Source organism: Pristis pectinata, chromosome 22, assembly GCF_009764475.1.
Source record: "Pristis pectinata isolate sPriPec2 chromosome 22, sPriPec2.1.pri, whole genome shotgun sequence".
NCBI classification, from domain to species: Eukaryota; Metazoa; Chordata; class Chondrichthyes; order Rhinopristiformes; family Pristidae; genus Pristis; species Pristis pectinata.
The window spans coordinates 15,923,343-16,067,521 of NC_067426.1; the positions used below are offsets into that span (position 1 = coordinate 15,923,343).

The 144,179-nt window shown below is 41.8% G+C and overlaps 1 protein-coding gene across 1 annotated transcript; it reads right to left on the reverse strand.

The window, feature by feature from the left end:
- Positions 1-9,269: 9,269 nt before the first annotated feature.
- LOC127581681 (AT-rich interactive domain-containing protein 1A-like) lies at positions 9,270-110,653 on the reverse strand. Its single transcript, XM_052036295.1, has 20 exons — positions 109,346-110,653; positions 84,157-84,363; positions 78,730-78,843; positions 77,743-77,856; positions 49,534-49,774; positions 49,293-49,382; positions 45,684-45,851; positions 42,083-42,395; positions 39,756-39,901; positions 32,474-32,583; positions 31,131-31,340; positions 29,041-29,245; positions 26,581-26,713; positions 25,926-26,098; positions 20,689-20,821; positions 19,579-19,683; positions 18,946-19,039; positions 16,302-17,094; positions 14,815-14,945; positions 9,270-12,102 (listed from the first exon to the last, which is right to left on the reverse strand). Exons 1-20 carry the CDS (start codon positions 109,823-109,825, stop codon positions 10,405-10,407), a joined length of 5,658 nt encoding a protein of 1,885 aa, XP_051892255.1. The 5' UTR covers positions 109,826-110,653; the 3' UTR covers positions 9,270-10,404.
- Positions 110,654-144,179: the final 33,526 nt, after the last annotated feature.

The following is a 144,179-nucleotide window of genomic DNA, read 5'->3' on the forward strand; positions in this document are numbered from 1 at the left end:
GTTAATGTCCTGCAGAGATGTAGATCTGGGATCCGTTCCATTTTAGTATTGCAGAATTGTATGAACACTGACTCAAAAATCTAGGACAACACATGCTGCTGTGGTGCATGGATGTGACAGGTCACAGCACACAAGTACATATAATCATACTACTGCTGGGACTAAATGTTCTAATGTACCTTCAAAGAAGAGAAATGATCAACTGCGTTGTTCTCATCAATGCATGATGTTACCTCTAGAAAATTCAATCAAATTGGTCAGACAGGATCTCCCACTAATGACCACACTGATCATCTTTGATTAATCACTAACTTTCCAAGTGCAAATCAATCCCATCCAGGTTTTTTTCAAATAACTTCTGGCCTCACCTATGGTCAGTGAAGGTGTACAAATCTGTCAGGGCCCCAGCAATCTCTTCCTTTGCCTCCTATAGCAGTTTTTGATACATCTCATCGGTCCTGGGGATTTATCCATTTTTAAGCCCAGTAAGACACCTTTTTAATGATAACACATCCTAGAACTTCATCATCCACCCCCCTGAATCTTCCAACTATAATGATGTGTGGAGTTTGAAAGAGGAAGCAATATAGGTATTGATCAGAGGTGGCTGTCATGGAGACAAGGAATAGAAGTGATAGAGGCAGCAAAATTCAAGGAAACAGCTTTGGATATGGACTGGGAGTTTATATGGAAGGTGTAATTAAGGGAAGATACAAGGACACAGAACACAAGATAAAGAGCATGAAAAATTGAGATGGAGCTTGAAATCAACAAGAATGAGAAGTTGCTTCTTACAGAGCATCCTTGAGAACACACAAGCACTTTGTGCAAGGTCACTTAAATTTCAACTGTGCTGGTCAAACTTTAAGGAGTTGGCCAGATTCAAATCGACTTGTTGGCTTTCATCAATATCCAGGTCTTACGTATTCTTAAGATGGAAGCTCTATTAGCCTGTTTATTTTTCCCCTCACAGAATGGTTACAGCATGGAAGACTTATCAGGACTATGTAAGAGCGATCCAGATAATGCCCCACCCTCTCCCGAAGCACTGCAAGTACTTATCCAGCTCCCTTTTGAACACCATGGTTGAATCTGCCTCTACAACTGTCTTTCGACCATGACAAACCTTCATAATCTCCTCTGTTCCAAGGAGAACAAACTCAGCCTCATTTTCATAAATCTCTTCTACATGCCCAATAAAACTTTCAACATCTTTCTTAGTGTGGCACCCAGAACTGAAACAATATTCCAGTTGTGACCAAACCAATTTTTTTTCTTTTAAAAAAAGGTTTATAACTCCCGCGCTCTTGTACTTCATACCTCTATAAAACACAGGATCCCATATGCTTTCTTTTTAAAAAAAATGGCTTCTTAACTTGTCCTACCAAATTCAACAAATTATGCACATGCCACAAGGGAACATGAAAATATGAAATATACTCAGACTATACCCTTTTTAGAATTGTACACATTTATATTTCCTCTTCTCATTCTTCTAATCTGTAATGCTTCATATTTATCAGTATTACATTTCATTTCCCATCTATTAGCCCATTGATATCTCCTCAAAGTCTATTATCCTTCTCACTGTTCCTTATGCCTTCAGCTTTTTTTCCATCTAGATATGAAAATTGTGCCCTGCACACCCAAGCTTAAGTCATTAATATTAAGAAAAGCAATGGTCCTCATATCAACCCCTGGGGAACTCCACTGTGCACTTGCCTCCAGCCCATAAAACCACTCTCTCACTTCTGTTTCCTGGTCCTTAGCCTTTTTCTACCCATGCTGCTACAGGTCCTTATATTCCATGGCTTTACATAGTGAAGACAAGCCAATGATAATGAACTTAAAACACCTTTTGGAAATCCATATGCACCACATCAACCCCTCTGTTACCACACTAAACTATCAAGTTAGTTATGATTTGCCTTCAACAAATCGATGTTCTCTATCACACTTGGACAAGTGAATACACTTCTGTCCTATATTTTTATTAAATATAAGATTCACCACCTTCAAGATTAGACTGACTGGTCAGTATTTAACCCACGTGGATTTTTTTTGAATAAGGGCACATTTGCCATTTTCCGGTCCACAGACACCACCACTGAATCTATATGTATTTGGACAATTATTGCCAGGGTATCTAATTTCTTTCATTACTTTCCTCAATAACCTGAGATGAATTCCACATGGACCAGGGGCTTTAGCCATTTTCAAATGCAGCTAGCCTTTCATTTTAATATTAGGCTTAAGCCCATCTAAAATCTCAAGTACATCTTCCTTGAAAGAGACAAATGTAAATATTAATTTAGTACCTCAGCCACGTCTTCCACCTCTGAGTAGATTTTCCGTTACATCCCTCATTGGCCCCACCTCTCCTCTAAGTCTTCCTATTCATATTCCTACAGAGCATTTTTGGATCCCCTTTCATGACCACTCTTCTCATGCTCTCGCCTGCCTCATTTACTTTAACTTCACCTCTAAACTTTGTAATCAGCTGGCTCTCCCTTATATTAACAACTTGCATCTGTTAAATGTTTTTGTTACCAATTTCATTATCATTTTGATCATCCAAGAAGCTTTGACTTTAATTTTCCAAGCCTTCTCACTCATGGGAATGTACAGAGACAGGATCTGAAACATCTCCATCTCCTATTTTTAATTAGTTTTACCTGTCAAGATTTGATTCTTATTTACTCATCAAATCTGCACTCATCCCATTAAATATTGGCCCTTCTCCAATTGAGTATTTTTATCTCAATGAAATACATCATTTCCAAAGTTATTCCAAGTCTAATGATATTATGTTCATTATTGCTGAGGTGTTCTCCCACAAATACTTGGTGCATTTGGCCTGGTTCGTTTTCCAGAACCAGGTCCAGCAACATCATTAAGCCAGAAACATACAGATGAAGAAAGTTCTCTTAAATGCAATACAGAAATTCCTCCATCCTTTGCCCATTGTTATCGCTATCTCAGTTTATACTTGCATAGTTGAAGTTCCCTATTGTTATTCAATGGCTTTTCCAATTTCCCTACTAATTTATTCAATGACCTTCTTGTCAGCTGGCAGCATATTGAATTTTTTCCACTGCTGTCATTGCATCTCTATCATGTTCCAATTGTGATAAATGAAATCTTTAAATAACTGCAGATGCTCAAAACTTGAAATAAAAACAGAAAACTTAGCTGGAGACCTGAAACTAACTCTGATGAAGGGTCTTCAACCTGAAGTTTCTCTTTCCACAGATGTGGCCTGACCTACTGAATGTTTCCACCAATCTTCTGCACTTCCAATGGATTCTTTCTTTGATTGTTCTGGGATATCCTACCTCTCCAATACTTAATCAATGCTGCAATTCCCCCTCTTTTTCCTATCTTTACTGAACACATTGTATCCAAGAATACCTAAAAACCCATTCCAGTTCCCTTTATTCAGTCAGCTCCCCATTACTGCAATAGCATTTCAATCACAGGTAGTTAACTACACCTGCAGTTATCGATAGAACCATAGCACACTACAGCACAGAAAACAGGCCATTCGGCCCTTCTAGTCTGTGCTGAAACTTTATTCCACTAGTCCCATTGACCTGCACCCAGTCCATAACACTCCAGACCTCTCCCATCCATGTATCTATCCAATTTATCCTTAAAGCTTAAGAGTGAGCCCGCATTTACGTCAGATGGCAGCCCATTCCACACACCCACCACTCTGAGTGAAGAAGTTCCCCTAAACCTTTCCCCTTTCACCCTAAAGCCATGTCCTCTCATACTTCTCTCCTAATCTAGGTGAAAAGAGCCTACTCGTATTTACTCTGTCTACACCCCTTCAATTTTGTAAACCTATCAAATTTCCCCTCATTCTTCTACGCTCTAAGGAATAAAGTCCTAACCTGTTCAACCTTTCCCTGTAACTCAACTCCTGCAGACCCAGCAACATTCTAGTAAATCTTCTCTGCACTCTTTCAATCTTACTGATATCCTTCCTATAGTTAGGTGACCAGAACTGCACACAATACTCCAAATTTGGCCTCACCAATGTCTAAAACCACCTCACCATAACATCCCAACTCCTGTACTCAATACTTTGATTTATGAATGCCAGGATGCCAAAAGCCTTCTTTACAACCCTGTCTACCTGTGATGCCACTTTCAGAGAATTATGTATCTGAACTCCCAGATCCCTTTGTTCCTCTGCACTCCTCAGTGCCCTACCATTTACTGTGTATGTCCTACCTTGATTTGTCCTTTCAAAATGCAACACCTCACACTTGTCTGCATTAAATTCCATCTGCTATTTTCTGGCCCATTTTTCCAGTTGGTCCAGATCGCTCTGCAAGCTTTGAACCTATGAAATCTTGTTTATATTGTATATATTTGCACTATAGATTAACCATATATTTTCCTTTCTTATTCTGATTTTATCTAAAAAAAAATTTCATGTTCTGCTGTATTTATCTCTGCCAATCCCCTATGTATCTGCTTCTACCACTTCCCCTGGCAGCACGTTCCAGGCACCTACCACTCTCTGTATGAAAATAAAACTTGCCACATAAATCTCTGTTAAACTTTCTCCCCACTTGCCTTCCCCCACACTATGCCCTTTAGTATCCTACATTTTCACCCTGGGGAAAATGACTCCAACTATCTAACCTATCTACACCTCTCATAACTTTATACACATCTAGTAAGTCACCCCCTCAGTCTCCAAGGCTCCGGACAAAAAAAAATCAATGTTTATCCAACCTCTCCTTATAGTTAATCCAGGCAACATCCTGGTGAAACTTTTCTGCACCCTTTCCAAAGCCTCCACATCCTTCCTGTAATGCCGCAAACAGAACTGCACACAATATTCCAAATGCAATCTAACCAAATTTTTTTTTATATACAGCTGCAACATGACTTCCCAACTTTTATACTCAACACCCCAACTGATGAGGCAAGTATGCCGTATGCCTTCTTTACCACCCTTTCTACTTGTGTTGCCACTTTCAGGGAGCTATGGTCCTGCACCCCAAGATCTCTCTGTACATCAATAGTCCCAGGGGTCCTGCCACTTACTGAATACTTTCCACTTACATTTGACCTCCTGAAGTGTAACACCTCACACTTGTCCAGATTAATCTCCATCTGCCACTTCTCAGCTCACACTTCCAACTGATCTATATCCTGCTTTGACAACCTTCCTTACTATCCACAACTCTGCCGATTTTTGTGTTGTCTGCAAACTTACTAATCAGCCCGCCTACATTTCTGTCCAAATATATCACAAACAACAAAAGTTCCAGCACTGATCTTTGCAGAACACCACTAGTCACAGACCTCCAGTCAGAATAACCCCCCTCTATCTCCAATTGCCATGCCAATCTTGAATCCTACCATGTCTCCATGGATCCTATGTGCCTTAATTTTTTTTCTCCTTTTCAATACAACCTTCCTGCACAATTCCCCTGATGATCCAAGAAAACTTCTCTTCATTGTCTTCTTCTATTTAACTATTAATCAAATGAAAAATACTCCTATTAAATTCTTAAATTCTCTTAAATTTCTTCTATTAAACTATTAGCCAAATCAAGCTTTATAGTCCAGGTAGCTTAATGCAAAGGGACCTGGATTCCAAAAAGATCTTTACTTCTGCAATTAGCATACTGTCACATTCTCATGAACAGCAAGTAATGGCTAGTAAATAGAAGTCTTGCCTGCATCCTGCGAGATGAACAAAAAAGATTGCAGGACAAGTAAGGGTCCATTTTGTCAAAAACAGACTTCTAATGCCCAGTGTTGCTCCTTTCCCTTCAGTCTATGTTAAAGCTTGTTATTGACATTTGATTTGAAGCGTGCAGGGCAATTACATTAAGCACTTCACCTTCTAGATGACAAGTTATCTGGAAAATTCTAAATATTCTGTGCCTAAATACATTTTCTACAAGATTAGATCCAAGCCAAAGTTAACACACATGAGAATCAGTATATATCCCCATTAAGAAAATGATCCCTTCAATTATTTACAGTTAACAGCTCAGAAATCATCTCTTCAGCTATGCATTTCACTGGACAGCAGTCATCACCCAACTGCATTGGTTTGTTGAGTGCTTAAGGTGACAGACGAAGTTCAATGGTTTTCACCAAACGACGTGTGATAACACATGATACTTTCATAAATGCTGAATCATTAATGAAAACACTGAAGTGAAGAGCGACTGTTGTTTTTTTGCCTCATCCATTTTTCACTGGAAGGGACTTGGTATTACTTGAATTTAGATGGAATGATCTTTACACATAGAATATTGAAGCTGGAATACACACGCCAGCTTCAGCAATGTTGTTTAATAGAACTTTTGAACTTTGGCAGTAATTGAAGCAAATGCAAAGCATTCAACTCAATTGGCTGCCACAAAAAACTGGTCAAGCAGCATTTGTTGAGACTGCATCAGGATTCAGGGGGAGAAGGAAAGATTGCCATTATAGAAATAGGAGGGGGATGGGGTGGAATAGAGGCTGGTAGGTGATAGGTGGAACCAAATGGGGAAGGAATGATGGGCACGTGGAACCAGGTGAGGTGGTGGGGAGATGGGAGAAATGAACAAAGCAAGAAGAAAACTAGGTGGATGGATGGGTGTATGTGGGAGTGTGGGTTACCCAAAATTGGAAAATTCAATGTTCATACTAAGTGAGATGTTGTTCTTCTAATTTGCATTTGGCCTCTCCGCAGCAATAGAGAGACAGGTCGGCAGAGGACAGACAGGTCGGTGTGGGAGTGGGAGAGTTAAAATGATATGCAACTGGAAGCTTGAGATATCCATTGTGGACAGAGCACAGGTGCTCCGTGAAACAGTCACCTACTCTGGGCTTAATTTTTTTTACCAATATTGAGATGGTCCCATCATGAGCAACAAATGCCATAGACCAGGTCTCTGCCTCACCTAGAAGGGCTGTTCAGGTACCTGGATGGTGGTGAGGGAGGAGGTATTACACCCCTTTTGGTTGTAGGGGCAAGTGCCAGGGGACAGGAATAATAGCACTAGGGAGGCACGAAGACAGTGGTTGCTGAGTAAAGCAGAAAATGGGAGGGGAAGATGTGACTGGTGGTGGGATCACATTAGAGCCAGCAGAAGATGATGTGTTGGATATGGAGGCTGGAGGCGTGAAACGTGAGGACAAAGGAAACTATTACTGTTCTATCTGTGTGTGTGTGTGTGTGTGTGTGTGTGTGTGTGTGTGTGTGTGTGTGTGTGTGTGTGTGTCTGTGTGTCTGTGTGTATGCGTCTGTGTTCCAGATTCCAGTATCTGCAATCTTTTGTCTTCAATTGACTGCCATTTCAGTATCAGCTGAGTGATGTCTGTACATCCGGGTGAAGTCTGTTGCCCTGACATACTTTAATATATAATCAGAAGCACTAGAATGGGATATAGGGTTGTACCAGTTAGCTGCTTTACCCAAGTCTTCAACATCTATTATGATTCCAAGGAACCAAGTGTTTCCAATTAATTCTCAGATGTGTACATTCAAGATGAAATTTATCACAGGAAGTAATTCAACCTGTTGCATCCTTACTAGAAAAAAATAGCTAGTCCCAGTTGCCAGCTCTTGCTGTGTAATGCATTGTGCTCAAAGTATCAAATATTTTAAATCCATCCTCTACTAATGTGAAGGGATTTGAACCAATGTATCCAGATCAGTCCACATCCCTGGATCACAGGTTCAGTAATAATATATTTACAATATGGGCAGCATTTGGTGCTTAAATGAGGGCCATTTTGATTGGTGTGATTCAATATAAAAGCAAAAATCACCCCTCTCTATGGGGCAGGGGTGGGGGGGGGGGGGGGGGGGGGGGGGAGAGGAAGGATATAAAGTAGAAAATCTCCGTAATACACAAGTGTTAACATACTTTATCCTGCTACTTCCACGATAGTGACATCCTCCCATGCCAAAACTGCTCAACATGGTCACACATAAGTTTAGAGCTGATGAGTTTAGGCTTCACACTGCATAGACCTGATGACAAAATTTCTCAGGAAAAATAGCAAGGTCTGCTCAAGCACTGAGATGAGGGAAATGAAACAGGAAGAAACCTGTGTAGTATATGGCTAACATGAGGCAGCATAATTTTAAGGTGATTAGAGGAAGGTATAAGGGGGGGTGTCAGAGGCAAGTTAGTTGTTTTTTTGTTTTTACACACAGTGGTGGGTGCGTGGAACGCACTGCCGACAGAGGTTGTGGGGGTAGATACATTAGGGACATTTAAGAGGCTCTTACATAGCCACATGAATGCCAGAGAAATGGAAGGCTTAGATAGATATTAGAGCAGGATAAAATGTCAACATAATATCATGCACCAAATGGCCTGTACTGTGCTGTAATGTTTGATGTTCTATATAGCCAAGCTCAGGCTCATTGGGCTGTTACTCATCTCTGTGCTCCATATTCAATGGTCTTTTTTTAAATATATCCTTCTTACTGAGAGTCGGTGTTGCCTTGTATGGAGACTGATGAGAGCAGCCTGCCACACTGGACCGACAGGAATTGGCTCAATACTACCAGGAACTCTGAGAACAGAACGTTCTCATGAGCAGCGAGCAATGGCTAGTAAATGTCAAGTTTAAGGGTCTCCAAATACTACAATTGCAGTGACTTGGTAATTAATCCACAAGACCTTTACCGGGGTAGTTATTAGCTGCTCAAATTCTCACGTTCATTTGTGACCTAGGACAGCATACATCAACAATCTGTTTAACTATGGAAAGTGAACACCTGAGCCAAATCCCATGCTCACAAAATACTGGAGCTGTCACAGCCCTGCTCATGTACGTAGTTCCTAACTATTTACTTTGCCATCTGATCCATTTATTGATTCTCTGCTAATTATTTTTTTATCATATTCTCTAGGTGTCTGAGTTGGAGAAGTATCCTCCCCAAGTGATTTCCAAAGTCCAAAATCAACAGTTATTGAAAATCCAATGTACTTATTGAAGCTTTCACCAAGATATTCACAGCCCTTTTTCAATCTAAGTATTGCAGCTTCTTCCATTTGAGTTCCAAATATATTCCAGAAGAAACTGTATGTGTGAAGGAGTAGGCACCTAACAACTGCTCTTTCTATAGGCCAGATGCTGGCATGCAAACAATGGTGCAGGCAGGGCCCAGTTGACAGTGCAGTCCAGTGGTCCAAAGGGTATCATCTTCAACCTTTATCCCTTGTGCATTTATCATAGACATCTAGAGAAGTATTCCTTCAGACCTGTGGAATTAAACGAAAACCTCCACAGCTCTTACCAAGATTTAATGTACATTTATTCTTAACACGTGGAACATATAGTATAAAGATTTCATACTGAATAAATGATATTCATTAAGCCAAAGGAAAAAGGAGGAATTTACATCAAGTTTTAGCTACATTGTCTGAAATACAAATATGCAGATTTCATAGCACTGAAAAATCTCAAATTGTGTTTCTTCATTATTTTTGTGAGCTTCAACTGAACCTAAACTTTTTCCACACCTTGATTATAAAGGAAAAACGTGATCTGTTGCTCTCCTTGAACTAGAGCACAACTTTATACATACAGAAACTTGTACATTACCCTCGCAGGATATGGCCGATGGAAATAAAAGCTATCACTTTTTGCTTGACCATGTCATGAAAATTGTAAACCTCATTCTACGAGAGAAGGAAAAAAACAACCAACTTTGAGGGTATGTGCATTGTACAACTTCTATATACAATCACAGCTCAGGGGCTGTGGCTGCAGTTTAAAATCAGTCAGGAAGTGAAAGAGGAAAAGTCCATACAATCAAGGGGAGGTGTTGTAGATACACACGATACTTTGAGAAGGGGAAAAGCCTTTTTTTCACGTTTACTGTAAACTAAAAAAATGTTTTAAAACTACAGTTCGCTGCCAAACCAGCATTGTTCAATGTGAAATATTGTTTACAGCTGGTCAAAGGTTACATATGCTTAGGGTCTAATGTGTAGGCTGTCTCCTGTATAATGTACACGAGAGCTTCTAATGAGCCACCTTCCAGTGGTTGAATTACAATCCAAGAGCACAGCACTGAACCAAAGATTTCCCAAGTCACTTAGCTTCCAAAATTTACCATAAAAATTTTGAAGCAGGGCCCTCCAGGGAGGGATGCCTGAGCATGAGGCATTCTCCCAAACTCGCTGTAAATGAGACAGCAACTTTGGTTAAAAAATTTCTGACTTATACACAGGCAGCAAACATTCATCTTTTCCCCCCCCCCCGGTACTTGATCAAAATGACTACAATATCCTTCCATTATTAAGAATGAGTGGGGCAAGTTTTGGGAACAGAGGTGGTTTTTGCATAAATAAAGACAGAAACAGTCGATTCAAAGATCTCCACTCACGCACACACACAGTAAGGTCCCCACAGCTGTCATGACTGGCCGATCATGAAGAGTACATCACAAATTACATTTGTAACCAGAGAGTTCAGGAGAGGCGATACAGAGATATCTAGCAGTCGTGCCTCATGCAACGTGAACTCAGAGTGGTTTTCTTCTACTTTTGCCATTGCTAGCAGGGCCTTGGCTGCCCGCCGCATCATGTCCATACTTGTTGGCTCAATAGGTGCAGTTTGCAAGTGCATCAGGCTGGGCTGACTCTGCTGGAGTTGAGTGGCTGCCAGACTATCCTCCAAAAAGCCCAGTAGGTTACTGATGCTTCCCTTACGAACAGCAATTGCTCTGGCAGCCAGGCTATCTCCTTGAGCCAGATTTGCCAACAGTACCACACACATTTCACGGCACACCTGGCTTTTTCGTTCCCCAATGAGCCGGACCAGTATCCCATAAAGTTTTTCCAAGCGGCTAAATGGAGGCGTTGCCAGGATAAGGTCCACATTATTGTCCTGGATACTAAGTTTACACAAGCTCTCCAGGACGAGTCTTTGGGGAGAGAGCATTGAATTGGGGCCTAGCGTTGGGAAAGGGTCTTGGGCCTCCGCTGCAGGACACACAGCCCAGTGCAACAATCCGTCCAGAAGTGGCAAGCAGATACTCTCTGGATATAGAGATAGGTCCAACTGCCCAGAAATATTGGCCATTGTGACAAGAGTGTTTTCCCGTAATACTTCTAAACAGTCCCACCACCACTCATCACTATCGCAGCTTACACCTTCGTCCTCCTCATCCTCCTTCTCGTATGTTAATGGCGCTTGTTTCCGTTCAGGGTGCTCATGATGCTGCAAGATAAGCTTGCCCAAAATGAGCAGTAAGCCAGGATGTTTTGACATCTCTGCATCATTCCCAGGCACAAACGACAAGCTGCGAATAATGTTTGATATACAAATACACCGCTTCGCTAAAGAGTCCTGCCAGTCGGCCATCATACACAATGGCACCTCATCCCGGCTGCACGGCTCATCCTCGAGAATTTTGATATTTTTATGATTTTGTGCCTGATGAATAGCAAAAGGAAACTTGTTGTTATCTGTGTTCCCCTCTACTGACCCGTTAACTGCTTCCTTGTTCAAGGAGCCAGGCCTCGCTGACAGAACATCATCCATGGTTGCAGTTATGCTTTTCTCAGACTCCTCACCATTTACTGTTGACTCAATGTTTCCTTCTGTCCCTTTTTTGTTTTCAGCTGTGTACCTTTTTGCAGATCCCTTATGGGTCATGGTTCGTTTTCGCAGGGGTACCTGTGTCTTACTCTCAAAGTGTGTTTGGATGTGTTCCGTAGTGTCACCTCCCCCAATCTGCCAGTGTAGCAAACCACTGTCAAACTCTTGTACCCTGCCCAATTTATCAGAGTTATCCACTACAAACAGATCAGCTTTTCTAACCATTTTCACCGGAAGTCTGTCAAACTTGCTGACGTGCTTGGGATTCTCTTCTGTACTCTCAGTGGCTGTTGTATCTTCAGTTATATTAGCTGCCATTTCCTCTTCACTGATGTATTCCCCGTCTTCCTCTGCCTCAAGTTCTGATGGTTCTTTTACTTTCCCAAACTGCTCTGGATCCAGGAGTGTCTTTTGGCCAGGATCTCCAATCTCGTACTCCTTCAGAATTCCAAATATCTCAATCAAACATCTCCGGAAATATTCCACCAGGAGCTCCAAGAATCCGGGTAACTAGGGAAAAAAAAACAAGAGGTGAGGCGACAAGCACAGACAAACATTGTGGAGCTGGCTCCAGTAAAACCTCACCTTGGTGCCTGTTAACTTCAGTCCTGGGACAACCAGCACAAGAGTAGCAGGCAGATTTGGGACCCCATGGTGATCAGATTACCCTCAAGTCAACACTTTACCTGCTACACAAATATATCACTGTACTTTTGACATCACTAGTTTAAATTCTGGAACTCCCTACTCAACCACTTATGTGTGGCACGCAACCAGAAGAATTATTCACCACCTCATTCTCAAGGGTAGTCAGGGAGCGGATACTCTCATCCCCCAAATGAATAAATAGAACTCCAAGTCAAGTCGCATTTTGCTTGTGCAAAACTCTTTGTATTGACAAAAGAGAAAGCTTGGAAGCACGGACACTGTGCTGAGGCTCAAGAGATTAGAGCCGCAACAATCCTGTAGTGACACTTACGGAGCTTTAATGCATAAATGAATACTGAATAAAACTAATTATAACCAGTTTTACTCATTAACTACTTTAGGAAGTTTTACTGTATTCTTTTCAATTTCACCTCACTTTCTCAAGGCACAGGCTCTCACTGGCACACAAATTCATAGGCAATGCTTAAGAGGTCATTATTCACGCAAACCCTGCTGCGAGTGTTCATAGAATCAAACAGCACAGGACACCATTCAGTTTGTGGAGTCCCTGTGAGCTTTTTGAAAGAGCTATCCAATTAGTCCCATTTGTTTGCTTTCTCTCCACCTCCACCACCAACCCCCACCTCCCCCCCCCCCCCCCCCCCCCCAAGACCTTCAAATTTTGCACTTTCAAGTATACATCCAATTCCCTTTTGAAAGGTTAGCATTGAATTTGCTTCAACATCTTTCAAGGCCATATATTCTAGATCACAACATGCTGCATAAATAGTTCCTCAACTCCCTTTTGATTCTTTTGCCAATTATTTTTGATGCATGTACTCTGATTAGCAAGTATTTTGTCAATGGAAACAACTGATTTCAACTTACTCTGTCAAAAACCTTTATGGCTTGGAGAGCATCTAATCTCCCTTTAACCTTTTCTGCTCCAAGAACAACCTTCGTTTCCCCAGTCTCTTTGAAAACTGCCATTCTTCATCCTGATACCAGTCCAGAATTGGACACAATACGCCACGCTTAAGTTTAACTTTTAATTTGAAGTGTAAGCACAGCAGCCTTCATTCTTGCACTCTGTTTTATAAAGTCAAGGACCCCTCATAATTTTATTAAAAAGGTCTTCTCAACGTTGCCTGCAAGGTTAAACCTGACAAATTTAACCCCTATGTAGCATCACAAGTGCATCAATAGAGAGATAATGGACTGATTGGGTTCTGTAAATTGTTTCTAGCTCTACCAGTAATACTGAATGACCAGATTAATTGCATTTTTTTCTTCCTACCTGGGGAGGAAACTTGCAAATTGACCTAATGTATGGACTTGCCAAAGAAATCCAACTCCAAGTCATACAAGTTTATTTTCTCGTTAAGGTCAGACATCAATCAGCCCCTCAGAATGGAATAATTTCCCTATTTTGACAACAAATCATTTACAGCTATCATGGGCATAGCTGTCTTGCATCATTCTCAGTGAAGCTCACTCAGGTCTTCCCCAGTGAGATTCAGCCCCAAGCTTTAAACACCAAACCTGTTGAAACTCATTTTACACCAGTTATCTTGTGACCTGAATGAAATGAACAGTTTGAAGAACCAGAAGCAGTAAACAAGCAGTCCAAGGCTGGAGGAATTCCAGATGAGGTTTCTGATGGGCAACACAGAGATCACTTTTGCCTAACTAGAGGGAAAAAAAATATGCCACTTAACTACCCTCGCTCACAACCACGATTATGAAATATTTCTATGAAATAATCACTTGATATATTAAGCCATAACGTTCAAGACCAAACGTCAGAGCTTTAAGAACCAAAAGTAAAATCAAAGAATGAGATGTGGAGAGGAACAAACCTCATTCATTTTCATTGGAAAGGATAGCGAATGGCAGGATAGAGTAGTAACCACACTCCAGCCCTGCTTTTCAAAGTTCTCCTCAAGCTTCTTTCTACCTCGACCCTACCAAGCCTGGCCCGGCACTCCATAACTGGTTCTCTAATGCATGGTCCACATTCATTCACCAGCAGGACAAGATTTTAAAGAATATAGTTCCTGGATAAAGGCACAGCATGATAACTCAGAGGGCCTGCTGGTGATGTGGTTCAAATGTGTGATGTCCCAAAACAGTTCATAGAAGGAATCATTGCACCAAGGAGTGCAGAGAATTTTAAGTTCAGCTTAAATGTTAAACACATCAGATTGAAGAGCCAAATTTCTAGCTAATACTTCAGATGTACGAGCCTTCAAAAATATCAGGAGGGTAGCAAAAAAGCACATGTTGTAGCCAAAGCACTTGGAGGACACCGAAACTTCAAAATATTTTATTCATTTTTAAAATCCCATGTTTTGACTGGGCTTTGAGTCCATCCAAAGTCAGTTAATGCCAGGAGGCACTACTGCAATAAGTTTATTCTATCTGGATAGGCACCTAGGCACTGGAATGATCCTTTAACCCAGTGTTGAAATTAACTCGTATGTCAGATTTCAATCTCAAACTCTAATCCTGAGTGTCCTGATTCTGCTCCATGTCTGCAAGATTTATTTTCAGTCTTGAGTGTTGTTTACTTACCTGAGATAATGTGAAGGTGGCTACACTGCTATCATCGTACAATAAAATATTAATGGTGTCCAAGGCCCATGTACTTTCAGCCAGGAGGCCAGATTTAAGGGACATCATCACCCGCCAAGCCTCTGGGGTGCCTGGGAATGGAACATAAAGAATGATGCTGAAACCACGATCTGGGAAAAACCTACCATATTAACACATACCCAACCCGTGCATTATACGGCATTTGAAACATTTCTCCTCTCCTTCCCTAATTCATACGATGGTCAAGCTACAGTCCTGCTACAAAGATCATTCCTTAATTCAATGTGCAGGAACCATCTCGCACATCAGATTTCAATCCCAAACTCTTTCAAATGATCAGATCCTGTCCCTCTTCAGCGTGGGTCACTCAGAGCATGGATAGGGCTCTTCTCTCATCCGAGTGTGTGGAAGTGGCTACATTATCATTGCACATCACAACAATTATGACCAAAAGGTTCTCAAAAAAAATTGTGCATTCTCTTCAAGACCATTGATGCTTCATTTTTACACCTTCCCTTCTCTTTAAATCATTACATTGAGAAAACACATCATTCCATCTCCATTTTAACTCAATTCTCAGAACCTCAAACTCCACTTTCCTCTACCTTCCACAAGCTTGAAATCCAATTTCAGAATGATTAGATTATTTCTCAATTTACCCAGCTGACCACTCCACTAGGTAACTTAAAACTTCTTCATAAATAAGGTATTAATACTTGTACTTTGTCTGGTCAACCGATGGGATGTGGTATTGGAGGCAGCAATTTGACCCACTGTACCTGTGCTGCCTCTTTTCCCAGAACCCTTGTACCACACCTGCTCCACAACTAATTTTTCTTGAAATGTTGAACATTTAAGTGCTACAGGGAAGAAAAATTCGAAGAGCTTTGGGCTCATCTGCTGATTTCACATCTCGCCTTGTATATGTACAGGCTCAGGCTTACTGCAGCAGCACTGAGCCAGATAACCTTAATCAGAAATGTTATCCAGACCTACAGGCAGTTCCACGATGGAGGGAGATCAAAGAAAGGGTCAGTCACTAAGACTAAGATGCTAAAGCAGCAAAATCCAAGTCAGTTCACAGTCCATTCAACTCAAATTAAAACATTAATTTATAGAAAACTACTCACAGAAAATAGGATGTGCCACAAATGCAAGCCAACTGTACAACAGCATATACACTTAAAGGTACAGCAAGCCACTGGTCAGAGTTGCACAACACACAGGAACTCTGTGAAGTTTACCCAGAATGACCATAAGCACAGACTGGATTATGCCATTACCCTATGTATCGTATTTAAGCAAAGCTCCAATGAATTATATAAAATTATATTCAAAAATACCTACAATCACCAATTTACAACAAAACACCAAATTCCATTTTGCTTGGACTTCAGTTTGAAATGGCAAAAAGTTCCCAGTCTACTTGACCTGAGCAATGAACACAACCATTTTCCACCACTTACCAATGTCCTTAGTGGTGAGCCTCCGGCGAGATTTCAGGACTGGTTGAGATGCTTCAACTGAACCTGGAGGGAAGGTAATGTCTCGTCTTATCAGTGGCGGCTGCACAGAGGGTCCAGAAATATGGGATGCAGGCATGGGGGGTCCAACTTTTTGCATCTTCATTCCTGAATGGATAAATGGTGATTTGCTAGGTGAGGTGCGGTTTTCCAATGGTCTCTGCATGGGAGCTGGACTGGACACTTGCGAAATATGATTTGGCACTGATGGAGGAGTTTGGTAGGTAGACTGTGATGGTCTTGTAATTGGTGGAAGAGGAGCAGCGGGGGTGAAAGATTGCTGACGCTGGTTGACATGGGAAGCCCACTGCCCTTCATGGTTCATTCTCTGATCAGGTCCAATCATCTCCTCGGAACGATTCATGCTGTGATATGCTGGAGCTTGAGGTGGAGTCCCAGGACCTTGTCGGTTGGGATAGTTGTAAGTCATGTCATTTCGCCCCGGCCACACTGTCCCCTGTGGTCCTTCGGGTGGTGACTGCAATGGACCTCCCATCATCTGTGGGGGCACAGGCTGCGAAGTGGCTGTGCCAGGGGGACCTTGCATTCTCTCTCTGCCGTACTGAAATGGAAACTGATTCTGGACTGGCCGGCGATCAGTGCCTGGATAGGCATTGCTATACTGGTTATACATATCTTGCTGTGATTGCTGGGCTGAGTAGGACATTCCATATATTTCACCTTCATGCCTCTTGGCTGGAGGCCCATATGTTCCATCCATCTGTCGCTTGAAGTTCTGATAAAAATGACAAGAATGTTCAGACTTCTTAAACTTCCCACAAATAAAATGATTCTAGCAGCCTAAAATCTGATAGTTAAAACTAAACAAGGATCCGTGCAATGCAGAGATCATTTAATCAGGTAACCTCACGGTAGTGCAATGGTTAGTGTAACACTTTACAGCGCCAGTGACCCGGGTTCAATTCTGGCCACTGTCTGTAAGGAGTTTGTACATTCCTCCTGTGTCTGTGTGGGTTTCCTCCAGGTGCTCCAGTTTCCTCCCACATTCCAAAAGATGTACGGGTTAGGAAGTTGTGGGCATGCTATGTTGGCGCCAAAAGCATGGCGACACTTGTGGGCTTCCCCCAGAACACTCTACGCAAAAGATGCATTTCACTGTGTGTTTCAATGTACATGTGACTAATAAAGACATCTTTATCTTATTTTGATGGAAAGACATAACAATTTTCATTACCTTTAGCCATTTAAGAATTGGACCAGCAATTTCATCCCTGAACCCCAATGTATAAATTGGGCTCTAAAGAAATTCTTGTTTACATTTATAGAGGGTTTGGCTATGCTTTGAGGCTTGGCTTTATTTTCTCTCCTGAATGATTAGTTCACTCCGCTGAGCTGTGAATAATATCCTTTAGCAGGTTGGTAGAAAGCAAGCAACTGGTGAATTGCACCCCAAGCATTATGTGTCAATTAAAAATTCTACTACACCTATATTTGTAAAGCACAACAAGGTCTCTCAACCTTAATTATTTACTTCCAATTTGTATCCCTCAATACAATGCACAACCTTCTATTAACTTCAGTCTTGAAATTTTCAACTAAACTGCAGCAGAGTTATTTAGGGCATGTCTTTCACATTTCTATCACCCTTTGTATAAAACAAAAAGGTACATTTTAATTTCACTTACAAAAATTATATCCCCTTTCTATATACCCCATCACTAATTTGGTTGATATACACCATATCAAATGCATCTATCATTTTAAATACTTCAGATCATCCCTCAAATGCCTAAATTTAAGGAAATACAAGCTGCACTCATGCATCTTGTCCTCTCATCTTAACATCTGAAACTTTGGTTAAATGTATTTTCTTCATTGCCAATACATCCCTCCTCAGGTGAGTATTCCAAAATAAAATTCAATAATCTTGATTCGGCCCGACTGATGCTCTGTACAACTGAAGTAACTCTTCCTCCCCTTTGTTATCCAATTCCTTTGAGATGAGCATTTGATCATTGCTCCGCCTGTCTATGCACCAGCTTTTAGTGAGTCATAAAACTCAGCACCTAAACCTATTCAGTCCTCCATAACAAATCAGTTTCTGAGCATTAAAATATTCCCATGTCTTTCTCATGTCCAAAGTGGATTACCTCCACTCATTTCATCCATGCTCCATTGTAATTGCAGAGCATTTCAGAATCAGCATGTGAACTGATGGAAAGAGATACACAACTCAGACATATTTCATATCCAACTCAGAAATTCAGCAATAATGGATTAACTAATGGCCAAGAGTTTTTCCTGAAAGTCAGATTACACTAGTGCAGATGGCTCTGTGTAGATCAGAAGATATTCACAGAGGATTAGCCCGACTAATGTAGATCAGGTTTCCTCTGCTCTTTTTTTGCTAACAGCCATAAACGACCTACAAGCCTGTTACTTAAGCACTGACAGTGAAGTACATCACAAGATGACCAACTATTGCAGACAACTGGTTTCAAATGTTTCAGCAAACACTAACATTTTAAAACAGGAGCCATTTGATTGAGGCTCACCTTCCGACTTCTTTTTGAAAGAGTCAGAATTCCATACTGGATTTATCTGCCCAAAAGACCATGGTACTTACTTGCTGTTGCGGAAACATTCCAGGTTGCTGGTTGGAATATGACTGTCCAGCTGGAGCTCCCTGTCCAGAGTACTGGCTTCCATAAGGATCATGCCTGGTTTTACAGGTCATGGATAGGCAAGAGAAAATCAAAATTAGTAGCTATAGACACTACACAGCAAAAAAAAAACAAGTCCCACCAGTTTTCCATTGGAAACGTTAACTCTTGGTAGGAAGTGGGGAGCAGATCTATCTAGTGATAATTGGCCTGCTGGGAAACATCGCCAACCATGGACACTTCAGAACTTTTAACCATGTGCAGAAATTTCCAGACTTATAAAAGGATTGTATTTGGGTTGAGCACCACACTGCTCCAAACGTATGTCTATGGCTGATTGACAATGAAAATCTGAATTAGTCGCCAACAAAGGCTCACACTGGTTTGGCAAAAATACCACCCAAGGCTGTTAAGTAATCAAAAGGAGAATTAAAGAAATATATTAGCTCCAACAGTTACTTGTTCGCCCTCTTCCTCCAGTTATGCAAATTATCTAGAACACATGACATTCAGCAGAGATTTATTATTTAAAAATTCTGAAGTTAGGAGGCAAAACATTCAGCCTTTAGGAAAGAGTTTAAATGTTCTACACTCACCGCTGCTGAGCTGGGTAACGATTTGGAGAATACATGCTGGAATCTGCATTCACTGACACCACATTAGATTGTACTGTCCCCTCTGGACCCATTCCATGTTCTGATCTGAATAAATAAGGTTGATGAAAAAGCACAAGATGAAACTTGGGGGTAGTGGTTGAGGGGGCAGGGTAGAAGCACTCTAGATACATGAAGTTCCAGTACCACCTGATCACAAGAGTTGGAAAGTTAAAACTCTGGGTATAAATCTTGCAAAACCAATGGCTGCTAACAGTAGACAACTCATACATGGTTCTTTGGCTTCTGTAATATATTTTAATGACTTAGACTTAAAGAGGACATGGTAGAGATGTTTACAGATGAGACAAAAAGTATTTGTGTGGTTTAGAGAGAGGAAGAAAGCTTCAGTTTGCCAGAAAATATAGACAGTTCCGTCAGTTGGACAGAAAAGAGGCAAAAGGAATTTGGTCCACAGGGTGAAGCAATACATTTGGGAGGTGCAAAAAGTCATGAGAATAAATGGGAGGATACCGAGTAGCACAGAGGAACAAAGGGACCTTGAAATGTAGGTCCACAGATCCTTAAAAGGTAGCAGGACAGGTCAATAAGGTAGTTAAAAATTATCGGATGCATTCCTTTATTAGCCATGAAAAAGAATCTAGGAGCAGGAAGTATATGTTACAACTGAATGGAACACAACAAGCACTGTGCACAGTTCTGGTTACCACATTGCATTATGTGAAAAACATGATCGTATTGGAGAGGGCACTGAATTAATGAGGATAGTTCCAGGACTGAAAAGGTACAGCAATTTAAAAAAAAGCAAATAAGCTATGGTTGTTTTTACTTGGAACTGAGGAAGCATAATAGATTACATAAATGAATATATAAAATGATGAGTCTGAATAAACAGAATAATCCAATATAAACCTATTGGACATGTACCTTTAAGTATATAAGAAATCACTTCAACTTTATAGATTAAAAGCAAAATGTAACTGATTATCATTTAGCAATTGTCAACTCAAAGTAAATTCATAGAAATGTTGTTCCAAGCACAGTATTTTAGCTTTTGCTAATCCCAACTTCTTGAATTCTGTGAACATTTACCTCCTCTCAAATCCAGATCCATATGCATACTGCTGCCGTGGCCCCATTCCTGTTGCAGGAGGGCGATTGTAAGGGTCTCCCATTCCAGTATTGGGAGAGGGTCCAGATGATAAGAAAGGATCTGTTCCAGGAGCTGTTGACAGAAAGATTCATTACACAGAAGAGAAAATCAGCCTGCTCTGTTGCTTCTTATCTCAACTCTACTTTCCTACATTATCTCCATATCCCAACTTCTGAAAATGAATATGTTCAATTAAACATCCAGAGAATTCCAAAGCATTTTGTCTTCAAAACAGTAATAGATGGAATCTTTATTTTGGATTTGGTGGTCCCAATTTTTAAATTTCCTACCCAGGAGCCTAACACTTAGGGGCCACAATCTCAAAATACAGGTTAAGCTATTTAGAACTGAAATTATGAGAAAACTTTATTATTACATTCGTCCATTGCAAGATTGCTTAGTTCTATTAACTGCACATCATTTCAACTGTTTCGAACAAAGTTCTAAGCTGCAACAAGAGTGGTATAGCGGCACTACAGTTTGTGATGCTGCCTTACAGCTCCAGAGACCCAAGTTTGACCATGACCTCTGTCGCCATTTGTGTGGAAGTGGCACATTTCCACCAGATGCTCTGGTTTCCTCCCACATCCTAAAGATGTGCTTGGTAAGTTAACTGGATACTGTAAATTGCTTTATGGTGTAGGTAAGTGGCAAAAGAATAAGGACAGCTGATGGGCATGCGAGAGAAAATAAGTTGTAGGGCTGTAGGAAAATATAGAGAATGTAACTGTTCTGCTGGGAGCTGGCCTGAACCTGATAGTCCACAATACCTCATGAGTTTTGAGATGCTCGGTCTACCTCCATCTATCCAATTTAGACAATGGTAGCATTGCACATCATAGTGCAGGATGCTCAGTAAGGACAAAACTTTGCTGTAGCCACGAGCATCATAAAAATCATGGACCGATACATAGCTTATAGGGAGGTTAAGGCCATGGCACCATTTTGTTCAACTTAAAATCCGAATCATCCCATACGTCATTGTCTTTTTAAAAAAAAAGCCAATGAATTAATTTAAATGAAGTTGCTGTGATCCTCCTTTGGCTCCAACAAGACACAAAAGCTAGTTTCCAAAAGAAACCCAAGGCTTTTCAGACCCATTAGCCTCTGATGGTCTAGATCACAGTTCTGGACCTCAATGCTCGCAACGATCATCCTCTGCACCAGACTCCCGCCATGAACATGGTAACAAATTAGCTCACCCAGTACCTCAACCATGGACTTCTGCAACATTCAGTACCCAGTTCAAGCAACACGCCTCCCAGATCTGCATATCCAGATAACCTTTCCCTTGTAAAAGAAAGCAGTCACCTTAAATGACAAAATCTATCCTGAATGGAGATCTAAGGACTAAAGAAAAATATTTCTGGAAATGGAGGCTTAACCCAAATCTCCCCAATGCAGTCATTGCAATCCATCTTAAGAGTATCAAGTGTCCCCCAATGGTAACATTTTCTGCCACAACACTTATGTAACACAACACCACTCTTACCTGTCACAGCAAGGTAAGATGGGGCATCAACCCCATATTAATGGTCTTTAACCACTGAAAGACATAGCAACCAAGGTGAAATTAAGGGTCTATCTGGTCCAGAAACTTAAAGGATAGGAAACATTAGTGCTAGCCCTTCTGCAATGTGTAGGTGAGTGCAAGACATTTGGGTGGCTGCACAGATCTGGTAACTATTCTTTCAAATAGTCATTCAATGCAAAGCAGCAATCCCAAAGTAAGTGGAGTGATCTAACTACACACACCACTGCTTCAAATCACATGGCCTTCTGGCCTTATAATTCAACTTAAATACCCATGAAACTTGGAACACTAAAGCGTTCATAACGTCCAAACAACTAAAAAAATAAAGGCAGTAGATTACAGTCCAAATGTTGCTGTGATCTTGCTTTAACTCTTACAAAACTCAAATGGAAAATTAATAATATTCAACCAAAACCACACAGCACAGGCCATGAAACACAACTAAAATGGCTGATCAGCAAACACAAAGCTATCACTGTAATATACTCTGCTACTTGTTCCACAACTGTCTGGTTCAACCACTGAAATGTAATATTATAGTTGCTGTTTGACATCAACATCACCCACATGAAAGAATATGTAAATACGTGAGGATGAGGGGTGAAATAGCATTTTGACTATTGAGATTTGCTTACCACCTGCTGCATGTGTGGTGTGCATTGTCACCTTGGGAGGTTTTTTTAAAAAAGGAATTCAAAGGGTAACCAAAAATTTTTTTTTAAAAATCGATAAAGAAAAGAAAATCAAAAATGATAATAAATAGTTAACATTGCTGCCTCACAACTCCAAGTCTGAACCTGACCTCTGGTTCCATTTCTAGGGAGCTTACACATCTTTCCAGTGACTGCATGGGTTTCTACCAGTTTTCCTCCTACATCCCATGAGCTTAACTGGCTACTGTAAACCACTCTTACAGTATATGTGGCAAATTGATGGGATTGAGAGAGGTAATAAGGTGCAGAGCCACAGGGAAAAAGGAAAAAGGAGTGGTACCAATTGGATAGATCAGCTCAGAGCTGGCACAGGCCACCACCTGCATTGCAATAAGACAGACAGAGCTTTTATATGCAAGTAATTAGGGACAGTGTGGGTCCCTTGTAGACAGAGAGAATTTATAATAGTGGACAAAGAAATTGCAGAGGAAGTAACAAATACTGTGTGTCTGTTTTCATGGAAGACCAATAAAGGAGTGTACCAAGGCTCAAGTGCAAATGAGGAAATGAAAGGAATTAATATTAGTAAAGAAATACAAGAGAAGCAAGTGGGCCTAAAAATTGATAAATCACAAGTCTACATCAGAAAGCTTTGAAAGAGGTGGCTTTGGAGATGGTGGATGCTCCAGTTACTACATTTCAAAATGTTATAGACTCTGGAATAAATCCTGCAGATTGAAGGATATCAAATCTGACCCTACTATTTGAGAGGGAGAGAGAAAACAGGGAACTACCAACCCACAGTCTGACATCAATTGTTGGGAAATTGCTGGAAAATACTTGAGCAGGGTCAACGTGGGTTTATGAAAGGGAAGTCATACTTGACAAATCTACTGGAGTTCTTTGAGGATATATCCAGTAGAATAGATGTGGATATGATGTATTTGGATTTATAAACAACTTTCAATGAGATCCTATAGAGGAGGTTGAAGATGGCTCGAGCATGTGGATTGAGAGTTGGTTAATAGATAGAAAACAGTAGGAATGAAGAGGTCCTTCTTGGGCAGGCAGGCTGAGATTAATGAAAACCACAGGAATCAGTGCTTGGGTCACACTATTTCACAATCTGTATCAACAATCTGTAGGAGGTGCTAACATTTCCAAGTTTACTGATGATACAAAAATCCAGCAAATATGTGAGAAGACATGAGGATACAAAGAGGCTATAAGGCAATATAGACAAGATGAGTGAGCAAGAATATGGCAGGTAGAGAAAATACCAGGTTATCCAAACCAGTAGAAACAGAAATGCTGAGTATTTTTTTTAAATGATATTCAAAGGGACCTGAGTGATCTTGCACATAAATGACTGAAAGTTAACATGCAGATGAATAGAAAGTCAGATTTATTGTAAGAGGATTTGAGTACCAAGAGATGTCCTACAAAATTACATTGCATCTTGATGAGACCACACCTGGTATATTGTTATAATTTTGGTGCCCATCCTAAAGAAAGGATATACTTGCTATACAGGAATTGCAGCAAAGGTTCACTGGATTGATTCCTGGGATGGGAAGTCTGTTGTACTAGAAGATGCTCCAGTACGCTAGGCCTCAGTCTCTGTTTCTAAATAATGAGAAATGACCCAATTGAGATATACAAATACTTGGAGGAATCGACAGAGTAGATGTGGGCAGGATGTTTCCCCTGGCTAAGGAGTCTAGAACTAGGGATCATTGTCACAAAGGGATATGCTAAGCAGGATCAAACTGAGGAGCAATGTCTTCACTTAAAAGGTGGTATATCTTTGGAAATCCATACCCAAGGCAGCTCTGGAGGCTCAGTCATCAATTGCTTTCAAAACAGAGATTAAAAAATGTCTAAATACTAGATGAATCAAGGGATAAGGGGACAGTGTGGGAATATGTTGAGGTAGAAGATCAGCTATGATCTTGTTAAATAGCAGAGGGTACTTTACAACAACATTATAAGCTGCTTCCACTAATCTTACACTATGTTGATAGAACCACTTTTCCTCTGAGATTTTTATTTCTAAAACAAGTATATGTTTGTTGTATTATGAATTACTTCTTCAAATACAGCACATTTAGGATTTTGGTAGTGGTGTCTGGATTTGATCAGGACTACCAGATGTTATTTTATTAATTCTTTTAATTCATGTTTCTTTAAATGTTATACAGTAACGTTCCAGTGAACCTGGTAAGTTTCAGAGGAGTGTGGAAACCAGGGCTGTGGCTAGTGCATGGGGTGTCGGATGCCATCAGAATTTCCAACTGATTGGATAGTGAATTATCAGTTTTACTGTACATTCCTTGTTTTTCTATTAAGCTTTTAAAATCCCATTTCCCAATTTACTTTGGATAATTCAGTATACTTTGATCATATTTAAGACCCTAGCTTTGGATTTAATTAAATCACTATCAAACTCAGTAAAATCAGTCTCTTGCAATTTGTGTTTTTAAAAGCTCTTAATAACTAACTCAGTTCACTGCACAATACTAAAATTTAATAGCGTCTGATTCCTAGTACCTCAACTTACGGATTTAGCAAACTATCTTGAATAAATTCCAGTACCTTGTTATTAGTACTACTGCAAATATGGTTTGACTAGTCTGCTTAAAAATTGAACTCTCGTGATTACTTTGATCTCTCCTATCCTGATTCATTTCCCGACACAAAACTACTGGGGGCCTCTACGGTAAGCTCACTCATATTTCCTGGCCCTTCTTGTTTCTTAGTTCCATCCAATATCCAAGCAGATTGTACATCTTGATTTTTAAGCAATGAACTTGAATGTGACTCAGATGAAAAATATGACCACTATCTGTAAGATTTGTGATTTACCGTGCATTACAAGACCAATACCTCTCCAAGAGAGCGGCAAAAAAGACCTTCAGCCTGTAAGCAACATTCATCTGTCATTTCGTGCAACATTTCCATTTCAGGGAATAATCTCAACTATTCCTACCTTTCCTCATCCCACCAAATGGATCCTTGTTCGGTTCATATGGCATACGGGCCATTAAGTCTGTGGTATTCATGCTGGGTGGGTAGGCTGGGTTTTGAGAAACAGTGGTCCTCTTCTGGAAAGCTGGGTCACTGGTGTCTGCGAATGGATCCTGGACACTCACAGAGTTGTTTCTGAATTTTAACAAAGCACAAATTAGATAAACATAGATCTCTTATAAGCTGGTAAATTTTCCTAAACAGCAAATGACAAACAAATGACTTTAGTTAATAATGGTGATTAGTAAGGGGTAATAGGAAAAGCAATCAGTTTAACTTTGCGGTCACATCCTCCATTTCATGGGCTGTCTATCACTCAAATCTGCCAACTACACTTGGCCCTGCATCATAAAAGCAGTCTGTAATTTTACCTGTCCTCTACTCATGATATAGCCTTCTAATGTACTTTCCTCGGAGTTACCAGCTCCAATCTGGCACCAGCCCTCACCCTACCAGCCTCTGCTTTGGGAATGAATGAAGCAAGAAGTGAAGTAAACACAAATAGATCACTACTACAGCTGCCCATAATCACAGTTCCAGGAAATGTGACTACATTGAGAAGTCCAATGCAATTGCTCAATAAGCACTGGTGCACCTTTCATGACAACCTTACTTACCTGGATCCTGGCATTGGCTGCATATGGCTATGGGGTGTTGAGACGGGTGTTGGTGGCTTTAAATCTCCTCCTTCTGCCATTGAGCTGCTGGTGGACTGAGGGGTCTGAGGGCCCTGCAGGGAACCTGAACCAGCTGCAATAAAAACAAAAGACCACCTTTGTCATAACAGGGAGATAATGGCCCAGGAACAAGATAAACCATGACAAAACTATGCGAGATGCCAAGAAGAGGCTGAGAGAGCAGGGTGAAGAGGGACAGGACCATGGGGAATGAGAAGGGTCGAGAGAGAGTAAGTGGGGCACTAGTGAGAGGGGAAGTGGCTTTGAGAAAAAGGGAGGCAAGATTAGCAGAGGGAAAAGACTGGAGTGTGGGGTTCAGGGGTGAATGGGGGGGGGGGGGGGGGAAGATGGGCTGGAAAGGTTGGTGGATGGGGAAGGTGGACCTAGAGATCTTTGTGTTGGTTCACTGGTGGAGAGAGGAAAGGGAAATAAGAGAGCAGAGGCCAAAGAGTGGTGGATGTAGGGAGCAAAGGTCGGGCAGGGTATATGGGGGTGGGGGGGAATGGCCAAGTTGTTTAGTTAGGGGATCTTTTTTTGGGGGACTGGGTGTCACTTCACTGAGAGAGGGGTTGTTGTGAGAGGGGGCGCAAGGTCTGGAGTTAACAACGATCTAACCTATTGCTCAGTTCTGGAAGATATTAACTCAAATATAATCAATGACACAGTAAAATAATTACTCTCAAAAATTGTATATTGGTTTAATTATGTTCAGATCCTATTCATTTGGGGGAAACCACTGAAAGTTGTAACAGTGTTAATAATTATTCTCTTGCATTCCTCTGACACGAGAATATTGTGACATGTCATGGATGGTGCTGTTCAGATAAAAGACTCCTGTGAATGGTGTACAAGACTGCGTTCATCATTCTACGCTCTCAGGTATTACAATAGTCTTGATGATTCACACTGCTATTCATTAAATGTGAGTAAAGGTCAACAGAAGGTTAGCCTTATTTACACCCAGCCCTGTTTCACCTTTTCACCCTGCTCAGTCAGGGGATTCCCCTCCTGCTTAGTGACTTGTCACTGCCTTAAGAATGCAGTTGGGATCCCCTTACTGTGTAATATGGGAATTAGGTTACATTGCAGTCAGGCGACTGAACTCTGCTTCATTCAGTTTCTAAACACGCTTCCCATTCATCAACTCCAGGCTATCTCCAGGGAATCTGGGATGGCAACATGCAAAGCAGTCAGCTGGAATGTCATATAAGCCAGTGGGCAGGGCTGACATTCTTGGAATTCTTTCCTTTTCCCATACAATCCTCTGTGCAGTGTTCACACAGATAATGCCCATGTAAGGGCAGACTTCATCACAGTCAAATCACCGACTCGTTCAATCAGCCAGCAGAATGGATAACGAAATTAAGAGTTCAACCAAATATCAAATTTACTATAATAATCTACTCTCCCAGACTCTGATGACATTTAAAGCAGCAGGGAGAGGTGGCCTGTATAGAACAATTCAGCTGCTAGGAATGCTGAGCCTCCAATACACGACAGCAGCTGGACTACACAGCAATTCCTCAGCCCCAGCATTTCTCATTCAGAGAGCATGCTTCAATTAACTTTTTCTCTCTTCAAATGCAGACCTGCTGAATATTTCCAGTATCTTGTCTTATATATGGTAACGCACTGCACAGTTTTTCCTCCAATCGAAATACAATGGATAATATAAATAGACAACATACGATGGCCCTCATAACCCAGATACCTAGAGTTCAAATGCTATATTTTAGAGAGATGAGGAAACACTTGGATCCCAGTTATAAAATGACTTACTAGCACTACAGTGGAAGGCAGTCTTAAAGAGGAAGGACTGAGAATGGTAAAGGAAATGGAGCAATTTACAATAAGATGTCAGGAAAACTAGAGCAAAAACCACACAACAGTCAATACAAGTGATCCAAAAGGGTAAACAAATCCAAACTCCATACTAAGACTACCATCTGCCCAGGAGTTTATCATTGCACTTTGATTCTGACTTTTCCTGATGAACTGTAAAGTCAAAATGCATACTTTTTCTGACAAATTAACCTTAACTACAAATGCTTTTTACTTGTTCAGTTATATGTTTGATACACTCTGAAATCTAACAACAGTCTGGAAACCTAATGACAGAATTCTTCACAATGTCATTATTAACCTCCTTTCACATTGGCAGCATACTATTCCTTACTAATGAAATAGATTTATTTCAATAAAAATTTCATGATACCAAACAAAAGGACTTGTGAAATAATGTTTGTGAATAGCTCCTTCACGAATGATATGTTAAATAACATTCCATTTATACTGTAATTTCCCCCGTCCACTTACAGCACTATTTAGCCATACAGCAGCTAGTAAACCTGAATTACTAAACCAATCCTCGAACAGAATCCTATGTGCCATCACACTCACCAGGTGAAGGAGGCTGTATCTTTGGTTGCTGCTTTTTGGAATCGGCTGTAAAGATGTCTGGTGGAGGATCTTCTCCTCGTTCAATCTTGCACTCAAAGGCAAACAGACACTGGATATATTGTTTCTTCAGCGAGCTGGCTGCACTGCTTGAAGTGCCCACATTCAGATTGGTGGCCAATTCACGCCATTTTTTGTTTTTATTCACCTGCAGAAGAAACTGCTGTTTAACACTGGGATGCATTAGGGATAACATCATGGATCAAGTAATGTGGAGAAAAATACACAATCCTCTGTTCAGCAAATACCATTTACTATCAGGATCCATCAGGAAAATGGATCTCAACTGCCGTAACAGCTACATTATTTAACCCTATCAGAGAAATTCCCTTTGTTCCACCCTCCCACCTTCTCTTTCCAAGTACTGAAGGAAGATCCCAAATCTGAAACGTTAAACAACTTTGCACAAATGCTGCCTGACCTGCTGAGTATTTCCAACAGCATATTTTTATTTCAGATTTTCAGCATCTAGAGTTTTTAGGATTTTCATTTGATTTTTTGACTCACATTTGATTAATAATCAACACACAAGCTGAAAAACATTCACTCATCAAGGTACTAAATTACAGCAACAAAACCACTGCAATGCACAGAATACATCTAAACACAGTTATCACAATTTAACTGGTACTCGCAGAGTAATGTACCATCAGCTGAGCTCTTTTGGATGAGCTGTTAAACTAAGGCCCTTCCTTTCTAGTGAATGCAAAAGATCTCATCTGAAAAACAGGAGGGTTCTCCCCAGTGTCCTGGCCAACTTTTATTCCTCAACTATCACTAAAAAGAGATTATCATGTCAGAATCACATTTCTATTTGTGGAAACTCCTTGCGTTCTTACAAATGGGGACTACATTTCAGAAGTAATTCATTGGTTATAAAGTTTGAGTCAGGAGAAAATGAAAGATGCTATATAAATGTCTGATTTTCCTTTTAACTAAATACCATATACTGGTTATGTTCTGACAAGTATCACTGTTGATTGGCATATCAATCTTGAGGCTTGCAAATGGAAACACTGCTCACACCATTGCTTCTCACAATATAGGAGCATAACAATCCCAAGGTTTTACAGAAACAACCTTGCTGCAATGGAACAATTCCAGTGGGCACAACAGCTCTCTAGGGATCCAAATGCATGTCAGGCTGGGTCAGGATAGACAGGTAAATATCTTAATGAAGACTGCCCATAAGATTTTATAAAAGGATTTAATATCATGCACTTATTTTTCCTCTCTCAAGAAGTTATCCTACCTTTCTTCAACCTGCCTGGACACACCCAATACAAGGAGAGCTTCCTTCCAAGTTGCCCACGGTTCCCATTTTGTCCTATGAATTTGTTTATTCACTATATCCCTCTTGTCCTGTCCTACTGACAGGAACATACCATAACTCTTGCTTAACTATCAATAATGGTAGATCAGCCATCTCACAGAACATCCATTGAATGCTCTAGTATTGCCTCCAAATTCTTAATTGATTTGGACTGCACAGAAAACGTTTCTGAAGTACAATTGCTTCAAAACTTTATTTCTGTTTGAGTGAAAAACACTGCACAGACCTAATTATGTATCCACGTATCAACAATTCAAATGAATTCTATTTTATTAACAGAATAGTGAATGATAGTGGTGGCCTTGGAATTCCAAATAAATGTATCACTGGACATAGAATGAAGTTAGCTTCTGTCAGAACTGCATTCACAAATAACCCATTTTAAGTTTGAAATTACTGAGCCAAAATGAGCAGACAGGCATTCGGAATTATTTTGATCCAAGCCTTCTTTCCTTCCCCCACCCCAGAAATGAAAGAGCTACAAGGTGGTGGTATTATTCCAATAAACATTCCAGACTAACAAGTGTTACTATACAGGAAGTATTTGCAAGGTAACCAACCATATGTTGTAAATAAGTTTGGCAAAATAAGGCAACCAAGATGAAAGCACCAAAAAGGGATGCAACATAGAACAAAAGTTTAAAGTTTTCAGTGAAGTTCTGCAACAAGACTGAAATTAAAAGCTGTGTTTCACACTCACCTGTGTTAGTCCCCCAATATCTTTGACTGACATATAAAGTCGATAAAGGTCCAACGGTTTCCTGCCAACTGCAGGGAGATTCATCATCATTGTGCCCTTCTCTTCCATAAAGGCAAAGTACCTATCAATCCACATCTTTCGCTCTGGCTCTCCACCCAATTCATACAGCTTTGCGATTTTTTCATTAGTGGTCGTGGAAGAGCTAGTCTTCTGTAAAGAGACACATTCATCAGTAACTAAGCAAACATAGTTAACAAAGCTCAAGAAGACAGAAAACAGGCAGTTTGAGGTTCACAGAGACAATACGTAGATTAAAGCACTTGCCTAATCATGAGAAAATAAGCAGAGACAGACCAGAGGCCCACACAGCTAATATACTAGATCATCCATGCATTAAAACAAAGAGCAAACCAACCCTGGAGAAAATGAAAATCTCTGCAAAATTCTTGTGCAGAATTAAATTATGACAGGTTTTAATCCATTTTCATAAACAGCTAACTCCCCCCCCCAGTTCAAAATATTAAGACTATAAGATAATTTATATGAAACAGAGAGGCGCACTTATAGCCCATTGGGATCTGAATGGCAATCTGAGGAGGTCAATGAAGTCATAAATATCTCAGTCCATATCATCTAATTTTTTTCTTTTCCCAAAAACCTACCAGCACACTCTTGCTATTATACAAAGATACTAATGCTCTTCACTCCCCATTGATCAGATGATACTATCTTCAGAAACGGTTGGTTCAGGGTGGAGGTGGTATGGTGGTGGCCGCTGCTGCTCTTTTAGCATCTTAACATTAGTGGGAACTCTACTCAATAAAGCTAGACAAAGTATACTAGTAATGGCTGATATCTGAATTATGTCCAGGTGTTAGGAAAGAGCAAAGCAAATTTTACTCATTGAGTAAGCTGTACTTGACATGGTGCCAACTGATACTGGCATTAGAATGTCCAAGATGTAAAATGCTAAATCTTAATCGATAATTACCCTTCATTTCACATGCTCAAATTATCAATACATTGAACACAAGGTTATTGTGGCTCAGGGTCAGCCAAGTGAATTAAAGCCCTAGACAAACAGGAGCTGTTCTTAAAGTTAAAAACAGCATCATTAAGTCTTTTCATCTCATTCCCCAGTAACAGCACGTACTGTGTTCACCCCACTTAATGTTGAAACCCAGGTGCAGTATCATCTAAGTCAGAGAGCTACTACACTAATGTTTGATTTATGTTTTTCTTGTGCATTGTGTGTCTCTAATGCTATGTGCCTGTGACACCGCTGCAGGCAAGTTTTTCATGCACCTGTGCAAATGACAATAAACTCGACTGACTTTTCTTACCTTCGACTTGGACTCGGTCTTTGTCATTCCATCTGCTTTATTGTTTGCTTTCTGTGTTGGTGGTAATTTTCCTTCCCCAAGTGCCATCATCTCAGGACTGGGAGCCATGCCTGCACGAAGAAGACAGGGGAGGCGTTAAATACTGAAGCTTTGCAAGGGTAATTATTCAACAGACATTTAATTCACTCTACAGCTTTCCCATTTACTAAGTTTTGAAGGTTTTCATCCAGGTTTCCCTCACATTCTTCATGGTTCACAGTTCACAGTTCACAAATCCAAAGTACCAACCAAACCACTAGTATTTTTTTTTGCTTTTATACAACGTAGTTGTTAGGAACCTTGGAACATCAAAGTGCTTGTGGCAAACATAAGCTTTTCACAAGTTTAAGTGTCAGCTATCAATAAATCAGTAAATGGTATGCTCAATCCCCATTCTAAATGTTAAGGAAATAGCATGAGATGAGTCTGTATTGAGGAAATGGCATCTTTTCAATGAGATGTTAAATCAAGGCCTTCTAGAAGAAATCCATGAATGAAACAAAGAATACGAGACTCTCATTTGTTCAATATTAATCCATAAGCATCATGAAAACCAAATTCACTGTTCACTTAACTTCCAGTATGTGGGATCTGGTTAGAAACAAAATGGCATCACTTCAGATTAATTAGTTTATCTGTGACCACTTTGGATTTCCCCAAGCATACAAATTGGTGTAGTAAAGGTGCCAATCTTTTCATCAAAAATTTCAAATATACATGATTTTATGGGTTGAAGGAAGTGTTCGGCACGTTTCATTGGTAAGGGCATTGCTCCCTATTTGTCTAGCCAAGTTTAATTCTCAGGCCCTCAAATATCAGCTTTCCACCAATCTATTAACCTGGCTTTCATTATACTTAAATTCTTCTCCCTTACCTTGTAGTCTGTTATAGCATGCAAGCCCTGCCACAATTAACAGCTGGTCTGGCACTCAATTTTGGACTGGTATTGTCTCTTAGCATCCCTGATAGCTTTATGGAGGTCACATCTTGTTTTCTTGGATAGGTCAGGGTCACCTGATTTGAATGTTGCAGTCCTGGACTTCAGTAGGGAGTGGATCTCCCGGTTCATCCTTAGTTTCTGGTTTGGGAACACCTGGGATAGGAGGGGTTTAAAGGGATATGGGCCAAACACAGACAAATGGGACTAGCTTGGTGGGCACCATGGTCAGCAAGGACATATTGGGCCGAACAGTCTGTTTTCATGATGTACGACTCTATGACCTTAAAGTATAGTCTGGACACCATTGCTTAGATACCTTGCTTTTACTTTGCTCAGCTGTTAGATCCAATAGTGAATCCTTGCTTTTTATATAGTGGGTTGGGAAGGAGTCCTGTATAAATTGTAGGTAGTCATTTCGCTTATTCCTCATCAATATCAGGATTATTGAGGTCCAGGATTATTTCATGCCTATTTCTATGCACAGTTCACCAACTCATCTGCATATTTCTTCATCCACCTGCCTTCCGTGATGTGATGACCTATATATTGTTCTTTTTAGTGCAGTTTTACTCCATTATGTGCACACTGCTCTTTTATGTTGTCGTTATACTTAGGAAGAACAACTTCTTCACATCCCACTCTTCTCCAAGTGGATTGTAACACTGTAATGTTTCATTCTCAGTCTTCATTCTTCTGCCACTGTATTTCAGTAATCCTTAGCATGTCTGCTTTCTCACAATGCATTATTTCCTTCAGCACCCAAGTTTAATTTTGGAGACAATGCGTACGCTCTACAAATAATTTAACTCAATATACCAGTTTCCTGCTTAGGGCTGATTCATTATAAAGCACTTGTTTCACTAGTCTGAATACTCACAAAGAAAGATTAAAAAGCTGATATGGGAGAAAATTGATTTTGAGAGAAAACTTGTGTGTGATATCAAAACTAGGATATTTCCTCTGGAGCAGAGGTTGAGGGAAGACCTGATATAAAATAAGAGGCATAGATAGACAGCCACTATCTTTTTCCCCCAGGGTCAAAATGTCTAATACTAAAGGGTACGCACTTAAGGTGAGAGGGGTAAGGTTCAAAGGGGACGTGTGGGGTAGATTTTTATTTTTAAAGAAACACACAGGGAATGCACTGCCAGGGGTGATGGCAGAAACAGATACAAAAGAGGTATTTAAGAAGCTCTTAGACAGGCACATGAATATGCAGAGAGTGGAGGGATATGGACCACGTGCAGGAAGAAGGGATTAGGTGTACTTGTTTACATCTATGGTGCCGAGTTCAAAAGAGTCGAGAGCTTCAAGTTTCTAGGAGTGAACGTCACCAATAGCTTGTCGTCCAATCATGTTGACGCCACTGCCAAACTCACCAATGCTTCTATTTTCTCAGGAGGCTAAAGAAATTTGGCATGTCCCCTTTAAGCCTCACCAATTGTTATCGATTGGATGCCCCATAGAAAGCATCCTATCCAGATACATCATGGCTTGGTATGGCAACTGCTCCACCCATGAGCACAAGAAACTGCAGAGAGTCGTGGACACAGCTCAGCACATCATGGAAACCAGCCTCCCCTCCATGGACTCTGTCTACACTTCTTGCTGTCTTGGTAAACAAGCCAGATTAATCAAAAACCCCACCCACCCCAGACATTCTCTTCTCCCCCACTCCCATTGGGCAGAAGATACAAAAGCCTGAAAGCACATACCACCAGGCTCAAGGACAGCTTCTATCCCGCTGTTATAAGACTATTGAATGGTTCCCTAGTACAATAAGATGGACTCTTGACCTCACAATCCACCTGGTTATGACCTTGCACCTTATTGTCTACTTGCATTGCACTTTCTCTGTAGCCATTACACATTATTCTGTTACTGTTTTACCTTGCCCTACCTCAGTGCACTGTTGTAATGAATTGATCTGTATAAACGGTATGCAAGACAAGTTTTTCCACTGTATCTCGGTACATGTGACAATAATAAACCAATTTACCTTAATTAGTTTGGCACAACATTGTAGGCCGAAGGGCCCGTTCCTGTGCTGTTCTATGTTCTAAACAGTAAAAGTTTCTATGGATATACCAGTAGGAAGGTGGCAGCTAAGATAGGTGTGGGACCTCTAGAAGATGAGGCTGGTGAATTAATAACAGGAAACAGAAATGGCAGTTATGTTATATCATTTTTTTTTGCATCAGTCTTCATTGTGGAGGACACCACCAATATCCCTAAGATGGACTAATTTTAAAATCACAATCACAAGGGATAAAGTATTAGAGAAACTTACAAGGCTAAAAGTAGACAAATCACTGGAATGTGATGGCCTACACCCATAAGTTTTAAAATGAAATGGCTAAAGATGGTGCACTCATTGTTTCATTTTTTTTTAAAAACTTGCTAAATTCCTGGACGGTGCCAGAAGCTTGGCAAACAACCCTCGCTCAAAAAAACAAAGCAGGAAACTATAGGCCAACTCATTTAACATCTATTGTTGGCAAGATTCTAGTCAATAAAATAGGAAATAACTAATCATTTAGAAAATCTGAATATAATCAAACCTAATCAACATGGTTTTAAGAAAGGTACATCATGTTTGACAAATTTGCTTTAATTCCTTGAAGATATAACATGAAGACTCAGGGGGGACCCTGTAGATGCAGTGTATTTAGGTTTCCAAAAGACATTTGACAAGGTGCCACGTAAGAGGCAGGTGCATAATTAAAAGCCCAAGGTACTGGAAGAAGTATATTAAACATGGATTGAAAACTGCCTATCACTTGGAAAACTAAGATTTGGAATATATGGGTCCTTTTCAGGCTGGAGTGATGCAAGTAGAGGAATAACCCAAGGATCAGTTCTTGGGCCCTGATTGTTCACTATTTATATTAATGACCTGGAGGGGGGAATGAAATGCAAGGTTCCCAAGTTTCCAATAATACGAAAAGAGATGGAAGGGCATGTGTAGTGTGGACATATAGAAAGAGTGATTGTATGAAAACCTGGCAAATGGAGTTTAAAGTGGGGAAGTGCGAAGTCATGCACTTCAGTAAGAAGAATCAAAAGCCAGATTATCTAAATGGAGAGAGACTGCAAACAAGTTCAGAGGGATCTAGAAGCCAGCAGCTGGGTCCAACAAATAGTTCATCAAGTGGCATGCTGGCCTTTATTATGAAGAGGTTGAAATTTAAGAATAGTAGGTTTTGTTAGTTCTACAGGGTGTTGGTGAGGCTAAACCTGGAATACTGTGCAGAGTTTAGATCCCCTTACCTAAAAAAAAAGGGATATAGTAGCAGTCCAAAGATTCACCAGACGAATTCCTGGGATGAGAGGGTTGTCCTACAAGGAGAGACTTGATAGTTTGGCTCTGTATTCCTTGAAGTTTAAAATAATGATGAACTATTCAAACATAAGATTCTAAGGGGACAAAGCTACAAAATAGGGGCCAGTCATTTAAAAATGACATACGTTGAAATTTCTTCTCTCAGAGTAGTGAATCTCTGGAATTCTTTGCCCCTGAAGGAAGTTGCTGTCCTTCCCCTCTCCTTGTTTGGCTGCACAGCTCTGCCCAGCCTGGACTTTTCTGCATGGTAACAAGCTCAACAGTGGTCACTGGCTATTGAGCTCGCTACCAAAGAGAAATTTACAGGCTAGGGAGAGCTATGTAGGCAAACAGAAGGGGAAGACAGCAGTTTCTGTCACTTTCAACAGATGGTGATCAATGAGACCCAAGGATCTGAATTGTCTGCAACTCACTGAGCAGCCACCACCGGTCCCTAAAACTGGCCTGCACTCACTGTGCCAGTAAGGGTGGAACACTGAGCCTCACACCTCAGCACCAATCTCAGTGAATGCAATCCCAATCCTCAAATTGCCAGACTCAGCCATAAAACAGTTCTGGGTTAATGACATAGCAGTGTCTAGCAACAGAAAGAGAGGGGGTCTGTAACAGTTTCTTGGCATTGTGGTTTGTGGTACAGTAGTGCACAGCAGCAGAGAGGGCAGGAGTTTACATTAAATTTGTTGCATAATTGCACCTTCTGACACATCTCCCTATGTTATAATGACCTCTTTTAGCACCAATTCCATTACCACTCATTCCTGCCAAGGTATCAAAGTAATAGAATTTCCTACCACTTCCTTATTAATCCTCATTAGATTCCCTAGTTGCTATGTGCTCCCTTCCTTTTTTCTTTCCTTTATTCCATTTTTCTGTTTATATTTAGGCAGTTTACATTTCTTCTACATCCCTCCACACTTATCACTTTGAAGCCTTCAGCACCCTCTCATCCATTTGGCATCTCCTTCTGAACATGGTTACAAATGCTTCTGCCACATCTTTAGTAGTTAAACTGGGCTATGCCATTGTTGAGGATGGGGACATTTTTGGAGCTCCATTCTTCCATTTGAACTGCCAGATTTACTCCATGTCTATACCGTTAGTATTATTACAGTGCCATACAGCACAATGGAATACATCCTCAGTTTAAAGACTTTATCTCCGCAAGGAGTGCGTGGTGATCTCTTCCACCAATGCTACCAAAAACAGATTGCATCTGCAACTGGTTAACTGATGAGGACGACAGCAGGTAGGTTCTCTCGTGTTGATTTATTTACTACCTGCCACAGTTCTGGCAGTTATGTCCTTCAGGACTCAGCCAACCTAATCAGTGGCGGCATGACCAAGCCATATGGTGATTGTCACCATGCCCTTGGTATGTTCATTGTTTCTTCCAAGTGTTGGACAACATAGAGGAGCACTGACTCATCAGCTGGAAGAGGAAAGCAGGTGGTAATCAGGAGGAGTTTTCCTTGCCCATGTTTGAACTGAAGCCAAGAGCCTTTATGGAGTTTGGAGTCAATGTTGAGGAATCCCCAGGCTACTCCCCTGTACCTTGTATACCATTATGTCTGGTGCAGGGAGTAGCCTGGGGATTCCTCAACACTGGAAGATGAAGGTGTCTGCACGTGTCTACAAGCTATGATTCTGTGAATACAACTGTCAGGTTCTGGCATGATTGTGGAACAGCTCATCCATTTTAAATAAACAGTCTTCTGCAGTGGCTTTTCCATGTCTGAATTTGATGTCCAAGTTGAGCCAAGTGACCTGCCCTGTTTTATCCTTTTTCTTGTTATAAAATTGTTATAACAGAGTGGTGTCCTGGGCTGCTTTAAAGGGCAGTTAAGGGTCAACCACATTGCTCCCTTCATATCTGGCCAACAAACTCTGTGGTATCAAATGTGGGATAAGCAACCCACAACTAAGAGGTATCTGTATTATTGTCTGCCACTACTTGATCCCTGCAGAGTATTTACAGATCTCTTTTCTATCGACTCACATCAGTGTGCCAGTTGCTCCAGCACACATCTTCAACATCCAAACTAAATCATAGCATTGCTTAAAAGGCAGTTTGAACCATTTTAACAAGAAAATCCAGAATGTGAAAAAGTTGGTATCCAGCACCAAATGAACACGGCTTTGAGAGTCTGTTGTGCCAAAACTTTGAACAGGGCTACTCCTGCCCATACTGTATCCACCTACTAATCCTTAGCTTAACTCGGACATACATGCTCATGTCCAAAAGGTATTATCTAAACAAATTATTCTGCTTATTTTAGCCAAGTCTTTATTTTGAGGATTAGGATCAAATCTTGTCTCAGGCTTTTCTCAAGTACTTCTTATGAATTAGACGCCAAGGTCTAGAGTCATTCTGCTCAGTTCTCTTTACATCCTTAAGAGGACAATCACAATTCTGGCAATCTACAGTATCAACCTCATCACTAATCAATGTAATGTTAATACAATTTGTTCTCACATATGATTTATCTGAAGCTAATGAATATACATTATTATACTTTACTACTCTCATGACCTGACTCTAGTACTTTTGAAATGCAGTTTGTGATAATGTAGAAAACATGGTAATTGACATGTACAAAGCAAAGTCCTTTAAATCACAATATAGTAAAATACTAAACAATCTGTTTTCAATTTGATAGCTGAGGAATAAATATTAGCCAGGATTCTGAATAGAGTGCTCAACTTCTTCAAAATGATGTTTTTAGTCATCCAAGAGACCAGTCACAGTCTCAGTTGAAAGTTTCAACTGAAGAATGCACCATCAGTACAATACTGAAGTGCTAACCTGTATAATGTGATCAAGTATCTCTGGTGGGACTTCTTCTGGCATCTGATTTACCAAGACAAAAAACATTAAGAAATCATAAACATGGAAGTTTACAATGTTGCCACCATGTTACTAAGCTGAAGTACATGCTGGGGTATAACACCTATGCCATTACCTGCAGAACTATTTGCCATGTTTCCAGCCATGGAATATGGAGAACCCTGTGGATTCATCATCCCTGCCATACTGTTCATGCCTTGATTGTAAGGTGAGGCAGAACCCATCATACCTCCTTGATTCATAGTTGGATAAGTAGATTGCCTAAATGAGAGAAGGGAAATGATAGGGTTATGCACCACCTCTGGTTGATACACAAACATGGCATATTACGGAAGTTCAAAAATCATTACAAAGGACACAAGCTTTGACTTTGTGGTATAACAGCTGATGAGGAAATGTTTTATCTGTTTGTGGTGCTGTATGAAGGTGCAATTCAAATGCTCATGTAACTAGGTATCATTCCCAGGCTGAGATATCACAGTGCGCATGGCAAAGGTCAAGAGTCCAAGCACACTGCACCTCTTCACAACATCCTGAAATAATTCAAATAATTTTAAATTTGATGGGACAACTTGGACACCGCCTTTCACCTAAAGTTTAATGTTAGATTATGAGTGCAGGAGTAGGTTTCAGCTTCTCAGCCCATTCCCCCATTCAATTAGATCCTGATTGATTTGTTTCTTAATGCCTTTTAACCAGTGGGTGGTACAGCTAGAAGAGCTGCTCCCCCCAGCGCCAGAGACCTCTCAATCCTGACCTCTGGAGCTGTCTGTGTGGAGTTAGCATGTTCTTCCTGTGAGTGCATGGGTTTCCTCCTGGTGCTCTGGTTTCCTCCTGCATCCCAAAGACATGACATTGATAAATTAAATGGCCACTGTAAATTGCCCAGCATGTAAATTAGTGGAAGAATCTGAGGGGAGTTGATAAGAATGTGGGGATAAAAAAGGGGATTAATACAAGTGTAGTGTAAATGGATGGTTGATGGTCAGTGCAGACTCGTTGGGCTGAAAGACCCATTTCTGTGCTCTCTCTATGACTAATTCTATAATCCTTAATGCCCAAATGAACAAAATCAATCTACCAATTTTGAATTTTTCTACCAAGCCTTAACTAGTTCTGGAGTAGTAAAGAGACACTGGCCTTGGCTTTGTAGAGTTCCTCTAATCTTCATGGGAAATGCTGCCCAAAATTGGCCCAAAAGACACAGTTCTAATTTTTAAGGTTATGCTCCTTGTTCTGAACCCTCCCACTAGATTAGTTTAGCATTCTGCTATTTATAAGGATGCTACACAATGTAACAATCATCCAACCCTTGAGAAACAAAAAGTATCCATCAATTTCCTTCATAAACTTATTAGCATTGATATTCTAAATTTTAATATTTTTGAACATTTAGATCTCGTCTTATACTCTAAATGTGGGTTTAGTATATTTGACCTGTTAAGATGTTACTCATCTTTACGTGCCTCTCTTCTATTTCATCTCTCATTCATAATAGTGTTCAAACAGTAGTTACTATTTCACTGGAACATCAAATTTTTGAGTTATCTGATATAATTGAAAGTCACCGAGTCACAGAAGCTCTGGCAGAAATCTCATGTTATACAGAACTAAACTTTTTAAAATTGTCACTAACGTTACCAATTTTATAACAATAACCATGCGAATAAAAGGCAAGAAAAACAAATGTTTTTCTCATGAACATTAAAAAAATAGTTACATAGATGCACTGCTAAGTGTGACAATCCATCCATAGTAAAAGATACCAAGTCCAACAGCTGCTTTCCCCTTCTACTTTACCCATCCTCAGGAACAGCAGTATTTGGCTTAAAATCTAGCACTGTGCATTTCCGCCTGATACACCACACATCTCAGTGATTGGATGCTCAGCCTGCTTGAAGTTGTTTACTTGTTAGATTTAATTTCTACGAAATCACACTAATCAATTCCCAGTTCAACTTCAGTCCCAAACCTCCTCATTACCTTCAGTACAGAAATGGAGACTAATTAGACTTCATACAAATAGAGATAGCGAGCAAGCAGGCCCTGTGTTGGCAACCACAATACCTTCCACTCCAATGCTACATTCTTTTAACAAATTCCACCCAGATATCAAATTCTGAGATAGATACATTTACATGAACACTGTAAGAAATAGTTCAAGGATCTCCACTACAGACCCATGTTCCACCCCAATAATTTACTCCTGAGCACTTAACTCCCCAGTGTTAACTTTAATCAATTAACGTTCCAGTAATCTGCTCTCGGCCATTTTATAAAATGAGCCCAGATTACAATAGCACATCTCATTATAACATGCTCATAAAAATAAGAGGTCTAAAGTTCAAACTTTCCAAAATATTAATTCCCTTGAACCTCTTAGTTTGTGCTTTTCTCTGATTAATTTTAATCTTTCAGCTATTTGGTCACTGCTACACTTACCTACTCTGTACCGAATTAGCTGCTGCGTGCATTGCAGCAACTGTGTCCTGAGCCTTGCGGTTCATAGTTGGTGGCGGGCACATCCCTGAGGTCATTTGTGCTGATAGGTTTGCTGTGTTCTGGGTCATGTTGCCTCCATATGGCCGATTACCCATTGCGACGGGGCCTATTCTCCCTGGTGGCATCCCAGCATAGGGTGGTGCTGGACCCTGACCATGCATTTGGTTGCCAGCAGACATTGCATTCATGGTGCCTCCCAAGCTGTAGTTTGCACTGGACATTGCGTTATAGTTGGGTTGTCTGGGATAGCCTCCTGTTTAAAAGAAAATGTATAAAAAGTAAAGTGACTCAGTTCATGTTGGAATTAATTAGGTATCAGCTATAGAGAGAGAAATCAAATAACTGTTTCAGCCTAATGAGCTTTCATCAATGCTTTGCTTTTACCTGAGAAACTGGAGCCAACGTTAACCAGCACACTTAATAAGATCAGTGATTTTCTAAAAAGCCCACTTTCCTGCCTGATCCTATACCTCTTGATTCACTTAATTTTTTTTTAAAAATGAACACACATCTGAACAGTTTTGAACCCATGACCTTCTGGTTGAAAGTATGACACTTTGCCACTTGAATTATCCAGGTTCAATTAATCCTCTCAATGCAGATTTAAAGAACAAAATGTGGCTCAATCATTAGATATTAGAGCAGACAGAAAGAAGCCTTGATAACTGAAGAATGTGAATTAGCAGTCATCAAATAAATAACTACATTACACTGAACTGCAAACTACTGTCATCTTCTGAACTCTAACATATTCTCTTCTTAGCTGCAGCACACTTGATGCTTTAGAGTGAAATAAATACAGAATAATCTGCCCACAGCCTAAAAAGCTCATGAATTTGAGGAAGTGCAACAAGGCGAAGGAACATACAACAGATGAGAGGATATTGACTGGTTAGGAGGAACAATGGGACCTTGGGATATACATCCACAGATCCTTAAAAAGGTAGTAGGATAGGTCAAAGGAAAAGTTGAAAATGCAGATGGGGTGCTTTTTATTATCTGAGGCACAGAATATGAGAACAGAGAGGTTTGCTTTGGTACTGTGCATTGCTCTGGTGACTGCACTCAAGAGGGTGCAAGTGATATTTACAAGGATGTTGCTGGGAATGGTTGGAAAAGCTAGGATTGCTTTCTTTGGAAAAGAGAAGATTGAGGAGAGACTTAATTATATTACGAGGTCCAAGATATAGTAACCAGGAAGGACCCATTTGTCTTAAACAGAGCAGTGAAAAACTGGGGAGCAGAGATTTAAAAGAATTGACAAAAAGATTAGAGAGATGAGGAAAATATTTTTCACCCAGGTGGTAGGATCCAAAACTCATTGCTTGATTGATCATTGCTTGATCAAAACTCATTGTGGAAACCCTTACGAATTTAAAAAGGGTCATGACAGCATAGCTACAGAACTAGTGGCAAAGGTACAATTAGCCCAAGTAGCTCTTTCTCGACTGGTATGGACATGATGAGCCAAATGGTCTTGTGCTGTAAATTTTTGATGATTCTTCAAATGAAAATAGTAAACAATGGCATAATAACAAGAGAGGAAACTCCTTGAAGCACACCTGAATCCAAGTATGGAATTGCATATCAGTAAAACAGCAATGTCATTATATCGAATTCCAGTAGTTTTATCACTGCATGATGATTCACACAGCAAGTGTGCAGTTGTCCAGGTAAATATTTGTATCCACAGTTGAATCGGAACACATACTTCTTACACAAATGTAACATAAGAAATAGGAATATGCCATTTGGCCACTTATACTTGCTGTCATTGAATAACATGGCTCACTTTCTACCTCAGCACTACTTGCCTGCACAAACCCTATATCCATTGATCTTTGGATATTATGAGAATCAATCTTGAATATACTCAGTGACTGAGAATCTATAGCCCTCTTATTCACCAATCTCTACATGAAGAAATTCAATCCTGATTGGCCAACTTATTCTGGGACTGTGACCCCTGGCCCTTGACACCCATCAGGGGAACTTCTCCATCAAGCATTCTCAGCACATTTCACTGACATCAGCCCTTATTCTTCTAAATTCCAGAGTGTATAGGCTCAGTCAACTTAATCTCTCTTCATAGGACAAATCCCTCTCCCTAGGAATCAATCCAGTGAACCTTTATTGCATTCATTAGGTAGGGAGACCAGACTACACAATTTTCAGCTCTGGTCTCACCAAGGCCATATATAATCACACAAGATGTCTTCTCCTTCCAACATGCTGTTTGCCTTCCTAATTGCTTACTGTATCTGCACTGACTTTTAGTAACTCGTGCACAATGACACCGACGTTTCAATTTTTCACCGTACAAGATTTTTTTCTACCGAAGTGGATTATTTCCAAATTATATTCCACCTGCCATGTCTTGATCCATTCACTTGACCTCTCCACACTCTCTCCATGACTTCCTCACAACCCACAGTCACCAACCCTAGTATCATCTGCAAACCTGGATATTTTGCTCTTGTTCTGTCACCCAGATCAATAATGAAGATTATGCACAGCTGGGGTTCTAGCATCGATCCCAGTGTAATACATTAATCATAGCCTCCCAACCCAAAAATTACCCATTTACTGCTACCTTCTGTCCATTAACCAATCCTCAATCTATGCCAATGTTGAACACATGGGACTGCAGGTAATAATTTTGTTTAACAATCTCTTGTGGGGCACCCCACTGAAGGGACTTCTCATTGTCCAAACTCACGATACCCACTGGTTCCCCCTTTTCTATTCTTCTAGTTACAACTTAAAAACTAACAGATTTGTCAAACATAACTTCCCATTCATAAATCCATGTTCATTTTGCCCAATCCTACTTTCTAGGGGCCCTGTTACTAAATGCTTAATAACAGGTTCTGACACTTCTCCCTTGCAGTGGTATCAAGTTAGCTGGTCTGCAGTTCCTTGTTTTCTCTCCCCTTCCTTTACTAAAACACAGCAAGTTCATTTATCTGACTCTTCTTAACTGGCTTTCCCAAATAAAGGGCACTGCACAGGAAGAAGCCGGATCAAGGAAGGCACAGCAGTGAGGGAACAGCTGGACCTACATCTGGTTCGCCTGTGCATTTGCTTACCTGGTACATGCCAGATAACAAGCTTTTAATGTAGTGGAGTTAAATTTGCTGTTCTTCAATCCGAGTTAACCATTCTTGATTCTAGGGAATTTTGGAAGTTAACAGCCAATGCAGCCACTATCCTCATCATCATCCCTTTCAAAATCTTTGGATACACGTCATCAAATCTTGGCAATTTATTGCCTTTCCATCCCATTAATTTCTCCAATATACATTTCTTAAAAACAATGGCGATTTCATTCAGCTCCTCTAAACCTGTTGTTATTAGTTCCAGAAGAATGTGCATCTTCCTGTGGTTTTATTGCAAGCATGCTGACATCTTGGAAGACAAGCAGCTCATCAATTAAATGCCTTTCCTTCATCATGCAGTCCAGAGAGAATTGCATTAATTCACAATGCTAAAGTTTCAACTCTCTTGCATACAAATTTTTCACACAAAACATGAAACTCACCTTGAGGTCCATACTGAGCACTTTGAGGTCCATAATTTCCAGAGTTATTCTGCTGATATGGGCTCATTCCAGCATGCATCTGGCCTCCAGATGACTGACGTGGGGACAATGCTGACCCTGTTTGTGGGGAGTTGTATTGAGGCAGTTGGGGCGGTCTCTGCATGTAGCCTGTAGAGGGATAAAAGGGCAGAATTCTGTGAAAACAGAATATAGCTGATTGAGGGTTACATCTCACTGTGAAAGTAATTTATGAGGAGCACCTTACCACCATTTCTAATTGTCCACAAGACAGTGATATCAATTTCTTGAACCATTGCAGTCCACATGGCTAATAGCAAACCGATTGTACACAGGGTAAGGAGTTCCACTAATTGTACCCATTGATAAAGAAATAGTGATCTACTTCTAAGTCAGGACAATTTACAACTTGGGAGGAAAACCTACAGGCAGGTGCCATCCCATATACTTCCTGCCTTTGGCCTAAATAGTGAAAATCATGGGTTTAGGAGATGCTGTTGACATCATGACAAGTTGCAGTGGTATATTTTGTAGGTGGTCCATATTGTGTTTGGAGTGGGAGGAGGGATCATTGAATATTTAGGATAATGGATGGTGCCTAGCATTTCTAATGTTGTAGGTGCAGCATTAATCTGAGCATGTGCAGAACATTTCATTATATTCCTGTAGACTCAGAGGAATGACAGCAGCATAATCAGCCTCTCACCTTGCAGCTACCACATTTAACTAGTTGGTCCAATTAAGTTTCTGATCAATGGTAATCAACATGATGTTCAGAGGAGACTTGACAAGAGCAATACCATTGAATGCCACAGGAAGGTAGTTAGATGATCCCTTGCCATACGAAATAATTGTCTGATAATTGTATGGTACAATTGCTGCTTGTCATTTCTCAGTCCATGCCAGAATGTTGGCCAGATATTGATACATGTAAGCATGTTTCATTATATAAATGAATGGATAATGGAATTACAACCTGTGCTCTAAATACAATATTGCTACTGGGAAACAACTTGCTGTTTCAGGAACTTTATGACAAAGTTACAATGATAGCAAGAGAATACAATGGAGTTACCCAAAACACTTAACATTAAAATTTCAAACCATGCTCTGAATATTGTACAATCAGCACCACTCATTCCCACTCCAGATTTTTTGATAGGGAGAAGTTCATTGACGAGCAGTTGATGTATAAAGAAAGGTTGCACAAGTTGGTCCTTGAAGTTTAGAATGAGAAATGATCTTATTGAAACATACAAGATTCTGAAGGCAATTGGTACATTGGAAGTTGAGAGGATATTTCTCCCACTCAACATATCTAGAACAAGGAACAGTTTCAAACTAAGTGGTTGCCCATTTAAGATGGAGATGCAGAATTTCTTCTCTCAGAAGACTTGAATCTTAAGAAATCCTTCCACAGCTCTCGGGGATAGAATCACTAAATATATTCATGGTGGAACTTGATCAACATGCTAAGTACAAGGTTAAGGAACATGGAGAGAGTGCTGTTGAATCCAAGATTGGATCAAGCTTTGATCCTATTGGATAGTGGAACAGGATTAAGAGGCCAATTGGCCTACTCTTGCTCGTTTCTAATGCTCGTGTTAGCAAATGAAGATGTTTGTGCCGAGGATAATGCTCTAAGAGCTCTTGCGGGTTCATCCTAGGGCCGAACTAATCAGTTTCTAACAATCACACACATTTCCTTTGTGCCCATTTTGATTGCAGCTAGTGGAGAGATTTTCTCTCGATTCCCATAGAGTTCAATTTTGTTAAAGCTCCTTGATGCCACACTGTGAAATGATGTCAGGCATTAACAAACTGTTCCCAAGTCTGTGCCTTAACTGATACCATGAGACTTCATGTGGACAGAAGTCAGTGTCAAGAACTCCAGGAGATACTTCCTCCCACCTGATGCTTATCTGACTGACCTACTCAGTGAATAAAACAGTGTAATTGGCTGAGAAAGAGTCTGGGATATTGACTGAAAGGCAAGCTTCTGTGAGTACAACCATGTTGGCCTGTTTCCGGCATAATCTTTAGGGCATTCATCTAATTTAGTCACTAGACCCCAGATGTTGTAGTAGAATATCTGGAAAGTCAAATGAGCCAGGTGAATATCCTTGCTGTTACTAAATCCTGTGCCCAGGTCAACAGTGCATGGGCCAGCAAGTGTTTTTTTTACTCATTGTGACTGCACACAGTGGTATTAATCCAAACCATGCTTTATACAAGTTAGTATGAGTTAATCACGTTGTTGGGGGTCACACAGTCCAAACTAGGTAAGGCTATTTGTGAATCAGATTTTTTTTTTTAAAAAAACAATCCAGATACTTCATTGTTACCATACAATACAGAGTTCTACAGCACAGAAATGTGCTCTCTGGCCCAACTCATCCATTACTGTGATGCTGGGCTGATAATAGGCCCATATCCCTCTACTCCTTTCTTTTCCAAATGCCTAAAAATTTTTTAGACACCGTAATTGTATCTGCCTCTACCACTTCCTCTGACAGCTCATTCCATGTGACCACTATCCTCTGTGTGAAAAATGTGCCCCTCAAATCTCCTTTAACTTTCTCTCCTCTCACTTTAAACCTATGCCCACCAGTTTTAGACTACCCCACCTAGGAAAAAGACTGATTACCTTCCCTATCTGTTCACCTCAATTTTATAAACCTCTACAAGGTCACTCCTCAACGTCTTATGTTCCAGTGAGAATAAACCCAGCCTATCCACTCTCTTTTTACAAGGAAAGCCTTCCATTCCAGGCAACATCCTGGCGAATCTCTTCTACACCTTTTCTAATGCTAACACAACCTTCCTGTAGTGTGGCCTGACCAATGTTTTGTACAGCTACAATATGACATCCCAACTCTTGTACTCAATGCCTCACCCTATGAAGGCAAGCATGCCATAATCCTTCTTCACAACCTTATCCACCTGTGTCGAAGTTTAAAAAAAAAGATTACTTGGTTGATTAATTTAAATTCCCCACTGATATGATGGCATTTGCTAGCAAGTCCTAATTGCTAGCTCGGGTTGCAGATTACTAGTCTGGCAATTTAACTGCCATGCACTGTTCACCCCCCATATCACTCCACACAGTTTTGGACTTGATCCATATACAAACAAGTCTCACACCGGACAGACTGCTGGTTCAGTGCCTGGTGCATACTTAGCTGACTGGTCTCAGTAGTTCAGGCAAGGACCAAAACACTTTTGAAAGGAAGAGTAAATAGTTGAGACAATACAGAGAATAAAAGTCAGTAGAATGAAGTTTTGGATTACACCAAGGAGCAACCAGAGACTCAGTAAACTATTCTGCAAGCGTATGTGCAGCAGTGATTGGAATTCTTACAACCAGCAAGTACCAGAGAGTGACTGCAGCTAAAACTGCTCTACAGCACAACCATCCAACTTGAGTGGAAAGAATTAGTGAGAAAATGAAAATCCTTTCAACCCTAATACTTGTTTGTAAACTATTTCCTTGCAATATCCAAGATGATAGTTTTGGCACATTCTAGCATGTACATTTACCCATATTAATGACTCTCTCATTTTCAGTGAATGAATTGGCTTTGAACTCACCTCGGTCCTGCCCCATAGCAGATGGATTCATGGTGGGGTGAAGAATTCCATCAGATTGTCCACTTGAAGGGCGGGGTGGCATCTGATTACCTGGCATGTAAAGAATTTACAAATTACTTGTTAAACAAAGTAACAAGAGGTATTGCAACAACGTGTGGTGAGTGCAGAACTGGAATACTGGGAGAGAAGGTTGGGAAGAATTTGAACCAAGAGCCAGCAATATGCACATACACACACATACCTGGTACAGCCGCTGGGGACAATGGCCCTGACCTGGACTGTGTTACACTAGCTGGCGATCCTACAGGTGAAGGTGATGGGCCACGAAGTCCAGGCAGATGTGGGGAAGTATGAGGGGAGAATGGTGACTGTGCAGGGTTACTCTGCTCTCCTTGACTGCTGGAGATTCCAGACGTACTCACACCTGGACTCAGCGCCCCTTCTGTCCCAGTTGGCAAATCATCGATGGAACCTGACAGATCCTAAAAACCCAAAAGCACAATTAGTTCACTTACATTTGCATCAGATTTTCCTCAAATAATCATGATCTACTAGTATTAACATGGTGATAGTCTAGCTTACTTTTCACACAATTATACATAATGGTGGAATTTTTATTACACAAAATGATTACAAGCAATAATCTGAATTTAACATCTTTACTGCATCTCTTTCAATCCAAGTTCCTTCTCTAAACACATCTCCAATCATCAGCCTAACTGGTAGAAAACTTCTGATGCTCAATTTCCACAGCTGCCCTAATACCAAAATCATTGATACTATTAGCATCATTCCACATTCACTGGCTGAGAAAATATTACAGCAACATCACTGAGACAGGGCCACAATTTGTTTGACATGAGCAGCACCAAAATAATTCAACAGATTAAGGCAGGCAAGAAGTAAATCACATAAATTGTAATGACTTAAATAACAAAGTCATTCTTTAATTTAAAAAAAACCAATGCATTTGTTTTGGGGAGCTGTTGTTGCACTGCAAATACTAAAACAGTTTTCAAGTTAGCATTCTGAGGAGTGGGGTGTGACAAGGGATATGAAAGTTTTTTTGGGGGGGGTTAGGGAGTAAAGGAAGGGCAGCTTGTACTGATCGATGAAAGGGATGGCGATGAAAGGGATGGGTAGAAAAGTAGTGGGAACTAGGTAAGGAAGGAAGCAGCATTAGGAATAATACGTTTAAAACATCACTCCTCAGCAGAATAGCTGCTCAGCATCCCAGAATCTTTGAGGAAGTGTTACTTATTGCAAAACCTTTAAAACCCACCTCTGGGGAAATATTGAAGTTAAGCTTTTACTTAAAATTACAAGTCAAAAGTTGGGGTGGGGTTGACAGGAGAATGAGTAGTTATAAATAATCCTGCCACATTTTAAGTATAGCCCTGGCTGGCACAGCCAGTCAGTCTGGGATTACCATCCTCTCAGGCATAATGACATCATCACATCACATTTAAATTACTGGAACTACTTTTTTCTTGGTCTTTGAAAATGTCTTCAAAGCATTTGACAACAATTGAATAATTAGCTATCAGCTGGAGATGGGACAAGAGCCAGAGTTAAATCTCCTGTGTAGAAGTCATACTACAATTACCTGTCAAAGACCTTGCATTGTTGTAACCAAATTTAATTGTCTTTTACAATTTTTTTAAATTAATATGTGAAAGCCCTTACATTTTCACAACCCACTCACATTACTAAACATAATTTGGACTGTAAACTTAATGTAGAAGATTTCTTAATGCACCAACTCCCATCACCTGTAGTCTCCCCAAAAGTCAATCAATCGCACTTCTACACCCAGCTCGCTACTGAGCTTAAAATCACAAACTCATAGGAAGGGTTCCTGCACTAAAATTGTCCCCATCATCTTCAAATCATTATGTGAAGCCATAACTGAGGAACAATATAGGCAGGCCTTCAATTGGCAAACTGCATCTCAGCAGCAGATTAAAATCAGCTATTATAATGATGCAAGGAAGCTGCATCATTTTTCCACTACAGGGCACACACTCATTTCTAGTCACATGATTACTCCCTACCCACAGACCCCACTAAACAAGCAGAGACAATAATCCTGAACAATCAAAGACCATTAGGCTACAGGAATTAACCTGGTCTGTTTTACACTACACTGACTGCTTTTTGACCATGTTACAAAATGGTGGTTAAACAAGAGAAAATGGCAGCTGCAAAAGCATGTCCTGTACGGAATGCTAAGGCAATCTAGCTAAACCTTGGGACAAAAAACTACCAAAGTGAACCAATAGAGGTAACAGTGCACTATTTGTTAAAATTTAAACTATTTGCTTCTCCTTAGATCAACAGCATGGATACAGATATACATATTCACAAACACAACTAGTTTATAAGCATTCTAGGATTAATACTGCAATCTCATCCCAAGAACACCACTGCCCTGCGGTGTTATACAAAACTGCTTTCATTATAATCAACAGATTTAATATTTTAGTTTTCATTTAATACAAATGTTGATTTCACTCATTCAGAATTTACAATGGTAAAGGTACCACATTGAAATTGAGGAGACAGAAAACACCCAGGATAATTATGCTGATACCAGCAGGAAATTGCAGCAAGGGAATCTATTACTGACAAGATTTCACACACACATTCCACTAACCACAATGTCATACAACTTGACAAAAGAAGCCACACCAAGTAAACAATTCCCATGCTTCCACATTAGTGTAATGGCCAATAGAAACTGCTGTCGCATCCTGATCCCACATTGTTGACCTGGAGCGAGCGTGACAGTTTCAGAGAGCCTCTCACTAAAAAATGATTGCTCTCCCATCCTAATAATGCTTATTTCTCAGTCAACATTTACATTTGTAAACAATAACAGTGTGAGTGGATTGGTTTGTCTCGCACACTTTCCATGTGCTTTCGATTTATTGCCCATCTGCCATTACCATCAAAATACTGGAAGCTATCCAAGTATTTCACACTGAATCTCACACTCCTGGCTGGCTCCCTAACAAAAGCCTTGAGCTTTCTTTTGAAATCCTGCCCAGTTTTATTTCAGGCTCTGACCTGATGAATGAGAGTTGAATACTCCAAGGAGTTTATTTATTCATTCATTTTTTTTTCAGGATACTGCTGCCGCTGGCTGGGCCAGCGTTTATTGCCCATTAGAAAGCCCTTCTTGGTAGTGGAGGTTATGGGTTTCAAAGATGCTGTCAGAACATCTTTGGCAAGTAAACTGCAGGAAATTTTGTTGATAGTGCACATTGCAGCCATAGTGTGGCAGTCATAGAGGAAAATTAATGTTAAAGATAACGGATGTGTTGCCAATCAAACAGGCCGATTTGTCCTGCATGCGATCAAATTTAACCATTGTTAGAGCTGCATTCATCTTGGCAAGATGGAATATTGCATCAAATTCCCAATGTATGAATTTTAGATAGTGGAAAGGCTTTGAGCTGCCGAATGAGTCACTCAGCACAGGATATTTAGCTGTGTGTGCTGAATGTGTTAAGGTGGTGCCGCTATGCGCTCATTGCCACTTCCTACACATTTGACCACACTTGCCATTGCCCCTTATCGCAGGAGTACACAATGGTGCCCTCTGCCACACACACACCAATTAATACAATAATTATGCTTTCTACACTCTACCTCTAAATAATGCTCCCTTTACCTGGATTAATCAAACATTAATACCCTGACTCCCACCCAAATTTTCTACTACTGAAACCCCAAGACTAGGTTTTTGACTTGCTGAATATTTCCAGCATTTGATATCCAGCATTTGCACTTTTTTCTTTTTATATGAATAGTAGTTAACAAAAAACAATTCACCTAGTCCTGGATTTGTGAAGTGTTGCCTGGACTTAACAGTGCAAAGAATGAGATAAAATTAAGGAAGACAAAACAATAATTAAATCCATTTTCAAAAGGAACAAGTCATTTTAGATGATGCATTTTTAATATTTTAATAATGTGTCATTATTCCAAGCTCTCTCTCTTGCACTTTTAAGCTGAACAAACAGTGAAAGAGTAAGGGCCAGTATTCTGATTCTAAATGGATGCCACAAGCTGCCTGCTTAATCAATGACCATCAGAAATCCAGACAGAATACATTATCTTTTCTTCACAAACTCCATGAGGTGGCGATGGCCAATGCTTACAAAATGAGACAAATGCAATTTGAAAGGTAAATAAAAATATACCAGGAAGCCAGGGTGTCAGCCCATCCGTTGCTGCTTATTTCCTCTACTTCTCAATTTGTTGCCATTTCATCTATTTCTGATCAATGCCAAACTCCTCCCACCCTCCACAGCCTCACACCACCATCCACCCCCATAAAATGTCACAAGGTAGTAGTACTGACTTTTCAGTGAAGGAAGTTCAGTCAAACTAGCTGCAATCTCCCAAATCTCACTTCCTGAAAAAGGCAAATCATAGAATGCAGCTGCAGATTGATGATGCATTTAAATTCAAAGCTCTCATTTAATCTTTATGGCTTGTGTAGCAATAGCAACAATTCTCATGTTATGAACATTATAAAGCAAGTAGAACATTGAAGCAGTAGGGGATTTTGATGGAAGTATAAACTCTGAAGGTACTACATCTAACAATCTTATTAAATGGTATAGGCTCCTACTCACAATGTTTCTATGAAGATGGATCCTTGTCAGCTATCTAGTTACTGTCAGAGTTCCTGATTATTGTATTTAGGTGCAGAAGTGCAATCATGGTCTGTGGAGCTCAACGGTGATGCCAGTTTACCTTATCAATATTCTCAAAGAACTAATTTAATAAGCCTTAGAGAACTATTCTCTTCAAAGAAAACTAGAAACATGAAGGATGCAAGACAGCAATAAAAATTCTTCCAGTAAATCATCTACTTACCCATCCAATAATGAACACTAACAAACCAAAGCTCAAAGCCCCTCCAAGAGGGAACAGTCTAGTGTCTCGTATTCAAACTGGAACCTTGTGACTCAGGTAAAGGTCAATCAATGAGCAATGCTTATGACGGAGAAGGCAGGTGTGGGGTAGAGGAAACAAGAGATTAATTTTATTCTTGCAAATAAATGTTCAGCCTGAATACATTAGGCACCTGATGACAGGGAAATGCAAACGTCTGGGGTAATCTGGGCGATTTAATAGGATTATGGTCTGTACTTATTTAGTTTAACTCAAGAAAATGGCAACAAACAACTGTTTCTGCCCCCACTCCAATTACAATTGTGACTGTTCACTCTGTCCCCAAGGCACAAGTGGCTCAAGAATAATAACAAAATACACTTCTTCCTAAGAACAATGGGAATATTTCTGAGACAAACAAATCACTCACTCCACAGGATTCTGCCTATCTGGAACTCATGAATGGAGCAAAATGAAGCCACTTTTCCGTATTTAAACAATGTGCAGCAGAATTATTTAACTGTCAATTATATACCCACCTTGACCATAACAAATGAGTAGGATATTTACATTGAAATAACTTTAACCCTTAAATACTTGACTCCTGCTCCACTAATTTTCTGCATTTGGTGCAACAGCCTGAGCCAGCTACTATATCTACATGACATCGGGCAGTACCAGTAAACAAATTACACAGTAGCTTAAGTCTCAGAAATGGGTTTGGACATTTAAATTTTAAAAAAATCAATATGCACATAGAAAAAAACTATCCAAGTGGACCAAAAGATTGTGGGAAATAGAGGCCAGCATGCCTCTCCCAGGGTCTGCACAACACAAACAAAAAATGTATCCAATATATTACTTCAGACCTACTAAGAGCCTTAGTACTATCAGATTCAATCGAGGAGGAATCTCATTGACCAACAAGGGTATTTCATGTCTTAGTGTCTATATGTGAAAACAAGTACATGCTTCCTTTTCCATTCTGAGACATGCAGAAGTGTATATCAAACATGTTAGATTTTATTTCTAAAAGTAAAAGATATAGGCTTAAGAAAAATCACAAAACATTCGCAAAATACAACTGCAGGTATATTTCAAACAGCTGTTTACAGTGGCTGTCACTAGACATCAGAACTTTCCATGTTCAACCTAACTGCAAAAAAAATGAGCACAGGTTGACAGTCCAGTAATGAGGATATTGTACTGTCAGAGGTGCAACCTTCTCGATGGAATGTTAAAACAAGAATCCCTCTGCTCTTTTTGATAGATATAAAATAAATTCAAGGGCATTCACTGGTAACATCTGGGTGAAATTGAGCTATAGCTACAGACAGTCTTATGACCAGGAGTTGATTCTCAGTAAATGGGTGGTTAACATTTTAACCAATAATTAAGAGTAATAATGCAATAATGCAAAGTAATACTGAAAAGGTACCTAATTGCAGGCAATATCCAATTCAGCTGCTATAAACACCAAGAGCTCCATTTCTATTTACTAACATTAAAAATAAGGAGGATTAGATTATCAAAGACGAGAATGCATTTTTGACCGTTTAAGAGCTGTCACATCAGAACTATTATCAATTAGACAATGAATAGCCTCAAACTACTAATCACCTACATTCAATATTAAACACGTAAACAAATAGCACTTGGTAAACACTTCAGAAAATATGTTTCTGACAACAAGACTACAAGTTCAAATCCAACTTCTGCAAGTCTTTTTATATTCCTTTATACAAAGCAAACTTTTCCTGTCACTTTAAAGATGCACAGGCCCTGATCTTTGTTCCTGTACATCTTTTAGAATGTTATGGAACAAAAAGCCAACATTAACCGCGAGAGCAAAAGCCATCATAAACCAGCTCAGTTTCCCTGCTGGCTTGACCTCAAGGCCAGGCAGCAAAGTATAAATCCACACTCAAAACCACCAGGCCACAAAGGAACTACAAAGAATATTGGGCTCCATCCTCAAGTCTAGTTCCTACTTTCAATCCCAACAAAAGCTGCTTTTCAAAATGGTTTGCCCAAGCTGTTGTATGAAAATATGAATTAGGAAAGGGAATAGAGCACTCATTCTCATGAGCCTGCTCTACCATTTAATAAGATCATGCTGATCTGACTAGGACCTACATTCTGCATTCTCACAGTAACACTTCTCCCTTGGTTATCACAAACCCATATGCCACTGGCTTATAGTTACTCAAAGACTCTACTTCTACCTCCCTTTTGAAAAAAAATTCCAAAGACTCAAAGCCCTCAGAGAAGAATTTTTGCCTCATTAGAAAAGGACAACAACTTATTTTCAAACAATGACCCCTAGTTCCAGATGCTCCCATAAGAGGTAACATCCACCATGTCCTGAACCCTCAAGAACTTCATTAGTTCAATCAAGTCACTCCTCACCCTTTTAAACCCCAGGGAATACAAGCCTAGCATCTCCAGTCTATCTTTATCAGATAACCAGCCCATTCCAGGCATCATCTAGTAAATCTTTTCTGAACTGCTCCCAAAGCATTAACATACTTAAACAGGTATGACCAACATTGCACACAGTACTCTAGATACAGTCTCACCATTGCCCTATATAACTGAAGCACAAGCTCCTTTATTTTGTATTCCTCTACCAATTAGCAACAACATTGTTAGCTTTCTTAATTATTTGCTGTACCTGCACTAGAAGTCATAGAACTGTACAACACAGAAAGAGGCCCTTTTGGCCCAAATCAACCATGTGATGCCTATCTATGCTAATCCCATTTGCCTGCGTTTGACCCATATCCTTCTACTCCTTTCTTATTCAAATACCTGCCCAAATACCTTTCAAACATTGCAACTGTACCTGCCTTTGCCACCTCAGATGGAATTTAACTCAGACGAGTGTGAAGTGATGCATTTTGGGAAGTTAAACCAGGGCAGGACTTACACAGTAAATGACAGGGCCCTGGGGCATTTTGTAGAACAGAGAAACAGAGGGTACAAGTACACAGTTTTCTGAAAGTGGCAACACAGGTAGACAAAGTGGTGAATAAGCAACATGGCATACTTGCCTTCATCAGACAGAGCAGTGAGCACAAGAAGTGGGACATATTACAGCATATAGGACATTGATGAGATCACACCTGGAATATTGTGTGTTGTACTTGTCACCATACTATAGGAAGGTTCACAAGGATGTTGCCAGCACTGGAAGGCTTAAATTGTGGAGAGAACAGGTAGGCTGGGCTGTTTTCCCAAGAGTGAAGGAGGCTGACAGGTGGCCTTAGAGGTTTATAAAATCATGAGGGGCACAGTTAAGGTGGATGGTCAGTCCTTTTTCCCCGGGGAGGAGGAGTCTAAAACTAGAGGCATAGTCTTAAGGTGAGAGGAAAGATTTAAAGCATACCCGAGGGGCTGTCAGAAGGAGGTAGAGTCAGGTATTACACCATTTAAAAAGACATTGGACAGGTTCATGGATAGGAAAGTTTAACTTTGAGGGATATAGCCAAATGTAGGCAAATGTGTCCAAATCAAAGGCACCTTGATCAGTATGGATGGGTTGGGCCAAAGGGCCCATTTCCTTGCTGTTAAACTGTACAACCTCCTCTGGCAGCTCATTCCATATAACCATTCTGTGTGGAAAAACTTACCCTTCAGATCTCCTTTAAAATTTTCCCCTCTCACCTTAAACCTAGGCCCTCTAGTTTTAGATTCCCCTATCCTAGGAAAAAGACTATCTACCCTATCTGTGCCCCTCAATCTTCTAAACTTCCACAAGGTCACCCCTCAGCCTCCAACATTTCTGTGAGAACACAGCCTATCCAATCTTTCCTTGCAACTAAAGCACTCTGATCCAGTTAACATCCTGGTGAATCTCCTCTGTACTTTCTAATGCTACTGCATCTGTACTGTAGAGTACAACATAACATCTTAACTGTTATACTCAATGCTTTGGCCCATGAAGGCAATAATGCCAATGCCTTCTTCGCTACCTTATCCACCTTTGTCGCCATTTTCAGGGAACTATGAACTTGAACCCCAAGGTGTCTCTGGACATCAGCACTCCTAAGTCACTGCCTTTTACTGTATACATCCTGCCAGTATTTCATGTCCCAAAATGCATTACCTCACACTACCCTGGTTAAATTCCACCTGCCACTGCTCTGCCCAGCTTTAGAGCTGATCTATATCCCTGTATCCATAGGCAATCCTCTTTGCTATCTCCACCAATTTTCACAGATTTACTAATCAGACCACCTACATTCTCATATAAGTCATTGCAGTACACCACCAGTTAGACCTCCAGTCAGAAAAAAAACACCTTCCATCCTCACCCCGTCTCCTATCACCAAGCCAATTTTGGATCCAGTTTGCCAACATACCTCAGATTCCATGTGCTCTAACCTTCCCTACTGTGTGGGACCTTGTCAAAAGGATACCCAGATCTCTCACCACCCTCACCCATTCGCTAAATTAAAACCTTTGCTACCTTCCCAATTACCATTTCCACTGCAACACAAGTCCCATCCCAGTTCAGGCAAAACCCATTTCCCTCGATGCAGCTCTTTACTATCCCCATACTGCTCGTGAAAATTATCAGCTCTTTGACACACAAACCCTTTCACCACATATTCATTCTTTTGATCATCCAGCCTTGAATGGATACAACATTGGTTTGCCAGAATATTTATAGGTCTCAAAAGGTTATGGATGTTGGAGTCAAATGGAGCTTTCAACACAGGTTGATAGAGTTCTGCTGCTTAAAGGAATCAAGGGATACAGCAAAGCTGCATTGATGGACAATTAGACACAAATCAGCTACTGTATGTTTTAATTTAATAGGGGAACCGGCTCAATAGACTCCTCTGCTTTCATAGTAAACTCTTGCAACTAAGCAACCATTCCGAGCTCGCATCTATACTGTCTCCCTTTGACATCACCCATTCATAGTACACTTCTACATGTGCCAAAAAGACCCAGCTTTACAAATCAACCTTGACCTGTCTAACATTAACTAGTAACTAAACCAAAATTTTCAGCAACTTAAATTAATTTTAAAGTATGCAGCTTCTGCCAAAGTCCTGACAAATCAAACACTACAACCTTCATACCATCTCTAATCCAAACACACAAACAACATTGAAATTGGAAATGAAAGGAACACTGTCCAGTCAGAAACAGAAGTTAAAGACAGAAACAATGTAAACTCTCCCCATCCCCCACCTTTGTTCCCCAATTCTTCCATTAAAGCCTGGCTATTCATCCACATATGTAGGGTTTGTATTTATATTCTAAAACTTGTGTCCCCACATTGGGTCAGGTCAGGCCCTACTACGTTATGCAAGCCAATGACTTACGTGGCATTTCGATGATAAAATTCTTGTGCAAACAATATGCAGTAACCATGCAAGATTTATGTACTGCTTTCAGAATGCTGTTCAGAGTGGCCAAACATGCACGTTGTCAATCAATCCAAACTGTGTTGGTCAGCAAGCAAACAGCAGTGGGACGAAATAAATCGGAGGTACAAGTAACTGGAAAAATGGGGCAAAAGTGGGTGCAATTATGCAAAACAATCTTTCCAAAGTTGCTCAACCCAAGATATTTTTGCTTTTGAGGCTGTATCACAAGTATAAATTTTGAAAACATTCTCCAATATTCAACTAAGCAACTAATAGCCTTAGAAAATGAAAACCAACAAGACGCCAAGTATAAAGAGAATAGTTTTGGTTCAAAACCAATTTTCTCATAGATCACAGAAAAGGCTTGCTTCAACTCCTGTGGAGATTTGAAAACTCACCAGTATGAATGATGAAATACACTACTTGTTTAAATGCAGAGTTACCTTTAGCAATATTACTGAAAATCAGAGCAAGTAAATTTCCATCAACTTTGCAGGCTAGCTTGCAAAATCCATACGAACAAATCACAGTAGTGCATGTTCGCATTGTTATCTTGATTTATCTGTTCTAACGCAAATCAAAAGTTGATGCATCTTATTAACTGAATTTGCTGAACAAAAACTGGAAAATATACTCTCCCTAACACAAAAAAGTTAGAGCCCTATTCATGTTCCATTCCCAGAATCTGTCCTAACTTGTAAGGAAGCCTGGATTACACCACATACAACAGATATATACAGAGCAACACTCCCTCCACTGGCAGTTCTTATCAATGATAGTTAACACCCAATCAACCATATATCCACATTTTTAATTTGACTCCCAAATTAACTTTCATGCCCAGAAAATCCTGCCCTCTGCTTTTTACAATGCTTTGAAATGAGGAGAGGCATCAGAAGCCAGAGCTGCAGCTTCATCTGCAATCGAGCTAAGTTGTGCTGATGGTTCACCAACAGATCCACGGAGGATCACCAGCAAGCTGCAGAAGGTGGGGCAGCATATTTCCAACTTCTAGTTGGACATTTGACCTCCAGTGCAGGCATGGAAATCAGGAATGACCTTACGAGTGCAATGCATCTAGATGGTAGTTCCCCACGCTTCCACTGGCTAATCACCTACAAAACCCAGCCCAATTGCAAACCTGGCATTCTGCTCTCCCTCCTGGTATCAAAGCACTGGTGAGGTACCTAATTTCTCACTCCACTCCTGGAGTCAAAGGTTAGTTCTGGATCATCCCAAGCTAAAGGTCCAGTTGCACTTCATACCTGGCCCCTCAGCCTTACCCCAGCCACCATTTAACCTGGATGAAAGTGTTTTTCCTCTTTACTTAGTATTAATAATTTACATTAGATATACACTTTCAAATGAACTGTTTTACTATTTTGTTTTAAATGCAGTAATTGTTTAAATCTATTTTAAGTGTTTTCGCACGTCTTTGATAGTACAAAAGAGTCAAAAGGGCCTTTGACAGAATGAGCTTCATAGGGCAATTAGTCCATGGGATGGCCTTGAGTTCCATCGCTTGAGGCCTAGTCATCATCTCCAAACCTCTCTGCTCTAAGGGATGGGCAGAGCAGTGAAGCCACAAGTACATTTGAAACTGTGATGGCAGAACCTTAGTGCAGCTGTAGGAATAGTGAGTGCTGGGAGACGACTGAAGGCATGGGCTGGGACAAGCATAATCCAGTTGTTTGCACATTTAATCATTAGCAAGCAGAGTGGAGGTGAAGGTGCAACATCCCCACAAAGGCTTTGTCGCATCATACGAATCTCTGTAGAGGGATTTCATAAAATATACACAACTGAAACAAGACAAATCAGCCAACCAGGCAGTACCAGCACTCAACCTCCAGGAGTATCATTCAATCCTTCCTCATCTAACACCATCACCTTAATGATTTCTTTTCACTGCCTTAAATGCCGAATTACAGAATGGTTACAGCATGGACAGGTACCTTATTGCCCACCTAGTCCGTGCCAGCTGTATGCAAGAGCAATCTCTGCCCCGTTCATTCTGAATGTCTTCAAATTAATTTTAAATACCTCCACCTGATTCTCTCATAACCTTCTCTAGGAGATGAGATACAAGGTGAACACAATGTATCCAGGACAGATAAGAGTGAAGAGGCAAAATTATTAATATTGCAGTGCTGCTGATAGAGAATGCCCTGGAATAACTAAAGGCAGAATCAATTTAGTTAAGAAACAATAAATGTGATTACACTACAGGAGCTATTCTATTAGCCGCCGATTAGTGGGAGGAACGTTGAGGGGCAAATTCATAGGCACACCAGAGTGGGTTTACATTTGCTACCTTCCAATCTGTACGAGCCATCCTGGAATCTGTGGAACTTGGGAAAACGACAAGTGGTGCATCCACCATCTCCAAGCTTCATCAGCACTTGGCGATTTGTTGGCTCTCAGTCCCATCAATGCCTTCATTTTTTTGATGACTAATGCTACTTTCTTTGAGCTTTACATTTACTCTAGACTCTTCATCCTCCACAAGTTTTAGCCTTTTTAATCTTCTGAGAAAACATATCAAATATTTGTTAATTTCTCTGTCACTTCTTTACTGCCAAAAATAATTTTTCCTGCCTCAGCCTGTAAGGGATCAACATTAACCTACTCCTCTTTCTTTTTGCATAACTATAGAAACTCTTAAAATCTGTTTGTGAATCTTGCTAGTCTACCCTCATCTGCTGTTGTCCCTTTCTTCATCAATGTCCTGGCCCTCCTTTGCAGAATTCTGACATTTTCCCAATCCTTAGGCCTAATGCTCTTCACGGCCACGTGAAGCACCTTTGACTTGACATTATTTTCAACATTTCCTGATAGCCACAGCTGGACCACTTACAGTTAATTTCTTTTGACTTATAAAGAATATATATTATTTGTAAACAATGCATTCATACTTTAAAAGTTAGCCATTGCTGATTCACTTTCATACCTTTTAATGCAGCTTCCCGGTCTATTGTAGCTAACACACATCTCCAGAGTTTGCTTCATTCAGATTTAAACCCTGGTGTCAGATTTAATTAAATCACTAAATCTTCCCATAAAATTCTATATTATAATCACTGCTCCGAAAGATATCTTAACTACCTGATCAATTAACCCTTTCACATCACACAATTCTCAATCTAAAATAGCTTCTCTTGCTGGTTACTCAACATACTAACTTGAAGACCATCTCACACACTCCAGAAATTCATCCTCCTCACTGTTATTGCTAATTTGGTTTGCGCAAGATCTACATGTAGATTGAAGTATTTATGATTATCATATTACCCATGTTACATGCTCCTCTAATTTGCCTTACATGACCACTGTTTGGAGATCAATATACTTTTCCATTTGCATGCACTCTCCGTTTCTAACGGATTCCTATTTTACAGTATTGCACCCTCATTGCCCCTTTCTCTTATAAATTCAAAGCCTTACCTACAGCCCTCATGATTCAATTTGAGAGGACACTGGTCCCACACAGACTCAAGTGAAGATTATCCCAGTGGAACAGCTCCTTCTTTCTCCATTATTGATACAGCATCCCATAAAACCCGTATCTTGCCCACCAATCTCCAAGCCACACATTTGATTCCCTCATTTTATGCATTCTTTGCCAATTAGCCTCCAATTTAAATAGTAATCCAGATTATCGTCTTTGTCAGCATAATTTTTTTGTAAAATTGAACCCTAGCTGCTCATACTCCTTCAACAGAACCTTGGTCTTTGTCCTATCTATGTCATTGTTTTTCACAATTGGTTCTCTTTCACTCCAAGGTCCTCTACAACTATGAGGAGATGCCCTTAATCCTGGCACCAGGCAGACAAGAACAACCCCTCACCCCCCCCCCCCCCCCCATCAACTATACTGTCCTCTGTTACTGTTACATTTCTCTCCACTCAAATGGCCCCCCTGTACCATGCTGCCGTGTTCAATTTTCTCATCCACCCTGTATTTTCTGCTGTCTTCTATACAGGCTGCAAGAAGCTTGTATCCGTGGAACATGTCCAAGGGTTGAACTATACAAAACACTTAGCACTAGTTAGGCACAACTAGAATACTGTATTCAATTCTGCTTTCCTAATTTTAGGTATACTGCAAAGTCAGAGAGGATGCAGAAAGATTTACTAGAATGGTTTCAGGAACAAAGAACTTCATGTACAAGGACAGAATGAAGTAGGGATTGTTCTTAGTAGAGCAAAGTTGAAAGGAGATTTGATGGAGCTCAATAAGATCACAATTTGTGTGATAGAGTTGTACGAGACAATGGCAGTTTTCTTCACATCTTCTTGTACATCTTGCCCAAATTTTTTTTTAAGTCTATGCCCTGGGCCCTTGAACTATTGCTTGTCTATCTACCAATAATGAGGTAGATTGTAAGCTTGCAAATAACACCCAAATTGGTGGTATAGTGAAGGTGGTTGTCTAAGGTTACAATAGGATCTTGATCATCTAGAGAAACAGACAAAGGAACAACTGATGGAATTTCACTCTGACACATACTAAACAATGCAGTTTGGGAAGTTAAATCAGGCCTGAACATACAGCATGAATGGCAGAACCCTGGGAAGTGTTACTGAAGAGTGAGACCTTGAGATACAAGTCCATAGTTCCCTGAAAGTGATGACACAGACAAAGGTGAAAAGGGCGCATGGCATGTTTGCCTTTATCGGTCAGGGCATTAAGTATCATATTTGGGATATCATGTTACAAATTGTTGGTTAGCCCACACTTGTGAGTATTATGTGCAATCCCGTTCACCACACTACAAGAAAGATGTGATTAAGCTAGAGAGGTTACAGAAAAGATTTGCAGGAATGTTGTCTGGACTGGAGCACTTGAGTTATAAGGGGAGATCAGACAGGCTGGGACCATGTTCTCTGCAGTGAAGGAGGCTAAGCAGTGACCTTATAGAGGTTCATAAAATTATGAGAAATGTAGATAGGGTAGATGAGTCAGTCTTCTTCCCAGGGTAGGGGCAGTCTAAAACTAGAGGGCAAAGGTTTAAGGTGAGAGGGGAAAGATTTAAAAGGGATCTGAGCTGCAAGTCCTTCCACACAGAGGATGGTGGCTAAATGGAATAAGATGCTAGAAGAGGTGGTAGAGGCAGGTGCAATTACAACATTTAAAAGACATCTAGACAGTTATGTAGATAGGAAAGATTTAGAGGGACATAAGCTAAAACACAGGCCAATTGGATTAGTGCAGATAGGCATCCTGGTCGGCATGAACAAGTGAGGTGAAAGGACATTTCCATACTGTATAGCTCTAAGGATCTATGAAGATCATGTATAGTTGCAGTGGTGGTGCAGCCATCGTTATGGACTAGTAACTGAGAGGCCTGGACTAACAATTCAGAGAAGAGTTCAAACCCCACTACAGAAACTGTGGAAATCAAATTCAATTAAAGAAAACAGTTTATTAATAATTATAGGAAAAAATTACACCTGATTCATGCATGCCCTTCAGGGGAAGAAATCAATATTCTGCGCTTGTCTGGCCTATATGTGGCTCCAGACCAACCAATGAAATGGCCCTATGAGGCACTCAAAAGCTTGAACGAAAGATCACAAAAATAAACAGAGGGAGGCAGAACAATGGTTCAGGAACCCAGAATAATGACAAAAATATATTGGTCAACATGTACAAAATGACATGAAGAAAACTGCCATTTTTTAAGTTATGATTTGAAATTCACTAACAGGATCAATCAGGCCCCTCAAAACAGGATAAAGGCACAAAATGCAATAGCTTGCAGGACTATGGGGAAAGAGCAGAAGAAAGGGGTAAATGATTGATTAACCAGGAGCAGGCAACAACTCAACAGATCAAATGACTACTACCTATGATCAAGTTTTACTTTCCCAGGCAAGAATACAAAGCCCAGGAAATAATTTTCACAAGATCACGAGACAAGGGAGCAGAAGCAGGCCATTCTCCCAGGACAGTACACAAAACAATTACTGAAAACAAAAATACTGTAAATAATGTTTAATTATGTAATAATTTAAAGGCAATATTTGTTGTAATAATTACAGGAACTGATTAAACTAGTACATCGTAATGTCAAAAGATTCAGTGAACTCCAATTTATTACATCTTTGCAACTCTTGCTCAAAGAGGAATGGAACCAGAGTTTTTGAATATTTCTAAGGCAGTGTTAGATAGGTTCTTCAAAAGCAAGGGGTAAAAGTTTACTGGGGGTAGGCAGGAATGCGGGATTATGATTACAATCAGATTTTATTGAATGGTGGAATGGCCTTAAGGGGCTATGTGAACTACTTCTGTTCCTAGTTCATTTCTTTCTAAAACCAGCAAAGCAAATGGCCAGCAAAACAGGATTTCTAAATTTAGTGGAAGGTTTATCGAAACATTTTAACGTGGATTTTAGGAGAGACTTTTTAGCTTGAAGGAAAAAATATTCTTTACTATTTATTTGGTCAATCACAGAGGTTTTATATCATATCAAAAACCAGAGTTAGTGATGAGGAAATTAAACTTATAAAGCTTTATACCGTTTCACGATTTGACCAACCAAGAAGAGTTGCTCCATTTTCTCCCACGCAAAACCAACTTCATAAGAAAATGGCAGATTTGTTAAATACGTACTTTGTATCTGTTTAAAGAATGAACAAGGCCAAAAATTCCAGTGGCACAAAGGAATCGAAATGTGTCAACTTAATGATTTATATATGCTTTTCCCCAAAAAGGAGAAAATAATGGGACTCAAAGCAGATAAACCTTAAGAACCTGATTATTTCCACCCTAGAGATTTATTTTAAGGAAACTGCAAATGTTAAGTCATAATTTTCAAAAATACTTGCATTCAGGATCTGTGCCTTTGAATGGCAAAATTGCATATTTCACTCCATTGTTTACTAAGAGGGAAACATTATTAAATAAGTGGGGAAGTTAGCAGAATCATTACTATCATCAGTAACTGAGTATGTGGACAAGTACCTATTGATAAGAGCTCCTGCATTGATTTCAGTAAGCTATTTCATTTTTTTGTGATCACATTACATAACATCTATGGATATTTTTTCTAGAAGGCATGAACCTAAAAGTCTAACATTACACAAGGCACAGAGTTGGAAATAACTTTGTAATATTACTTGATAATTGGTTGGGAAGTGGGAAACAAAGAATTGAAATAAAGGGCTTGTTCCAAAAGGCATACACAGCATGTAAGGCTCCCCAGAGATCTCTGCTGCAGCCTCAGTTGCTCAACTGTTGATGTATAAATAAAGGAATGGAGCATTATGTATCCAAGTCAATTAGGGAAGAGGAAGTTACTCTAGGGCATAGATTATTTAAATGAATGGGCAAAAAAACAGAATGTCGAGTTCAGTGTAGAGCATCCACCAGATAGGAGCAAAATTTGTAGGAGCTGTGAAGGAGCAAAGGGATTTTCCCCATTTAAAATAATAAACTGTAAATTGCAATAACAGATATAAACAGTAATCAGAAAGGCTAATGGAACATTGTGTGGGTTGCAAAAGCAAAGGGACCATGTAATTTATCAGTTGTATGAGGCCTTTTGGACCACTGCATTCAGATCTCAACACTGGACTTCAGGAAAGATAAATTAGCCTGGAATTGGGTGCAGCATATATTTGGCAGAACAATAATGGGGCTAAGGGGTTAAATTATTAATGCAGATTGCATAAGATGACTATCACCTTTTGCTCAGATGACTGATTAGAAATCTAATTTTTATATGTATATATTTGGAATGAGTAGAAATTTTCCAGTACTGAGAGTCCAAAGCATGATCTTAAAATTGGAGTCAGTTTTCAGAACAACTTTTGCCTTGAGTGTGCTGGAACCCTGGAATTCTCCCTCCAAAAATTGCAATGTTACATATAATCCCGTGCATATCACTTCAGGGAGGAAGTGTAGATCCTGGAGAAGGTGCAACAATGTTTTACTAGAACAGTTCCAGGCATGAGGGATCTCAGTAATAAGGCTACAGTGCAGAAGTTGGTAGTGTGTTCTGTGGAGCAAAGATGATTGAGATTTGTACAGCTGGAAAGATCATGATCAGTTTAGGCAGGGTTACTAGAGGGAAACTGTTCCTTATAATAGATGATTCAAGGAGAATATTACAGAATTCAAAAAGCTGGCCAAGTAGAAGAAAATGAAGAAAAGCTTTTTTTTAAGGAATAGACCAGGATGCTATGAAAGGGAATTCACTGCTTGTAAATATATTGGGTACAATCTGAACTTAAAAAAACACAGATAATTAAGTCTGTAGGGAAAGAGCAGGGAAATGAATGACAGGATTGCTTTACCAAGAGTTTACACAGATTCAGTGGGTTGAATGACTTTGTACGCCGTAACAGTCTTTAATTCTAAAACACACCGCACCCTGGAAGTCTATAATGGATCTTTGTTGGGCATGGTATCAAGGAAACCGAGCAATGGTGGGTAAATGGAGTTAAAACTGATCAGCTGAGCTGAATGCCCAAAAAAAAGCTCAAAAGGTAATTTATTTCTGTTCCTATAAGAGATATTAGAGGATAAAGAACCATGGCTAAATCATGCTGGTTGCATATGCAGGCTGTGGAGACAGTTGAGATTAAAACATGGAGCCAAAACTATGAAGGATTTAAAGAGATCTTGTCTGGCACATACAGTGGCATGCAAAAGTTTGGGCACCCCGGTCAAAATTTCTGTTACTGTGAATAGCTAAGCGAGTAAAAGATGACTTGATTTCCAAAAGACAAAGTTAAAGATGACACATTTCTTTAATATTTTAAGCAAGATTACTTTTTTTATTTCCATCTTTTACAGCTTCAAAATAACAAAAAAGGAAAAGGGCCCAAAGCAAAAGTTTGGGCACCCTGCATGGTCAGTACTTAGTAACACCCCCTTTGGCAAGTATCACAGCTTGTAAATGCTTTCTATAGCCAGCTAAGAGTCTTTCAATTCTTGTTTGAGGGATTTTTGTCCATTCTTCCTTGCAAAAGGCTTCTAGTTCTGAGAGATACTTGGGCCGTCTTGCATGCACTGCTCTGTTGAGGTCTATCCACAGATTTTCCAATGATATTTAGGTCGGGGGACTGTGAGGGCCATGGCAAAACCTTCAGCTTGTGCCTCTTGAGGTAGTCCATTGTGGATTTTGAGCTATGTTTAGCATCATTATCCTGTTGTAGAAGCCATCCTCTTTTCATCTTCAGCTTTTTGTTTTACAGATGGCGTGATGTTTGCTTCCACAATTTGCTGGTATTTAATTGAATTCATTCTTCCCTCTTCCAGTGAAATGTTCCTCGTGCCACTGGCTGCAACACAAGCCCAAAGCATAATCGATCCACCCCAGTGCTTAACAGTTGGAGAGGTGTTCTTCTCATGAAATTCTGCACCCTTTTTTCTCCAAACACACCTTTGCTCATTGCAGCCAAAAAGTTCTATTTTAACTTCATCAGTCCACAGGACTTGTTTCCAAAATGCATCAGGCTTGTTTAGATGTTCCTTTGCAAACTTCTGACGCTGAATTTTGTGCTGACGCAGGAAAGTTTGGAAAATAAAATATTAAAGAAACGTGTCATCTTTAACTTTATGCCTTTTGGAAATCAGATCATCTTTTACTCACTTAGCTATTCACAGTAACAGAAATTTTGACCAGAGGTGCCCAAACTTTTGCATGCCACTGTATATTGACATCACCAGACTGAGGGTGAAGTGTAAGAGCACATTCACAAGACAAAATTTTGCAACTGTAAGATAGAGATGGCTGAGAGGAATGCTGGGAAGTAAGTCCAAGAAAGGCTGCAATTTTAAAATGCTAAAATAACAACACAGTTTGGAAATATTACATCTGTTGAGTGAATCAGAATGAGTTTACTAACAGGAAACATGATTATGTAGTTAGATATGATCAAAGGTAAAACATGAGTTTCACCTATTATTTAGCTTTATTTCAGGGGAAAAACATCATAATAATTTACAACAGAAATGTAGGCTTTGCAGTTGAGAACAAGACAGCAATCGGCAAAGAGGCAAATCTTGGCCATATACAATCATAAAACATTTTTAGAAGTTAACCCTGATAAATCCTGGGGTGCACGCTCACTCCAAACACCAGAAAGGGATGATATGGCCAAATATCCTTCCACTATTAACTTGAGTTTTGGTGTTGTGCAAACAAATAAAACTAACTGCTCTGAACTACAGAAGCCAGATCGAATCACTGATCCTCACAAAAAGATCAAATCTTTCAGCAAGTCTACATACGCTCAGTCATGCAGCTAAAGAGGAAAAGAAAAGAAAATTAGCTTCCAAAACTGATGATAACTTGCATTCTAACTACACTGCAGACATCATTCAGTAAAGCCCAAGATGCTTACAAGGGAAGTAAAATTTTGAGCAACAACTTGGTGTAGTTGGTTGTGTGAACTCCTAAATATGGGAAAGCAGTTTTCAGTTGATTCATTCAAGAACACAAATCTCTTACTTCCTTCTGCACCTCTGCCACTCAACTTTACAGCACACAAAAAAGTACCTAGAACTGAGTTACACATTTTATTCACAACTGACTGATTTGCAGTACAAATTCTCGCTAAATGGGAAAATCAGTTAGTATACTAAAATCAAACTCTCCAAAGTGATACAAACTTGTTCTCTTTGGAACCACTAGCTATGTGAAAGTGTATCACAAGCTTATCACAAGCTTCCAGCTCAACACTTATGGAATCAGCCTTTCAAAGCTCTGAGCAGGCGTCTAAAAAGGAAGAATACACCAGTTATACTTAGTTGGAAGTGGATAGGAAAGTGCCCATTTGCAGAAATGCAGCTTTTGCTTTATTCACCTTCTCAACTTAAGAGCTGCAACAAAAAAAAACTTCGAGCTATACAGAGGTACCAATTTAAATAAAACATTTCCTAAAATGAATTTACCCACTACTATATCAATGCAAAGACAGAATATTTCAGATTACCTGTAAACATAAGAGCAATTAAAAAACATCCATTCATGCAGTGTGTGGTTGATATTTGGAATTCACTGCCAGAGGCAATGGAAGAGTCAGATACAACCACTGTGTTTAAGAGACATCTAAACAGGCACTTAAATAGTCAAGGTATAGAAGGATACATACCTAGTGCAGGAAAATGGGATTAATATAGATGGGCAAAAGGTTGGTATGGATGTAGTGGGCCAAAAGGCCCATTTCTGTGCTGTTAACTCTATGACTAATCCAAATAGTGGTAAACAACACAATGGACCCATTATCACTTCCATCAACAAATTTTGACAGAGACAATGTCAGAACCCCATGCAAATTTTAAAACCATTTGATAATTTTGTAGCTGAAAACTGCTCAAAAGCAGTGTGGATTTTGTAAATGTAAATAATGCCTTTGCTTAAACCAGGTCAATTTACATAGACTTGAACAGGATCACGTCTCTACTGAAGCAGTGAATGATACTTCCCAGCCACACAGACAAGTGAAAAGAAAAACTAGGTGAGTGTGTATATACACGTGGAAAATTGCTCATATTCAAACTCTACTTTGGATTCTCCCAACATTTTAAGGAAAACATTAGCACAATTTACATCATTAATTCCAACTGGTGGTTACAGTTTGAGACACACAGACTGTGGTTGTGTTCTCACGGCACCAACATACTGATGTACAATACGTGCTGCATTTTCAAAGTTGAACACATTGATTTGTCTGAGCTACTTGCCACAATGATGTTATTCCACCAGTAGGTGAACAGTAACTGCTTACAGGAGGTCAAAAGTGAGCCAAGTTGATTACTATGAAGAGGTAATCAATCCTGTAGGAAGCACAAAAATATTCTTTATCACTTCCTTCCTCACTACCAATCATCAGGGACATGTTTGGCAAAGGCCACCCCACCCATGTGCAAATGGTTCCTCATTACAATCAGTGTTGCCTTGAATGTGCATCTTTCCAGTCACTGGACTCTGCTGCCCAAAATGACTTGCCTTTTTCCACATCAGCACTTTTGTTTAATGCATCTCTAACACAGGATATTTTATCAACTCTCTCCTGCTGTCTCCATGTCTTCTTTCCAAATCAGAAATAATATCCAGAGTGTAAAAGCATTTTTATTCAATGGAAATGGTTAATGTTTGACGCTTGAGTTTCAGTTACAATTTAGTCTGGTGGGAAGGGAGGGAATATTAGCCCAAAATTTAAACATTTCAATGTATTCTTGGAATCAACCATAAAAACCAACTTGAACTTCTGCTGAAGGTTTAAAAATTCAGGAGAATTTAATAATTTTAGCAGATCCTACAGCAGATAATGCATAATGTCTGCAAAAGCTTAGCCTCAGCTCAATGAACCCCACAATTTGATTCATTAGAATAGGGACCAGAAAAGAAACTTCAAAAAAAATGTTGACGTGCACAAAGGTAAAATCTGACTGCCTATCTCAACTCAGAGGGTTAATGTACCACCTGCCCAACACAAGCAGGTTTCACACTTCATCCTCAGACTGAGCAGAAAAATTTTACTCTTGAACACAGAAGGCAGCACTGCTCACATTGCTGACTAAAGGCAGAAGCAGATCTACAAATTACAGGCAAAACACCCAGCTAAAAAAAATGTACAATCATGCCATTTGGATGAGGAACTGCTGAAGGACATGAAGCTGCCCCTCCTCAGAAGGCAGAAGGAGAAAACTGCAGCAAGGGAGAATTCTTTGGCCACTACACTGATGCAAACAGCTGTATTCTAATTTAGCATACAGCAGAGACCACCTCTCCCCCTTATTCACAAGATTTGCTCATAGTCCACTCGGAAAAACTATCTTTCATCCCCGAGGTCTGAAACAGATACCAAATCTCCAGTACGGACTCGATTCCTCAGATGATCATTAGCTTGAATTGATGCAGGATATTATGGCACACAAGAGCAATGGTCCAGCAGATCACCAGCCCCCCAGACTTACATGCACAAGTCCAGAGTTGCTAAGAACATTCAAGTGAAATCTGGAATTTAAAAACACAATGTCGAACAAGATGCAACAGGAAAGTAATTTGCATTTTATAGGTTCACACAACAACTTTAAGAAAACATCAGAATTGAGAAACTAATCACCAAACTCAATGTAACAGGATGCCTGGGTTGACATAGTATAATAAGCACAAACAGGACCCCAGTGCCCTGACACAGCATAACACATACAAACAGGAAGCAGGCTCCTAAAAGGGAGGCATAAGAATAGCAACAGGAAACAGGCCCCCAACAATGAATATCAATGCACAGCCAATAGTAAGGCAGCACCCAGCTCAGAAGTCAGAATAGCAATCTGAAAACCGTTTAAATGTGAACTACAAAACACCCAAAAACTACCCAGTGCAAAATATGGCTCATTTATTCTGGATAGTCAGCTAGTGGCTGTATTTGTAATCTATTCCCAGGACTGGGGAATTCCCTATTTCAGACTTGCTTTCATGTCCATTTATTCACTTTCCTGTCAAAATGTTGCAGTGCAAGACTTGCCTACTGAGATGCAAGAAAGTGTACAAACCAACCGGATGTGCATAAGGGTTTGACTCACCATGTAGGCAGCTGAACATTACCAATAAATGTCACCTTATTCTAAAAAGTAGTAAGGAGAGAACTACATAGCTGCAGAGCTCAGTTCATTGAAATAAAAAGAAGTTAATACATTTACATGCCAGGATCATTTCTATTGGTACACTTTTAACATTTAGCAAAACATGTGAAAGCTGTCAGATATACAACTACAAAAGGCACACTACAACTGCAAATCATTAATTCACCAGGAAGGTTTTCACTTCACAACAATTTGCCAGACATCCTATCCACCAAGACTTCTTTGCCTCTGATGGAGACATTTCTTTACTAACAGGTGTATATTGAACCCAGCAACTTAGTCTCAGAACACTATGCAAAAGATGCATTTCACTGTGTTTTTCGATGTACATGTGACTAATAAAGAAATCTTAATCTTATCTTCATCTCATACAAGTACTCATACAATGGTTATCAGTGTGATGGGAGTACATTAAACTAAAAATACACAGAAATCTCACAAACCCATAAATTTAAGTATGCAAGCTTCTATTTGGTACAGTACAAACATATTTCCGACCACTTTTATGTTGCAAACTGGTCAGGCTGGCTTTTGACAAACCATTCATGTGCAGTATCAGGATCCATTTTTATTGGATACACTGGCCAATGATATGGGAAAGCTAAATACAGCTAATAATTGTGGTCTAGCAGCTAGTATAGAATTTAAATGTTGTCCAGGAAATCAATTAATTTCATACTCTGAACTATTCAAAGACTGAGTGGCTGGGAACCTCTACCAAACCAAAATTTGAGTTAACAAGTCCCCAAGACTCTGTAACCAGTTCCTGTTGCCAAGGACAGAGAGACTGGAAAGCAGTGTGGATAGTTCCAGCATAATATGGTGTGAAAATACCACTTATGCAACAAGCATCAAGGGTTAGCAGAGAATGGTGACATCTAGCAACTTTCTAATGGGTCTCACTTGTTCCACAGCAAAATATTCATGGATAAGATGGTATATTTCAGCCCCATTGGTCAACTAAGTAGGAATTTGTTCCAGGTGAGCTTTATTACTCTTTAAAGAATGTATAAAAAAACCAGCACTTAGACTTTGACAGACACTTGTGCTTTTAAGTACATCAACCCACTCTATCCTCTTGCAACATCTGTCCTCCACTAACCAGCTGAATGAAAGTAACCTCAATTGATGTCATAGCCATAAGCAGGAGAAATACCTGCAATGGTTTCATGTCACCTCTGGAGTTCCCCTAATCCACCCCAAAATCCAATTTATCTAGATCATTTGGTAAGTGTCACTGACCAAGGCCAAATCATAAAATTTCCAAGCTTGGCATCCTATCTCCTAACCGTCTCTTCCAATCCTACTCTTGTTTGATTTGTTTAATATCTAAATCAGCAGAAACTTGTTCCAATTATACCACCCTTCCCTTTGATCAGAGAGTTGAAATCAGATCATTTGCATCAACATGGATGCCAAACTGTGGCTGAAGTAGTGTGCTAATCAGAGCAATAAACCTACTTGATCTCGCCTTCACCAGGCAACTTAGGCAGATGCATCTGTCCATGATAACACTACCAAAAGTAACCACCACAGTCTTTGTGCAGACAAAAGTCCAGTCTTCACAGTCTTCCATTGTGTTGTATGACACTACAATCATGCTAAATGGGATAGATTTCAGGTTTAAATCTCATGTTCTATTCATTGTTATTTTGCACTCTGGTGTTAAAAACATTACTTAAAAATGTTTGAGGCCTAAATTCTGGTGTCCATTAAGGATTTATTTGAACAATTGACTAATGATTGAAAAAAAAATCCAAGGCAGCAAAAAATTCAAGTTTGCCAATGACACCAAAGTACAACAAAAGGCAAGTTATGATGAGGATATTGCCACTCTGAAACAAGTTAAAAGTGGGTGAAAACATGATGAAAAGAGTTTAATGTGAAATAGCACGATTGGTAACAGGAATCAAAAGGCAGATTATCTACATGGAAAGAGACTGCAAATGAGGGAAATGCAGAGGGATTCAGGTGTTCTTGTGCATGAATCACACAAAGTTAGCATGATAATGCAGAAAGCAAATGGCAGATTGACCCTATTGCAGATAGGGAAGTTTTGTTACAAATGTGCAACATGTTGGCAAGGCAACTGCTGGAGTACTGCACAAAATTTTGGTCCTCTTTCATAGGAAAGGAGATAGTAGCATTGGAAGTAGTCCAGAAAAGATTCACTGGGTTATTTCCTGGAATGAGAAGATTGTCTGTTCACAAGGCTAAACAGATTGGGTATGTAATCTTTGGTGCTTTGGAGGCAGTGCAGAGGAGGTTCACCAGGTTGATTCCGGAGATGAAGGGATTAGCCTATGAAGAGCAATTGAGTCGCCTGGGACTATACTCACTAGAATTCAGAAGAATGAGAGGGGATCTTAGAGAAACACATAAAATTATGAAAGGGATAGATAAGATAGAGGCAGGAAGGTTGTTTCCACTGGTAGGTGAGACTAGAACTAAGGGACATAGCCTCAAGATTTGGGGGAATAGATTTAGGACCGAGATGAGGAGAAATTGCTTTTCCCAGAGAGTAGTGAATCTGTAGAGTTCTCTGCCCAAGGAAGCAGTGGAGGCTACCTCATTAAATATATTTAAGACACGGTTTGATAGATTTTTGCATAGTAGGGGAATTAAGAATTATGGGGTAAAGGCCGGTAGGTGGATCTGAGTCCACAGCCAGATCAGCAAAGATGATATTGAATGGAAGAGCAGGCTCGATGGGCCAGATGGCCTATTCGTGCTCCTATTTCTTATGTTCTAATGTAAGAATCTGAGTGGTGAACTTATTGAAACACAAGATCTTAAGGGTGCATAATAGGGTAGATGTTGAGATGTTTTCACTACTGGGAGAGTCTCGAACGAGAGTAGATCATTTCAAGATAAGGGACCAGTTATTTAAAACTAAGATATTTAGAAATTCCTTCTCACAGAGTAGTGAATCTCTGGAATTCTCTTCCTCAAAATTGTGGAGGCCAGCTCATTAGAAGTATTCAAAGCTGAGTTAGATAAATTTTTGAAAGCTCAGGGAATCAAGGGTCTGGCACAGAGGAGGAGTAAAGCCTGGGATAGATCAGTTAAGATCATAATGAGTGGCACATTACGCTTGAGGGGCCAGGTGACCTGCTCCTGTTCCTATTTTCTCGTGTTCTGGTGACTAATCTAACAGATCCACCCAAACCCATAAGCTCTACCATCTGGGAGAACAAAGGCTTCAAGTACATGGAAAGACCACTAGCTACCTGTACAGTACCTAGAGATCACAAACCATTCTGTCTGTTTCAGAAGCATATTGCCATTCCTACCATCATCACTAGACTAAATCCTGGAACCCTTGCACTAATAGCATTGAGGGAATACCTGCAAACAACTGCTGCATTTCAAGCTGGCACCTCAGCACCACCTTCAAAGGCAATTGTAATGGGTAAAAAAACATTGACCTTTCAGCACCAGATCCCAAAAAATTCTATTTTTGAATGATTGATTCTATAACCTCTCTATCACTCACTTTCTTTTGTGATATTCATTCACTGCAGCATCACACTATTGACAATTTCAAAAAATACGATCAGATTTAAACTCTCACTTCCAGATTAGTCATCTCAGATAGACACTACCAGTCATGTTATCACCTTTAATGACATTCACTTCCCTCTCTCTCATCACCACTTTCCCCAATACTTTCAATGTCCAGCCTGTCATGCTATTAATCCAATATCCAGTATTGGATCAATAGAAGCTTGCTCCAAATACACTCTCTTCAATCACCAAGGCCAAATAAGGTTGTTTGCAGCCTTGCCATCCTATCTGAGCCCAAACTGAGATTCTAACTTTTAAAACTTCTCCATCACTATATCTGCCCATTTCCACCTCCATAATATCTCACCCACTACTCAAACTCCATTCTCTTCACACCTACTGGGAACACCCACCAAAATCCCTTAATTTTTGATCAGATCTCTTGGTTATCTCTGCTCTAATGAAATGGTGGAAAGCAATCACCTTTAGCTCTATGACATTCATCAGCCCAGTCATCATTACAAGCAGCACTCAATGAACTTGAAACTTGGGCACCCAAGCCTGGATACCATAATAAGTAAATTTAAAATAACTTGTTCAAAGCTGCATCATCTGTGTCTAAAGCATCATCTGTGTCTAAAGAAAAGCTTTATATGATCCTCCCACTTTTAAATATTCAATCATCAGAACAGGCTGTCTATTCCTTCTGATCTTTCAACATTATCCCTATTTTCTATTGCATTTGATCCCCAAGCCATAACATACAACCTATAGTGTGGAACCACTGAGCCAAATCGTAACCACGAGGTTTAAATTGCACACACAATGAAATCACAACATTCCAACACTTGTTGAGTACCCAACTGTCATATTCCAAACAAATGCAATCATCTTTTACAGTAACTTTTGAGTGAGCATAAAGAAAAAGCAACATCATACCCATCCTTCTCCAAAAAAAAATTTATTCCAGCAGTGATCTACTAAATCAACTGGCAGCTATTGAATGTCCCTGAAGGTGCAAGACGGGGACTAGAAGGACACTCACCGGCAGGCTAGATGGGCGCCCCTGCTGCATGAGGGTCAGCTCGTCCTGGTTGGGTTTGTTGGAAGTCAACCCTTGTGGAGCCTGAGTGGCAAATGCTTCCTGAGACAAATCCTGCTGTAGTACAAAGGCAGAAAACATGTAAATATCAGAATTTTATTAGGATAAAAGGAAATACAATTATGAATTAATGGCCAGAACTGCCCTAATCTGATCTTACTAATTAATCACTCGATTGTTAGGGATAAAGATTGTTTCACTGCTTTCTCAACTAAAAGCTAATTTTGCAGCTTGTAACAAAACTTTTCATTTGCAAGTGTTTTTTTGATGGCTTGGTATGTGAATGAAGCTCAGAGAGGTCCTGAGCTGCACAGCTAAACAGCAGCAGTAGTTGAATGTTAATAAAGAGTTTGAGTGGTATGATCCCAGAATTGATATCAAGAGAAGCACACAAGAGTGAATACCAGGAAAGCAGAATTTTGCTCGACTGAGACAAACCTCCCTACAAATAGTCTGCCAACACTCCCAGTTCAAGCAAGAACTGAGAGGAAGCTGAAGATTGTGGAACTATATCCCAGTAACCACAACAAATTGGTGGGAAAAATAGAAAAACCATGAAACAGCATGAGGAATTCTTCCTTTTGCAGGTAGTTTGATAAATGTACCTACAATCTATAAGGTACTGCTCTGAACTACTGGTTTCTTCCACTCAGCATATCTTGACTTAACTACTCGCTACTGCTAGAGCTGAGCAGACATTTGATTAGGCACCAGTAACCATAAACCCTTTATAGGATTGTCAATTTCATAACTGGCAAAGAAGGGCACTGATGTCACAACTGAGCCCATTACAAAACCAAGCTTTTGGAGCTTCAAGCTCACATCAATGTGTCACTTGGACATCACAGTGCAGGAATAAATGGTAATATATTATCTGCTGTGCTCAATGAAAAATAATGACTTTACTTTTAAGGCTCATTCAAAGTATACCTGCTGTAGTGGGAACCGTTGTTGTTGAGGGTACGAAGGCTGTTGCTGGTTGTAGTATGGTGTCTGGCCCTGCTGACAGTAACTGCCTGCACTCTGCTGGCTGTAAGGAGGCACCTGCAGAGAGAGAATGTACACAGAACAGTGATCCCCAAAGTTCACAAGTAGAAAATGAACAAAATGTAAAACTTAGATTTCAGTAGATTTTTGGAATACAAATGGATATTAATTCAATGACCAAAAGCATTAGAAACATTTCCCTTCAGAATATGGTAAAGTGCTGTTCTGATCTGAGTACAGAATATAGAGAATGGAAAGTGCACTTCTGCAAGCAGCATGCAATGGAACAAACAAGTTTTGAATTCCATATTGCAAACCACTCAACATACCTTGATGTTAAAAACACTATTATTCACAACAGGACAATCACTGACTTTAATTTTGAAACTAATTTTAGGATCTTGTAGTTTTCTTTGCTGAAAATACAACTTTGGGAAAGTGAAAGCCTGGAAGTCACCACAGATCCAACCTGATGTCAGTGCACATAGCATTCTTCACTTGAATTTCCTCACCTACGTAATTGGTGAAATAGCATTTATCCAGAACTTTTTTCCAGTTGGTTTTGCGGACATCAAATGTGTGCAGAGAAGATTTTCTTAATTATAGAATCTGTGCTGCTGTTAGTCATTACAACTTACATTTGTATGTCTTTTCATAGTTAGCCACAGAGCAAACAGGTTCCGAACAGTGGTAGAAAATTAATGTTATAAACATAGGTCTTGAATGGCCCCATTCAAATGCAGAGAGAATTACTATGCAATGGAATTCATGGGCTAACTCCCACAGTAGCATTTAGTGTTGCTCATGAACAGACATTTGGAGCAAGTTGAACATAGCCAGACCCCAAATCAGGCAAACATCCAGTCCCAAAGTACAGGGACGATAGGAGATCCTCAGCATAAGGTGGTGACTGGCTGGTGAACCTATTGTTTTTCCACAAGTACCTCTTCAGTCTCTCATATATATTTTGGATGCACATTCAATCTCAGTAGGTGGTTCAACACTGCATATTGCCGTATTGCTCAAAAACTTTTTATGCAATCACAACATCTGTGGAATACAGTTTCTGTACTGGCTTCTCAGAGGAAACCAAAACAAATCCCACCATCCAGCATCATCTTGAGTTTTGCGTCTTTCTTTATCCAATTTTTTCCAAAATATGCGATGCTTTCTATATCAATTATTACCTGTGCAAAACCATTCTGCACTTCACCTTGTAAAAAGGAATCTCTCCTGACCACATCTCAATCTATTAAAACTCGCAATTTTGCAAACCTACACTAAGTTACCTTCTCAGGTTATCAGGAAAATTTTGAGATACAATTTCCTAACTCTAAAAGTTATCCTGGTGCTTCTCCAATGTTTACCACCCATTGTTTTCCATAAGTTCATTGCTTTAAACAGTGTTCTTCCCTATTTATGAAACCAATACTCGGGAGCCTCAATGACTTTAGCTGCACTGACACTTTTCAAAAATTATACACATCAATGACAAATGTCAAGCTAACTGGCCTGCTGCATTCTGCTCGCTGTCTCCCTTTTTGAATTAAGGAAATACATCTGCTATTTCCCAATTTAACAGAACCTTCCTTGAATCTAGAGAATTGTGGAAAATTAAAACTACTGCATTAACCAACCTACTTGCCATTTAAGATCCTCTAATGAAGTCCCATCAGAACCCTGAAACTTGTCATTTTCCCTGATCCAGCTGAGTATTTCCAAAATTGTGTTTTTATTTCAGCTTTACTACATCCACAGTATTTTTGCTTTGGCATTAACACCGACAAAACTGCACTGGGATCAAAGTAGAGTCAATTTTAAAAGAAAAGTGGATAAATATTTTAAATAAACATTGAAGCCACAGGCTGATAAGTCCCCAGGTCCTGATGGGGTTTCAGAGCATTTTTCTGGTTGGTGTTCAAGAGATATACAAGAGAGTAGCTAAAGCAAATGTTAGTACACTAGATGAGGAGACTGGGTAATTAATAATGAGAAATAGAGACATTTTGGGCCAGATGCAGAACCAGCAGAATTTCCATCCAATCAGATAGCAGATTATTGGAGTCTTACTGCATTTGGATTTCCCGGGGACATTCAATAAGATGCCACATAAAAAGATTGTTGTGCAAGAGCAACTGTGTTGGGGTTAATATATTGCTATGGATAGAGGTGTGGCTAACTACCAGAAAAGAGTAGGGACAAGTTGGTCATTTACGAATTGGCATTCAATAATTAGTGGGCTGCCACAGATATCAATGCTCCACCATGATAAAACTCTAATAATCCCCTATCCGACCATTTAGAAATCCTAATAATTCAGCATCTGAAGAATTGAATCAACAATTTAGGGAGGTTAGGATTAAATCAGACAATTATAGAAGCAATGAATTTAAGATGTGGGAGCGAATGCCCTACCAGGGTATGGGAGTGTCATATTTTAAAAATGACCCACAATCAAATAGCTGGATCAGGGTAAGTAAGTTGTATGGAGCACACAAAGAGACTGCAAAGGGATATGGATAGGTTAAGTGTGTGGGCAAGTTAGCAATGTGGGAAAATGCGAGGTTTTCCACCTCCAAAGGGGAGAATGAAAAACAAATTATGATTAAATGCAGTGCAATGAGATTTGATGCTCCTAGTACATGAAATACAAGTGTTGAAATAAAATGTAAAGTGGGAAGAATAATGGAATATTGACCTTTATTATAAGGAGGAGAGTATAAAATTTAGGCAAATTTTGTTGCTGCTTTACAAGGCAATGATGAGTCTGCACCTGGATACAGTTTTGGGCTCCACATTTAAGGAAAAAAATAACTTGCGTCAGAAGAGTGCAGAGAAGGTTCACTACATGATACCCGAGAGGAAAGGATTGACCAAGGAAGAATGATTGAGCCCAAATCTTTGTTGTTTAGAAAAACAGAAACATACAAGATCAGAGGGGTATCAGCCAATGTGTTCTAAATTACAAGATTTATTATGTTCCATCACCACCTGTTCCCATCCACCTTACTTCCCTTCACAGATGGATTCTGGAATTGTCTGATGCTGAGTGGATGCTTCCCCTAGTGAGAGTATCCAGAATCAGAGGGGCAAAGGTTCAGAATAAGTGGTCTCCCACTTAAGACAGATGAGAAGGAATTTCTCTCTCAGAGGGACACGGTCTTTAGAATTATCCACCTTGGGGAGCTGATGACACGCAGTCATAGAACTCCAGAGATGCCAAGGGTATGGAGAAAGTGCAGGAAAGTGGTATCATGAACAAAATTGGCTCAGCCGTGAGCATGCTAAATTGTAAAATAGGCTTGAGGGACCAATTGCCCTGGTTCTACTTCTGCTTCTTCCATTCTTATGGCCTGTCTCTATGTTGCAACATAGTTCTTAAATGGTCTATATCAGAATGGAGTGCTTTTACAGGCAACTAGCATATGGGCAAGATTCTGACAGGCCTACTACGCTGCAAAATCCAGAAAAGAAAGCTAATGAATATAAAATGGCCAACATCCCAAGACATTCAGAATCAGATTTATCATCACTGACACATGACATGAAATTTGTTGTTTTGCAGCAGCAGTACAGTGCAAAGTCATAAAAATCTATAAATTAAAAATATAAATAAATAGTGCAATAAAAAGGAATAATGAGGTAGTGTTCATGGATTCACGAATCATTCAGAAATCTGATGGCAGAGGGGATGAAGCTGTTCCTGAATCATTGAGTTTGGGTCTTCAGGCACCCATACCTCCTCTAATGATAGTAACAAGAGGGCATGGCCCAGATGGTGAGGGTCCTTAACAATGGATGCCACCTTCCTGAGGCATTGCAGATGTCCTCTATGGTGGGGAGGGTTGTGCCTATGATAGAGCTGGCTGAGTCCACAACCCTCTGCAGCCTCTTGTGATCCTGTGCATTGGAGGGTCCATACCAGGCTATGAAGCAACCAGTCAGAATACTCTCCACTGTACATCTATAGAAATTTGCAAGTCTTTGGTGACATACCGAATCTCCTCAAACCCCTAACGAAATAGAGCCAGGAAATATTGAGGGCAGAAACTAGTTTGAACTGGTCTCAACTTACTTTGAATAAGATTAGCAGTAAATACATCCAAGCCCATTTTCTACTTGCACAGATATATTTTTCCACTTGCACAGGGGTAATATACAAAAATTAGTATGGTCAACAATGGAACTGATTCACTGGCCTGTCTCCCAAGTCACTGCCCAGACAGTGAATTCAAGAAACTGGAGACTACTCATGGATCTTTAATGCTTTAAACAGTACACATACAAGATAAGTTTCAGAGGACCATAGGGTGAGGAAGAATAGAAACTGGCTCTTAAAAATTGAAACTCTTTTCCCAGCAAATAGGAGTGGAATTTTAGGCAATGCCAAAGTTCTCCAGAATCCAAATGTGAAAGGGGGTGGTGGTGGATGGGAAGATGCAGACGCTGAAATCAAGTGGTAGCTCAAGTTATTTAATTCCAATGCAACTGGGAAGTTAATAACCAAAAGGGCACAAGGACAGATTTAAATGAATCACGTTTCTTCAAAGTTTCTCCTCACCAGCAACCCAAGTTATTCTCAACACATATCACCTTAAACCCAACAGGAGTGAGAAATCCTGGCAGACAAACTCTGGGAAAATAAAATCCAAAATCAGGATAGCTCACAGCCAAACGCACCTCACCCAAATGCTTGTTAAAGAGATGACAATAGCAATGTCTTTTTCTGTTCTCAAACTCTTCAATAATTTGGAAGGAATTAGCAGATCTATATATTAAGTACTACATCCAGCAGCACATTGCTACTATACAATTACACATCTACCAAAGCTATTCAAACAGTCATGGAGAAGTGTACAAATTTAAAATCCCTTAAATATACCAAGTTTATGCAGATTGGCAGCCAGACTTTAACATGGAATCTGGAGATACACAGCCACATGACTGCTGCAGACATAGTCTGAGTTTCCAAATAAAAAGTATTACAAGCAGAAAAGCAGCAACAATAAATGTTAAATTTATGGAGGTTACACCTTGTAGAGGTTATGTACACAAAGCCATTCCCTCATTCTGAAGTGGCTTCTCTGCATCAATTATCAATACTGATCTCAATCATTTTAGCAATAGTTTATTTAGCAAATAGAATGAGGTACCTCCAAAACAGGAAGGAGATCTTGTACATGTCAGAGATCCATTATTCTACAATATTTAAAGAGGAGAGAGACAACTGAAGGAGATGAAGTAGTTCTGCATTGGACAGGAAGCCTTATCGCAACGAATTTTGCTTGATCTCTCTATGCAATGGTGGACTACAGCAACCAAGTATAATCAACATGTACATATTTTATTGAATCTCCAATCACTGCTTACCTGTTGTGGGTACTGCAGCGCACCCCCCATGGTGCCTTGGGTCCGGCCCTGCACACCCACGGGATAGCGCTGAGGCGCTGGAGGTCCATACGGTTGTCCTGGGTAAGGTCCGCTTTGTTGCGGAGGTGCCTGCTGTGCATATGGATTATTGCTGCCGCCATAAGGCTGAGGTCTCTTCATCCCCATCTGGTCCATAGGGCTATTTGGCTGAAAAAGAAATTAGCCAATGATTATCCTTGGCTGTAAAACAATCATTCAATTCTATCAGTTACAGTTGTTTCCCAAAGTATATAGATAAAGATATGAGAAAACGAGCGAATACAAGGAAATAAATTACACTGAAAATTGTCTCCTCCATCCCTGTGTACAAATACACCATTCCTCATTGAATGGAATACGAGTGGGTGCTCATGTGTTCACTGTTAAAGCGGTTACTTTTTAAAGATACTGAGACTCATAATGCCATCATACCCACCTGATTGTACAATAGTGTGTACCATATTAAAGCAGAAGTCTTTGAATTATTAAGGGTACAGCAGCATTGAGCCCAAATATTTCAAAAATACAACTAGCTTTCCAATAGAGCTAGGAGGATAAACCATAGGTGAACAGCTGGTGCAGACACATGCAGGAATAGTACAAATTGAAGCATAACATTCTATACAATTACATTCTCTGGGCTCCATCCCCCAGAGAACAGGATCAGGTCGCAACTGAGCAGAAATCAGCCACATGTTCAAGCAACCAAGTCTAACCATCACCAGCTCATATTACAGGTAATACTTCAGAAAGAAGCTGATGTATAAAGGAAAGATGCCAAGAAAGTCAGGGAGAGAGCCAAAGTAGAAAGAATGAAGTCACTACATGTCTATAGCACAGTAAGTCCAAGTTAAACCACAGTTCAAAGTTCAACACTAAGTACAGTAAAACTCTGATAATCCAGCATCCAACTGTTCAGAAATCCTGACAATCTGGCATCTGGCTCATTCATTGGTCCGGAATGCAAGCTGTAGACCAGAGAGCAAGGTGTGTGGCCAGACTGTAGGTCAGCTGTGCAGTTGGAATCATCAAAACTGGGCCCCAGTCCACCAGGGATTAGGAACTCCATTGGGGTTGCAGCCAAAGCAAGGGCCCAGAGTGCACGTGCACGTATATTTCCTGCTCCCTTTAAACTCAACAGGTTCAATGGAACATTTGTCTATCACTGTGCAACGTTTTCAAAAGTGTAAATTAAAATTTGTTTGGATATTAAAAAGAGCAACAGTCAATAGTCCTGAAAAAGCTGCAAGTCTGGCACTACAAAAGACCCAAGGGTGCTGGATAATCAGGCTTTTACTATATATGGAAACTAATGCCACTTATCAGTCAGATTTCTGGCATTCTCCCAAGTTAATATGTGCCATATAACATCCAACTCTTGCAACATTGCATTTATCTGTAAAATTATTTTAAAGTCCATGCAGAAACAAGGCAACCTTCTGCCCTGTCCCCAACCCTGATATGGGAACAAGTGCACAGCCGATAGACGATATGGAAGGCAGCAGTGGGGGGGGGGGGGCGATGAAGACAGTGTATCCAACTTGCAAGGAGAATTGGTCAAGACGGTTTTGTTGGGTTCTCAAAAATGAAATATGGAAGTACAATTATCAAATACATGAAACACAAATCTTTTTAGTTTATTGGTCAAGAGCCATTCAGGCAACACAAACAGAATTCCTCTACCATTAAATCTCTGCCATTTCCCCATTAGGAAACTGGTGTAAAATGCTCACTGTTCAAGAAACAAAATCTATTTTTCTTGCTAAAAAGACATTGCTGCTAAAACCACTAGCATCATTCCCAAAATACATTATTAGACATTGATCTACTCACATGAACCACATTTATATATACACACACCAAGTGTAGGGATCATCTCTCCTAATCCCACATTTTTAATGCTACAAAAGGACCAATATTCAATAGGCTAGCAACAAGCCACATATTTTTGGCTACCATACTGCAAACATTCAGGGAGTACATTAATGCAGGCACAGATGGAATTATGTGGAATAAGCAATGCATTTTCCGAATGGAAACAGCAACTACATGATGGTCCTTCCAATAAGGAGGAATCTATGATGTTATTGACCATCAGAAGAGCAACATCATCACTGGCTGAAATTGCTCATCCATCTTCACTTAGCTCTGCAAGACAAGATTGTTTACTAGTTTACTAACTAAAATGCACAGAATTACATCTGGGAAAAATCTCTATGTTCCCATACTAACAGCAGTAACATATGCTATGTGAATATCAAATAACTGTCATTTCCAACACAAAAACTAACATCCATTCCCAAAATTTCACTAAGATCACAAGATCATTTATTACCAACACCCTGGGGAAAGGTGGGTGGGGGAAGAATACCACTGCCAAGCTGGAACTAAACTGCAAAATCTACAAGATAGCCACAAGAGCAGAGCAAAGTTCAAGATTTCAGCAGTAAGTCCTCTCCTATTTCTTGTAGTTGTGATCAATGTTGCAATGTAAAACCAATGATTTTTGGCACAGAGTTACTGCCTAGTTGCCACTGGCACTTTCTAGGTACCAGCACTTGCAGGGAATAGAAGTTTTCATTTCTTAATCATTAAGTGACAAGGTAACAGTACCCCTATTTGAACATTTTAAATCAAAATTTAGGATTAACCAATAATCTAGAAATTTAGACTAATTTCAGAACGCATTTAAGTTCCAATATGAAATTTATTAATTATTCTGTCCAGCTTTTACCAAAAACACAGAATTATCAAAACTGGATAGGAACAAAATAGACTCAGACGGCCTGCACAAATATTAACTACATTTTTACAAAAATGGCATTCAAGCAGGTTTCTGGTAAATTAATGAAGAGAATGGATGAAAATTATGACCATGATTCTCTGCAACAGCTCTTTAGTCAATGACTTCCCTGCTGGAATGGACCTTGGGAAGATCAATCATGTTCATCCAAAATTAAACTAATATTTAAGGTCCTGGAGAAATACCAGTATCGCACCATTCCCCATCAGGACTCAATATTTTGAGGAAAGTGAATCAATGGAAATGGGTTAACAATAAATAACAACTTAAAAGTACTGAGCAGGGTCTTTTGGGGAGTGCATCACAAAGATCATAATAGCTTAAAAATCAAGCAAAACTGCCAATAGTTCAGTATTACTCATCATACACTTAAAATTGACCATATCACATTTGATGATACTGACAGCAAATTATAAAACCGTGAGAATAACAGCCATGCTTGTAAAAAAATATGCTTCCCCCACATTCCTCAATTGATGATTGCACATGCTCATCATGAGCCCATCTGAATTCCAATAACAAAGGGAAGACGTGGTATCTGTGCTCAAGACATCTATTTATTCCAGTTACAGGACAAACATCACACACTGACAACTATTACATAGGTACCCAAAGACAACCGGTAAATAAATATTTCCTCCTCATCTCAACACCTCCCCAATACTTCCATGTCAGTCTCTTTTCAAATGAATGTCCAAGGTGGGGTTTCTCATCACCACTGTTAGTTTTCTACGCATCAATGCTTTGAGAAAGACTTACTGGTTAGTTATTCTAGTGCATACAAACAAGCTAGCAGCAACACAATTGGAAAATGGCCTTCAACTTAAGTTCTTGAGAGCAGTACTATGAAATATAAATGGCTAAATCAGAAGAAATATTACACGGGTAACAAAGAGAGATAGATTTTGGGGAATGGATTGGGGAGGGGATTTGAAAGCCGAGCTTGATCAGCTGAGGGCTCAGTCACTAATGAAAATAACTTCCATAGATCAGAACTGGAGTTCTGGTGAATGCTATAGAAATGGGTTTGGTGATATCAAAGAACAATCTGAAAACACACAAGTTTTAAAGTGAGATTTCAAGATTGGAAGCAAATATCATAAAACAGAAAGGAGTGATGTGTGAACAAGATAGAAAGGGGTAGAATATGGCAAGTTTGTGATGAGCTCAAGTTTATAGACTATAGGAGAGTATTGCAGTAATTGAGCCTTGAGGTAATCAAAGCCTCTTTAGCAAATGAGCTGAGAGAGATGTTGGCAAACTTGCCAACTCTGGATGACATCACATACCAGCTGAACCAATCTTAGGTATTTACACACCCAATACTTTCCAGGAAGTGCCTTTGGAAAATAGTAATAAATTCTCGAAGTGCCTAAATGTGAACCTCTCTCATCTGAGCACTTGGTTCCCCTAAACACATTCATCCCAGGAAAGTACACGAGTGACAACCACTAGGAAGAATCACAATCTGTTCTGGAACAAAACACAGTTTCAGTTGGTTTCAGAAATCACATCACCCCATGATTCTTCAATACTTATAATACACAAGCCTACATCTGATCTGAGTTCACTATTACCACCCACAAAATTATGAATGGATAGCATCAGAGTATAGGAGTGACATACCAACCAGGTTAAAATTGATTAACAGGCTGTTTTCACACAGAATTTCATGCTAAGGAAATACAAATTTAAAGAAGTTTCAGAAATTAGGATTGCATTCTTTAAAAAGATGCCTGAAACAAAACAAAGTTTCATAATTATGGGACATAACTAATTTGATCCAAGCAAATAGTTGTCTGTGATCAAGGATCCAATTAAAAATTTTGGTTAGGAATAAAAAGTTGGGCACAACTTTCTGCCTGACAATTTGTTGCATCATCAAAACAGGCTATTGCACTGGATAGTATACATGGGCTCATAAGACAATTAAATGGATTCCTGAAAACACAATAGTTTCCAGAATACGACAAGAAAGCTAGTAATTTTTTTTACTGAAAACCAGTGGAGGATATGTTCAGCTTTACACTGTCAATAGGAGAGGGAAGCTATTCAATCCATTATAATTGTGCCAAAATTTTTACTGCCAATTGATATAAACTTTTATATGTTTCATTTAAAGTGAAATATTTAAACGCTATTTAATGTTATTTTTTCAAAAAACTGATCCATAAATTGCTCAGGTACAATTTGTGGAATTATTGAAACCTGTCTGTCTTTGCTCTGAGAATTTATTTGCAGTCATCAGGTATTTACTTGCATGCCTATATTTGCTAAATAGGGCTATAAAATGTGTGGTCATTAACATTGTAAATTAAGAAATGGTAAACTAATAAGCTGCTGTGGAGATATGCATATCAAGCTGTAAGAAAACACTGACCACACTTGCTATTCGTGCACAAAACAGCTCCCTGACTGTTTGGTTCTATGAAGATTTGTTCATTTATAAAGAGGCTTTTGTTTTAAAGTTTGTTAATTTACGACATATGCAAATGAACTCCAAAACAAATGATTTAAAAATTCAAATATTAAATCTGCAAGCACCACACAGATTTGGTCAAGATTAGGATACCCCTTTAAGAACAACACTTTAAAACAGAAAACCATCTACCAGGCAATGAGGTAAATAATAGTCAATGCAAAAATGTGTTTCAGTAAAAATTAATTTAGACCGTATTTCCACTACAGAACAAAGTTAAATGCTAAAGCTTTAGAATTTTGCCATGAATGTATTTGGAAAAATGACTGAAACTAATCACACTTAGCAATGTTTAAGAGTAGCACAGAGTAAAATGTAATCTGCCTTTTCAAAAAAAAATGCCATTAATGTATTTCAGAATTGGAGTCACTAACTATCCTGGTGTGTCATTAGCAAGACAATACTGACTTTGTTGAGCTTGAGGTACAAATGAAGTTACATCAAGTCTACATCACAGAAAAAAATCATTCAGTCCAATTAACCTATGCTAGCGTTTATGCTTCAAATAAGTTTTCTTTATCTCATTCCCATCTATTTCTTTCTCCCCTGTGGGCTTACCAAGCCTACCCTCGAGTACATTCACTTAATTTGCCTCATTGCTTCCACTAATTGGGTAAAAAGGTTCCTTCTGAAACTCTTATCGGATTTAACAAGACCATCTTATATTATAAATCTTGGTTTGATTCCTCAAGTTAAAATATTTCCTCCAAGTTGATCTAATCAATCCCCATTACCTTGAAGAGTTTTATCAATACACCTCAATCTCTGAGGATATAAAAGCCCCAGCCAATGTGATCTTTCAGGGAGTTATCATCTCTCAGCTGTGGAATTATCATTGTAAATAACTGTTTGCACTAAGTCCTCCATATTCAAATTGTACTGCATGTATACTATAAGGTGCCATCCAAGTTTAGTTTCAGATTATATACTATTTTAATATTGGGGTGTACTGTTTTTGGCATTCAGCCACTGACAGTGCAAAATTTACACATATGCGCTGCAAATCAGAATCATACAGCCTGGAAACAGGCCAATCAGCCCAACTCATCCATGTCGACTGGTGGGCACCCTTCCGTATTATTCCATTTCCCAGCGCTTGGTTCATAACCTTCTATGTCCAAGTGATTCAAGTGCTCATCTGGATACTTCTTAAAATGTTCTTAGGAACCCAGCTTCAGCCACTCTCTCAGGCTGTGATTCCAGGTACTTATCACTCTCTGGATGAAGGTCCCCCTTGTATACCCTCTGAATCTCTTCCCTCTTGCCCTAAATCTCTGTCCTCTAGTTTCATCTACTTCTGATATAGGGAAAGGTTTCCTGCAGTGTAACGTATCTAAACCACACTTGCCATTGCCTAATACTACCTTCCACACTATCATCGATCTTTGTGCCATCTGCAAATTTACTGATCATGCCTTCCACATCTACATCCAAGTCAATCAGGTATATTACAAACAGCCAGAGTCCCAGCTGCAATCCTTGTGGGACACCAATAGCCCTCTACCATCATCCTGTATCCTATTGCCAAGCCATTTTGGATCCAATTTGCCAACTTGCCCTGGATCCCATGGACTAGGTCAACTTTTCGAACCAGTCTCCCATGTGGTACCTTTTCAAAAGCCTTGAAGTCCATGCAAATTACATCTACTGCTTTGCCCCTCATTGATACTTTGTTACCTCTTCAAAGAATTCAATCTAATTGATTAGACAGGATCTGTCCTCGACAAACCCATGTTGGCTGTCTCCGATTAGTCCCTGCCTTTCCAAGTGATCAATTATCTTTCTCAGAATTTTTTCCAGTATCTTCTCCATCACAGGTCTATAGTTACCAGGATTTTCCCCACTACCTTTCTTGAAAAGAGGGACCATATTTGCTGTCCTCCCAAAGCAGGCTGGGATAAATCCTGGGGGCTTATCCAACTTTAAGCCCACTAAGGCATACAGTACTTCCAAACTGGTCAGCAACGTCATTGCTGGACTCCATGTTGTCCAATGGCAAAGTTCAATTTTGCTGGGATCCCTGAGTTACTCTGGAGAAACTGCCCCTGGGAGCCTGCATTATGTCAGATGTGATGCAGGATCCAATCACTTATCAAGTTTTAATTAACTCTGATTTTTGTTTTACTATTTTAATAGTTTTTTTTTAAATGCTCCTAAATGGTAGATAGGTTTAAAAAGGATAAACCAGTAACAACTTTACTATAAGATCTAACCCCAGCTTTATCTTCTCTCAGTGGCCGTGGATTGTTTCAATGGATGGGGTCTCTGCACAATGATGCCTCAGGCTTTGGGCCTCACCACTGGAGTTGCTGGAGAGACAGCAGCTATAAACGAAATCCATTGATTGGTTTGATTTTCTTCTTTGCTTGTAATCTGTATTACTAAGTTTGATTTGTGTATCTGTACCACAGGATTTTAATGTTCCTCTACACTATTTATTACGCAAGTAGCAAATGGCCTTCAAGTTCTTTCTACCAAAATACATTACCTCTCATTAGTTTTAAAATAAATCTGTCAACTACATATTCATTAAGTTTAATGTTAACCTATATTTCACTTCAGTCTATCTACATTAACTGTAGCCACCTATCTTCCCCACACAACAAATTCGGTCACCTATAAAATTAAAAATTCTATTCCTGATTCCCAAGTCCAAATCTTTTATATAAATTGTGATCATCATCAAAAGCCCAGCACTAGTGCCTACAGAGTACCACTTCCCATCTTTTGCCCATCTAGCTTTTAAACCCCCCCCCCCCCCCGTTTTTCAGCTTCATAGCTAACTTAGTCACAGAGCCACACATTGCAGAGAAAGGCCATTCGATCCAACTCGTTCATGCCAACCAATGAGCACCCTTCCATATTAATCCCACCTCCCAACACTTGGTCTATAAGCCTTCCGTAGCCAAGCTATTCAAGTGCTCATCAAAACACTTCTTAAATGCTGTCAGTGACCCAGCTTCAACCCTTTCTCAGGCAGTGTATTCCACGTACTTAACACTTACTGTCCATACCCCTATGTTCAGATCCACATGTCCTGCCTGAATGAGTCTTCATTACTATCCCTCATTAACACCCTTTAAAAATCCAAGCATATTACTTCTCCTGTGTTACTCTTGTCTGTTATTTCAAGGAAAAATTTAATGTTTCCAAATAGCAGTAAGCCTTGTGATTAGAAGCATTTCAGATTTCAACCAAGAAAAGCTACGAAAATGATAAGGGAATATCAAATATGAAAGTAACCCAGAGAGACAAAAGAATAACTGCCAGCATCTAAAGAAAATAGTAAGTTAATGAGGATCACTCAAAGAATGAAACAAGAGAAACTGTTGGGATTAAAAAAAATCAGAGAGAAAGTAAACAAATATCTTACATCAGTCTTCATGGAAGAAATCACATAAAACTTCAGGGAAATAGGTCTGGACTGAATGAGAAACTGAAAGAAATTGGTATTAGTAAAAAAGGGACTGAAAGCTAATAGATCTGTGCCAAGAAGGGGTTATGAGAGAGTTACTAGTTATCTTTCAAAATTCCATAGATCTTTTGAATGGTTCCCTGACATTGGCAGGTAACAAATGTAACCCCACTATTTAAGGGACAGAGAAAATAAGAAACTATAGACCAGTTTGGATGGACATCAGTAGCATAGGAAACTGCTGGAATACATTATGGAAAGGGTACTAGGATACTCAAAATAATTATAGAAATTGACAATCAACTTTGATTTGGCAAATCTGTTTTCTTTTGTGGCTTTAACCAGAAAGATAGATAAGAGGAAACAAGAGGTTGTGGTGCCCTTGAACTTTTAGTCCTTTGATAATTCAGGAGACTATTAAACAAAATTAGAGCACACAGTATTAAGGTGTTATGTTGATGTAGACACAAGTTTGGTTAATGGACAGAAAACAGAAGGAGTACAATGACCCAGTTTCCGCTCTCCCCTGAAACTCACTGGGGGGGCCCCAGTTCCCACGCTCCCCTGAAACTCATCTGGTTCACCGGAAAATTATAATACCATCTATCATCTAAAAAAGTGAAAAGTGTGTTAGTATTAATAATAACAGCATGCATCAATCCAGCAAATCTGCCGGTCCAACACCACCAATGTCCCAAGCATGCTAGATTATCAGTTTTACCGTATTTGCTAAATCCAAAATTAAGTAAAATTATTTTTTTACAGAAATGACTATAATTACTGCATTATGACATATCTTGCCATTTAAAATGCAAGCAATAGTTTTGTTGAACTCTCTACTTCTCATGTGTTCCCTCAGAACTGAGTTTGGCTTGCTTCCATTCTGGTTTTGTGGGTTCTGAGATGACTGCCGAGGCCAATGTGGAACTGCAAACTCCGCCACAAATGAGGCAGAAGGTCCTCACAATGGGCAGGTGAGTAGTCTGTGAAATTTTGTTCCTTCTGTCACCTATGCAGGGCTTGTGTGTGCTCTCAATGCTTGGCCTCAAAATTCTCAATACCACCCCAAATACTCGTTCCCAACTCCGAGCAATCATGGGTCAGAGTCTCCCTGGGACTCAGTAGGGATACTGCATTTCAAGGAGTCTTTGAGAACATCTTTGAATCTCTTTTGATCACCTGGTATTCCCTTTCCATTACAGAGCTCAGAATAGTGTGTCTGTTTTGGGAGTCCGGTGTTAAGCACACGAGCAACATGGTCTGCTTAATGTAGCCAACTGAGTAACTACACAATACTGGGGACATTGGACTGAGAGAGGACATATGCATTAGACTGCTTATCCTTCAAGTGAACTTGGTGGATTTTGAGCTTTTATTTTTCCAGTGCCACGAGGTCTCTGCTGTAGGTAGTCCAGATCTCAGAAGCATATAGGAGAGCGGGGATTATTGCTGAATTTTGTTCCAAGTCTGGTAAATATTTAACATTGAAGTTCTTGAATTAGAAATGATACGCCAAACTGGAAAATTATATAGCGCCTTTGCAATAATGTCATTCAGCAAGCCAGAGTAGCTGAAACAGATAGGTTATGATCCTGGGTGCTGCCAAACAGATGTTTATGTTGGTTGGCCTCAATTTGGAGTGACAGGCCACAAAATTGTGATCCAAACACCAATATACCATTATATAACATGGAAAAATGTATTAAGACAAGAGGGTTAGATTGGATCAAAAACCTGTCCATTTACCCAGGATTTTGTCTTCAAAAAAGACTAAAGAATAGGAAGATTTGAGTAAATGAGTTCCAGAACAAAGGAGACTATAAACCAATTGATCTTAAGGCAAACATGTTCAAAATGGCATAAACTATCAAAACCTAATTGCCTTTTCATAAAACTTATGTCCTTAATATACTCAACATAACCTCTTGAAAGACTGGCAATTGCCATGAATCCTCACCATTCTGCCTTGGTGAAAGCTTCAATTTCTAAGTACACATCGCATCTCTCTAATAATGCAAACCAAATCAGCAATTGTTTTCATAATTTAGTGCTTCAATGCAATGCAGGACGGACTAAAATGACGTAACAATAAACCCCAAGACTCATGTACTTTGTACATGCAATGTACTCATGTGAAACCATCAGAATTCCCCATATACACAACTCAAACTGTTGCCTACAAACACAACTCAACCAACAATATGTATATAATCCACAAATATTTCTCACTATTCACTTGAGTAGAAGCATTCCATACCCTATCACATTTTACTAAAATCTTAGCATTACAGTGTAAACGCAGGCATTATTTCTTCGACTGACTTAAGTAGTGAATGAAAAACATACACGTCTTTCATCAGGTTTAGCTGTTCTTCCTTTTTATGAACCTTCTGCAAGATATCAGTACCTCTGCAACTAGGTAAGTATCAGCAAATATGGAGGAAATTCAATTCCTGGGGAGTTTAAAATCAACTTTTAGACCAACAAGGGAGTCACCTCTGCCCTCTATTGGATTAAGCTGTTACCTTTTATCCTAAGAGGGGATTAAATAGACAACATTACATCCGATGAATATGCATTGAAACTTCACATCCACTTTTACAGAGGAAACAAACGTTCAGGAATTCAACAAAAAAACTCTACACCATGAAGTGATCTTGCAAAGCTTACGCCTTTCTTGTAATACCTCGTGCCAAGCCAGGTTCAACTCTGGGAAGAAGGGTTCCAACGTGCTATTTATAAATCATTTTAAATTGAGGGCACTCTGCCTAAAAACTAAAACCTCACAGCTGTGCACTGTTTTGAATTGTTGCCAAGTAAATTTTTCATCAGTCTTGGCAATGAATGAATGACACTCAGTAAAAGACAGGAGGGTTTGTGATGTGATGACGTCAAGTTGGCGGGGGGTGGGGTGGAATATACTAAACACTGGCTCCAAGTGGAGACGCAGATTCATTCACTCCGCTGTGCAGCATAGTTTGTGAATACTAGGAAATAAATCTTTTTCTCTTTCTTGCAGCATTTCCATTGCACAGCACATGGCTAATCTGCATAAAACAAGGCCACACCAATCCTTGTCTAAGGGGTTAGCGTCAGGGGCTGCCTGCCTAGAAGCACTTGGATTCCTGCCTGATGACTGATAATGACGAGTCAACAGATGGCTTGGGGTTGCTAATAAACAACAAATCACGTGAGCTGCCACATGGGAAAGGAAGCCAAGCCAATTGTTTAAATAAAACAGCAGCTTCTGTTAAATCAGCCTTCTATCCATCACTACTGATAAGCCTATGCGTGAACAAATCATAAAGTTGCCCCAAAAAACACAACAGCACCAATCTGAAATTGGCCTAAGCCAATATCCACAGTGTACATTGCTTACTTTTAAACTAGATGTGCATGCAACATGCCTAATAACACAAAGGACTTTATGCTTCAAAAGTAGCCAGGTTAAGTAAGGTAGCAATATAATCTGAGGTCGAACAAAAAATCTAAAATATTTGATGTCTGCACATTCCAATCAAAAGTACTGCACAGTCTTCAACCGTGGTCTCAGCATACCTCAGTCTGCTATTGTGCAGAGTGTTATGTCAAAGGTGCAGTGTTTGGATCAGATCCAAATACTGGATCCACCTCACCCTAAACCCCTTAATACTACACACAACTATCCCAAATGTGCAACCACATGCTCATGAAAGACTATGACCATTCCACAGCCACCTTATCACAACCATCACATATAAACATAACCAAAAGAACTGCTACACCTATCAGTACACCTCAGAAGAAACAACTGAACTAGAACCAATCCTAGATGCATACCAAAAGAACTGTAACACTCATATCTCCCAGAATAATTGCTCTAAAGTCACATGCAACACCTAAAGAATAACTCAAGGATCTCTGCTGGACTACTTGCATAACAGAATCAAGAGCCATATATCAAAGATTTGTGGCATTGTAAGTAGTGCATGAGGGAGGATAAAGTTAAATGTTAACTGCCTAGGCAAAACAGCACATGATTTACAACATAAGCACACTTGATATCATGCATTATGGACCAGAAGAGTTGATTTGAATGGCGAAAAACTGGAAACTGTTCAGATCCAGCGATTTATGGGTCAATCTACAGAAATCATCATGTAATGGACAGTTACAAATAAAATCAAAACAATTAATAGAATAAAGACCTTAATAAAGAGAAACTTTTGCTGCAGTTGTACTTAAAGCAGAAATAGTGTTGAATTCTGTATATGATGACTTATTTTACCAGTCCTTGAAAAGTAAGTTGCAAAGAGGGATGACAAAGACTTGAGTTCCCTGAAATACAATTGTAAAGAAGTTTTAAAGGAAATGAATGCTAGGATAATCAAGGGGGAAAAAAGGCCACAACATCAAAATTAAAATCGGGAGGGAAATTAAAAAACATTTTCTCATGCAAAGATAGATCCAATCAGGACCGCCCATCACAAATAGTTGTAAATACCAAAGCAGTAACTACTTTTATATCTGGAAACAGCAGATTTTTATTCACCATGAGTACAAAGGAAAAAGGAGCCAAGGTATATTGGATCAGATCAGCCACAATTTTCCAAAAAACACTCCTCTTCCTATCACCCCACACAATTGCCAATACCACCAAGTGTTCATCATATACCTCAAAAATCATTATACTCACACATTACAGTTGTCTGACATGATCCCACTAGCTTTTCCCTGCAACCATAGGAGGTGCAACACTTGTCCCTCAACCTCCTCCATTACCACCATCCAGGGAGTAAGACAGCCCTTCCAGGTGCAACACAGATTTACCCGCATCTCTTCCAACCTCTGGTGCTCACAATGTGGCCTCCTCTACATTAGCAAAACTAAGCCTAGATTAGGCAACCTCCTTGCAGACCACTGGTGCTCTGACGGCAATGACTACCAAGCTTCTGGTCACATGTCAATTGAACTCCCCTGCCCACCAACATGTCTATCCTCAGTCTTCTCCATTGGTACAGAAAAGCCAAATGCAAATTGGAGGAACATCTTATATTCCACTTGGATAGCTTACAATCCAATGGAATGAACACATCTATTTAATTCCATGCTTCCCGCCATCAAGAACTCAAATACTCCTGGTGAAACAGTAATTTTGCTGCCCATGATCTCTGCTACACTAGAGAAACCAAATGCTGATTCAGTGACTGCTTTGCAGAACAACCGTTCACTCCACACACATGGCCCCGAGTTCCCACTTGTACAACCTTTTAATGCTCCATGTCATTCCCATTCAGACCTCTTATCAAGCTCCCAAATTATTCCAAAGTTAACAAACTCGAACAGCAACACATTTCCCAGCTGGCACATTACAGCCTACTGGAGTTCAACAATTCCAAACAATCTGTATTTTACACTTCTAATACTGAAGTTATGTTTTCTGATAATTACACATAATTTTTCTATTTATACATGCTCCAGGCTGACCCTTGAAAAGATACATGAAAATCTTATGTCCAGTCATTTTAGATTGCTTGAAATGATAAACACATTTCAAAGTTTCTCAAATTCTTATTTTGAACTTCAACTTTCCACAATCAAATCAAAGGAATCCAAATACTGAAGTAACAGTAAAAGATGCAGAATAGTAAGAAACACAAGAGTCATGATGCAGGATCTCAACACATCCTTTTTGCATCCTCAGATGCTGCTTGACCCACTGAGTTCTTCCAGACACTTTTTTTGCTCCAGATTCTAGCATTTGCAGTCTCTTCTTTCTCCTTCTCAATGTAAGAGTAGCCATTACAGAAGTCAGATTGAGTATGAACAATTTCAGCTAGACCACAATGTACAGTTCTATTTGAAAGCAGTAATACTTAAATGAGAAGCCCAAATGAAAAAATTTTCAGCACCTGAGTGTAATACTAAATGCAGTGCAGCATCATGTTCTGCCAGCAGTATATCCAGTAAATACATTGGGCTCCAGTGCTGTAGCACACCAATTCAATCCAAGCATGAATCCTTACACAGTACAACACAATGCTGAATATAAAAGCTCCATTTTTTGTTTTGAAGTTTGGAAGATCCCTCAAACAGCATGCTAGTCAACTTTTTACTAGAAAGCAGACTGCACTCCCTCACTCATTTTAGATAAAAGTGTATGAATCAAATATTTGGACATTAGTGTACAATATCCACATCAAGGCATTGCTCTTCCATCACAGTTTCTTGTCATGCATTCCACATCACAGGAACGGTCTACACAAAAAAAACGATATCTAATTTTGCATTTCATTCTTTTCGTTCTGATCTTTGAATTATGATAAATGCTACCATCTCAATCATTTGCTTAAAAAACTTTTCCCCAATTTATCTTTTCAAAACTTACTTTAATTTCGAACAGCTCCACTGGATCTACTCAACCTTTTAAAGTCTACTGAATGTACCCTGTAAGGCCCCACACTTGATCTTAAGAAATGGCAACACATATAAAGTCAGTTGCCAAAAAGTTGTATCAATAAAATTAATGCTCATACAATGATTAGGACTATTATTCAGAATAACTAACAGTATCCCAAAGAAATATTTTCAAGACAGCAACCACTGTTGGAAAGAGACAAGGTAATATCTTACACTCAAAGCAATCCAAACAACTTTTTCACTCCTTTATTCCAATTTCCAGAGTATCTAACACACCCACACAAAACCAACCTTAGACCAGAGGCATGCGGATTTTTAAACATGTATAAGATTGTGTCCTTGCTTTCAAAGAGATGCACAACTGCATTATGACACTTTATGATCTCAATGCGAGTAGGCAACAATTGAGCATTCTTACAAAAGCTGGTTTTTAAGGCTTTAATACAATTTGGACTCTAAAATAATTCTGAGGCTATGTTTTTCCCCCAAATTCACTTCACTCAAATTATTTTTTCAAGCCTTCACAGTAGAGCTGGCACAAGCAGGGCACAGCACAAGTCAAATTAACAAACTTAGGTCTGATTTCCCAATTAGCACAACTGCACTTTATCCCAGTGTTGAAGTCCAAACAGAACAAGTTCAAAGAAGAGAATGAGATACAAAGGAAACAATTGTGGGAACTAAAAGGCCAGACAGACCCAGGAGTATACACATATGCACTTTCTTAAAAAAAATTCTCAGGAAGTGTGTCAAAATGGGTGACTGCAATGAAGTACATTGCAGTCCTTGTAGAAGACTAAAAATTATTGGCCTGAAACTTCAAACTGTTCAGGAAAAACGTGTTTAATCCCTCTCTCACATATGGAACATTAAATGACCAATCCAGCCAATAGAACTAACCAATTATTACAAAATCTCATTAGCTGCAAGTGAAAATCATGACAGCCAATAACATTAGAGAATTTCATTATTGAAATTCTACTTGAACTTGAACACCAGACAGACCACTCATTAGAGGTCATGATCACCACACTTACAACAGACTCCCTCATCACAGCTAGTCAATACCAGCACATTAAAAACAACAGTAAATTTCATTAAAGCATTAAATTGTTAACAAAAATGCAAACATTCTCAAACTTAAAACTGGATTGTGGCGAGGTTCAGGGCCAACAGGTTAAGATTTTAAAACTATCCCAATCTTATTTTGCAAATCAGCTTATCCTTTGTGAATTCTTAGAGTGAAAGCTTCAATTGAGAGATTCAGAGCTGTTGGATTCCTTGTGTAATGCCACGATGAAACTGACACAGTCTTAGCATGCTTCAAGTTTGCACAGTTATCAGCATGTACCCCAGCAGGCACAGCTCTTAAAGAGCCATAACATTTAACAAGCAACACTTCCAACTACAAGGAATATTACAAGTGAATGAACAAATGGAAGGATGAATGCTGCAATTATGGGAAGTACATGGAGAATGGGAGGGGACAGAGAAACTTGGACAGCTTGATAAAGAACAATCAATGCAGCAAGAATGTTCACTGTACAAATGTTGCACAGGGACCTTCCATGGCTAAAGCAAAAGGTTCCTGGTAGGTGGTTGCCACAGAGGTCTATATAGAACCATACAACTTTTCCAGCCACAATTTTCTTCTAAATCTTTACTCCCTCCCACCCTCAATCTTACTGTCTCAGTTGTCTTTTCTCAATGAAGCTGGAAGATGAGCTCTGGTGACAGAAAGGTGTGCACGTTACCTGGACATCATTACATTGCTATTTTTTGGCATTTCTAATGTACAAATGAACTGCCACGCTTCCTGGATAGTAAGAACTTCGACACTTGAAGAGCACCTTGTTGACAGAAAGTTTTCAAGCTGTTAAATGTGCTAACTTAACCAGTGTCCTTTCTTTCCCCAAATATTCATGGACGGCCTACAACTTTCAGAAACCTCCTCTCCCCGATCCTGACTATGATTGAATAAAGACATGTGGGTGACTTCAAATTCCCAAGAAGTCATGTATCCCTATCTAGGCAAGAATTGGCACCAACTCATCATAGGTTGAATATGGGGGACCATCTGCTCTGCCATTTAAGATGATCATGGAAGAACTTTTACCCCAGTGTAACCTTCCTGCATTAACACTACATCTCCTGATGCCTTTGGGATATACTCAACAACTTTGCTTCCTCAGCTCTCTCGGGTAGTGAAAAAGATTCACTACCTTCCGGATGAAGACGTTTCTCTTCTCCTGTCTGGAACAGCCAACTGTTTATTTTCAGAACGTGATTCATGGTTCTAGGTACACCAGCCAAGGGAAATCAGCAAATCTCTATCAAACTTATCAAGTCACTTAAAAGTTCTGTACACTTCAAATATTCACTCTATAGGCTTGTACTTAAATGGCCATTTGAAAAATAGCCACTGCCACACTCCAGGGTTTTGTGTATTCAGTAAAAGACTAAGGGAAACAATTCAAACATCATAACCACGAAGGAAAAATAAGGGGGGGGGGGGGGGTGGAAGATGTACACAATTCCATCACATTCATGTCTTCACCTCCACTCCATTGTCTCTCTGGGCAGCTTTACCCATCCTGCTATTTCCACTGTTGAAATAAAACATTTCAAAACATCAATTAGTGTTTCATTGGGAAGTCTCCTATATCTCCCTACTACTGAAGCAAATAGCAGAGCAAATCCCAATTCTGAATTTCAGTCAGCATTTGGGATTAGATTGCAGCACATTTTCAGTTCCCTGGTCTTGGAGCAAGTAATCCAGTCCTATTTGCCAAGATCCATCTGTTGTTGCAATAGATACCTGCAGCAGTGAGATGTCTCAATTTAAAGTTTAGGAGGCAGCATCTAATTTTTTTCTTTGCATGTTCAATGATTTGCAAGATGCAAGCATTAACTCAACATCCAAGTACAGTTGCATGGTTTGCATTAATGCTAAAAAAGTCTTTGACGTTCCAGTTGTGGTGTCATCCGTAAGGAAAGAGTGCAAGTAAGTATTTTCTGAACTTTGAGGAGCACATTACTATAAAGATCAAATTAGCAACTAAATAAAAAAGGAACCAGCTGGATCCGTGGACTTTTCACTTTTTTTATCTCCCAACTCAGCAAGATGAATACAGAAAAGCAAAGGTATTTTTTAAATCCATAACAACGGTAAGAACCTCCTATGGTCCTTTAGGCATTACAGGAGATACCAAACCCTTGGTTAAAGAGGTAGGTTTTAAGGAGAGTCTTAAGAGTAAAAAAAAACAGGATCATGGAGGAAATTCCAGATGTTAGGATTTTATTGCCTGAAAGCAGAGACAATATTGATAAACTAAATATGTGAAAGAGCAAGAGACCAGAAGTACAGATGAAATGGGGAATGAGATGACTGGACAAGATTAGAAGGGATATGACCAAAGATGGATACAAATTTTAAGATCAAAACAAGACTCTATTAGGATGAAGTACAAGTTATTTTGCACAAGAGTGAAGAACAAAAAACCTGGCGCAAGGAGGACGTAGGCATCTTTTTGGACGAACAAGTTCCTGAACATCAGAACATCACTGCCTCAACTACTGGAGTTGAATGGCCTCAGGGTTTATTTTCTACAGATCTTAAGAAATAGTCAGACATTCCCTCTGTATGGAGTGTATCTTTTATAGATAAGCAAACCAAAATTGCATAAAAAGCTCCGGCTGTGATTGCAAAAAGGCCCTATGTGATTGTAGTAAGCCATCTTTATGACTTGAGGATTTGGGAACAACAGTAAAGGCTAACGCACCATTTACCTTCTGCACCTGCATGCTACCATTCAGTGACTTGTGTATAAGGAGGTCCCATTAACCATCAACATTTCCCAAACTTTCACCATTTAAAAAAATGTTTTTCTCTGAAAATAGATTGCCTCATGGTTTTCCACATGATATGCAAACTACCATACTGTTACTCACTTAGCTTTTCAATATTCTCTGAAACTGCTGAATCCCTACCAACATGTATTTTTTTTGTCAGCAGCAAACTTGGAAATATCCAGCCACCTCAACTAAATGATCAGTTTGCAAATAGTTGGGACGAAAGCACCAATTCTTGCAGTACCCCTCAAGTCACAGCCTCCTAACCTGAGAAGGACTCATTTTCTATTTGGTACATCATCCCCTATTGCATATACTCTAGCCTTGTTCAGTTACATCCTGTGTGGGACATTATCAAAAGCCTCCTGAAAATAGAAATACATTGCATCTAATTGCTCACCCACTGCCCCATCTACTCCACTAGGTACACCCTCAGGGAACAGCAAATGATTAAACAATATCCCTATTGAAAAATCCACACTAACTCTGCCGAATCACATTACTAGTTTCTAAATGCCTTGAAGTCGCATCCGTTACAATAGGTTCTAGCACTATTCTAGAGGGGGCCGGGGTGGGGTGGGGAGGGGAGGGGAAGGAGTGAGAGGAGATGGGTTGTGGGGAGTCGAGCGGTGAGCAGAGGGTTGTGTGGGGTTGAGGGATAAGGAGCTGGGGTGGTGGGGGGTAAGATGGGGTTGTGGGGGTTTGTGGGGAGAGGAGGATGAGTGTGGGAATAGAGTGGAGGGGTTGTGGGGGTACGGAAGAGGAGGGGCTGTGTGGGCAGCAGGCGGAGAGGGACAGCTAGGGGAGAGTAGAGGGGGGAGGGTGAAAGGGGCTGTGGGGGAGCAGAGAGGTGCAGGGGATAGGAGAGGGGGTTGTGGGGGGGGAGGAGACGGGTGTGGAGGATGAGGGGAGGGGGAGAGGGTACATGAAGGGAGAGAGGAGAGAGGGGGCAGTGTGGGGGCATGTGGAGTGAAGAGGAGTTGTGGGGGGTTATTGGGGGGAGTGGAGAGGAGGGGGTTTGTTGAGGTGAAAGGAGAGGAGGGGCTGTGGTGGGCAGGCGAGGGGAGGAAGGCTGTGGTGGATAGGGGGGAGGGGAGGGCGGGCGGAACGGGGGGGGGGAGGGGAGGGCGGGCGGAACGGGGGGGGGGGGAGGGGAGGGCGGGCGGAACGGGGGGGGGGGGAGGGGAGGGCGGGCGGAACGGGGGGGGGGGGGGGGAGGGCGGGCGGAACGGGGGGGGGAGGGGAGGGCGGGCGGAACGGGGGGGGGGGAGGGGGAGGGGCGGGCGGAACGGGGGGGGGGAGGGGAGGGCGGGCGGAACGGGGGGGGGGAGGGGAGGGCGGCGGAACGGGGGGGGAGGGGAGGTCGGGCGGAACGGGGGGGGGAGGGGAGGGCGGGCGGGCGGAACGGGGGGGAGGGGAGGGCGGGCGGGCGGAACGGGGGGGAGGGGGGAGGGCGGGCGGAACGGGGGGGGGAGGGGAGGGCGGGGCGGAACGGGGGGGGGGAGGGGAGGGCAGTGGCTGGCGGAACGGGGGGGGGAGGGGAGGGCGGGCGGAACGGGGGGGGGGGAGGGGAGGGGGGCGGAACGGGGGGGGGAGGGCTGAGGGCGGGCGGAACGGGGGGGGGAGGGGAGGGCTGGGCTGGCGGAACGGGGGGGGAGGGGAGGGCGGGCGGGCGGAACGGGGGGGAGGGAGGGCGGGCGGGCGGAACGGGGGGGGAGGTGGAGGGGCGGGCGTGGCGGAACGGGGGGGGAGGGAGGGCGGGCGGGCGGAACGGGGGGGGAGGGGAGGGCGGGCGGGCGGAACGGGGGGGGAGGGGAGGGCGGGCGGGCGGAACGGGGGGGGAGGGGAGGGCGGGCGGGCGGAACGGGGGGGGAGGGGAGGGCGGGCGGGGCGGAACGGGGGGGGGAGGGGAGGGCGGGCGGGCGGAACGGGGGGGGAGGGGAGGGCGGGCGGGCGGAACGGGGGGGGAGGGGAGGGCGGGCGGGCGGAACGGGGGGGGAGGGGAGGGCGGGCGGGCGGAACGGGGGGGAGGGGAGGGCGGGCGGGCGGAACGGGGGGGAGGGGAGGGCTGGCGGGCGGAACGGGGGGGGAGGGGAGGGCGGGCGGGCGGAACGGGGGGGAGGGGAGGGCGGGCGGGCGGAACGGGGGGGAGGGGAGGGCGGGCGGGCGGAACGGGGGGAGGGGAGGGCGGGGCGGGCGGAACGGGGGGGAGGGGAGGGCGGGGCGGGCGGAACGGGGGGGAGGGGAGGGCGGGCGGGCGGAACGGGGGGGGGGAGGGAGGGCGGGCGGGCGGAACGGGGGGGGAGGGGAGGGCGGGCGGGCGGAACGGGGGGGGAGGGGAGGGCGGGCGGGCGGAACGGGGGGGAGGGGAGGGCGGGCGGGCGGAACGGGGGGGGAGGGTGAGGGCGGGCGGGCGGAACGGGGGGGGAGGGGAGGGCGGGCGGGCGGAACGGGGGGGGAGGGGAGGGCGGGCGGGCGGAACGGGGGGGGAGGGGAGGGCGGGCGGGCGGAACGGGGGGGGGAGGGGAGGGCGGGCGGGCGGAACGGGGGGGGAGGGGAGGGCGGGGCGGGCGGAACGGGGGGGGAGGGGAGGGCGGGGCGGGCGGAACGGGGGGGGAGGGGGAGGGCGGGCGGGCGGAACGGGGGGGGAGGGGAGGGCGGGCGGGCGGAACGGGGGGGGAGGGGAGGGCGGGCGGGCGGAACGGGGGGGTGAGGGGAGGGCGGGCGGGCGGAACGGGGGGGGAGGGGAGGGCGGGCGGGCGGAACGGGGAGGGGAGGGGAGGGCGGGCGGAACGGGCGGGGAGGGGAGGGCGGGCGGAACGGGGGGGGAGGGGAGGGCGGGCGGAACGGGGGGGGAGGGGAGGGCGGGCGGAACGGGGGGGGAGGGGAGGGCGGGCGGAACGGGGGGGGAGGGGAGGGCGGGCGGAACGGGGGGGGAGGGGAGGGCGGGCGGAACGGGGGGGGAGGTGGGAGGGCGGGCGGGAACGGGGGGGGAGGGGAGGGCGGGCGGGCGGAACGGGGGGGGGAGGGGAGGGCGGGCGGGCGGAACGGGGGGGGGAGGGGAGGCGGGCGGAACGGGGGGGGGAGGGGAGGGCGGGCGGAACGGGGGGGGGAGGGCGGGCGGGCGGAACGGGGGGGGGAGGGCGGGCGGGCGGGCGGAACGGGGGGGGGAGGGTGAGGGCGGGCGGAACGGGGGGGGGAGGGGAGGGCGGGCGGGCGGAACGGGGGGGGGAGGGGAGGGCGGGCGGGGCGGAACGGGGGGGGAGGGGAGGGCGGGCGGAACGGGGGGGGAGGGGAGGGCGGGCGGAACGGGGGGGGGAGGGGAGGGCGGGCGGAACGGGGGGGGGAGGGGAGGGCGGGCGGAACGGGGGGGGGAGGGCGAGGGCGGGCGGAACGGGGGGGGGGAGGGGAGGGCGGCGGAACGGGGGGGGAGGGGCGGGCGGGCGGAACGGGGGGGGAGGGGAGGGCGGGCGGAACGGGGGGGAGGGGAGGGCGGGCGGAACGGGGGGGAGGGCGGGGAGGGCGGGCGGAACGGGGGGGAGGGGAGGGCGGGCGGAACGGGGGGGAGGGGAGGGCGGGCGGAACGGGGGGGGGAGGGGAGGGCGGGCGGAACGGGGGGGGAGGGGAGGGCGGGCGGAACGGGGGGGAGGGGAGGGCGGGCGGAACGGGGGGGGAGGGGAGGGCGGGCGGAACGGGGGGGAGGGGAGGAGAGGGCGGGGGGGCGCGTGCCCGCGGGCGGGGGCTGGCCTGTGGGCAGAAAGGGGAGGGCGGGGGGCTAGGAATGCAGGCCCGTTGGGGGCAGGGGGGGTTGGGAAGGGGGAGGGGGAGGAAGGCAGGCCCATGGGGGGGGAAAGAGGGGTAAGGGGAGTGGAGACAGGGGTTGTGGGGAGTGGTGGGGGCAAGAGGTGAGAGAGTGGTTATGGGTGGGCAGGGGAAGAGGAGTTGGGTGGGTGGTGAAGGGTGGAGAGGTGGGTTGTGGTGGAGTAAAAGAAAGGAGAGAGGGATCATGCGGGGGGGCAAGGGTAGAGGAAAGAGCTGTAGGGATGAGGGAGAACGAGAGGGGTCTATGGAGGTGCGAAGGGAGAGGGGGACGTGGGGGCTGTGGGGTGGGCGAGGGGAGGGGCTGTGGGGGCAGGGGAGGGTGAGGGGGTTTTGGGGGAGGGGAGAGGTGCAGGGGTGTGGAGGGGATAGGGCAGGTGCAGTGGTGTGGAGGGTGAGCGCAGGGAAGAGGGAGTGTGGAGGTGGAGGACAGTGTGGGGGGTGGGGAGGTGTGATGGTGGTTGTGGGGGGCAAAGGGAGAGAAGAGGAGAGTTGTGTGGTGGCGAGGGGAGAGGAGAGGGAGTCTGTGGAGAATGAGAGAAGGGGACTGTGGGGGTAGAGGAGAGGGCGGCGTAGGGTGGCAATGGAGAGGAGGGGACTGTGAAGGGGGTGAGGAGAGAGGGGCTCTGGGGGCACAAGGGGAGAGGAGGAGCTGTAGGAGGAGGGAAGACGAGAAGGGGATTGTGAAGTAAAGGGAGCGAGGGGTGTCGCAGGGAGTGAGCAGAAAGTAGATGGGGGTTATTGGGGTCAAGGTGAGAGGAGAGGGAGGTTTGTGCGGGTGGGCGAGGGTGTGGGTGTAGGAGAGAGAGAGTATACTGGGGTTAGCAGAGAAAGGGGAGGTGGAAGGGGATTGCGTGGGAGGGGAGAGGAGGGGGAAGAGGGGAGGGGAGCCGTGGTGGTAGGGTGGAGAGAGGAGAGGTGGGGGGAGCCACGGCGGCGGGGGGGGGGGGGAGGGAGGAGAGGAGAGGTGGGGCAGGCCGCAGTGGGGTGTGGGGGGGAGGGAGGGGAGAGGTGGGGCAGGGAGAGGTGGGGTGGGCCGCGGGTGGGGGGGGGAGGGGAGAGGTGGGGCAGGCCACGGGGGTAGGAGGGGAGAGGTGGGGCGAGCCGCTAGGGTTTGGGGGGGGAGGGGGGCCGCAGTGTGGGGGAGAGGTGGAGGCGGCAAGAGGGGTCGAGGCCAGTGGGGTCGGGCAGCGGGGGAGGCGGGGGGGCAGCGGGGGAGGGGGCGGGGGGGCAGCGGGGGAGGGGGCGAGGGGGGGGGTCGAGGGGAGGGGGCGGCGGGGAGGCGAGGGGGTCGAGGGGAGGGGGCGGCGGGGAGGCGAGGGGGGTCGAGGGGAGGGGGCGGCAGGGAGGCGAGGGGGGTCGAGGGGAGGCCATGGGGGTCAAGGGGAGGGGCGGCGAGGGCTGCAGAGGGGAGGGGGCGTCGGTGGAGGCGAGGGGGGTCGAGGGGAGGGGCGGCGGGGGAGGCAAGGGGTGGGAAAGGGGGAGGTAAGAACGGTCGATGGAGGAGGAGGGGAGAGGAGGTCGAGGGGGCGGGAGGGGGAAGTGGGGGAGGCGAGGGGAGGGGGAAGTGGGGGAGGTAAGAATGGTCGATGGAGGAGGAGGGGGCGGTGGGGGAGGCAGGAGGGGTGAGGAGTGCAGAAAGGGGGAGGCGAGAGCGGTCAAGGGGAGGGGGAAGCAGGGGAGGCGAGAGGGGTCGAGGGGAGGGAAAGTTGGGGAGGCGAGGGTGGGGTAAGGGGGAGGTAAGAACAGTCAAGGGAGTAGGAGGGGAAAGGGGGCCAAGAGGGGGTGAGGGGAGGGGAAAGTGGGAGGTAAGAGTGGTCGAGGGGGGAGAGGGGGCGTTGGGGGCGCGAGAGGGACGGCGGGGAGGGGGGCCGGGGGGGAGGAGCGGACGGGGGGAGGAGGGGGCCGAGAGGTTGGGGGGGGAGGGGGGGAGGGGAGGGGAGGGGGAGCCGAGGGGGGCCGAGAGGGGAGGAGGGGGCGAGCATTGGTGAAAGGAGCAGAGGAACGAATGGCAGCGGGATGTTTGGCCCAGGAAACAGTGAGGGGAGTTACGATGAGGAGAAGAACAGGAGAACACCCAGGATAAGGTTGGGCAAACGAGCGGACGGTGTGTCGGCAGGGCTTGAACCAGTGTCCCAGACAGGGCCGGCCGGGGCTGTGGGCTCGGTCTGTGCCGCTCCACTCGGGTTCAAGCCGTACTTTACATAATTTATACCGAGAGCTGCAGCTCCAGCCGCACAAAGCCGGCCATTTTAGAGCAAATTCTTTGTACTGAGCGAGATAGACAATCAGGGCCCGATCCTTCTCTCTCACACAACACCAACCAGAGGTCCAACACTCAATGCCCCGGGACACATTAGTTCACCGCTTGGTTATTTTTTACCTGGGTCCTGAGCAGGGGCTGCGCGCTGTTGCGGGGACTGATGGGCGGATGGTGTATTCTTTGTTGCGCCGCTGCCCAGCCTGCACTGGCGTACTGTCCGCCCAGCTCGCCTCCCCTTGGCCAGTTCCTGGCTGCTATTGTAGTCTGGTGGGCCTGGTTATAGTTAGCGAAGGCCCGGGCCCCACTCGGAGAGGTGAGCAGCTGGTTGAGGGTCGGGGTGCCTCGAAGCCGTCTGTGACTGTTGTTGGAGGCCTGGGCCGGGCGCCGACCTGCTGGTGCTGCCCTCCGAACCGTTGGAAACTCGAGGCCGAGGCTTTGGGCCCGGCCACCCCGGCCCGCGGCGAGTTGAGGCCGTAGCCCCTGGTTGGTTGTAGCCGCTGCGGGCCGGATAAGCCGCCGTGTAGTTGTTATAGTGGCGAAGGCCTCGTGTGAATTGGGCTGGAAGGAGTCAAGGCCGCCGGGGTGCAGCGCTGCCCCCATGCCGGGGCTTTGTTGTCCGCCATGTTGGTGGAAGGGGCCCCGGTAGTGGTTGTAACCGTAGCCGGCGGCCGGCACAGCGGCCGGGCCCGGACTCGGCGCAGGGTTGGCGTGGCCATGGGTCCGGAGCTTCCGCCGTTGTTGATGGAATGGTCGAACCGCTGGTCGATGGTCAGGAGGCCTAGGCTGGCGGCCGGCGGCCCGGCCCCGGCTCTGGCTCCACCGACCCCCGCTCCGCCGTTACTGTGTTCCGAGGAGGCCCCATCGGGCTCGCCGTGCGGCTGGTGGCCGGTCTCCTTCGTCGCTGTGCTCGCCGGCTCCCGGCGCCGCGCTCAACCTGTGGTTGCTGAAGGTGTCCCCTGGCGCCGGAAACCAGACTCCGAGCCATGCCTGGCAAGTGATGCTCCTGCTCGGCTCGGCGGCTCCGGGCCCGCTTCCCGACTTCAACGTCGCCAGATCAGCCGGCCTTGGCCTGGCTGATGTCGCTGTCTCTGAGGGCGCTGACCGGAGCGGCCATACTGCCCGCCGCCCCCCCGCCCGCCCTCGGTGTGTTGTCGCTGTCTCCCGTGGCCGGCCTGGCGGCCCCAACTCCCCGCTCCCGGCTTGCTCGGCGTCCGCGCTCCGCTCGCTCACTCTCAGCTCCTCGGCTCGTCCTCGGTCACACGGCGGCGGTGCCGTTTGCCGGTGCCGGTTGCCACTACCGCTCCGCATGGCTGGGGTGTGTGTGGGGTGAGCCGCAGCCGTCCGAGCCCGTCTAACGGAGCCTCGGGCCCAGCGCAAACACGCGGTCTGACAGAACTACTAGCCATGTTGTGGAGGGGGCGGCGGCAAAACCTGGAGCGGAGCGGGAGGGGGGGAGGGGTGGGGAGCGGAGCCAGGTCCGGGGGCGGGGACTGAGCCCAGGGGGGGAGGAGCCTTGGTCCAGAGGCGGGCTCCGGGCAGAGGGCGGGACAGCCCTTGTCAATCCCTTATCACTCCATCCACTGTCCCCCTCCCCCACCGACCTCTGTCTCAACACTGTTCCAAACAACAAGCTCATTTCTTCCCTCGCCCACCTTCCCCCCCCATCCTCCCTGAACACCTTCAAGGGATTCTGCTCACTGCAACCAATTTCCCAAAATCGCAGGTACTGATGGAATCTGAGTCCTGAATCCACACGGCCCATACAGGCAGAACCTGGCAGCTCAGAGCAAGGATTAGAACAAAGCCTCTCAGGAATGACATTGGGGAAACTTTTTTTTCACATTAAGGGTAGTGGAAATCTGAAGCTGTCTGCAGCAAAAGGAGGATGTGCTTTGAGGTCTGCAAGGGTGAAAAAGTAAAAGTTGAGAAATATATATTGTCAGGTAAGGCTTGCATCAGCAAGGAGGGTATATGGAGCTAAGATCTATCCATAATCTAGTTGAATGGCATTAAGCCGAGGAATTTACAGCACAGAAGGGCTATTTGGCCAATCTGATTCATGCTGGCCAAAAATGGAGTTGTTCAGGTCCACTACATTCCCTGGCTGTGGTAACCACAGGACTTATTGATCATCTCGATACATTTTAAACATGATGGGGTTTTCCACCTCCACTGCCAGGATGAGCATTGGAAGAGCCATAACATACAAAGCTCTGAACCATGAGCTGGAAAGTGGGATTTATGCTGTAAATTTATAATAACTCACCTTTTTCAAGCAATAAGTTTCCTGGCCAGTCAGCAGCTGCTACATTGACCTGGACCCTTACACAGAATTGATAAACTATGTATTTGTACTATAAAGTATTTACAGCACAGATGCAGATGTTTTGGCCCAATTGGTCTCTGCTACTGTTTATGATCCACCTAAGCCTCTTCCCACCTTATCTAATGTTGTCAGCATGATCTTCCATTTCTTTCTCTCGTATAATATTCAGCTCCTCTTAAATCTGTCCAAACTAATCACTTTAGCTACTCCAACCATTCTCCAGAAAAAAATAACTTTCACTTGAGCTCCCTGATGGATGTATTGATTATTTTATATTTATGATTCATTGCTCCAGATTCTCCCACAAGAGGAAACATCTCTACATTTACCCAATTCACTCTTTCATAATCTTATTTTTTTCAGATTACTCTCCTTTCTAGGGAAAAGAATTCCAGCATTGACAATCTTTGCTGATTATTATAATTTCCCAGTTATGGTAAATTGTTTGTGCATTTTATCCAGTACATCCTTTTTTGTAACATTGTCACTTGAACTATTCAGTTATCCCAAATGTGGTCTAAGGTTCGGTACAATATAATATCTGCATGATTCCTATCTTATTAACCAACATATTATGTAATGATTTCTTTGCTTTACTATCCCTTTCAGGTTATGTTACAAGGTGAATACAGTCTTTGTATTCTCATATTTATGATTAGAAGAAATTTAGAAAGTGGAAGAGAAAGGGAGTGGCTATAGTCCAGGGTAACAAAAGGATCATGACAACTAGAGTTTTTCACGAAAGTTCGGAGCATAAAAACATAAGAGTATTCCCCCAATTAGAATAGAGAAAGAAAGTGAAAAAAGACTCTTTATATAAAAGCACACAGTATTGAACAAGACTAATAAATTGATGGCACAAATAAAAGTGACCCTAACAGCAAAGCGGTTGCAGAGTGTTCGAGGCTGGGCATTGAATATTCCAGGATATTTAACTGTTAGAAGAGATAATCAAAATGGAAAAGGAGGTGAGGTAGCCCAATGACAGAGGATGAGGAGCAAATATTGGTGGGAGTTGTCTAATGGCTCTCAAGTTGTGGTGATAATATAAGGTACACTATAAATTAGGAAATGAGACTGCAGCTGGAATATTGTGTGCAGGTCTGGTTTCCTTGCCTAAGGAAAGAGGAGTGCCTCAAACATTCATCATTTTAATTTCTGGGATGGGTGTGTTTGTTGTATGAAAAAAGATTAAACAGACTGGGCCTATACTTTTAGGAGTTAGAAGAATGAGAGGTGATCTCTTTGAAACATTCTGGTGGGATTTTAGATGCAGGGATGATGTTTCCCCGGCCAGGTTGTCTAGAATCAGGGGTCTCACAATAAGTGATTGGCCATTCAGGACTGAAATGAGAAGAATTTTTTTTCCTCAAGAGGGTAGTGCATCTGTAGAATCTATAAGCTGCAATTATTCTCAAGCACTTAGCAGCATTGTCAGCATTGTTCAGAAAGACTACAGAAAGATGTCTCCTGAAACATACATTTGAACTCTTTTACTTATTATGGATCTGGGAGGGGCAGGCATCTCCACAGTATATTCAAGGACCCCTCTCAGCATCTGTTCAAGCCTCTGCTCACGGGTCCCTTGACTCTGCTACTTCCTTCAGTCGACTTACTCAGACAACAAACCCTGTTTAAAAATCAGAACAAACAGAAGATATGACCAAACTCCAGCAACTTCTACCAATAAAAGCGGGGTAATTTCGCCAGGTAAATGGAGTCAATGGAGGATAATTACCAACAAATTTTACTTGCTTGCCTCAACCTCTCCCCCCCCATCCCCACCTGCTGCCACAAACAGCCCATTTGATTGGCAAACTGCATCTAAGTCCACAAATGCTACCTGGTGCTGGCCAATAAACAAATGCAGCTGGTAGATCATTTTCACTTGGTTCTGGTACTGGTGTCATTGGCAAGTGCTGCACCAGGATCATGGCCAATCCTAGCATCATTCCGTTTCCAGGGCTTTGAAATTCATTGAAGTCAAATCCATGAAAGCAAATACAAATAGGCTGCATATAATGACAACTGCACTCCAAGACAGAGTATAGATTATTGTGTAATTCCACTGTCAATTAAAGTTGGTGAGCCCATTGCTGTGGAAGACTAAGATTGATTTCATGCACAAATCCATTCACTGCATTTTTCCTGAGAATTTACCCTGCATTTATTGGGAGAAGCTGCTATAAGTTAGCCATATGTTCTGTTGCCTTTAATATATAAATTGATTTTGTTTTCTGATAAAATTAACATTGTTTGCTGTATTATCAACTATTTGCTGTGGGCACAGACATAAGCCCCACTGCCTCTTTTGGCAAACACAGGGTAGTCAATAAGCACTGCTGCATAAATGACCAGTTAACATACAGTTCTTGGTGTTGAACGTGACATCAGGAGAATACCCCTTTCACTTTCAAATTGTGGCACAAAATCTTCATATTGACTGGAACATGCAGAGCCTCAGACTAATGCCTCATTTAAGTGATGGCATCCCTGATACTGCAGCCATTACTTAGTTGCAGTAAGCTGTCAACCTGCACTGCGTTAAGATCCTGGGGTGGGGTTAGAAGCCATAATAACTTGAATAAGTTTGAGACTTTCAAAAGCAGATGGATGTAGAAGCAGTGATATAGTAGTGGAAAACACAGGGAAAGACTAGAGAGGGATCATATAATAATTCATCCCAGAGAAAAAGCTGCCTGATTAGCTGAAATATCAGTATTGTTTCTTGTGGTGTATTTCTTGAAAAAACTATTTCTCTCTAATTGACTTACAGTGATACCCAGAGTGAGTAGCTAGAGTTGTAGTCCGTAGTTTGAACATTGATTTTAGGCTGATCCATTTTGTTTTATCCTTTACAAGACCCGGATCAACTCTTATTTGGAATACTTGGTCCAGTTTAGGTCTATTGATCGGTGATATTGAGACTTTGGAAAGGGTGCAAACGAAGGTCATTGGAATAATTCCCAATTTAAAGCAATTTATTATCAAGAAAGAGTGAGTACCACTACTCGCTTTTGTAATGCAGATATGGGGTGATATGATTGAAGTTTATAGTGTGACAATGTTCAAGATGACAGTTTGCTCAAATTATATAGTTTTGGGTGGACATGAAAGTTACAATCTTAAGTGTAGGTTGGATGTCAGGTGATCCCTGGAACAGGCTGCCATCTTGTGCAGTGAATGCTGGTTCACTGAATTTCTTAGATCTTTGGATCTTTTCCTAGCTGGGGTGAAGATCATTTCTTACAAGATGAGTAAGTTGTCTTGACAGGTATTGGGACAGATAATCTCCTGCACTAGTTTTGATCCCCTAGTTTATTTGGTGCTAGTGGGGGGGGGGGGGGGGTGGGGGGAATGCTTGTGAACGTAATTCATGAGTGGAGATGTCAGAGAGAGTTTGTTTAGATATTTTCCCAAGACATCCCTGAGGAACAAGTGATCTCATAGTTTGGGGTAGGTGAAGCACATTTGTGTGGGGGTAGGATGCTGAATGAACCAGAGGATCTTTTCCTCTTTTCCTGTCTGTCATTATTTGTATGTATTTATCCAATCACCTTTCAAGCCATGCATTTCCAGATCATTGCAACTCACTGTATAAAGAAAGTCTCCTCATAACTTTTCATGGTTCTGCCAGTTATCTGAAATCTGTGGCCTTAGGGTAATAGCCTGAGTGCCAGCAGAAACTGTTTCTCTTTGTTCAATCAAAGCCTTTCATGCTTTTGAACATCTGTGTAAAATCTCCTTTTAACCTTCATTGTTCTAAAAAGAACATTTCTCTTGTCCATCCATTTTACTGCACCTCTTATGCTTGATACCATGAGTACCCTGATTAATAACCGAGGAGGGAGACAGAGTTTTGGTTTAATATCTAATCCAAAAGGTGACATCTCCAAAAGTGCAGTCCTCCCTCAGTTCTGCCCTAAACGTTCAGCCTAGGATATACAGTATGTTCAGCTCTCTTGGGTATGTTTTGAACCTTCTGCATTAGAGAACAAGAGGTAAGAGAAAGAAAAGGAACAAAGGAGAGAAATAAAATCAAAAGAATTTGGAGAGACAGGTAAAGAGATATTTTAGTATTCAGATCCACCACCTTTAAGCAATGCATTCCAGAACCTTACCACCATTCCTAAACAAAAGATTTTCCTTGTGTACAGCTCTTTTGCCAAATCAGTTTAAATTATGAACAAAAGCACCTTTGGAACTGATAGCCATTAGAATTAGGTTAAACCAATGGCAAGAAAGAAAATGTTTCTGGAAAAATTAAAATAATCAGGAAAACTAGGCAAGGGAGCACCAGGCAAATAGAACATTAGAAGTAACAAGAACAGAGCTTAAAGAAAGAGATAACAAAAGACAAAGAAAGACATTGAAAGAGAAAGAGAATGAAAGATACAAAGATACAATATTGAGAGCAGTGTGTGTCAATTCACACCTAGAGAAAGTGAACAAAACTAAAACACAAAAGATGGTAAATGTAAGGTGAAAATTGGCAGAGTGGAGATAGGAGATGAAGAATGAGCAGGATATATGGAAAGCAATACATGCATCCTGGAAGAAAACTGAGAAAAAAGATAAAAATAAAGATAGTTAAGGAAAAAGCCACAAATTTCCCAAAATGTACCAAAGAGTGAACCTGTCCTTCTAAAGTACAAATAATATTATGATAACATTTTTTTACTGGGGTGTGAAGTTCCACATGATCTGTATTTGATAATATATGCACAATTCTTACTATTACTGGAACTCTTTTACATTCTTTACAGTATACACATGTGATGTAGCCAGGAATTGATGTGAACAACACTAAAACTTACTTATAACACCAAATTACAAATTCTGGGGATAACAGGAAAGAAGTTATACAGAGAGGCTGACCAGGGTGGGCAACAACAAGGAATCCCAAAACAGCTTGCATTAATATGTGCTTTCAAACAGCAAATATTCAAAGACACTTCACAAGAGCGATATCAAATGAAATTTAGCACCAAACTACTTAAGAAGATATTGGGACAAATGACCAAAAATTTTATTAAAGTGGTAGGTTTAGAGAAGTATCTTTATGGATAGAGTTATAGGGCAGTGAAGTTTAGAGAAGGAATTCAAGAGCTTAGGATGTTGACAAATTAAGCCATGGTTGTCAATAATTGAGTAATCACACTTGGGTTTGATCAAGAATTAGAGGAATGTAGATATCTTGGCACGTTATAGAGGTGGAGGAGATTTTCTATGATTCCATGATTTTATTCTATATAACGATAGGGAGTGGTAAGGCTGTGGAGTGATTTGAAAGCATGGATGAGAATTTTAAAATTGAGGCATGGCTTCAACAGGAATCAATGTAAATCAGTAAGGACAAGGACATGGGTAACAGATTCCGATGACCACAAGTTAATGATGTATAGAACAAGTGAGTCTGCTGGCAGTACATTGGAACAGTCAAGGTACAAGGCAACAAAGGAAGGCTTCCACAGTAACGCACCCACTCCTGCGTTGTAGTGGCCATCTAAGCTATTTTCCATTTCATCTGGAGATCCAGGATGGAGCACATCCATTCAGTCATGATGTACAAGTCTCAGGAGAAAGAGAGAAATAAGTATCCAACATAGCTGTTGTCCTGATGGCAGACTTTCTTGGCAAACTCACAGTCCAAAAAGAGGTAGATGATCATCCAATCTGGACATTACCCATCTTGAGGATACAGACACTGATTGCAAAGGAAGGATCTGACTGGGAAGACCCCTCTCACTGCCAGTCAAATAAGGCCCTGGTGTATATACTTTTTGGTGATAAGGCAGACTTTGATGGTCTGTTCAGGAAACTATCCCACAGGATCCATTGTGTCCTTCTCCCACAGGATCTACAGGACCACTGACCAGTGGACTTGTGGTCAAAAGTGGTTTTCTGCAGAAACTTTTCTGTGAGGGATAGGTAGTGAGGCAAGGTCCAACTGAATGGTACATTGTGTGGCAACGAGGTCAGGCCCATCTTTCACAACACCGTGGACAAATAGAACCTCAGCACATAATGACACTTGGTGTTTGAGTACTTGGGCTCTACACAAAGTTTGTGTGCAGCTGCCTCAAGCTGTGCGTAGAACCCAAGTACTCAAACACCAAGTGTCATTATGTGCTCAGGTTCTATTTGTCCATGGCGTTGTGAAGGATGGGCCTAACGTCATTGCCACACAATGTACCATTCAGTTGGACCTTGCCTCACTACCTATCCTTCATAGAAAAGTTTCTGCAGAAAACCACTTTTGATCACTAGTCCACTGGTCAGTGGTCCTGCAGATCTTGTGGGGAGAAGGACACAATGGATCCTGTGGGATAGTTTCCTGAACAGACCATTAAAGTCTCTTTGCCAAAAAGCATATACACCAAGACCTCATTTGACTGGCAGTGAGAGGGGCCCTCCCAGTCAGATCCTTCCTTTGCAATCAGAGTCTGTATCCTCGAGATGGGTACTGCGCAAATTGGATGATCATCCACCTCTTTTTGGACTGTGAGTTTGCTAAGAAAGTCTGGAAAAAGATGCAATGGTCCTTGTCAAGGTTAATCCTAAGCATCTGCATAACAGAGGTCTCTCTGATCTACAGACTGTTCTCAGGCAAGCATAATGAGACAAACATCAACTGTGGCTGGATGATAATCAACTTGGTGAAAGATGCTCTTTGGCCTGCCTGAAACTTGTTGGTTTTCCATTGTAAGAAGATGTCCATAAATGAATGCTGCTCACTGGTGCATTCCAGAGTGCAGGAGTATGTGCTGAGGGATGTAATGGGCCGATGAAGATGAGAAATAGGAAGGGGTCAAGAACAAGTCCTTGGTCCTCTCCTTTTACTTTAAGTGCAGATCTGAGGCAGGGCAGGATTGAGAGGATGGGCAGATCAGAGGCAGATGCAGTTCAATGTCAGAAAATATAAAGCGATATATTTTGGAACTAAGAGCAGAGCAAGACTTTTAATTTAACAGAGAACAGAAGACAAAGCATTGGGGTAACATTGATGTTTCTCAAGGCTGTTTCTTTGCTTCATTTGGAGGCATCCCTATATTATATAAATATAAAGCCAATGGAAGATCTAGATTCATTAAATGTTTCTAGCATGAGGGATTCTGGTCACAAAGTTAGTGGCTTTTTTCACAGGAGGTGATGAGTTTAAATGTGGGTGGAAGGTGCACCCCAGAGGGTGATTTGAATGTGGAATTCTCTGCTACAATCCTTTGTTGAAACAGTCCATTAATTTCTTTTTAAAAAATAATAGATAGACACTTGAGATGAAAGATTGTCATAGGCAGTGGGATTAGTTTAAATGTAGAACACCAGTGACAAAGGCGATGGGCTGAATAGCCTATCCATGCTCATGTGCTGTGTGTGTGATGATCTCCTTAATCCATCTGTAACCATGATAAGAGAATATACAGGATAGGAGAGAGAGTAAGAAAGCAGGGGAGAGAATGAACTAAAGGGATGAACAGGGAGAGAGAAACAAGGTAGAGATTGTACAAAACATATCTTGATCTTCCTGGATCCTATTTTCAAATATGAGGTCTTCTTCTGTCTTCCACACACCAAAAATATAAATGTAATCACTTTTGGAAAAAGGCTTTCATGCTAAAGTCCATTTTACATAACTGTGGAATTTTCCATTTCAGGTTGAATCTATTTACCATAATTATTTGTTTTAAATATTTGATTTTTTAACCTTCACATCAATATTGCTAAAATCCTTTTAAAACTCCATTCGCATGGAACACATGCACAAACCCACCTACTTTGAATCCCTCAAATCATTCTCAATTGTTGAAAATGTAGGTCACATTTAAAAAAATAACATCCAGTAGTTTATTCCCACTCAATAACTACACTTGGCATCGAGCTCAGTGTGTTGTGCGTTGCTGTTTCTCTCCCAGCTGTCAGTGTGATCACATTGCCAGCAGTGACTGAGGCTCACCAGAACTCCATTGCAATGCAGGGACTGTGTGTTGCAGGCTAGGCTCTATTTTTAAACACTGCTGCTCATGGGGGCTGATTATTTTGTATGACTGAGTATCAGGCTGGTCTCTCCCTCTCATACATTCTCCACATCTCTTTCTGTTGCATTTAAAACAAGTTCAACTTCTTCTAATGGTCCCCAAAGAAAAATAATAAGTCTATTAAAGAGTATTGATTACAATGCTAATTTGCTGTGCAGTTTCTTTTGTTTCAGAGGCTGAGTTGTGTGAAAGGTTCCTGTTTTAATGCAGACTGTGTCCAGGTCAGAAAGAACAGGCTGCACTCCCTCTGGATTCCACCCACTCTAAAGGCTTCACAATCCCCATCCCTGCATAGGACCCCACTGCAGATGGGGGTAGAGCAAGGCAGTAGCCCTCAGGGAGGGGCCTACAACAGCTTCTGACCCAGATATTATTTTATCAGGTTGTTTTTTGATTTTTTGACGACAGTTCCCCAGAATCCAGTCCGGGTTTTAAGCTGCTTTCCTCTCTTCTGGGCCCTGTGCGCTCAGAGCTGCAGCACTCACCAGCAACAGCAGCACCTTCCACCCTGCCCTGCCTCACCTCCAGCTCACACACAGCTTCTCCGCCCTGGACTGACTGCCAACCGATCCCGGCCGCTGTCATGCGGCGCCTCCCGCTGTTCCCAGCCACTTGTTGTGGCCCTCAGCGTCTGAGACATCGGGGCACTATTTTTCCAAGCCGTCCTTTTGACACATTCCTGTGTTATTGCGCAGCGCTCGGCTTCTCGCTCTTCCTGGAAACTCCCGCCCAAAGCAATGAAACAACAAAGTCTGTGCAGTGAATCCAGAACAACCTAGAGCTAAAGCACAAGTTCTGCAGAGAGAGCCATGAGCAAACTAATGCACAGAAATAACCAGCTCTGGAGAGAAGACGATCAGGAAACTTGAGCAGAGAAACCAAGGGGCCAGAGCGAACTAGAGCAGAAAAATAATAAAACAAAACATTTGACCGGAGGTCACAGCGCAAAAATAACAAGATAACGAGCAGAGCACACAAACAGCAGGATCTAAGGAGAGCGGGAAGCACAAGAGCAAAAGACAGCACCCAGACCAAACTCAGCCTGAGAACCTAGAGACCACAAGCTGTAGAGAAGACCCATTGAAAGTGACATGAGGGGACAAACGAGACTTGTAGAGTGGGCCCACAACAGATTTGATCAGTTAAACAAGATTTCTAGAGGTGACCCAAAGCAAATGAGATCAGACTAAAAAGATCTGTAGAGGATCCAGAGCAATTGTGAACAGAGAAATATCAGGATAGAGGATTGTGCCTAAAGCAATGCACAACAATGTCCAAGGATCCAGAACAAACTAGAGCAGAAAAGCAACACAATCTAAGGAGAGTAAACTAGAACAGCAAAATCACAAGGTAAGCTAAAGAGAGGAGCATCAAAATAAGTAGAGAGGACCCAAAACAAACTAGAAGAGAACAACAAGGTCTATGGGGAGGTCACAGAGACTTGAGAAGCAATTAGATTTGCAAACTGGATCCAGAGCAAACTGGAGGTGAGAAACAAGTTTATAAAGTACCCAGAGCAGACAAGAGCTGATTAGGAACAAGATCTGACAAGAGTTTCAGAGCAAGCTAGATGACAAATCAGTCTAGAGGATTAAGACTAAAGCAGGGAGACAGGAAAGATTTAAAGAGAGGACCCAAAGGGAAAAAAACAGATGAACAGTAAGATTGCAGAGAGGACCTGGAAGAAACAACAAGGTCTATTAATGACTCAAAACAAACGATTAGGGAAACAACAAGGACTGAGGAAGGGACCCAGAGCATACTAAAGCAGAGAAACAAGATCTACAGAGGAGACCAGAGCAAACTACAGCAGAGGAAGATCTGGAAAGAGGATGCAGAGTGAACTAACACAGACAAAACAAGGTCTGAAGAGAAGACCTAGAGCAAAGTAGAGCAGACAAATAAAAGGACACACAGAGGATGCAGTCCATATTAAATCAGAGAATAACCAAGATGTGAGGAGAGGGTCTAGACCATAAGAAATAGAAGCAAGAGTAGGCCATTTGGCCCCTCATATCTGCTTTGCTATTCAATAAGATCATGGTTGAACTTTTACCTCAGCACCACTTTCCTACACTAACCACATATCCCCTGATCTCCTTAATATTTCAAAACTTATCAATCTCTGTCTTGAATGCACTCAGTGACCAAGCCTCCACAGCTCTCTTGTGTAGAGAATTCCAAAGATTCATTATATTCTGGACGAAGAGATTTCTCGTCACCTCTGTCTTGAATGACTAACTCCCTTATTTTGATTCTGTACACAATATTCCTGACCAGACCTTCACAAAATATTCCAGATGTGGCCTCGCCCATGCTCTAATATAACTAGAACATGACATCTCATGCACAAAAATTCTCTTGCAATAGAAGCAAACATTGTTTACCATCCTGATTGCGTTCTGTTAATTTTCAGAGCTATAACTAGATCTAACAAGAAGTCATAAAGCAAACTAGACAACACAAGGGAACCAGTGCAAACAGTCTGAAGAACTGGAGCAAACTACAGCAAAAAAAATGTAAGATCTGCAGAAGATCTAGAGTGAACCATAAGAACATAAAACATAGGAGCAGAATTAGGCCATTTGGTCATTGAGTGTGCTCTGTCATTCAATCACGGCTTTTTTTTCCAACCCCATTATCCTGCCTTCCCCCCATAACCCCTTTACCAATCAAGAACCTATTAATCTCTTCCTTAAATACACCCAATGACTTGGCCTGCACTGCCCTCAGGTTCACCACCCTCTGGCTGAAGAAATTCCTCCTCATCTCAGTTTTAAAGGGACAACCCTTTATTCTGAGGCTGTTCTCTCAGATCCTAGACTCTCCTACTAATGGAAATATCCCCTCCATGTACACTCAATCCAGGCCTTTCAATACCCGGTAGGTTTCAATGAGATCCCCCCTGAACCCCATCGAGTACGGGCCCAGAGCCATCAAATACTCATACGTTAAGCCTTTCATTCCTGGGATCATTCTTGTGAACCTCCTCTGGACGGTCTCCAGGGCCAACACATCTTTCCTTAGACATGGGGCCCAAAAGTACTCAGAAATAAGAAACAACATGATCTTACAAACTAGAGCAGAAATCTTACATGATCTGGCAAGAGGATATAGGGCAAACTAGAACAGAGAAACAACAAGATTTAAGGAGAAGTCAAAGAACAAACGAACAAAAGAATGATGATTTGAGGGGACGATACAGAGCAAACAAGAAAATGGAGACAGCAAGATCTATAAAGGCAACCCAGAGCAAATAGCATGAAGAAACAACAAATTCTGCAGAACCAGGAGTATCAAAAACAAGAGGGCATAGGTTTAAGGTGAGTGGAAGGAATTTTAAAGGGGATCTGAGGGAAAAGTTTTTTACACATGAATGGTTGATATCTGGAACACACTGATGCAATTGCTATGTTTAACAGACATTTAAGACTAGTACTCAAATAGGCAAAGCATAGAAGGATACAGACCGAATGCAGGCAAATGGAATTATGTAAATGCGCAAAAGGATGGGATGGATGAGGTGGGCGGAAGATGTTTTTTGCTGTCTAATTCTATGACTGTAATAAGTCAAATCAGAAAAATAATAACTCCTGTAGAAGATCCTGAACAAATTAAAACAGATAAAAACTTGAGGGGATGATCCAGATCAAAACAGAGCAGAAAAGCCGCAAGATCTACCATTTTCTTCACGAGTTGTAGGTCATTAGCATTAACCTTCAGACCAAAGTGTACTACTTCTTGTGAAAACATGCATTTGCTTTGCTTCAGCTTCACAAAATGCTCATGTGATTTCCTGAGCACTTCCTCCAAAGTCAGCAAATTATCTTGGTTACACAAGATTCTATCCATTGTGCCTGGAAAATCTTCGGCAAAGACTTGACTATGTAGGGGAAACTTGTGTATAAGTAGACCCCTTTGTGCATGTTGATGGTTGGATACTGCTGACTATCTTTGGTGACATTCAGTTGTGCATAGGCATGAGAGAGATCCAATTTTATGAATTCCTTTGATCCTGCTAACTCTATGTACAATCTTACAAAGTGAGTAGTGGATGTTGTTCAATTGTTATTCACGGTATTTATGTGCCTAAGGCACAGCTAGTATTGGTGTGGTTCACTCACTGATTTGTTTCCAGAAGATCACAATTTTGCTCAATCCTAGCCATTTCCTTCTTATCTTAACTTGTTAGAGCATATGAGTCATGCAACAGAGCTGTTTTGTATCTGATCTGATGCAAATGTGTGACTTGAACCCTCTTAATGCCAGTGGAACTGTCTTTGAACATATTGTCATACTTTTCCAACAATGTGGCAAGGTGCAACTTTGAAGCACCGGCCCAACAGACTTTATTCCATCCAGCTCGAGTTGTCTCAGAATGTATTTCCCATTAAAGTTGGGTGTTTTTTATAGTTTGCCATAATAATGGAGAGCTATGCTTGCTGTCCATTGGGTTGCACTGTGCACTCCTATCTATAAAATCTATAAAGCCTTATTGGAATAGGTTTTCAGATTGATTTGTTTTCTGTCAATTGTATATGCTTGAACTTGCTAAGTGTCATGACTTGACACAGAACAATCTGCAAAAGTATAAATTTGCATGTTAATCTACTGCTTGTTGATCAACACCTTTCCTCAAATATCTGCCAGTTTGCTGCCATTACTGCATGTGCCATTGATACCACATAGTCCCAATTCCTCATTGAATAAACTGTCAAACAATGAATTCCTTCTGTCACTGAAATTCCTTTTGTTGCTTATCTTGGCCTTGTATCTGGAGATTGTCAGAACAGAAGCATTTAGGTATTCTAAACTTATAAAGCTGTGGTAAGTAATTTTTAAAAATTTCATGCATATACTTTACAGGTCGTCCTCGGGTTATGAGCACTTGACTTACAGACAACCCTACATACAAACGAGCTCCCATAATATTATTAAATTCAAATGTCCAATGTTCCTACAAACAGTAGAACTAGTTTCCTCTCTTCACTTTTAGTAATTGTTCTTTCTTATCAGGCCTATTTGATACCATAACAATACTGTGGAGGTATGGTTACTCTATGGAGTGATTTTTGTGTATTTTCCAGCTTATGGACAAAATCGACAAGGACGTCTGTAAAAGCGGAACCCTTTCATTAGCTGGAGTCAGCCTGTATTCATAATATATACACTGTAAATACAATGGATAGACATGTTTCTCTGCATTCATTGTGCCATCGATCCAATACATTCTCTTACTACATTATGTCAATACTACTCATGGTCCCCCCTTAAACAATGCACCTGTGAAGCCTTTGAGTGGCAGTTACACAGGGCGCTACCCCTTAGTGTCCAGTGATGGCAGGTCTCTAGACGGTTGTCTTTCCCCACAGAGCTTTTGCGGTAAGTGATGACCTTTTTTTGTTCAAAAATAGATTTTATTCATAACATAAAATATCTACAAAGGAAGAAACTGTGCAAAACTTTTAGATTCATGGTTGTTACATTCAGTAGTGTCAACGTTTTAAAAGAAAGAAAAACATAGCACCATAAACACTTACGTGGCCCCCTGGGGTGATACACACTTTCATTGTTTGAGGGGCTTCCCACCCAACTTAGCCCCACCATGTGAGGTAGTGGAAGGACCCCATTTTATTCCCCACAGAGCCTTTGCATTGGCTGCACCGAGCTTCAGTGCATCTCTCAGCACGTACTCCTGTACCCTGGAATGTGCCAGTCGGCAGCATTCCCTTACAGAATCTCACTGTGCTGGAAGACCAGTAAGTTTCGGGCAGACCAAAGGGTATCTTTCACTGAGTTGATGACCCTCCACTTGATGTCTGTTTCGGTGTATGCCCCTGGGACAGCCCAATGATCAGAGAGTCCTCTGTTACACAGCTGCTTGGGATGAACCGAAACACGGACCCTTGCATTCCCTTCCCAAAGTCCATTTTGGAGAGCACATCCATCATTCACACGTGGGATACCCTGTCAAAGGCCTTCTCCTGGTCCAAGCTGACCAGGCAGGTGCCCACCCCTCTGTCCTGCACATAGGCGATGGTATCCCTGAGCAGCACAAGGCTGTCAAAGATTTTCCTGCCTGGTACAGCACAGGTTTGGTCTGGGTGTTTCACTGGTCCCAGAGCATCCTGTCCCAGAATGGCGTTGGACAGGATCTTATCCACATCCAACAGTGAAATGGGTCTCCAATTCCTAATGTCCTCACTCTCCCCCTTCTGCTTGTTCATGAGGGTAGTGGTGCCCTTCCTCATGGAATCTGACATGCTGCCAGACAGAAGCATAGGGTTAGGGTTAGCAGGTCTGAGCCCATCCAGTCCCGCGTACAACTCTGCCAGTAAGCCGTTGCTTCTGGGAGTTTTATTCATGCCAAGGGAACGGATGGAGCCGGTCAGCACCTCCAGGGTCAGTGGCTGATCCAGACTCTCCTGCTTGCTGCCGTCTAAAACCTCCATGACAGAGGGCAGGAAGTTCTGGGAGGCCATGCTGTCTGTGCACTTTCTGTCATACAGACCAGCATAGAAGGATCTGCAGATCCTCAATACTTCTGTCTGTAAGGATGTTACTAAGCCATCCTCCTCCTTAAGGCTATGGACCACAGAGCACCCCCGTGAACCTTTTGGAAGAAGAAGCATGAGCACGTCTCATCCTGCTCCACAAATTGGACTCTGGATCTGAAGATGATCTTGGAGGATTCAGAGGCAAAGAGCACAGCTTGCCGGCTCTTCATCTCTTGGAGTTCCTTCCTCACGTCCACCCCACTCGACTGCAGAAGGAGAAGTTGCTGCCAGTCTGCCTGGAGTTGGCACAATTCCCTCTGACTCTGTCTTGCTTTCTTAACACCTTTGAGGACGAAGAACCTCTTGATGTTCTCCTTGATTGCTTCCCACCAGAGCTGGAGAGTCAAAGAGGGGCTTCACGGTTCTCCAACCCTCTTTGTAAACCCTCTTTAGTTCCTCGATGTTCTCTGGGGTCAGCAGCTTGACGTTCAACTTCCACATCCCCCTGCCTGCCTTCTGGTCCTCCTGTAGGTGACAGGAGGCTCGAAGGAGGCAGTGGTCAGAGAAGAACACTGGCATGATGTTGGTGGATCTGACCATGACTGCCTTCGACACAAAGGAAGTCCATCTGAGACTGTACTGAGCTGTCCGGTCTCAACCAAGTGTGTTGCAGCTATGGTCCTCTGCAGGGGTGCTGAAGGCGTCACACAACTTTGCATCTTTAACCGTTTCCATCAGGAGTCTGGAGCTGCTGTCCAGTCTCCTGTCGGCACTGCCAGATCATCCAGCCTCATCAATGATGCAGTTGAAGTCACCAACCAGAACGACTGGTAGAGGCATCACCAGCGGCGGTGGGAGCTACTGGAGGACAGCCAGCCGCTTGCTCAGCATGAGTGAGGTGTACACATCAATTAGCCAGAGCGGAGTGTTATAGTACTTCATGTCTGCCACAGGGAGCTGCCCACCCACTGCATATTTGACTTCAGTGATTGAGAAGTCACCTCCCTGCAGCAAAATCCCCAGGGCGGATGCACAACTATCATCCACCCTGACCATATAGACAATCCCTGGGACCACCATCGTGACCATCTCCGATAGTTGCGGAGGTGTGGCAGCCCACACTCCTGTAGAAAAGTCACATCCACCTTGACTTTGGCCAAATATTCTAAGGCGTTAACACATCGCACAGTGATCTTCACACTGTGCACATTGAGAGATGCCAGCTTTATCTCCATAGTTATTTGAGTTCAGGGTTTGCAAATACATTCCATTGTCAATCAGCCTGAGCCCTCATGCCGACAGTCTTGGTGAACTGTCTCACTGTTTTTGGGTTCAGGTACTGGGAATGGTCTCCCCCAGGGTGTGGGGTCCCTTGTGGCGATGCTGGTGGTGTCGCAGGTGGGAGTTCAGTCTGTGATCCTGTTCCGATCTCTGGTTCTGATTGTTCTGCACCTTCCATCTCTCAGAACTGGGGTGTGTCGGGCACTGTGCTGCTCCCGGTCTCCTGGAGCTGGGGGCTGACAGCTTCCTCCTAGGGAAGAAATCATTATTTTGGAGTTACTTATAGGCCAATCATTACCCAATTGGCCAATATGTAACTCCAACCCTGAAGAAATGTGATTTAGATGCAGTGAATTGCGTTGGAGAATCAGTTTGAGTGTAAATAAGGAATAACAAGGGCAAGAATACGCACATGGGGGTTGTCAGTAGACCCCCCCCCTTCTGATATGACAAAGCAAACATAGGGAAATATCAAAGGCAAGTGAGAAGGGAACTGCAATCATCATGGGTAATTTTGATCTGCATATTAATTAGACTAATCAAACTGGCAAGGATATTGTGGAAGAGGAATTTGTGGAGTGCGAATGGGATTGTTTCTAAGAGCTGCATGTTATAGAACCTATCCTGGAACAGACTATATTACATTTGGTCATGTATAATAAGATGGGATTAATAAGAGATCTTGGATCCAAAATTGGCTTAATAATAGGAGGCAACGGGTGGTGATGGAGGGTTGTTTTTCTGATCGGAAGTCTGTGACCAGTGGTGTACCACAAGGGTCTGTGCTGGGACCTTTGATATTTGTGATATACTTTAATGACTTGGATGTGAATGTAGGAGGTATGATTACTAATTTTGCAGATGACATGAAAATTGGTGGTGTCGTAGATAGCGAGGAGAGTTGTTTGAGGCTACAGCATGATATAGATGAGCTGGAAAGTTGGCCAGAGCTGTGGCAGATAGAATTTAATCCTGACAAGTGTGAGGTAATGCGTTTTGGGAGGGTAAACAAGGTTAGAACATTCACAATAAATAGTAGGGCCCTAAGGAGTATTGATGAACAGAGAGACCAGGGGGTATAAGCTTATAAATCCCTAAAAGTGGCAGCACAGCTAGAGAGGGTAGTGAAGAAAGCATATAGGATGCTTGCTTTCATTGGCGATGGCATAGAATTTAAGAGTTGGGATATCATGTTACAACTTTATAAAACATTGGTTAGGTCACACTTGGAATATTGTGTGCAGTTCTGGTTGCCACACCATAGGAAGGATATGACTGCACTGGAGATGGTACAGAGGGAATTCACCAGGATGTAGGCTGGATTGGAGCATTTGAGTTATAAGGAGAAATTAGATAGCCTGGGTTTGTTTTCCCTGGAGTAGAGGAGGCTGATGGGTGTCCTGATAAAAGTGTACTAAATTATGAGAGGGATAGATAGAATAGACAGAATCTTTTTCCTATGATGGGAATGTCTAAGACAAGAGGGCATAGGTTTAAGGTGAGAAGTAGGAGGTATAAAGGGGATCTGAGTGGGAATTTTTTCATACAGAATCTTTGGGATCTGGAATATCTGCCTGAGGAGGTGGTGGAGGCAGATACTCTCACAACATTTAAGAAGCTTTAGGACAAGCACTTGAATTGCCAAGGCATAGAAGGCTATGGACAATGCAGGTAAATGGGGTTAATATAGATCAGTGCAAAGGTTGGAATGGATGTAGTGGGTCAAAGGTCCTGTTTCTGCACTCTATGTCTCTAGCATCTCCCAGGGAGTAGTGATCTCAATATGGTAGAATTCTAGATACAGTTTGAGGGAGAACACTTTGGGTTCAAAATCAGTGTCCTCAACTTAAATAAGGGCAATTACAAAGGTATGAAGGTAAAGTTGTCTGGAGTAGACTGGGTAAATAAGTTCATAGAAAGGTAGATGTATTCACAGTAGATGTTAAATCAGATGTTTAAACTGCTGCTTCTAACACTCAGCAGAAATTTAACTCAGTTAGAAGGAGGGAGTCAATGAGAAAGATGAACCATCTGTGGTTAACAAAGGATGTCAAGGAAAATACTAAAATGAAAATTTAGAGTTGGGTGGCACAATGACGCAGCTAATAGAGCCGCAGCCATTACAACCCAGGTTCAATCATGACCTCGGCTCCTGTTTATGTGGAGTTTGCACCTCCACCTTGTACCATGTGGGTTTCCCCTGGTTTTCTCCCACATCCCAGGAATGTGCAGGTCAGAAGAACAATTGACCATTGCTCCTAGTGTGTAGATGAATGGTAGAATCTGGGGGTGCCCAGATGGGAATGTGGGGAGAATACAGTGAGTCAGAGTAGAATTAGTCCAAAAATGGCTGCTTGATGGTTGGTGTGCTGTACCACTCTATGACTTTATGAGAAGTATTGTTACAGTTCTACAGGGTGTTGATGAGGCTTCACCTGGAGTACTGTGTATAGTTTTGGACCCCTTATTTAAGAAAGGATATACTTGCTTTCAGGCAGTCCACAAGAAATTCACTAGGCTAATTTCTGGCATGAAAGGATTGTTCTTTTGCAAACAGCTAAAGCAATCAGATCAGTATTCTTTGGTGTTTAGAAGAATGAAGGGTGATTTTATTGAAATATATAAGATCCTATGGGGGCATGACAGGCACAGCATTGGGGTGTTTCCAATCACAGGAGATTCTTGAACCAGGGATGTTCTTACAAGATAAAGGGGCAGTTATTTAAAACCAAGGTGCATAGGAATTTCTTCTTACAGAGCATGGTGAATCCCTGGAATTCTCTACCTTGGAGGGTTGTGGAGGCTAGCTCACTAGAGGTATTTAAAGAGGAAGTGGATATATTTTTGAATGATTGGGGAATTGAGGGATACGAGGAATTGTCACAAAAGAGTTGAGACCTGGAGCATTTGGCTATAAATATATTGAATGGTGGGGTAGGCTCAAGGGACTCCTACTTTCTTGTGTCATTGTGTATTGCTTATCTATCCTTTGAAATGGCCTGACATGCTACGCAGTTGTATCATAAACAGCTGCTTTAACATATTAAATGAATAAATAGATGGACGACTCAGCATCAACCTAACACCTCATTTGGCAAAGTCACTCCCAGCCCAGTCAGCCTTGCAAAAACCTACTCTCAAACCTCTGTTTATGTTTATTTTTATTTAACATTAACATTGTTGGCAGGCACGGTGGTGTAGCGGTTAACGTAAAACTATTACAGCAACAGTGACCTGGGTTCAATTCTGGCTGCTGTCTGTGAGGAGTTTGTACGTTCTCCCCGTGACTGCATGGGTTTCCTCCGGGTGCTCTGGTTTCTTCCCACATTCCAAAGAGATACAGGTTAGGAAGTTGTGGGCATGCTATGTTGGTGCTGGAAGCGTGGCGACACTTGCGGGCTGCCCCCAGAACACTCTACGCAAAAGATGCATTTCACTGTGTGTTTTGATGTACATGTGACTAATAAAGATCTTATCTTATCTCTTATCTTATCTTAACTTGTGTTTAAATTGGGAGAGCTGTCCCATAGTCGAGTTGAGCAATAGTCTGACAAAGTCATACTTGCAGAATTATGTCTTATAGACTTCTACATCAACTTCTTTGAGTGTGTCCTCTCCCAACAGCTGAATAGACCCACCAGAGGTAGCAGTAAAATTGTGTACAGACAGGAAGCTGTAGCTCTCTGAGATCCTGCCCCACCATTCATAAAGTCTCATGACAGCAGGTCAAAATCCTCATTACCATCTACTGTCCTCCCTCAGCCAGTGTTCTGGTCCATGTTGAACAACACTTCGAAGAAGCACTGAAATTAGCAAGGGCACAGAAGGCAGTCTGGATATGGTGCTTCAATGTCCAAGAAATAAGAGTGTTTTGGTAGTACCACCACTCTTGGTTGCACCACCACTGGCTGTACTCTGAAGGACATAGTTGCAAGCCAAGGTCTGCCTCAGGCTATGAGTGAACCAACACGAGGGGCCAACCTGATTGACCTCAACCTCACCAATGTACCTGTCACAGATGCCTGACAGAATTGGTAGGAGTGACAACTACACTGCCCTTGTGAAGACAAAGTGCTGACTAAGCACCAGGAATACACTCTAACATCTTGTGTACACAACTATTGTGCTAAATGGCCAAGGCTCAGAACAGATCTGGCAACTCAAAACTGGACATCCATGAGGCATAGTGGACCATTATCAGCAACAGAAGTGTATACCACAATAATCTGCGGCCTGATAGTCCGTCATATTCCTCACTTTCGCATTAAAGTAAAACTCTGATAATCCACTATCTGATGATTCAAAAATCCCAATGGTTTGGCATCTGGCCCAATGGGTGATGTTTGCCATACTCCCCACTCACTGAGGCTCTGGTTCCTGCACTCCTTTCCCACTCACCATGCTCTGATTCCCACACTCCTTTTGAACTCATCAGAACCTCTGTTTCTGTGTTCTGCTTCGGCTCACTGGGGTCTAAGTTCCCATGCTGCCTTTCAGTGTACCTGGTTCACTGTAGAATTTATTGTCTTCTGCTTAACATCTAAAATAAGTTAATTAAAATGTGCTGATGTATTAACAGTCCGGCACCACCAAAGTCTGAGCATGCCAGATTAGTGGAATTTTACTGTACATTCTCTCCAAGGAGTTAATCGTAATTCAAAGAGGAGTGCAGGAAGGAGTGAGGGAATGCAGGATTCAAACCCAAATGTACCTAAAAATGAGGTGCCAACCTGCAAAGCTACACCACAGGACCAAATGTGTAGTTAACAGTAAAAATAGGATGCCATAGACAGATCTAAGCAATCTCACAACCGAGGGATCAAAGAAAAACTCTACAGTCATGCCACATCTTGTCATAAATCGCGGTGTACAGCTGACAGGAGAAGGTGGCTTCAAGAACATGCTCATCCTCAAAGATGGCAGAGCCCAGTGTGGGAGTACTAAATACATGGCTGAAGCATTTGTAATCATGATCAGCCAGATGTCCTGAGTGGACAATCTCTTGAAATTCCCATAATCACAGAAGCAGCCTTTAGCCAATTTGATTCACTGATGTAATATCAGGCTGTTACAACAACACTCAAGAAGCTCAACAGCACCCAGGACAAAGCATCCTGTTTGATTGGCACTCCATCCACCACCCTAAACATTCATTTCCTCATCTCCCGCCACACAGCAGCTATAGTGTGCCATGTACAAAATGCACTTTGGTTACCTGCTTAAGGTACTTTGAATGCACGTCACAAAGCTTCAACCTCTATCACTTAGAAGGACAAGAACATCAAATTACACCTCACCCTAATATGTAAGTATATCGCCATTCCATCATTGTTGCTGGGTCTAAATCCCCAAAATCTCTACTCAACGCCATTGTGGAAGTACCTTCACAGAAAGACTGAAGCAGTTCAAGAAGGAAACATACCACTACCTTCTCAAGGGCAACCAGGCATGGGCAATACATGCTGACCTTGCCAGCAACACCCACACACCCCAAAAATACTAACTATGAGAATATATCACACCTGAGTGATGGGCGTTGTATGGAATGACTGCCTCTTTATTGTTGTAAACTGAAGATACTACTTCTACTCTTGTACTGGTTTGTTAAATAATATCTTTCCACACAAGAAGGGAGGACTGTGATTTAGTTGTATTCTGCTGCCACAGACCACGTAAGTGGGAAGGGATAAGATCAAGGACATGACTGCTACCAAGACATGACTGGTACTGAGAGGTGAAAGGAGCCTGAATGAGACCAATCAAATTTTAATTCCAGCATTATTGTAGAGGATGTTTTTTCTCTGTAACTGGATGGTATCAGTATTTCCATCAGGTTTCCATACAATGCCTTTATATAGTGGCCAACAATAATGAGTCTCCCATCGCAGATCTTGAACCGTCACGGACTTTGCACTTCACAGTCATTCAGAGTTTTCAGAACAGAAGAAAGCCTATGGAGAATACAAAATAATAAACCGTTAAGGTCTAAACTTAGAGAAGCTTTTCTTTCAGGTACTGGGAATCTGCTAAGGTTTCACTTATTTGCAATATCTAATAAATGTCTGCAGTCAATAAAAGAGTAAGGAGGGGGTGGCAAGCAGTGAGGAGGATACAGTTTATTGAGAGATATTGATAGTTTAAATGAGGGGGCAAAAAGTTGGCAAATGGAGTTCAATGTGGGAAAATGTGATGTTACTCACTTTGGAAGGAAGAATGATAAAACACATCATTATTTAAATGGAGAAAGTTGCAGCACGAAGGGACTTGGGCTCCTCATACATGACAGAAAGCTAGAATACAAATGTAGCAAGTAATTAAGAAGATGAAAGGAATGATGTGTCTTATTTCAAAAGGGTTGGAGTACAGGGAAGTACAATTACAGCTGTACAAGGTGTTTGTGAGACTACATGTAGAGCATGATGGACAGTTTTAGTCCCTTTATTTAAAGAAAGATATTATTGGAGGCAGTTCAGGGAAGTACGCTAGCATGATCCTGGATATGGAGGTATTGCTTTATGAGGAAAGGTTGAACAAATTGGGAATTTAGAAGAATGAGAGGCAATCATAATTGAAACATAAAAGATTCTTGGGGGTTTAACTGCATAAATACTGGGAGGAAGTTTCCTCTCATGGTAGAGTCTAAGAGCAGTGGGCATAGGCTCAGAGTAAGGCAGCACCCATTTAAGACTAAGATGAGGAAGAATTTTATCTCTCAAAGGTTTGTGAGTCTTTGAAATTCCTTGCCCCAGAAAGTTGTGGAGGCTGAATTGTTGAATACATGCAAAGCTGTGATAGATAGACTTTTAATCAGGGAAGCAAGAGTTATAGGGCAGGAAAGTGGACAAGGAAAATTGTATCTGCTGTGATTTTATTGAATGGTGAAGCAGGCTTGATAACCTATTTCTGTTGATCTGAGGGACTTAGTCCCTCGTGGAAGACCAGTTTTGAACTGCAGATCTGCTTTGAATCTCTTCTATTTGGATCCGTGTAGTGCCTCATAACATGATAGAGGATGTCTTTAATGTGAAGAAGGAACTCAGGAAGGAATATGGACAATGACATCACCATCTTCAGCGCCTCCCACTCCGTGATGGCCAAAAATATTAAGATCCTACAGGTTTTCTGCAAGGGCCCTGGACTGGAAGTCAATGTCAAGAAAATGAAAGGCTTCCATATGACTAGCAATAGGAAACTAACATCTATTGCAGATCATTCAGCTGAACAGAACACTGCAGTATTTATGCTCCATATATGCCTCCTTACCCTTTTTATGTATCTCGAATTTATTTGGTTTCTCCTTCAATAATGTGCCACAACTTCTTGAAGTTGTATAATGTTCCACATTTTAACCACTCTCTGGGTAAAGAAATTTATTTTGATATCCCTAATGAATTTTTCAGTAACTATCTCATATTTATAGTCTTGCTTTAGCCTTCCTCATATGGAAACATGGTCATTACATCTACTCTATTGCTTAGGTCACTCCTCAGCAATCCCTTACAAAAAAAGCTTAGCATGTTCAATTGTTTTGATTAGGTATAACCTCTCTGTTCCAGTTCTGACCTATCAGATCTGTTCTGACTCTGTCCCATTTAGCACGATTGTAGTGCCACAAAACATAATGGAGGGTGTCTTTCATGTGAAGACGTGATTGGTGGTGTCACTCCAACTAATGCTATCATGGACAGATCCATCTGCAACAGGTAAATTGATGAGAACGAGGTCAGTCAGACTTTATCCTCATGTTGGTTCTCTCACCATCTGCCACAGACCCAGTGTGGCAGCTATGTCCTTGGGGACTTGCCAGCATGGTATTACTGAGCCATTCTTGGTGGTGGGTGTTGAAGTCCTCCATTTCTTCAAGGTGGAGAACTATAGGTAGTAATTTCATGCCCACATTTGATCTAAGGCTTCATGATTACAAAGGGCCAAGAGCCAATATTGAAGAGTGCCAGGGCCAGTACCTCCAGTTGCATTACAGCCCTTTGGTGGTTTCCTGCTGGAGGGACAGAAAACGTATCCAGATATTGTGATTGCGGAGTCTGACATGTATCGGTAATGTTTGATTCTGTGGGTATGCTGACATCAGACTATTACTTGACTGATCTGTGACAAACCACTCCTGAGAGCTAACTAATCTCCAGAAGTTCCTGAGGAGGACTTTGCAAGATTGATTAGGCTAGGACTGACTTTGCTGTGGCTAAATTTATTTCTGGATGGTCCATCCAATTTTAAGGTGTTTTAGCATAGTTGTTTCATGCAATTGGTTTTCTAGGTCATTTCATAGGGTAACTAAGGGTCAACCACTTTGCTCAGGGTCTGGATTCATGTAGACCAGACCGGGTAAAGGCAGCAGTTTTCCTTCCCTTAAAATTATTCATGAACCAGATGCACTTTTACATTAATCCAGTAGCTTCATGGTCACCATTGCTGAGACTAATTGTTTCTAAATTCCAGATTATTTAATTAACTGGATTTAAATTTATATTGGATTCTGGGCTTCTGGATTATTGCACTGGTAACAGCCTCTACAACGCTCCAATCCTACTAGTGTCAGGGTTGGAGAGTGTAAGTTCAGAGAAGTGTGGATGATTATCAGACTTAGGCCCCTGAAGAAAGAGGAGGTCCTTTTAGTTGTGACAATAATTCAGGGAAAGTACTGTTGGAAAGACACAGTCCAACACTGCTGGCTGTCTCGTACTCTCCATTGCATGAGAGTGTCGGTTATGAACAGCCTTTGTAAGAAACTGAATAATGAATAAAAATGTTGGGAGATATAGCCATGAACATTGTACAATGAACAAGACAAATACAGTGTGTTCTGTGTCTTCTCTTTGAGAAATGCTGTTTGCTAGTAATTGCAGACAAGTACAGTTTGTTTGTGAAATATGACCTAACAATATGCTGCCCCCTAGCCACTCACACAGTGAAACTGCAGTGAAGCCACTCTGCACACAATGGTCATAAAAATACAGCCTAATATCAACATTTAGTTGAGGTTTAAGTCTCTCTTGAGAAAATTAATACAACTGGATTTCCAGAGGCATTTGGTAATGTTCCGCTCTAGGAATTGTTAGCAAAATAGTGAATACAAAGTTAAAATCTTTTAAATAGCTGTTAACTATTAGGGAATATTAGACAGGGATTTGGATTTGAAAGAACTGATAACTATCTGGGAATAGGAGACAGGCAGGATGATTTACCCAGGGATTTGTATTGGGGGTCTTGCCTTTTCAATATATAGATTGAACATTGTGGAAGAACTGGACCCGTACATCAAAGTCTCCAGGTGACACAATGGTACAAAATGCAGTAAATTACCAGACAAATTATGTGAATGGGGCAGAAAAAGTTCATCGTGGAAAAGCGTGAGGTTTTTGTACTGAGGACCCAAAAAGATAAACTACATTATATCAACAGAGGAACAGAGGGATTTGGAGCTCTATGTACATAAATCATTGAAATTCTTGGGTTTTATTTCACAGGAACAAGAACCTAAAAGAAAGTATGTGATGCTTTAGTTGTACACTCACTAGTCAGGATCCCATTTGGAGCATCAGAGGGTGCAGTCTGTGGGAGAAAGGGCCAAACTCCCAGTGGGCCCTGGGAAAGGATGAGTCTACTCAAATGTAACTTGAGTTATCCCATCAAATATAACCTATAGCAGTGTGGAGGAACAGAGGGATCTTGGGGTCCACGTCCATAGATCCCTCAAGGTTGCTGCGCAGGTCGATAGGGTTGTTAAGAAGGCGTGTGGTGTGTTGGCCTTCATTAGTCGGGGCATTGAGTTCAAGAGCCGCAAGGTGATGTTGCAGCTCTGTCGAACTCTGGTTAGACCACACTTGGAGTATTGTGTTCAGTTCTGGTCGCCTCATTATAGGAAGGATGTGGAAGCTTTAGAGAGGGTGCAGAGGAGATTTACCAGGATGTTGCCTGGATTGGAGAGCATGTCTTATGAGGATAGGTTGAGTGAGCTAGGGCTTTTCTCTTTGGAGAGGAGGAGGATGAAAGGTGACTTGATAGAGGTGTACAAGATGATAAGAGGCATAGATCAAGTGGACAGTCAGAGACTTTTTCCCAGGGTGATAATGGCTAACACGAGGGGACGTAATTTTAAGGTGATTGGAGGAAGATATAAGGGGGATGTCAGGGTTAAGTTTTTTTTTACACAGAGAGTGGTGGGTGCGTGGAACGCACTGCCGGCAGATGTTGTAGGGGCAGATACATTAGGGACATTTAAGGGACTCTTAGATAGACACATGAATGATAGAGAAATGGGGGGCTATGTGGAAGGGAAGGATTAGATAGATAGATCTTAGAGCAGGATAAAATGCATAACATTGTGGGCCGAAGGGCCTGTAATGTGTTGTAATGTTCTATGTTTGAGTTTAAATGCATGGAATTGACAACTGGTGATTAGGATTCTTTTAAATAAAGATTGTAAATAGAAGGCTAATCTCAGTAAAAGGCTGGGTGATGAATGGCTATTACTTTTGGATTTGTCTGATTAGTTTTTGTGCTTACTACTCTTCTACTTGCGTGTGTGTGGAGAACAAACTGGATCAAATGGCGAAAAGTAGCTCAGAGAGGCCACCTGCAGGTCAGTGGAAAAATGCAAGAAGACAAATTTACCCAAAAGGTTAAAGAATACTTTCCAGAGATTAAAGAGAACGAGAAGGGAGTAAATGGATGGGTTACAAAGGGAGAATGGAATGAAAACAAGGAAAGAGCAGTTTCGTGTGTTAGATTTTTCTTCTACTATAGAGTATTTTATGAGGTACAAAATTCTGACGGGATTAGGCAGGGAGGATGTTTTCCCTGGTTGGCGTAGCTAGTCACAGTTAAGATACAGAATAAGACATTCAGGACTGAATTGAAGAGAAATTTTTCACTCAAAGGTTGGATAGAAGTCACTGTTCGATAGATAGAAAAGGCATCAAGGAGTATGGGAAGAGAGTGGGAAAATGGAATTTGAGATAGAGGATTAGCCATGTTTGTATTGAATGGCAGAACCGCCTATTTTCTATTTTTGCTAATGTTCTGGAAAAGATCTGCTTATTACAGAGGTGCTGCAGGTGGCCTCAGAACTCCAGAGACCCACATTTGATCCAGACGTCCAGTGCTGTTTATGTGGAATTCATACATTCCCCTTGTGACTGCATGGGTTTCCTCAGGATGTTCCCATTTTCTTCCACATCCTAAAGATGTACTAATGGGTTAATTCACTACCTGATATAAGTGGATAGTCGGGGAAACAGAGGGATGTTAGTGGACTTGACAGGGAGAATAAGTTATAGGGAAATAAGTAGAAGAATGGAATTGATGGGATTGTTCAGCAGAAACTCATGTCATGTCATGTCATCATGTCTTATGTCATAAGGAAGTATGACATTTATAACAGCCAACTTCTGAACCATTCTATGTACATTGCAACTCAGCGACCTAAAGTAATAGAGTCCACCAAACTTAAAGCAACACTCACAATAATATACATTTCTTTATTCTTATATGGATCTTTTGGATTGAGGATGACTTACTTCCAGTCCAGTTCTGTGGGTGACTGATGAGGCCTATGTGGGATCTATGGATTTTGCTACAGGTGGAGGTGCTGGGCAGGCAGGTGGATGGGTAGTTTGGGAGGTGGTGTGCTCCCTCTGCCATTTACTCTGGGTTTCTGTGCAATCCTGATGTTCTCAATGCCATCCTGAATGCTCCCTCTCCATTTTAGCAGTCATTGGTCAACAGTTCCCAGGAGTTGGTGAAGATGTGTAATTTTTCAAGAAGGTTTTAAGATCGTTCTTCACCTTATGATCTTTTCCCATGTTGGCACTTGGAATAGTGAGTCTGTTCCAAGTTGGAGGTGTTGCCCTGAGAGAGGACATTGATGTTCACTTGCCAATCCTTCCATTGGATTTAGAGGATTTTGCAGTGGCAGTATTGGTGGTATTTTCCAGTGCCTGGTAGGCCATGTGTTTTGTGCTGGGTTTGGGTTCCTGATCTTCAAGGCTTTGCTGGCACACCGAAGGTGATGGTACATTTTAACATGAGTTAAAATTTGCTAGAATTTGCTCCCCAGATATGGGAAGTGGTCCATGTTTTCCAGGGTCTTCCAATTGACCTTTATTGTTGGATGGCGGTATTGTGACTTAACCTAATAATCACAATATCATCCTTCAGAACCAAAAGCCAATAAATCCCATAACATAATGTAATTCTTCATTAATATGAGAAGTAAATTGGTTCAATCCAAAAATAGGAGCCTATTGCTAAATAAAAGAAACTTTGAAGATATGAGGAGTGGGTTGGCTACAGTAGATCGGGCAGCTTCATTAAATGGCATGACGGTGGAAAGGCAATGTCTAAAGGCCAAGGACTGAAATTAGAAACTGCAACAGTTATTTATTACTTATGGTGCAAAAACTCAAAAGGAAAAGTGACCCAACCTTGGCTAACAAAAAGAGTCAAGAATAGTATTAGATCCAAAGAGGAATCATATGTTGCTGCCAGTAAAAGGAGCAAGCATGAGGATTGGGAGCTGTTAAGAATTCAGCAACAATGGAATAAGAGAAAACAAAAATAGAGTATGAGAATAAATTTGCAAGGAACATAAAAGCAGACTGGAAAAATTTCTACTAGTAAGTGAAAGGAGAAAGATTAGTGAAGACAAATGTAGGTCCCTTGTAGACAGTAAGGGAAACATTTATAATGGGCAACAAAGAAATGGCAGAGCAATTAAACAAATATTTAGATTCTGCCTTCATGTAGGAGACATAAATAACTTCCAAGAAATGCTAGGAAACAGAGTCTAATGAAAAAAAGGAATCAAAGGAAATAATTATTAGTAAAAATTATTAGTGCTGGAGAAATTAATAAGACCAAAAGCCCATAAATCTCCAGGGCCTGATAATCTGCATCCCAGAGAATTAAAGATGTTGCCTTGGAAATAGTGGATGCATTGGTTGTCAGCCTTCAAAATTCCAGAGGTGATGGAATGTTTTCTGCAGATTGAGGGTTGGCAAAGAGGACCCCACTGTTTAAAGAAGGAGAGAAAGCAGGGAATTATAGGTCAGTTAGCCTAACATCAATAGGAGGTGAAATGTTAAGGTCAATGCTAAAATTTATCCTAAAGGATGTGATAACAGGACATTTAAAAACTGTCAAAAGTTAGCATGGATTTATTTAAAAGGAGTTGTGTTTAACAAATCTACTGGATATTTTTGAGGATGTAACTTGTGTAATAGACAAGCAAGAATGAGTGGATGTGATGTAGTTTCATTTTCAGAAGGCCTCATAAAACATTGCTGTGCAAAGTTAAAGCACATGGGATTGGGGGTAATATACTTGCATGGATTGAAAATTGGTTGACAAACAGGAAACAGAGAGTGGGAATAATTGGATCTTATTTGGGTGGCAGACAGTTTACTCTCCACGCATAATGCAAGAAAGAATAAGAGCAGCAAGCACAAAAACTTACTCAGACAAACCCAAAAGTAATAGCCTTTCATCACTCAGCCTTTTATTGAGATCAGCCTTCCATTTCAAGTCTCTCAAACAATACCAATCATCAGTTGTCAATCTCATGCATTTAAGTTACATTTGAGTTGGCTCATCCTTTCCCAAGCCCCATTGGGACTTTAGCCGTTTCTCCCACAGATTACAATACCATGCTCCAAATGGGATGCTCCTAATGTGTGAACAACTGAAGCATCACTTACTTGCTTTTATGTTCTTGTTCTTTTGAAATAAAACCCAAGAAATGTAATGATTTATATACCTGGAATTCCAAATCCCTTTGTTCCTCCTCACCTTGCAGTATAATGTAGTTCATCCTTTTTGGGTCCTCAGTAGAAAAACCTGACACTTTTCCACACTGAACTTTCCTGTCCCATTCACATAATTTGTTTGTGCTTCTTTGCAAAGCCTTTTTCCCATTGATATAACTGACTACATTTTGTACCATAGTGTTATCTGGAGACTTTACTGTACAGGTCTAGTTCTTCCACAATGTTTAATCCATATATTGAAAAGCAAATCCCTGGGGAATCATCCTGTTAATATCCCAATCCCTGGCTCCCTTTCCCAAATAATTATCAACTTGTTAAAAGATTTTATCCACTTATCTATGCTCTCCATTTTGATGATAATTACCAAATGCCCCCAGAAATCTATTTCCATCAATTCCCTCATAACCTCCCTCAACTTCTTGGGCCTGAATAATTGGATGAGGGAACCAAAAGTAACATTTCTAAGTTTATCAATGACATGACACTGGGTGCGATTGTCAGTCCTGAGGAAGGTATAAAGAGGTTTCAAGGCAATTTAGACAGGTTGACTGAAAGGGCAAATACATGGCAGATACAATATTATGTGGATGAATTTGTGAAGTTATTCACTTTGGTATGAAACATAGAAAGGCAGAGTATTATTTAAATGGTGATATGATGGGAAATCTTAATGTACAAAGGGATCTGAGTGTTCTTCTACTCCAATCACTGAAAGTAAACATGCAGATGCAGCAAGGAGATGGCATGTTGACCTTCGTCGCAAGAGATTTTTAGCACAGGAGCAAGGATGTCCTATTACAATCATACAGGGTTTTGGTAAGACCATACCTGGAATATTGTGTGCAGTTTTGGCCTCCTAAGTAAGGATGAATTGCAACAAAGTCTCATCAAACTGATTCCTGGGATGGTGGGACTGTTCTATAAGGCGGGACTGGGTTGACTAGGCCTGTATCCATTAGAGTTAAGAAGCATAAGGGGAGATCTCACTGAAATGTACAAATTCTGACAGAGCTTGACAAACTGGATGCAGGAAAGATGTTTCCCTTGGCTGGGGTGCCTAGAACTAGGAGTCAGAGTCTAAGGATTTGAGGGAAGAAGGGACTGAGATGAGAAAAAATTGTTTCACTCAGAAATTCCTTTTTTTCCACGAGACTCCCTGTTTGCTAGCATTTCTAGGAAGTTATTTGTGTCTCCGGCATGAAGGCAGAATCCAAATATTTGTTTAATTGCTCTGCCATTTCTTTGTTTCCCTTACTGAAAATGTAAGTGACCTACATTTGTCTTCACTAATCAATTTTTAAATGTCCTGTTATCACATCCTTTAGAATAAATTTTAGTATTGACCTTAACATTTTACCTCTTATTGATGTTAGGCTAACCGACCTATAATTCCCTGCTTTCTCTCCTTTTTTAAACAGTAGGGTCCTCTTTGCCAACCCTCAATCTGCAGAAAACATTCCATCACCTCTGGAATTTTGAAGGCTGACAACCAATGCATCCACTATTTCCAAGGCAACCTCTTTAATTCTCTGGGATGCTGATTAACAGGTGAACCTGTGGAATTCTCTCCTACAGAAGGTTGCTGAATAGATTTAAGAAGGAGATTGATAAATTTCCAGACACAAAAAGCATCAAGGGATATGGCAAGATAGCAAGAATATGATATTGAGATGGAGGATCAGCCATAATTATTTTGAATGTCAGAGAAGGCACAAAGAGTTGAATGGCCTTCTCTTGCTCTTGTTTTCTATGTTTCTAATTCCAAGGACTCAACGGCCTACATCTCAGAGCTTTGAAAGAGACGCTTATAGAGATAATGAATGCTCTGCCTATCATCTTCCAAAATTCTATGGATTCTAAACAGGAACACCTGAACCGTTATCCTAATGTCAGTAGTGGGGAAGGTGCCAGAGTCTATAATAAAGAATGTAACATCAGAATACTATGAAAAGAATAACAAGATTGAGCAGAATCAGCATGAATTTGTGAAAGAAAAATCATGGTTGACTAATCCACTGGAATTCTTTGAGGCTGTGTGTAGTAGAATAAATAAGGAGGATCCATTAGACCTGGTGTACTGGGAGTTTCTAAAATCTTTCAATAAGGTCTCACAGAGCCAGTTTGGCAACAAGGTCAAAGCCCAGGAAGTTGGAGAGTACTATGTTAATGTAAATTGGGAATTGATCTTCAGATACACAGAAATCAGAACTTGGGCCTCAGCTACTCCTACTCATCAGCTATATTAATGATTTGGCTGATTTTGTCTGACCTTTCCTGGTATATGCCCCCTTCCCAGATATGGGTAGTGAGGTTGTGGTCTTGTGGCTATATTTTCTACCGCCGAGTTTTAGAAAATTGGCAGGGATTCAGTCTGCTCCTGGGGCCTTGTTGTTTTTCAGTCAACGTATGACCTAAAAGACTTCTTATCAATCAGGTGATGGCAAGGCTGGACCTGATAGATTGCTGTGGAATGGCACCAAGGATGCTCATGTCAAGAACACAACTGAGGCAGTCTTTGAAGTATCCGTTCTGAGTTCTGACTGCTTCTCTGTCTGTGATAAGATCAATTCATTCTTGGATGTCAGAATCAGGTTTATTATCACTAACATATGACGTAAAATTTGTTGTTTTGCGGCAGCAGTACAGTGCAGAGACATAAAAATCTATAAATTACAAAAATAAATTGTGCAAAAAAAGGAATAATAAGGTAGTGTTTGTGAGTTCATGGATTGTTCAGAAATCTGATGGCGGAGGGGAAGAAGCTGTTCCTAAATCATTGAGTTTGGGTCTTCAGGCTCCTGAACCTCCTCCCTGAAGGTAGTGACAAGAAGAGGGCATGTTCCGGATGGTGAGGGTCCTTAATGAAAGATGCCACCTCTTGAGGCACTGCCTCTTGAAGACGTCCTTGATGGCGTGGAGGATTGTGCCCATGGTGGAGCTAGCTATAACCCTTTTGTGATCCTGTGCATTGGAGGCTCCATGCCAGGCTGTGATACAACCAGTCAGAATGCTCTCCACTGTACATCTATA

Coding starts and splice junctions, on each gene's coding strand:
- LOC127581681 (XM_052036295.1), bottom strand. CDS start 109,825: ATGGGGGCAGCGCTGCACCCCGGCGGCCTTGACTCCTTCCAGCCCAAT. Junction 77,857..78,729: donor AACGGTTCCCACTACAGCAG/GTATACTTTGAA, acceptor TTTGTACTACAG/CAGGATTTGTCTCAGGAAGC. Junction 31,341..32,473: donor AGACCGAGTCCAAGTCGAAG/GTAAGAAAAGTC, acceptor GTCTCTTTACAG/AAGACTAGCTCTTCCACGAC.